Genomic DNA, 141,866 nt, shown 5'->3' on the forward strand with positions numbered 1-141,866 from the left:
CTGGACCATTTTAAGGATCCAAGGAGCCCAGCTGTGGCGTTCAGCAAGCAGCCAAAGGAAGCTGAGTTTACAGTTCCCTATTATGGAAGACCTACAGCTCAGAGATGTGTCTCCGGTAGAATGCTTGCCTGGGGTGAGAACCGCCCTGGGTTTGACTCCAGCATTAAATAAATCAGTTATGGTGGTACTCAAGTCTAATCCCAGCATTCAAGGCAGGAGGATCAGAAGTTCAAGGTCACCCTCAGCTACAGACACGGTTTCAAAAAAGCAAAGACATGCAGCTGTGTCTCACCTGGATTCTCCAATGTTTATTTCATTAAACATGAATTCAACATTTATTGAGCACTTATTGATGCTTGCTACAGCAAGTAGGCTTAGGGATGAAGCTGAGAACACACCCTGCCCTCAGAGCATCCATCCAAGCTCCTTCAGCCTTCTCTCATTCTGTCTGTACAACAGACCGTTCACATCAGGCTCTTATGGCCCTCCTTGCATCTTATATCCCGTCCCCTGCATGTTACACCCCTCCTTGCATAATCCTGCTTCACACCAAACCTTGGTCCTGCTTCCTCTCACCCACAATCATGCCCTTTAAGGCAGTTCTCTATGCTGTCTGGGAAGACCACACCCCAGTGTCTCAAGCCTGGGTGGCCACGAGTATAAGGAGAGCTGTTGGGGTGATGGATGCCTCTTGGCCGTTCTATACTGAGCTGTACACTGTGTACTTCCTCATATAAGTGCTATGTATCAGTGGCTCCCAATAAACATACTGGTACCTGGGTCCTAGCTAAGGTTTTAATTTAATTGGCCTTCGGTGGGCCTGTGCCCCTGGAGAACTAATAATGAACAGCCCAGGTTGTAATTTTTCCAGGAGACTCCCTTGGGGATGAGCCTGAGGCCTGTTCCTTCAGGACCGCCCTACTCATGCTGAGTGCCTGATCCAGATGGACACCTGTCCTCAGGCCAGCCCATGCCCTGGCAGGCTGTCTTCTAAGTGGTTGTGCTATGTGCCAGCCATATTCCCGGTGAGGATGGCGCAGACCCAGCCCTATGTATCTAGTCCTGAAAGTGAAGTCTGCTTTGGGCCTCTGTTGAGGCAGAAATCCTGGAGTAGCAGAAATGACTGAAGCACTAAAGGTGGCAGCCACTGTCAGAAATGCAAATAACTGGACTAGTGGCAGCGGGGAGGAGCCTGAGGTGGGCCTTCAACATGTAGATCACTGGGCTCTGACCGCCAGCTCAGGTCTCCAGACGCAGGCACCCTTTAGATTTAAGGGCCAGAAATGGACCTCTTTGCATTTCAAGAACTACATGCACTAGCCAACCATCCTGTAGGGGAAAAGAGGTTATCAGACCCCATTACTGAGAAGGAAATAACTTGGCCTGGTCACATGGCTGCTATCAGACAAGATTCCAAAGAGAAGCCGTTCCATGCAAAGCCTGTGTTCCTTCCATTTCATCCTGAATTCCACACAGGCACAACCGTCTCCTCACGAAAATGCTGCTAGCAAGATGTCCTGTACACGTCCTGTGGTGTTGAAGACCCAGCAGACCCCTGAGGGATGCACGCGAGTTAATAAAAGCACACACCAACACTTTCTCCCTTTGTGTGTGTGTCTTGCCATGTAGAACCATTTTGTTTTGAAATGGGGAAGGGGTCTCACCATGCAGCACTGGCTGACCTAGAACATGCTTGGTAGACCAGGCTGGGTGTGAATTCACAGAGACCCACTGGCCAGTGACTCAAGCGCTAAGATTATAGGCACATATCATCATAACTTCTCTAAGCTGGTTTTGAACTCAAGAATACCCTGCTTCAGTTTTCCCACATGCCAAGCATACAGTCTGTCAACTGAACTATCTGTTCAGTGCAAAAACAGACTTTCTTTTATTGAAAATATATTATTTTGTGAGTATGGGTCTTTTGCCTGCATGGAGGTTTGTGGCCACATGCATGCCGTATCCCTGGAGGCCAGACAAGGGCATTTGATTCCCTTGGGATTGGAGTTATAGATGGCTGTGAGCTGCTGGGGACTGAACCTGGGTCCTCTCGAAGAGCAGTCCGTGCTCTTAACCACTAAACTATTATTGCCCCAGTCCAGGAAAGTGAATTTTGAAGTGAGTCATTTGGGCTGACCTAAGCAGAGATTCGGCATAACCTGACCTCTGCTGTGAGGGCCACTTAGTCCCATGGGGAAGACACCATGGTGTGTGTGTGGGGGGCTCTTGGCCCCTAGAGAGCAGCCCCATGTTGCTGGGCACTTAAATCCTTTGCAGTCTTGTGTAATGACACATCTCTTTGGACCAGAATCAGCCCGACTTGTGTGGTAGTTCTGCTCCACAGGCGCCTTAGACAGGAACTCTAGCCCTGGGTCAGACACCCAAACCCAAACCTAGCTGGACTCGGGAGGGCTAGACTGACACACCATTGATACGCATATGAGCTGTAAGGAATTCTAACATTCAGAACTCCTGGGTTCTTCTAAGGAGACTGAAGCCCAGACAGCCGCAGTCTGCCCGTGACAACACAGGTTCAGTGTCAACCCCATCACCCAGGACTTCCTTATCTCCTCCCTTTGACCCAATTGAGGCAGAGTCAGGGAGCCCTCGTCCTTAGGGAGACAGCTGGCAGGAGGCCATGATGGCCCAAGGCCCGGGGGAGCCATCATTTAGTGTTTCTATTTATTGACTCTTTAAATTTCATCATCTGAGGAGAGTTAACACAAGGCTGTTTGGTAGCAAGAGAAACATCATCTAAGACCACAATGACCCACCCACCCCAAAGAAAAACAAAATCAAACAGAACAAACAAACCCTATCTGAAACCAGACCTTTGGAGTTGTAGCTGAAGCAAGGGGCTGAGGGTCGGGGTGGCTCCCTGCAGCCTGGCGGTGAGGGACGACGGCCTTCTCAGTTAAAAAGGTTATGTCTAGCCCCTCAACTCTGGGGGGTGGGGGTGGGGTGTCCTTCCTGAAGGGGCTGCCCTTGGCAGCGTGGGTGTTTACAGAGAGGGACTCGATTCAGTGGTCAGAGAAAGGGGACTCATAGGTCCCCACAAGGTGACCATTGTGCCAGTGCATGAGACATGGGGAGGCAGAGGCTGGGGCTTGAGCCAGCTGTGAGGACTGAAGGCCCTTTTCTCTTACCTGAGAAAGCCCGGTCCCAGACCTACCACTGTTCCCACACTGGGGAACCTCAGGCGTCACCTTGGAAATGCTAACCCCTGGAAGCTCCCCAGTGAGCGGATCGAGCAGGCTTTGCTTCAGAATTGGGATGGCAGCGCCATCAGGGAGGGCTGGAGCTTGGTTAAGGGACAGTGTCTTAGTGCCCTGAACATGCAGAGTGAGTGTGAGTGTGGTGTGTGTGTATGTGTGCGTGCGTGTGTGTAACACATGGGCATTGGTCCTTCCAGGACAACTTGGTTAGGGCTCCAGGGTGGCCTCTCAGGCAGGAACAGGCTTTTTTCCTCCTGTCTTTTCCTCACATCACGTCCTGCCCCAGGTCACTGCATAAATAAGTGCTTTGGAAAGTATTCATCTAGAAAGTAACATAAATACTGTACATAGAAAAGGGTTGCCGCCCCTTAGCCTTCGCACTGCCCCAGAGAGCTCTCCACATATTGCACACGGCCTCCCCAGCCCTGTGGGGTCCAGGCCTGGCTGTGTCTTTGGTAGAAGCTTCAGGGACAGTTCCTGGGCAGCCCCCACATCTCCACCCTGCTCCCAAAGGGGAGCTCTAGGGTAGTCAGTGGGTACCAGAGGCCTTGCTCGGCCTCGCTGGTGGCCTTCTACCAGGGATGCTTCCACAAGGATGAGACAGAGTCCGAATGGTATGCCCCTGCTTGGACACTCTGCTCAAGGTCTGCATGTGGCCTGGGAGGAGACAGGCAGGCTGAGGGCAGGTGGACAGGTGAGTCCTGGGCCACAGAGGGCAGGCTCACACCCTCCACAGGAGTAGGTGGTTTGTGCTGTCATCTCGGCCCACGGTCTCGCTGCTGCCGCCACCCCCGCTGCTGAGTCGGAAGTCCTCAGAGCCATCACCACCACTGATGACCAGCATTTTAGGCCTGGCTGAGGTGGGGCCTCGGCGCCGAGGGGAGTCCCGGTGATCCAGGGAAGGCAGCTTCTCAGGGCCTGGGGAACAAGGACAGGGATCATTTACCTGAGGCAACTTGTAGCTTCATGTCCTATCATTGCTTGACCGTCTACATCCTACATCCCAGGAAGATAATAAGGCACACACTTCCTGTGGGGGACCCCCACTTCCTGTTAACCAAGATTTTCCATACTGAAAGAAAAGTCTACTTACTTGGCAATCACACTTATTATGCCTGTGTGTGTGTGCACACACACACACAGGTGCATTTGTGCTCTTTCTCTGTGTGTGGTACACAAACATATTCATGTGGGTGTGCATCACACAGTGTACACACAAGTGTGTGGAGGCCAGATGTCTACACTGGATGGACGTCGTCCTTGATCAATCTGTTTTTGTTTGTTTTGAAACAGGATCTCCCTATATAGTCCAGGCTAGCCTGGAGCTTGCTCCTTGGACCAGGCTGGCCTAGAGCTGGCAGAGTTCTGCCTGCCTTGGCCTCCTGAGTGCTGGGATTAAAGCTTTGTGCCACAGCCCTCAGCTTTCTACTGTTTTGGTGTATGTGTGTGTGTGTGTGGGGGGGGGTTGGTTCAGACAGGGTTTCTCTGTGTAGGCCTGGCTACCCTGGAACTTGCTCTGTAGACCAGGCTGGCCTTGAACTCCCAGAGATCCTTCAGTTTCTGCCTCCTGAGTGCTGGGATTAAAGGTGTGTGTGACCACTGCCTGTTGCATGGATCTACATCATCATTATCATCATCATCATTATAGAATTTGTTAAGAGTTATTTTATGTTTGCGTGTGTGTGTATGTGTTTGTATGTACCGGAGAGCTACCTGATTTGAGTATTGGGAACTGAACTTTGGCCTTTTTTCCCCTTTTTTCTGAGACGGGGTCTCTCTGTGTAGCCCGACTGTCCTAAACTCCCTCTGTAGACCAGGCTGGCCCTGAGCTCAAGAGATTCCTCCTGAGTGCTGGGAGCAAAGGCAACATCACCTGGCTAATAAACCTTCTTCATGTAAGCAGTAGGTGTATACTCTGGAGACAGCTAAACAAGCTTAGCACATTCACGGGGCAGGAAAAGGTCTTTGCATGTACACTGCTCTGGATCAATTCCCAAACAAAAACAAAAGCCCGGAAAAGATAAATAGAAAATAAACAAGCCAGTAACATATGCTCTGCACACATAACATATGCTCTGCACATAAGTGAATGTGCTACACTTTTATGTACGTTTTATGGACTCACAGTAGGTCTGTTTATGCCTTGGACACGTGAACATTGTGACTCATTGCCAGTAAGATGGCCACAACGTCCCTAGGTGATAAGGGGTTTTTAGTCTCATTGGCCAAAATTCATTATGTAGTTATATAAAGACGACCTTATATGTGCAGCAATAATAAAGATGGAAAGTGGCTAAAAGCTGATGTCATGCCTGATTAGAAAGCACAGGCTGGGGTGGGGTGGCTGGAGACACTTCAGTCTGTGAAGCGTTTGCATGGCAAGCCTGAGTTCACATCTCCTGCACCCATCCAAAGCCTGGAGTACAGTGGGCATGTGTCTGTAAGTCCAGCACTGGGGACGCAGAGACAGGAGGTCTGGGGGCTCACTGGCCACTCAGCCTTGCCTAATGGATGAGCTCCAGGTTCAGTCAAAGGCCCTGATCGATTTTTAGAGGAGGAGGAGGAGGAGGAGGAGGAGGAGGAGGAGGAGGAGGAGGAGGAGGATCTAGAGAGACGGCTCAGCAGTTATAAGCACTGGTTACTTTCATAGAAGAACAAAGTTCACCAGGTGGTGGTGGCGCACACCTTTGCTCCCAGCACTTGTGAGCAGAGGCAGGTTGATCTCTTGGGTTCAAGGCCAACCTGGTCTACTGAGTGAGTTCCAAGACACCCAACACAGAGAAACTTTGTCTCAAAATAAAAAAAAAAAAATATTTTAAGTGTAAACAGCAAGCAGGGTTAGTGGCAGCGGCCTTGTCTGCCTCGGGTTTACTGCATGCTGTTCTCATGCCCTTGACTTATTCTTGTGTTTTACTCATCATGGCTCTAAGAGCAATAGGCTATGCCATTTATATCTATCCTAAGGCACAGCCCTGTGGGCTTACACCATCTAGGTTTCTGTAAGTGATCTATGACACACCCACAGCAATGAAATCATCTAAACACACAGCTCTCAGAACATGAGCTGTTGCTATATAATGCATAATTGCACCCAATGCCCTTTCCCAGTTAACATGGCTCAGCTTTTTTCTAGATCCACACAGGGCCCACATTAGGCTCTACTGACTCCTGATTCTCAGTCACTTCTACTTGGCAACAAGGTTTCTTGTCCTATAAAAGCATTGTGACCTCTGAGAAGTAAGTACCTCATTTCCCTATTTCACCTTCTAATCCTACTTCCTGTCGTGTGTGTGTGTGTGTGTGTGTGTGTGTGTGTGTGTGTGTGTGATTCTCTATCCTCTTTTTCTGGTACTCTATTTCCTGTTCTGGACATCACTTCCTGAGCCCATTTCCTGCCCATTTCTAGCTCTGCTTTACTTCCTGATACATTTAAGAAACACACACAACAATCTATTTTCCATGAATATCTCTCCCTGATTAGCTTATAGCTCACTTCCTGACTCCCATGACACTTCCCTGGACAACAACTTCATACACATGCATGCATGCACTCAGGGGACACACACACACATGCACATGCACACACACACACACAAGAGCACCCACACAGTCTCATTTGAGGGCTCTGCAGCCTATTTCTTGTAAGGGGCTTCACTTCTAGCTCTCTGCCTTTCCACCCTTCTAAAGCCTCCCCTAGCAGAGCCCCTGGATGGGCGTGGAATGTGCAGACCCACCTGTGTCTGGGGGAGGCGGTGGGGTTGAACATAGAAGGTTGAAGCCTTCAGGCAGCTGGACTGCAGCCAGGAAGCGGACATGGCCAGTGTGGCCCTGGCACAGGCCAGCTGGGCTGAGAGGTGCTCGCGGGCAGCTGACGGTGCTTGGAGAGGTGGGTATAGTCAGCACGACCCCGGCACTAGTGCCCACCCACAGCAGCTCCGCACACACCAGCAGCGCCGTGATCCTCAGGCAGGCTGCCTTGTGCTGCCGGATGATGGCGTCTGAGCCTGGGGAGGGGGGAGCAGCATCTTTGAGCCTGTAGGCTGACCGTGTCAAGGCCTCCCCCAGGATGGGAGTGGGGGGTCAGTACCTGCCAGCATCCTGTGCACAGGAGGGGTGACATCTACCTCCGCCAGTTGCTCAAAGGTGTCCGGATGATAGAGACATACATGGGCACTACCTTTCAAGGTCACCCACACACCCAGGCTGGAGTCCACCATGCAAGCCACACTTCGGCTGGAATCCTGCCCCACGTAGAATGTGTGCTGTAGGGGAGGAGGTCAGAGACCGTGTGGTAGTCGGTAAAGCTGCCCAGGGTCCTCCTGCCTGGCCCCGCCCTTGCCCATCCTACATATAGCTCTCCACAGACTAGTTCTCTAGATACCTGCCCAGATCGAGAGCCGAGGCAGTCTTGGTCCTGGGTCTGGTTGATTAATTTCAAAGCTTGCCCACTTGGTCCTCCAGAAGTTAAAAGGGGTGCCCTTTCCCTATGACACTTGAGTGACTAAAGTTCGTGTGGGGGTTAGACCAGTCACTGGTCTCTCCCTGGATAGATGGGGAATTATTAGCCTAGGAGGAAGATCACACCCTAAGAAGGCCCATGGTCACATAGTCACAGAGCCAGGGCCTGGCCCCAGGCTTTAACCTTCAACTCAATGAAACCCAAGGAAATCTGTGGCCCCTAGGTTCTGTCCAAGCTTCTGGTTTACGAAGCAGGACTAAGGACCAGGGATGACAGCAATGCCAACATCAAGGACCCTCTGAGTCACAAGGACCCCAATACTGCACTGAGAGGATACAGCAGGAACATAACTGAGAAATTCTAACGTTTATAGGAACTTACTGTCTTCCTCACCAGCTAGAGTACAAATAAGGACCAGAGACAGGTAGAGACTGGCCTGGTAAGAGACAGTGCTCAGTGAAAGGTCCTAACATCTAAGCTAGATGCTTCTCTGTCCCTCTGGTCTTATCTCCCTCTCCTGTGACCCCAGATCACCCCCAAATCACTCATTCTGTCCCCCAGCCCTGCTACCTCCAGCTGCAATGTGTCAGGGCTCAGGACAAGGACCCGGTTCTGGCAGCCACACCACAGTCGTCCACCCACAGACACCATCTTGGTAATGGGGCTCCCCTGAGAACCCAGGGTCATCGATTTGAAGTTCTGGGGATCCCAGAAACGCCCTGGGGAAGGAATGGGTTAAAGAAAACATAAAACAAAAACTTAGTGCAGTCCCGAATTTGAAGTCTCAGTCTTCCCTGAAGAGGTGTGGATGTTCCCGCTTATAAGACAAGATATGGGGGGCCCTAGAAATTGCCCAGAGTCTCATATATGTCTAGGCCAGTGGCTCAGAAGTTCCCATTAACCTAAACGAGAGCTCAGTTACCACCAGTGGGTAAAGGCAGGTGTGTGGGGACCATACCTGCTTCCCTTTGGTAGACTACAAGTTCTCCATTGGCCAAAGACACGAACACCTTGTTATTCAGATACCTGAGAAAAAGGAAACAGTAAGGTGCTTCCCACAGACTGAAATGGGCACCCCAGGGCCAAGGAAGTCACAGGCACAATGGCTCTGTGCCTAAGAGATCACCCTTTTTTTTTTAAATTCTCTACTCTCAACGTTGGGGGAACCTGAGGCCAAGAAGCCATACTGACACACCCCTGCCAAGAGTTTGGGAGACGCACAGCTGGCCTTGGTCCAGGCCTCTATTCTGCATCTTCCTCAGAAAAGGGGGCCAGCAGAGCTGGGGCAGAGGAACAGAGGCAGCCTATGTGCTGGCTAAGATGATTCTGGGTGGGAAGGGCAACCCGGGGCCTTACAGGATGCAGGTCACGGAGGCAGCGTGCTGGAGCTTCATGCTGTTCCTGCGATCACGGATGCTATCAGAGGACTGGTAGACGTGGACACTGTGGGTTAGGGGAGCGTCTGTGACAAGTGGTCAAATCTCCCAGGCCCAGGTGTCATGCCTCCACCTGGCTCCACCCTCTCTGCCTCCACCTCCCCTCCACCAGGTACTGACACAGGTTCTCTTGGGTTTCAAGCCCTCTGGTACCCTCAGCTGGCAAGACCCCCGAGACTAGACCCAACTCCCACACCCTCACTTTTGCTTTAGGACTCCCCCTGCCCCTACCAGCCATCCTCGGTGCCCAGCCACACGGAACTCTGGTAGGCCTCAGGGTCCACACTCAACAGGTCCTCAAGGCTGCCCCTTGTGAAAGAGCCACGGCTGGAGCGGCGAAGGGCTCTTCCATCCATCGGGCTGGTGCCACAGGGACCACCTGGCCCAAAGGAGCCAGAGAGTGACAGGAAGCCAGGCTCTTGCTCTTCCTCAGAGCTGGTCGTCTCTGCAGTGGCTTCCTTGGAGCTTGGGGTCTCTTCATCTGAAGGGACAAAGATCTCTGTCCCTATTCCCCTCCACCGGGCAGAGATCCGACATCTTTCTAGGCCTCAGTGTCCCTCCTGGACACATCGCTCCTACCCCTGGTCCCCGTATCTGCTAAGGCCTTTCCCCTGCTCACTCTCAGCACTCACTACAGGTTCCCAGTCCTTGCCTGGCTGTCTTAAGTCCAGCCACATCTAGATGGAGGGACTAGCCACTCTACCCAATACCCATCTTCCTTAACTGTACTCGAAGGTCCCCAGGACTCCGATGTGTCTGAGTCTTCATATTCCCATCCCCCACTTGGTAGAAGCTAACACCTAGTGAACCGACTCCAGCCTTTGCCTCCTCTGGTGTCCCCTCACTTGCTGTCCTCTCAATCCCCACCCCACACTCACTTCCAAAGCTGGAGGAAATGGTAGATTGGCTGGCTTGGCTCTGTAGAGTCCCGGAGGGGCTGGGTGAAGATTCGTCGTCAGAGTCGCTGTCAAAGGGCACCAACTCGGGCTGGGGGTCACCCTTAGCAGGGCCTGGCTCCATCTCCAGGCCCGATCCTGAGATGGAAATGTGCAGGCAAGGCTGAGGCCCTGGCTCAGCCAGCGTCGTCGCTGCCTCCTCCTCAGCTGTGGCCTCAACATCTAGCTCTGGCCCAGTGGATTCCAGTGTGGTCTCTGGGGGGTTTCTCAAGGGCTCTGGCTGCTCTCTAGAGACAAAGGGAAAAAGAACAAGGGATGCCACTAGGAGGCGCCCGAGAGAGCACCCCGTCCGACCCCGCCCACGGACAGCCCACCTCCCAGCCCCGCCCAACGCCACCGGGTCAACATTCAATGTACTGGGCCAAAGGCTAGTGGCATTGTAGGTTCGCCACCAGAGCCTTACCGCGGGCAGCGTGGTTGCAGGCCTGGCACCGCTCCGATACAGAGAATGCGGGCAGAACAAACAGCGATGCAGGCCTCCACATCTGGTTCCGCCCTCAAGCTTAGCAGGCACACCTGACCTACGTAGCCATCACTGTTGCACACCCAGACCTCTGGCGCCGGCTCTGGGCAGCTGCTGAAGGTGGGGGCAGCACACGAAAACTGTGGGAAACCCCAGTGGACAGGGAAAGATGAATGACAGAATCCTGTCAGGACCGACCCCGGCAGAACAGAGGGGCGGCAGGTTTGCATCCATCTCTGTACCATGCTACACATCAGTCAAATGCACCATGCCCGATAGAAAAGTCGCCCAAACCTGTATGTACACATACATGTACTCCCAATAGGACCATGAGTGTATGCGTTTAATTAATATGTGACTCTGGTACTACTGGTTAGATATTAAAACTCATATAGGTGTATGAACTAGACTTCAAATCTACAGCCTGTGCACATATGCACATGCCATACACATTACACATGTAATGTGCATGTGTATATACTCAAACACGGGGAATAATCACAATGTTTAAAATACATATGTGAGATGGTACACAGCACAAAACCTCATACACATGTATGTAGCTTTGAGTAGACACGTGTCTACATGGCCCACACGCACACACACACCTGCATGCCACTGCGAGTCTTCATGATAGGGATGGCCTTCAGGAACTCAGGGTCTAGACAGCTTTTACTGGATGCTGTAGTAGAGGAGACAGGGCAAAAGGAGAGAACCCCTGCTTAGCACCCACCTTACAGTGGCTCTGGTCCCTCCCCATTCCAGTCTCCCTAGGGAGGGCCGGGTACCAGCTCAGCTAGAATGAGAGGTCATGGATTACTCCGTTTGTGTCTGGCCTCAGTTTTCCTTTCTGTACAATGAGTAGCCCTGGATCTCTAAGCTGTAGACTTAATAATAACTTTCCAGGACTTAGCTGAGTCTATACTGAGGAAGAGGAAGGTCTTGGTGGTTCAGGCGTATGCTGGGGTCCCTGTCCCCAAACGACTCTGTCCAGGAGTTCCTTCCCCCCCAGGAAGAAGCTGGGAGCCAGAGCAAATGTCCAGCCTGCTGCTTCACTGTGGAAGTCTCAGGCCACCTTCCCTATCGGCCGCTGGAGGACAGGAGGGCAGTTCAGAGAGTCCTGGCTTCTACAGTCAGGACTGCACAGGGACTGTGAGAGAAGACACCAACATGAACTCTGGCTCACCCAGCTTCCTCTTGGCCTCATCAAAGGCCTGCTCAAAGCCCAGGCGGGCATCCGGGTGGGGAAACTCAAAGATGTAGGAGTCGGTGCCCTCGGGCCGGGTGGCGCACAGCTCCAGCTTGGTGGGCGGGAAGGCCAGGGAGCAGCATAGCGCCTGCTTTTCTGACAGGTCCCGGTGCATGGCGGCCGAGAGATCCCTCAGTGCATCGTCTAGACTCTGTGGGAAAAGAACCCAGGCCTCAGGCCAAGGTGTCACCACATGGGCACCTGCACCGAGGGGACCGTGGAAGGCAGCCTCCTCCTGCCACAGACAGGGATGGGCCTTTCTCCCCCTCAGAGGTCTCCTCCCTCAGACCCCGGACCTGTCACTTCCCTTAAGTGGGAGCAAGACTATAATTTTCCCCTTCAGATAAGTGACAGGACCAACTGCTCCCTCAGGCAAAAGCCAAGACTGTCTGTCCCTCAGGCAAGGTCAGGGGAAGTCCCAGCCAACACTGCCTTAGCTCAGGGCACAGACCTGGTGGGGGAAGCCGAGGCTCTCGGAGAGCTTGCTCATTTGGCCCAGGGTGGCCAGGTCCTCATCCAGGCGGCTGATGGCTTTTTGGATGGTCTCCCGATTGGTGGCTTGAGACGCCCCTGGCGAGGACAGAGGAAAGCCATGAACACATCAAACAAGGTCAAGCTTGGACAGACACACTTCCCTTAGCGCACAGCCTTCAGCTGAGCACGGGATTGGTCTGGCAAATGGGAGCACTTCCAGACCCAAGCTCTCAGAAACAAGGTCAACAGGTAGCTCTCAGAAAAAAAAAACAGGCCCGGGAGGAGAGGTCTGGTTTAGAGTCACAGGGCACAGAACGGCCAACTCTTGGAGAACTTGCTAGGGCACTAAGAGGATGATTTGCATGGAAACTAACCCGGTTCTTCAAAACCAATCTCTCATATGGGATGAAAGATGAGTCACAAGAGCAGACAAACCAACAGACAGGCAGGCAGACTCAGGGGAAAGCCACCAGCAGAACCCCTGACAGACTCAGCCAGCCTCACCCTTGATGATGTCTGTGTCTTCCAGTGGCAGCTTCCACAGCATCTTGTATTTGCTGGCTGTATCAATGACGCTGGCTGCTGTGTACCTGTGGGTAGCCAATGGGGTGCTCTGGCTGGGGCAGGGAGTAGAGCCCACAATAGATCAATGGCTCTCCTGCCTGCACCACCCAGCCCCACCCTGGCCACTCACAGGCTCATGGAGCTGCGCCTCAGCGAGCCCGACTTTCGTTTCAGGGTGGTACAGACAATGAGGTCTGTGAACAGGAAGAGGGATCGGTCCTTCTTGCCTCCAATTGCCTTCTGTAGGGTCCAAAGTGGCATTCAGGCTCAGTGTGCACAGTCTAGAGGCCGACCTACATTACCCTAGTTCCCCAGGAACAGCAAATCCAAGGGAGGGGTGAGGGCTCTCCCCCACTTATGTGGAATCGGGATTCATGCAGGGCTCCCATTGTGTGGTGCTTGGGGAGCAGGAACCAGAGGGCAGCAGGCGCCAGAGAGTGAACTTGGGTGGGTTGAAGGTACTTGGGGGAACAGCCAATGGGAGAACCCTTACCACTTCAATAACCATCTCCTGCCTCAGGAACCGCCGCAGGGGGGCCTGGAGCTGGTGGGTAGGAGAGAACTAGTTATTAGTCTATTAACCCTGCAGTGATCGGTTGACCACTCTATGAACGAGGTCAGCCAGAGCGACATCCTGTCCTCGCTTGCATCACTGGGCTGCCAGACAGGGACACAAGGTCAGACAGAGGAGGAGGAGGAGGAGGACACAGAAGGGTGGGGCACTGTGGTCACAGAAGCAAGCTGACCACAGACCTGGACGTGGATGGCCACAATCCGGGTGACAGATGAAGACACAGACAGGGACAAGTTGGGGCACGGCAGGGTGGGGCACGTACATCCTCCATGCCCTCGATGTGGGCTTCGATCTCCTGAAGCACGCGGGCATGCCGCTCGGCCTCCTCAGCGCTCCGCACACCCTTGTTGATGCGCTCAGCCACCTGCTTGATGTTGCGCTGAGCATCGAGCAGCAGTGGGTGGTCTGGATGGTCTTCCGGTGTGTGCTTCAGAAGGTCCTGGGGCGGGAATGGAGACCTGTTTAGCTGCCCTGAGGTATTGAACTGACTGCTGGAGCATGAGAGACCATGGTATAGGCATCAAGGAGGACTTTCTTTCCTGCCTGGAGTCTGAGAACAGACATACTCCTCCCCCCGACCCCCAGGGCCTCCCTGTCCAGCCAGGCCCGTGGTTACCTTCACCAGAAGCTCATAGCGTGGGATTCTCTGCACAGGCTTGATCATGAGGTCGGACAGCGCCTGCTTTTCCTTGTTCTCACGCATGCTTTGCTGAAACCGAAGGCAGAGTGGAGGGAGTTCTCACATGAGGACTGACACGGCAGGAAGAGACACGCTCCTAGCCAAGTCCCTCCAGGTGAGCCCAAAGGCAGAGGCTGACACACTTGCAAGCACCACAATGTTTTTGGTCAAGAGCTCCTGGGATGCCCAGAGCTAGCCTGACATGTTAGCTTCACCCCTACCCCAGTCCACATACCTCCAAGAACTTGAGAAAGGCTGGCCTGGCCTCCTTAGCTACACGCACAGCATCCTTTGCATTGAGGAAGTTATCAATATAGGCCGAATAGATGTTCACCAAGACGTCTTTGGAAAACTGTGGGTGAGGAAGCAGGTTAGGCAGGCTCAGGTGTCCCTCACCCACTTCACCCTGTCCTGGCTTCTGTCTATTTAACTTGAAATGGTCAGGCAGGTCTTCTCTGTCTTTCTCAAAATTCATACATGTTGCATGCATGAACGTGACTGAATGAGCAGGTGTGTATGTATATATATGTATATATATATACACATATATGTATACATACATACAAATACATGTGCCTAGATGTGTGCTGAGACAAGACCTGGGTTGTTTTTTGTTTTTCTTTTAATGTTGCTGCGGCTGTTGTTGTTGTTTATTTGTTTGTTGTTATTTGTTTTCACTTCCAGACAATCTATCACCAGGTCTCCAATCCCATTAAACCAGCAAGGCAGGCCTCAGACCTTCCTGGTAGTAGGAGTGAACACATTATTGTAGCTTCTGGGACTCTGCCTGTGCAGTTCGTTCCTCCATGAGGAACATCCCTCCCAGCACAATAGACCCACCCTTGGCACTGAGCTGCAGTCTGCTTTTATGGAATGTGCCTGCTGCCTGACTTAGGGGCTCTCTCCTGGCAGAATGAAGCCTGGCTCAGGACAGGGTTCACAGTGGTGGCTAATCCTGCTGGTTGGCTGATGGTAGGTGCTGGTGGGGGGCGGAGGAGAGGGCTTTTCCACAAGAGAGGACAACTGGGTTCCAGTTTCAGCTGCACCAAGGACAGGCTAAGATACAGATCTTGGAGTCCCTGATTCTCTAAGGTGCCAAATGTTCCTGTCTCTGGACATGGCAGGGCTGAACCTGAGCCGATGAGGGAGGGCCTGCCTTGTGGAGCTCCCTGTCAGCCCACAGACAGCAGCCAGGTCCAGACAGAGAGTGAAGGCAACAGCACTTAATCCTACCTGGTGGCACCAGTTTCCAAGGAGCAAGGACAAACTAAGGCCTACGTACATAGGTTAAGACCCCACTCTGCGTCATAAGGAGCACATTTAAACAAGCTTACGGCCCAAAGGGGAGAGGACTTTTTAAATTTGCTATGTGGAACATTTCTTCTTTTTGGCATGGAATTTTCTGGAAGGATTCTCTACAGTTTTGCTTTTGTAACTACATGGCTCTAAGGTAACACTTAATTTGAGTTTGGCTATGATTTATCAGTCATCGTTAAGAATTCTTGGGAATTAAAAAATGTAAATTAAAAGTTTTTTGAGTATAATTAAACTTATATAAATAAATGCCAATTTAGGAAGAAACAGTACATTATGTTTGCAGGAGTTTAATAAAATGAAATGTTTTGTTTGCTTGAGACAGAGTTTCTCTGTGTAGCCCTTGCTGTCTTAGAACTCCTATAGACCAGGCTGGCCTTGAACTCACAAAGATGCATCTGCCTCTGCCTCCAGAGTGCTGGAATTAAAGACACGTATCACCACCACTCAGCTTTGTTTGTTTGTTTTGTTTTTTGTTTTGTTCTGTTCTGTTTTTGTTTTAAACTTTGCTTTTGTGGCTCTTCTGGAATTCGGAGCTACCACGGAAGGACTGTGAGGGGCTCACGGGATGCTGTGGCTCCTAGGAGGAGGAGCGTGGCAGGTGACATGAGAGGCCAGGGCCCTAGGATATATACTATGCAGGATAATGCCCAGCATGCAAAAAGCGCCGGACAGTATGAACCACAGTTATTAAAAAAGGAGCCAGACCGCGGCGAGCATCAATGTCACACCCATCTGAGCATGAGGTCCAGGTCAGCAGCAGTGCCAGCTCCCCTGTCCCGGTTCCAGTCAAGGTCTACGGCTGCAGCCTCCGAGGCAGGGACACTCACCGACTGGACGAGCAGGGCTCCCACCTTCTGCTGGGCGTGCCACGTTTGCACGCAGTGCCGCACCTGCTCCAGGAACTGCTCATGGTGCTCCAGGAGCTCGGGGATCTGGTCGAAGATCTCGTCCACCAGAGACGGGTCGCACAGCAAGGAGTTCTCCGGCTGCTTCAGTGGCTGCATGTAGCCCTGCAGGATGCACAGGGTCAGCCCATCTCCTCCAGTGCTACCCTCGCCTTACCTGCACCGGTCGGCACAGATCTGCACAGGGAATCACCCGGGCCTGCAGCTCAGTGACTTGCCACTGCACCTCCCTGGTTAGACCAGGAGCTCAGCAGTGGGAGGAAGACTCTGTCGCCCAAATGCTACCTACTACATGCCCAGCTCAGGGCTCTGTCAGAGGACGAGAAGGAGCACAGAGGGAGCATGATGGAGTCACGAAAAGATCGTGGAGAGAGGAAAGCAAGAAGACGGGGAGAGTGGGGCGCTTTCCAGGAGTCAGCACCACCTCACTGATAATATTGATTGAGTTTGCCAGGCACGGTTTTAAGAGGGAGAAGACAACAGTGAATAAGAACCAAAAAGATAAACACAATGGTATACACCTATAGTCTCAGGATCAGGAGACTGAGGCAGGAGGATCACCACAAGTTCAAGGCCAGCCTGGGCTACATGGTGAGACCTTCTCTCAAAAAACTAGCCAATGAAAAGATCTAACAGAGCTTACATCTAGTCAAAAGAAACACAAAAAACAAAAGCACATTTCACCAAATCTAAGATACACTGTTATTTTAAGTTACCATCTAGGGAAAAAACCCTGATGCTGATTAAATTATGGCATGCTACCTACTCTACAACAAACCCTGGCTTCACCATGAGAAAGCCTTGGGATTTAGGATAAAGCAGTGGTAGGCAGGGCACTGGAAGCTAATTCTGAAATGACTGGAGGCCTGTACTAAAGAAAGTCTGTGCCTAAAATTTCTGTTTTTCACCACAAATGTACATTTAGTGGTGTTTCCTAAGCATGAACAGCCATGCCCCTCCACTGGCGTTTTCATGGTGAGATCGCCCTCTACTGGCCCATGATGCAACTGCAAGCCAAAAAATGAAGAGGTTTCCTGAAAGACATATGTGATGTTACATTTATAAAATAACATTTATATTAAACATTTTAAAAAATCTGGCTTGTTTTGTAAAACAAACTTGAAAAAGTCAAAGCTGAACAGAATACTCTTGGCTGGCTGAAGAGTCTGAAAAGGCGCAGGGTGACTTGAGTAGCTAGCAGCTGGCCTCCTTATATAGGACTCTCTGGCCGGTACTAGCCAGAACCAGGACATGTCAGGATCTGTGGTTCCTCCCAGAGCAAAAGTGACACCATTTACTTCTGGGTCACACCGCAGAGGAGCAGGCACATCACAGGAGCCACGAAACCCCACACCAGAAGAGTCAGAAGCTGAGCAGGGAGTACATAAGCCATGGAAGAAATAAACAAGCTATTCCACAGTACACCAGAAGGGAGTAAGAACTCTGGAAGCAGGGAGTAGAGGGCGTAGGGGGCCAAGGGGAGAAAGGCTGCTTTAAAAAAGGGCAGTGTCTTAGTTGAAAATATTGGGGTTCAAGACAGAACTCAAGGATGGGGGTGAAACCCAGGCCAAGGGTGTATATAGAGTTATGGCCTGGGTTCAGATCCCACCTCCTTCTGGCTGCTGACCTTGGTAAGGGATTCCTTTGTTATTTTGTTTGTTTTTATCTGAGCTTGCACACACACACACAACACACACACACCCCAAAATACATATGAACACACGTACAGGCAGTATGTGAGATGCTACACCCATCTTTCATAAGATATGCATTTGGAACAGGTGCTATCATGATTGCCACTCTACAGCCGGGGCAGGAGAGGCACAACGGGGTCCACCATCTGTTCCAGGTTACACAGCTGACCAAGAAGTGCAGCAAAATTTGAGCACTAGAGCCAGGCTCCAGAACTCTGGAGGGACCAATCTTCCGTCCATGCTCCTGGAAGCCCCAGCCCTTGGGTTCAGGTAATACTCTCCTGCTCACCTCCACCTCCCTTCCACCCAGAAATCTCAATTTAGTGCCTTCAACTCCAGGCCTGCTTGCCTCCTGGAGCCCAGACGATCCTGGTTCCAGGCCCACCTGCTCTGCATTCCACGGTCCCCACTCCCTGTTGACAGCCATGAGAGGCAGCACCAGCTTTCCATCTTCACTTCGGGAAAATCCATGAACAGCCTCATTTTGCAGGCGAAACCGAGGCTTAGAGAAGTGAAGAGACTCAAACTCCCGTCCCCAGTAGGGGACAAGCAACTTAAAGCCTGCCTGCGTGCGTGCCTGCCTGCCTGTCTGATTGTACTGCCTCCAGCTCACCAGAGGATGGCCATGGGTCCTTGCATGACTCTCTTCTTGTCTCACATCTTGGGGTCCCCTAGCCCTTGCCGAGCTTCTTTCCTTTCTCCTTGGCAACCACACCAGCCACTTCTGGGGGATGATGGTGGCTTTTCCACTGTCCTGGTCTTTGCTTCGGTTGTGTCCTCTGCCTGTTCCCCTCAACAAGGCTCTCTGCTAAAATCCTACCCACCCCTCAGATCTCTGCAGGGCACCCCAAACCCAGACTCACATTCCTCGAGCCCATACGACAGGGAAGTCCTAGTTCTATGTTCTTAGCTCGTTGGATATTTTGATAAAACCAGAGGCAATGTATTTCTTATATAATTTGTCACTTTAACTAGTTTCTTTTATGGTTTTGAAACAGGTCCTCATGAACTCCCTTGGATTATCTATCAGTCAGAGATGACCCTGTATTTTTGATCCTCTTGCCTCTTCCTCTTGAGTGCTGGGATTACAGGTGTGCACCACCAAACCTGGTTTATGCAGGCCTGGAAATCACACCCAGGGTTTCTTGCATGCTAGATAAGCACTTTTCTGAGTTACACTCCTAGCCCCTCTTTAATCGGTTTCAAGTATTCAGCTTAGCACACATACATTCATACTGTTGTGTAAATGCCAACTTCACCTTCCAGCTGGAAACTCTGGACCACTGAAGACTAACTCCCCACATCACCCTTCCCCAGCCCCAGCCTCCCCGGGACGGTGCTACCACCACCCAACCTTCTATCTTTGAAGGTGTGACTACTTCGAGCACCTTGGAGCACACGCCATCCAGTACTGGTTGGTTGTGAGCGCTCCCTTCACTTAGCACTGTGTTGTCCAGGTTCATCAGTGCCGTAGCGTGTGTTGGAATCACCCTCCTTTTCTAGTGGAGTACTACCCATATACCTCACACACCGCAGCAGCCATTTCTGGTGGTGACAGTGTGACTTGTCTGGCTGGTGAGGGCCACTCTCCTGAATACTCAGTCCCTGAGCTCCGGGGAAAAGACTCATGCCCCTGAGATTCACTGCTGAATGGAGGCCTCTGCACTGCCCAGAGACTAGGGTTTGGTGTACTGTAGGGATCTGTGCAGATCTGGACGGGGAGAAGGGAAAGAAGGAAGGGTGAGTGGTTCTGGATATGTCCTGTCCCCCTGAGCTGTAGCAGGGTGTAAGCTCATCTTCAGTTGTGTTTGTGGGCCCCATTTCAGCACATACACCCAGGCTCTGGCCTCTGCTGTACACACACAGCTGAGCCTCAGCCCATCATCCTGCCACAGAGGCACCCTCCCCATCTTGCTCACCTCTCCCAGGCTAGGGGCCCAAGCATAGACCCTGTCTTCCCACCTCACGCCCACTTCCCACTGTTCCTGAAAACACCGGCCCCCACCCACGACCTGAGGAACTTACCTCCTAAGTGTCTGTCCCCGCTCTGTCCTTCCTATGGTCTGCACCCTTACTGGAGCTCTGTGCCCTGGGACAGCTTCTTCTTCTGCCACTCATGTTTCCAGTAGTCATGCAGACTTCCCAAAGCACAGGTCCAACCTCATGCCTACCTGTCTCAAAACCCTCTGATGACTCTCCAGAAACCCAACTGTGATCCAATCCTTCTCCTGGGGTTCAAGGACCCCATGGCATGACCCTTGCTGGCTCCTGCAACATTACCCAAGAACCAACCCCCCCATACACCGCACCATGTAGCTCTCGGAATGTGCATGCCCTCTGCAGAACAGAGCCATCCCCCTGCATCTTCTCTGGGGAGCTTTCCCTGATAGAACACCGGTCAGGCACCTCCCATGCCTCTATAGCAGTGGCTTTCAATCTGTGGGTCATGACCCCCACAAGGGTCCCATATCAGACATTCTGCATATTATATACTTACATGATGACTCACAACAGCAGCGATATTAGTTATGAAGTAGTATTAAAGTGACTTTATGGTTGGGGGTCACCACAACGTGAGGGACTGTATTAAAGGTTCGCATCCCTAGAAAGGTTGAGAGCCCTGCTCTAGAGCACCCCATGTGCACTCAGCAGGCTCTTCTTTCCCACACCCTTGGGCTTCCTGTATCTGGACCAGGGCCTGCTCTCAGATACCTAGCATTTAATTCTAGTCACAGAAAGGGCAAAAAGGTACACACCTCAAAACTGGGTCCAGGACTGATGAGGGGACCTGGTAACTCTAGGGTAGAGACTCCTACTCTCCCTGGATCTTCTAGTCTCACCAACCCTGCAGGGGGTGGCCACACCCAGGCTCACAGACAGCTCTTTGGTCTCAGCCCCTGTCCATGTGAGTGATCCCACCTGTGTGCGTCCACACTTGGGGTGCTGCTCTCAGGCCTAGGCCGTGGCCTCACCTGCATCAGGGTGCGCAGTGACTCCACATACGACTGCTCTGTGTCCAGCAGGGTCATGGTCACGTGCTTCCTCATGTCCTGCGGGGACAGAAGTAGAAGGTGAGTGGATCTTTGTTCCCCTTAGCCTCTGTCACCTTCTGCTACATTCAGGCACACCTGCACACAGAGAGAGCCCATCTGGCCTTTTCCCGGGCCTTCCTTGCCAGCTTCCTGTCCCCCAGTTTCCCAAAGCATCCCGGACCTCCATTCTGCCAGACCCTTGCTCAGGCACTCTCTGCTGGGAACGCTCTCCTGAGTCTCAAACATACCCTTCCAAGTGGATCCCTGTTTTCCTACCCCAACAGGTTCTGGACAAAGGCAAAACCCAACAACAATCAACTCTCGTATTTACAAAGGAAGATGCCTCTGGGCTACACCCACTCTAGAGACTCACTCTGAAAATACCAAGTTCCAGTTTGCTGCTATGAGGACATGTTTGACCTGGCTGTGTCACAGCATCCCTCAGAGCAGAGGCTGTCACTTTCTGCTTCAGAAGAAGAAACTACAGCCCAGGGAAGTAAAGTTGGTGCTGGAAGCACCAGGGCTCTGACAAGGCTGGATCCCAGTCTCATTAAAAGGTCACAGAGCTCTCTACACCAGGCCTGGCTCCAAGCCCTTCTTCTCCTGGCTCTCTTGTCCACTTGTGTGTTCACAGTCTCTCCATTTCTTCTCTTCGTGTGTGTGTGAGTGTGTGTGTGTGTGTGTGTGTGTGTGTACATAAGAGGTCAATGAGGTATCTTCTTTTGCTCTTCACATTATTTTATTTTATTATTTATTTTTTAACACAGAGTTACTCACTGAGCCTGGAGCTTCACTGTCTCAGCCTGGGTGGCCAGAGAGCTCAGAGATCTCTGCTCTCTAGCACTGGGGTCACACACACAGTGATGGGGTCACACACACAGTGATGGGGTCACACACAGTGATGGGGTCACACACAGTGATGGGGTCACACACACAGTGATGGGGTCACACACAGTGATGGGGTCACACACACAGTGATGGGGTCACACACACAGTGATGGAGTCACACAGACACAGTGATGGGGTCACAGTCACACACACACTGAGGGGATCACAGACACACTGGTGGGGTCACAGACACACTGGTGGGGTCACAGACACACACTACTATGTCCAGCTTTTACAACTCTGGGAGTGTAAACACAGGCCTTCATGCTTGCCCTTCAAGCCATCTCACCAACCCTCTTTCTCTTTCAGAGGCAGGGTCTTACACAGACCAGGTTGTGGAGACTTCCCTAGTGCTAGGGGTTACAGGTACTTACTACCTCGTCTGGCATATGCACTGCTGTAGAACAAGCCAGAGCTTGGTGCACAGGCTAGGCAAGCCCTGCACTTGCCGAGCTACAGCCCAGCCGAGTCGCTCGTTTTCAGAACAGGGAACCACTGATGCTCACATACACAGGGCCCAAGAGTCCTGTGAGGTTGCTCAGCATCAGCACCCATGTCACTAGGCACTGGGGTCCCTGCCCCTGTCAAAGTTATTAGCTCTATCCTATGGGAAGATTTTGTTAGAAGCAAGCTTGGGAATGTCTAAGCTTGCCCCACCCCCTCCCTGCGGCAGAGCTCACCTGCTGCCAACTTCCATGGTCCCCAACCATATCCAGGAACCCCTCCCAGACAGCACCCATCCCACCAGCCTACATCCTGGCAAGGACTCCACTCCAGAACCCCATACAGACACTTGACTCTCTAGACTAGCCTAGGCAAGGGTGTGGGGCCTACACACGTATCTGGGCCATGCTTGGGGCTCCAGCCATCAGGCCTGCAGATTCAACATGCTCTTTCTGTGCGGGAATTCTGGAATGGCTTATGCTTGGGCATTTCCTCAGTTCTTATCCCGACACCCCTTACTTCAGCGCCTCAGTCAGGGGACCTGCCATTGCCACTGCTCCACCCAGGGTCCCTGTGCTGCTTAGTATTACACTCTATTTGTTGTAATTTGTTTGTTTGTTGAGACAAGGCCTTACTCTGTGGCTCAGTACATAGCCTGGAATGCCTCGGTCTCCTCTGACCCTGGAACTGGGGGATCAGCCTGGCCCCTCGATAACTGAGGAGGCACGCTCAGAAGTGGACGCTCACTCTGAGCTCTATGGAGACGTGGATGCCGTCTCCTTGGGACACAGGAGGCTGGCTTACTCCACTTCTCCAAGCTCAGTGCTAGGCTGTGTTTCTCAGGCTCTACCCTAGAGACCCCTAACTAGGAGCAGGCCATTTATACTGAGGGCTTCTGGAGCCTTAAAAACTGAAAGCGGCTTTGGGTCTCCCACGTCTGCTCCTTTGCTGGCCGCTCCCAGAACACCCCAGCACCTCATAAGTACGTGCAACTCATTTCAGCCTCACGCAGGTCCAAGTCACAGGCGTCACAGACGAGTCAAGTCAGAGAAGTGATGTGACTTGCCCAAGATCATTCGGCCAGTGACAGACAAGGCCCAGGGCCTCTTTAGACACCTTATGCAGAGCCCTAGGGTCCCAGCTCCCTATGCTCCCACTACCAGGAACCTCGGGCCACAGAGCTCCCCAGCTCTGCTCTTCCCCACTGTGTGACTTTCGTGGCCCTGCTGCCATCCTCCTTCATGAAAAGGAATAAAAACCCTTTGTTCCTGGTACCACACAGGCTCCATGTTCTGCAGTGGGGAGCAGGGAGGTGCCCCCCACACACAGCGACCCTAGCTGTCCCTTCTCATTCCACTTCCCTGAGACTTCACTGGAGGTTTTCTGACCGACAGGAGAGCCAGACCAGGCTTTGGGCCACACTGCTACTGTCCCCTGCCCACACTCACTGGCCAGCCACCCCCAACCTGGGTCATGGTCAGAGAAGTTTCCTGAGGGGGAGGGCTGGCACTGAGCCGGTTGGCCGGGAGACTGGGGGTAGAGGGAGCTGACGCTGCAATGCAGCCGCCTCTCCCGGCCTCCTCCCCACTGCAAAGCACAGTGGGCTGTCATTCAGCTGTCAGGTAACGCACAGAAAACAAGGCCAGCTCCTTGTCACTGCGTGGAGCACCCTCTGCACGTGTCCGGACACGGGAGCAGTGCAGGGGGGCGGGGGACAGGGGAAGCAGGAGATGGAGGGACAAAGCAGCTGTCAACCAGATCGGCAGGCCCACCTGTTCCAGGCTGGCCAGCCCTTCAGCCTGCTTCCCTCGGGATCCCCTAACCCTTCAGTAGCCACAGACAGGACCCTGGCATGGGGACCAAGGGGGCCCGTGGGAAGGTGGACACGGCAGGAACTTGGTAAGGGGGACTCTCCTGTCATTAAACCCAAAGACAGCGTGAAGAAAGATTCATAGAGAGGCTATGAAGGCCAGATGCCCCACATCAAGACAAAAATGAAGCCTAGTTATCCAGCTGCGAGGTAGGCCCTTTTGCCCAGACTCCTGGAGCATTGGAGACACGTATGCAAAACACAGTACAGTACCCGGATTAGGCCTAGTCCCCATTGTGCCCATAGCACGGAACAGAGTCAGGGCCCAGACAAACACAAAAACAAGGCAGCATCCCTGGTCCCAGCCTCCTCCAGTTTCCAGAAAGGCCACTGGAGGCAGAGATGGGGACAGGCCCCAGGGTCCCAGTGGCAAAGTGGTGGTGCAGTTGGGGCCCTTCAACCCTGAGGGAGGTTGTAAATCTGGCTTTCCTGGGGACCCAAGGTGTCCCAGGAACAAATCTGCTTTCACCTGACCCATTTGACAAGAGAGTACTGTCTTGGGCCTTGACCCTGCCAACCCAACTAGTGCAGCCAGAGTTGGCTGTGCCGGTTGGCCATGGGGAGGAGGCTCATCAATCTCTCTGCCTACATCTGAGGTCAGCTCTCCTCAACCCGGGCACTGACAGGCAGGCAGGTCCTGGTTTCTGAGCTAAGTTCCAGGCCCTGTTCTCCAGCATCGGCCTACGCTACCCCATCTCCTGGGTCTGCAGCATCCTAGGCCAAGACCCAAGTTCCCGGCTGCCCCTCCCCCTCCCAGTACCTGGGCCTCCCCCGGCTCCTCCGCGGTGTCAGAGCCCCCGTCCCCGCCCCCGGCGGACTCCCCGGAGGCGGCGGCCGAGCCCAGATCGCGCATGTCTTCCAGCGCGATGGTGAACTGGGCCAGGGTCTTCACCATCTGAAGCATGCGGCCGGGCTGCCGCCGGGGCGGGTACTGCGCAGAGTCGGAGGGCCCCCTCCCACCCGCGCTCCTCGGGGGCCTTAGCCCCGCCGCGGTGGTGGTGGCGGCTTGAGTAGCAGCGTCAGTGAGGGCGCAGCCCGCGGTGGCGCTGCGGCCTCCTCCGCGCAGGGAGTGCGCGCGGCGTCGCAGGGGGAGAGTCCCGCCCTCTGCGCGCCGCCCCTTCTCCCGCAACAGGCTCAGTGCCTCGGGACCTCGCACCCCCGCCTCAGGACACAAGTCACACACACTCGCGGATAAAGACGCGTCCACAGTGTATCTAGTGCGCACACACAGATCTACACCCAGGAGCCATGGATGAATAGAGCTGGCATAGAACAGGCCCGGGGGGGGGGGGGTAGGGTAGGGTCAAGTGCACTCTCACATACAGATCCCCAATTCCTGACACCCAGGAGCCTGACCCACCATCTTTCACAATAATGCGACTTTCTTGATCAACAACTGCAGTGTGGCAGACGCAGGCACCGTTCCATGTAGGTATCAAATACGGGATGGCTGAAAACCTCACTGGCCCCAGCCAGTGAGAGAGGGATTTGAGTGTGATAGAGAGAGGCTGTCACACAAATCACCCACATTAAGTCACCCCTATCCCTACCACCATCTCCCCCAGGTGTTCTCTACCTGGCTCCAGTCCTGTTCCCTTCCAGTGCCTCTCCCCAAGACCCTCACTGGGAAAGCCCCACCCCCACCCCCAAATCTGCCCTCCACCAACTTCCTGGCTTTTGTTTAAATGTGATCCTCCATCTTCTGGCTCCTTCCACAAATGCCAGGACGAGGCTAGAATCTACTCCAGGGTCCATTTAAGTAGGACTGGGGTGTGGTGAGAAACAACTTTGACACCAAATCCCACTGGGCACCAGGAAGGGGGTCCATACTGTGTCTTACTCCTCACTAGCTCCACCTCCTTCAACATTGTGGGTTCCCACACTCACCAAGCTTGCATCTGACTCCCTCTCTCCAACCCGTTCTCTCTGGATTTCCTGAGCAGTTAATGAACCTCGATCACACAAGCTAGGCTCACCCTTGTTCCCACTCCTACACACTTCTTTGTTTCACCCTAGCCAACTCTCTGTGTCTAGAAAAGTCACCTCTCCCTTGCCTGGGGGCCTTGACCTAAGCCCGTTCCCTCTCCTTAGCAACCAATGTCTTCACTCAACTGCTCTACACAATGTCACCTCTTCTAGGAAGCCCTCCGGTCTTCGAGGTAGGTGTTATGTGCCTGTTCTGTGTTCTCCAAGATCTTCAGTTTTCTTATCTTAACCACAGATAGTCTGTAATAATGGATTGATGCCCACCTTCACCCAGGAGACTGCTGGCTCCCTGAGGTAAGGGTTCTTGGTAAGCCAAGGCACTGAACACACGTAACAGACGGTTGGTCTCAATAGCTTTGCTTTTCCCCTTGGCCAGTCAGCATGGGTACATTTCTGAGCATCTTTTCAGTGTGGAGGTCCCTGCATCCCTCTATCCAGCCCTGCTTCATTAGCCCAGACTCCACACCCCATTCTAAGGAACTTAAAAAAAAATACTTGCATATTTTTAATCTACATGTATGAGTGTGTTGCCTGCATGTATACCTGCTTGGTGTCTATGGAGACCGGAAGAGGGTGTTGGACCCTGGCACCCATACCAGGGACCCCCCCCACCCAAGGTCTCATGTAGCCTAAGGGCCATGTAGTGGAGGAGGACCCTGAACTGACTCCTCTGTAAGCACCTTCCCAGTTCTGGGACTACAGGCATGCACTACCGTGCCTGGTTTGTAGCATGCCCCCGCTTGGATCCAGGGTCTTGTGTATGCCACACAGGTAATGCACCAACTTAGTTTGTCCCTAGCACCTTTAAGTTTTGCTACCGGTACTGAAGATTGAACTTGAGGCCGTCTGCACACCGAGCAAACGGCGGGTGGGCTTTCTTTCTTCCTGTGATGCTGTCTGTTTGAGCCTGAGTCTTCCTACGCAGCTCAGGTTAGCCTCAAACTCATGACCCAGGTAGGGATGGAGCTTAGTGGCAGGGGGTTTGTCTAGCCTGTGTGAGGTTATGGGTCTAGTCCCCAGAACTTTTTTTTTTTAAGTGCATATAACTTCTGTCTAGGCAAGATGGCGAACGCCTATAACCCCAATACTTGGGAGGTGGAGGCAGAAGGCTCAGCAGTTCAAGGTTATCCTTTGCTATATATAAGTTCAAGGCCAGCCTGGGCTACAAGAGGCCCCGTCTTAGGAGCAAAACAAAGCAGGTCTGGGAATATTCTTCACTGGAAGAGCTCTTGCCTGGACTATAAGGCCCCAGGTTCAGTTACCAGCACTGAAAACAAGCCCACAAGAAGCCCCTGATTCTCCTGCCTCCTCCTGAGCACTGGCAGTACCAGCATGCACCCCTGTGCCTGTCACAAATGAATTATACCTCAACTACTCCTGAAAGGGCAGGCCAGGGGCTAGGATCCCAGGCAGCAGGCACAGCACAGACCGGTCACAGCCAATACTGGATAGTGCTTAATAAATCTGTATTGTGTCAGTGAAGGGACTTGCTATGTCTACCGGGTCCCTCTCGCTGGATCAGAATAACCAACCATTCATTCAGTCTGTTGAATGAAACGAATCCAGGATGGGGTATGACAGGCTCTTTTCTGCCTCTGGACTGAGAGTCCAGCACCTCCTAGGAATGTGCTGAAAAGCAGATTCACCTCTCGCCCAAAGGATCTCAAACCCTACCCAAGGTTAGAGCCAGAGAGCAGCTGAATCCACCTGCCTTTTCCCTTCCCAAAGGACTGCCTTGCCCATACTTCCTCCCCACAGCTTGCTCCTCTTCTTCCTCATCAGGGTGGGCATGTTGGGGGAAGAGAGAAAGAATGCCCATGTCCGGGCAGGGCACCAGGTCTCAGAGGTAAGCGCATGCACACAGAGGCCCATGGACTCGGGCCGGTTGCTTGGTCGCTGTAGCCACCTTTGGCTATCAATGTTCCGCCTCCATTTGGCCCTCTCTCAGACTACCTGATTATTTCTTCTTAGTGGCCGAGAGGCAGTGCAGTTTGGGGTCTTGGCCAGGTGCCACCCATCTACCCGTCAGCCGGATTAAATTCAGAGGAGTGATTCCACCCCTGCAGGCTCCCAGGCTTAGCAAAGGTTACCTCTGCAGGGGGGAAAGCACTCAGAGGAGGCTCCCGGAGAGGAGCCAGGCCTAGAACACAGCATGAATGAAGGTCAAAAGACACGAGTACATGGGTGCAGGGAGACAGTCCCAGGAAGCCTCCAGCCCCTTACAGGTGGGGCTTAATGCCAAAGGCCGCTTTGTTAAGGATGGCTGAGATGGTTTGAATAAATTTGGCCCCACAGGCTCACACTTTTGAATGCTTGCATAAGAAGTGGCACTGTTAGGAGGTGTGGCCTTGATGGACAGAAGTGGCCTTGATGGGGGAAGTGAGTCACTGTAGGGGTGGCTTTGAGGTCTCTCCTATGCTCAGGTAAAGTCGTTTGCGGACTGCTGATTAAGACGTAGAACTCTCAGCTCCTTTTCCAGCACCATGTCCTGCCTGGACACTGCCATGCTTCCTGCCATGATGATAATGAACTGAACCTCTGAAACTATAAGCCAGCCCCAATTAGATGTTTTTCTTTGTAAGAGTTTATAAGAGTCGTAGTGTCGAGTCAGGCATTAGCACAGGTGGGTATTAAGAAACTGGATGTAGACTCCGCCGAAAAGTAGTCTGCACAGGTGAGAGTGTGCACACAGAAGCTGACAGGAGCCACAGAGCTTCTGAGGCAGCGCCCTTTTCGGGCTCCAGACATCCGACCACCTCCCCGGCCAGAGGACAGGTGTCCACCTGGCCCGGGAGGCCTTTGCCTCAGGAACAGCGGGAGCCATCTTGGTTCTGGGACTCCGCTGAAAAGTAGTCTGCACAGGTGAGAGTGTGCACACCGGCCAAAGCAACACAGCTTCTGGGAAAGGTCCTGTTTTGGGCCTTCATCTTCGGCCAGAAGGGAGGTCCGAACGCCAGATATCTGTGCATCTTCCCTGTAAGAGGAGAGCTTGCCTGCAGAGAGTGCTCTTACCACTGAAACTCAGAGGAGAGAGCCAGTCTCCCAGGTCTGCTGATAGAGGGTAACAGAATCACGAGAGGAACAATCTCTAAACAGAGACAACTATAACAACTAACTCCAGAGATTACCAGATGGCGAAAGGTAAATGTAAGAATCTAACTAACAGAAACGAAGACTACTCACCATCATCAGAACCCAGCACTCCCACTTTGCCCAGTCCAGGGCACCCCAACACACTGGAAAAGCTAGACCCGGATTTAAAAGCATATCTCATGATGATGGTAGAGGACACCAAGAAGAACTTTAATAACTCACTTAAAGAAATACAGGAGAACACTGCTAAACAGGTAGAAGACATTAAAGAGGAAGCACAAAAATCCCTTAAAAATTGCAGGAAAACACAACCAAACAGGCGATGGAATTGAATAAAACCATCCAAGACCTAAAAAGGGGAGTAGACACAATAAAGAAAACCCAAAGTGAGGCAACGCTGGAAATAGAAAACCTAGGAAAGAAATCTGGAACCATAGATGCGAGCATCAGCAACAGAATACAAGAGATGGAAGAGAGAATCTCAGGTGCAGAAGATTCCATAGAGAACATCGGCACAACAATCAAAGAAAATGGAAAATGCAAAAAGATCCTAACTCAAAACATCCAGGAAATCCAGGACATAATGAGATGACCAAACCTACGGATAATAGGAGTAGATGAGAATGAAGATTTTCAACTCAAAGGACCGGCAAATATCTTCAACAAAATTATAGAAGAAAACTTCCCAAACCTAAAGAAAGAGATGCCCATGAACATACAAGAAGCCTACAGAACGCCAAATAGATTGGACCAGAAAAGAAATTTCTCCCGACACATAATAATCAGAACAACAAATGCACTAAATAAAGATAGAATACTAAAAGCAGTAAGGGAAAAAGGTCAAGTAACATAAAGGCAAGCCTATCAGAATTACACCAGATTTTTCACCAGAGACTATGAAAGCCAGAAGAGCCTGGACAGATGTTATACAGACACTAAGAGAACACAAATTCCAGCCCAGGCTACTATACCCAGCCAAACTCTCAATTACCATAGATGGAGAAACCAAAGTATTCCACGACAAAACCAAATTCACACATTATCTTTCCACGAATCCAGCCCTTCAAAGGATAATAACAGAAAAAAAAAAACAAAAAACAATACAAGGACGGAAACCTCATCCTAGAAAAAGCAAGAAGGTAATCCCTCAACAAACCTAAAAGAAGACAGCCACAAGAACAAAACGCCAACTTTAACAACAAAAATAACAGGAAGCAACAATTACCTTTCCTTAATATCTCTTTATATCAATGGGCTCAACTCCCCAATAAAAAGACATAGACTAACAGACTGGCTACACAAACAGGACCCAACATTTTGCTGCTTACAGGAAACTCATCTCAGAGAAAAAGATAGACACTACCTCAGAATGAAAGGCTGGAAAACAATTTTCCAAGCAAATGGTATGAAGAAACAAGCTGGAGTAGCCATTCTAATATCTAATAAAATCTACTTCCAACCCAAAGTCATCAAAAAAGATAAGGAGGGGCATTTCATACTCATCAAAGGTAAAATCCTCCAAGATGAACTATCAATTCTGAATATCTATGCTCCAAATACAAGGGCAGAAAGACACCGTCAACAAGACAAAAAGACCACCAACAGATTGGGAAAGGATCTTTACCTATCCTAAATCAGATAGGAGACTAATATCCAATATATATAAAGAACTCAAGAAGGTGGGCTCCAGAAAATCAAATAACCCCATTTAAAAATGGGGCTCAGAGCTGAACAAAGAATTCTCACCTGAGGAATACAAAATGGCAGAGAAGCACCTGAAAAAAATGTTCAACATCCTTAATCATCAGGGAAATGCAAATCAAAACAACCCTGAGATTCCATCTCACATCAGTCAGAATGGCTGAGATCAAAAATTCAGGTGACAGCAGATGCTGGCAAGGATGTGGAGAAAGAGGAAAACTCCTCCATTGTTGGTGGGATTGCAAGCTTGTACAACCACTCTGGAAATCAGTCTGGCGGTTCCTCAGAAAATTGGACATAGTACTACTGGAGGATCCCGCAATACCTCTCCTGGGCATATATCCAGAAGAGGTCCCAACCAGTAAGAAGGACACATGTTCCACTATGTTCATAGCAGCCTTATTTACAATAGCCAGAAGCTGGAAAGAACTCAGATGCCCCTCAACAGAGGAATGGATACAGAAAATGTGGTACATTTACACAATGGAGTACTACCCAGCTATTAAAAAGAATGGGCTTATGAAATTCTTAGGCAAATGGATCGACCTGGAGGGCATCATCCTGAGTGAGGTAACCCAATCACAAAGGAACTCACACAATATGTACTCACTGATAAGTGTATATTAGCCCAGAAACTTAGGATACCCAAGATATAAGATAGAATTTGCTAAACACATGAAACTCAAGAAGAACGAAGACCAAAGTGTGGACACTTTGCCCCTTCTTAGAATTTGGAACAAAACACCCATGGAAGGAGTTACAGAGACAAAGTTTGGAGCTGTGACGAAAGGATGGACCATCTAGAGACTGCCATATCCGGGGATCCATCCCATAATCAGCTTCCCAACGCTGACACCATTGCATACACTAGCAAGATTTTGCTGAAAGGACCCAGATAGAGCTCTCTCTTGTGAGACTATGCTGGGGCCTAGCAAACACAGAAGTGGATGCTCACAGTCAGCTATTGGATGGATCACAGGGCCCCCAATGGAGGAGCTAGAGAAAGTACCCAAGGAGCTAAAGGGTTCTGCAACCCTATAGGTGGAACAACATTGTGAACTAACCAGTACCCCTGAGCTCTTGACTCTAGCTGCATATGTATCAAAAGATGACCTAGTCGGCCATCACTGGAAAGAGAGGCCCATTGGACTTGCAAACTTTATATGCCCCAGTACAGGGGAATGCCAGGGCCAAAAAGTGGGAGTGGGTGGGTAGGGGAGTGGGGGGGGAGGGTATGGGGGACTTTTGGGATAGCATTGGAAATGTAAATGAGGAAAATACCTAATTAAAAAAAAGAGTCGTAGTGTCTCTTTACAGCAATGGAAACCCTAAGACAATGGCTAATTAGGTCCAAGCTCATTGCCATAGCACTGGGGGTGCCGATGGAGCAGAGAGCAAAAGGATGCCAAGGAGAGGAGCAGCGGCTCAGGGGCTGAGGCAGGGAATCATTAGAGCCCCTTCAGGACAGGGTCAACTGGGGTGAGGCTGAGGGCATCACGTAGCCAGCACCAAGTCAAGGTATGGTTCTGTGGCTCCTCTGAGCATCAATCCAGGGTGCGGATTTAATCACCCTCTTAGAGCTCTGAGGATGTTTGGAGTAGGGTCACAGAATTTAATTAAGTTGATTATATGTGGGGTGGGGGTGGGTATATGTGCCCCAGTTCATGGTGGAGTTCAGAAGTCAGAGGACAGCTTTTGGGAGTCAGTGTTCTTCCTGTCACCACATGGGTCCTGGGGATTGAACATGGGTCTTCAGGCTCAGCAGCAAGAGATTTTACCACCTGGGCCATATTGCTATCCCTGAGAAGAGTTTCTGTAAGTATGAAAACCTGTCTGGTTTTCCATACCACATCTGTATCCCACCTCAGACATCTTCCTTCCCCACCAAAGAGCTGTCCACACCCTCCTCGGTTAGGGGAAGGTAAGAGACAACTGTCAGGAGAGGGCTCAGTCCCACCAGACCACCGGGTACCTGGCTCTGAGACCACCCTCTGTCAGCCCCAGGGAATCCTGGTCTAGCGACCTCCACCAGGTCTGTTGACAACTTCCCCAGCCATCTCTGAGGCAATCCTGGCTTCCTGCTCGCTTGCCTCCAGACACCATTCATTCCACCCGCCCTCTGAGACCCACCAGACCTTACAGCTACTGCTGGACCACTGGAGGACCAGATGTGACAAAGGCTAGACCTAGAGTGGACTAACGAGAGTCATGGTAGCGGCTGAATAGCTGGAATGGTGAGAGATGAATATGCACGTGGATGGGTGACAGGCCACTGAGTCAGGGGCAGATGAACACACGACTGACTGCACCTAGTGGATGGGCTGCTGCTCTGATTGTCACACCATTCTCTTGACTAGTTTAATAAACACTCATCAATCACCAACCAGGTACCAGCTAAGCAGTGTGCTAGGCTGATGATGATGACTTTAATGTATGAGGGTTCGGTCTGCATGTACACCTGGCTGCCAGAAGAGGGCATCGGATCCTGTTATAGATGGTCAGAAGCCACTGGAAGTTGCTGGGAATTGCCAGTGCTCCTAACTGCTGAGTGAACTCTTCAGTCCCTGTGCTAGGAACTTGAAGATAAGGTCTTAGACTGGGAGATGGCTGGGCATATGGTTAAAAATACTGGCCATTCAAGCCCAATGACTTAAGGTCCATTACCAGAACTCACATAAAAGCCAGATGGGACAGCATCCATCTGTAATCCCAGCACTCTTATGTTGAGACAGGAGGCAGAGACAAGAGTGATCACTGGAAGCTCACAGGCCAACTAGCTGGAGCTACCTCAAAAAAAAAAAAGGACTGTGAGAACTATCTCCAAAAACAGTCCTCTGTCACATGCATGTTGTGTCATGTGCACCACCTGCACACCAGAAGGAAAGGAAAGGAGGAAAGGAGGAGGGAGGGAGGAAGGGAGGGAGGGAGGGAGGGAGGGAGGGAGGGAGGGAGGGAGGGAGGGAGGGAGGATGTTTATGTCCACACCCAGGGTTTCATTAGGAAGACAAGACCTGAAAGAAATGACCCAAGACCAGGCCGCTGGGGTGTAGCCAGCTAGTCCAATGCTTGCCTCATAAGCATGACGCTTGGGGTTTGAACCTCAGGACTGCATAGACCTGGCATGGGAGCACATGCCTGTAGTCTCGGCGCTGGGGAGGCAGGAGGATGAGAATTCAAGGTCATTTTTGATAACCAGGGAAGCCCCATATCAAAAAGAGCAAAGACAACTCCTAAGGGAGACACAGGTCTGGAAAGCAGGTGTCATCAGGCTTCATGGGAAGGGTCTGCAGACCTGCCCAGCTGTCTTTGTCAAAAGATCTCTGGAGGGGCTGGAGAGATGGCTCAGTGGTTAAGAGAACTGACTGCTCTTCTCAAGGTCCTGAGTTCAAACCCAAGCAACCACATGGTGGTGCACAACCATCCGTAATGACTCCCTCTTCTGGAGAGTCTGAAGACAGCTATAGTATACTTACATATAATAAATAAATAAATCTTTAAAAAAAAAAGATCTCTGGACCCCAGAGCTGCCCACACTGGACCACGGGGAGCCTGGAGGATCTTTCTCCATGACAAATACTGTTTGCGTGGGTCTTAGATTCATCATTGCTTTGTAAGCGCTGGCTCCTTAACCACCAACCTACATACACCAGAGCTCTGTTTCTTGTAACTCTCCCATTTTATAAACCAGGAAAGCTTCGAGAGGCCGAGGCCGTCCTGCTGGTAAGGTAGGACCCAGCTGGCTGCCTTCAAGCCTGCAAGCTTCCTGCACTTCCGAGACACACTGGCTGCCTGAGTCACCTTTCTCTGGTCTCTTCTTTCCGAGTCAATGATATAAAGAGGTTCCCTTGAGTCAGGAACATTCTGGAAGATGAATACAATGCTGCCACGGGCCATGCCAGGATCAAGGACTACCAACCCAGATGTGCTGTCTGGCTCTCCTGCCCCACCCATACCCATGAAAGTGGAGTTGGTACTACACAGTCGCAGCCTATAGGCCATCTACTTCCCAATGGCTGCTGCCACCTCTGATGCTCCGTCATCAAGGAGACAAAAGTTACAAAAGGATTCCGTGGTATGGAGCCCAAGATGGCTGGCTATGGAGCTGTGTATTTCAGGTTCAAATCCTCGCTACGCTACTTAGTATGTGGATTGGGGAAGACACTTCATTTCCTGGGGCCCCCGCTTCCTACCACCCTTTCCATTGCCCATCCACTCCCCTTGGTTCCCTAGATCACTTCCTGCCATCAGTAGACCCTCCTTTCTGGAAGGAGAGGCCTCTTAAGGTTTCTCAGTTCCCAGGCCTCACAGGCAGCTGGAAGGGAAATGTCCAAGCCACAGAGATCTCTGGGGACTGGCTGCCCCGGGTGGGGCTGTCACTGGAGGATGAGCTCTGGGGCTTGGAGGGAAAGCTCTGGGGCCTAAGGAGCTAAAGCGCCTTCCTGCTTCAGAGGCAGAGTCCTGTGTGCAACTGGAGACGGGGTTAGGAGCAACATGAAGCACGGCCCATCTGTGTGGCCCCTTAGTTATCTGTAGCCACAACTGCACAGCAATCCATGTTGTAACGAACCATGGGGTTCTAGGCAGAGGTTAAAAACTGAAGGGTCTTTCAATAATGATCAAAACCAGCTACGTTCAAAATAATCCCAAACAGAAACCAGCAACACACCACTAGCCCTCGCTTACAAAGCATTTGCCGTGGGTTCCACATGGACTGCGTCCTTTCCATGACTGCCTCCTGTCCTCACAGTCACCCCGGGGTGATGTGTCGGGTGATATCTGTCAAAGCTCGTGTCCACAACATTGTCCATCTGGTAGGCTCTTCCTCCAACATGGTGCAAACACTCTTCTCACACAGCATGAGGTCCAGGGCCCCTCTTCTCCAGACTGGATGGACCTTTGTTACTCTCTTGGACACAGATCACTAGCAGAAGTGAAGTCACAGGACACCTAAAACTTGCTCTTCTGGCTTGTCCCAGTGATGACGGGGATTGAACCCAGGGTCATGCAAGCACTCCACCATTGTGGTGTTCTTTTGTTTGTTTTTATTTAATTTATTTAAAAAGTTTTAGATTTCGTGTGTGTGTGTGTGTCTGCATGTATGTTTGTGCACCGCATGCATACTTGGTGCTCTCGGTTACCAGAAGAAGGTGCCGGATCCCCTGAAACTAGAGTTGTGGATGGTTGTGGACTACTATGTGGGTGCTGGGACCCATATCCAAGTCCTCTGCAAGAGCAACAAGTGCTAAACTGCCGGGCCAGACCTCTAGTCCCTGCTTATTTATTTATTTATTTATTTAGATTTTTCGAGACAGGGTTTCTCTGTATAGCCCTGGCTGTCCTGGAACTCACTTTGTAGACCAGGCTGGCCTTGAACTTAGAAATCTGCCTGCCTCTGCCTCCCGAGTGCTGGGATTAAAGGTGTGCTCCACCACGCCCGGCACTCATTTATTTTTGAGAGATGGTCTCACTATGTAGCCCTGGCTAGGCTGTAATTTACAAAAATCCTCTGACTCTGTTTACCAAGTGCTAGGACTAAAAGCACGAGTCACCACACCTGGCTTCCTCTAGAGATTTCTAACTTTGATAAGGGGTCTCACTAAGCTGCCCAGTTTACCCTTGAACTAGCTGTGGCAGGTCCTGAACTTTTCCTACTCAGCCTCCCAGTACCTGGGACTACCTTGCTCCATGAAGCCTGGCAGCCTGCATAGCCATAAAGCCCGGCCTACATGTTGGGAGGGAGCCCGGGCCACATGCCATGTATAGATGTTCCAACTAACGGCTTAGACGAGGCCCGAGCCAAACATCAATATTAACTGCTAAGTCTGAGAGGAACGAGTCTAGCCCAGGCACCACCTGACTACCATGAAACTCACAGTGAAAAGGAGACAGAGGCCCAGTGAGGCAGACAAGGATGCCAGGGCCCTGCAGACAGGAAGAGGCAGTGCTTGGACCTAGAGCTCTTGCTCTACTGGCAGAGAAATGAAGCCAGGCTGATTTCTGCATGAACCCACATTTCATCTGTTGGCCCAGAGGGGTCAAGTTGGGACCCCAGCAGGGGCAGTAGTAAAAAAATAAAACAGAGATCTATTGGCTGTGAAAGAAGCAAGAGGTAGCCCTCGCTCTCCTGGCTGGATTCCAGGCTGTCTTCTGATGGCTAAACCCGGCTGGCCCATCTCTCAGCCTAGAAGAAAATCCCTGACCACAACACTCCTGGCCCATCCCAGACCTGGGGTAGAGCATACACTGCGAGGTCCTCGATGGGGACCTGAGGTACAATTTCTCTCCACAGCCCTATGTAGGCCTCACACTGTCCCTGAGTGCCCTGTGATAACTCCCCAGTCCAGTCTTCAACACACTACAGATCTATACTTTGCCAAGACAGTAACAGAATCCAGGAGCACCTCTCTGACCTCCCAGGAGCACCGTGGTCTAGGAAAGACACCGGTTCCTACAGGATGTGTACTGAGAACTTCAGTGGGGTGACCTAGGCTAAGATCTAACCCCAAGCAAATGGCGTATCAGCAGCTGAAAGACTTCACTAAGTTGCAGGGCACATAAATAAGAAGTCAGGCCAAACCTGGGGCACCCTGAATTAGGAAGTGGGGCTGACAGCTGTATTCGTTTCCCTGGATGGCTAAGACATAGATGGAAACAGAAGGGAGGTCTCAATGTCTGCCTGCCCCAGGACTACAAGAATAATCCAAACAGGAATGAGTATAAACTAGACATACACTGGGTACATAACATGTACCTATTGGCTGGCCTTCCTGCTCTGTGACTTAGTTTCCCCTTCTGTAAACAGATGAAGGAGGTGGGAAAGTTCAAGAGGGTTCTAAATTCCCCACTAGGTTCCCAGAGGGTGACTGAGGTCATACTGGGAGAAAGGCATGGCTGATGAAGCCCAAGTGAGGAAGCTGGGGCTCTAGGACTGCACTTCCACCAAGCACTGCTAGGTGGCAGCAGAGGCCTGCAGGACTGGGATTGTAGGGCATGTGGTTTGAATTTAACTGCATGATTTTTTTTTTTTTAATGTGGGGTTTTTTTCTTTTCGTTTTTTTCTGTCACTCCACCCCTTTCAGTTTCAAGAGGATACAGCTGAATCTTCTAGGTTTCAAAAGAAAAGTTCCTTATCCCAGATAACAGAAGTAGGAGATGGGGGCTGGAGGGTAAGTCGGACCTCAGCAGACGTGAAAAGCATCGGATGAGCCAGTCCACTCTGAACTCAACCTCTCTGCCCACTTCTCCCCCGTAGCCACCATTTTACAGGTCAGGAGCCAGGCATAACTGAGTGTGAGACCTTGGAGGAGAATGCTAACAAATCTGTATTCTAAGTTTGTATTTTAGGGGCTCCTAGGATATCCCTGCCAGTCCTGCACACAGGACTGTGCCCTGCCTTGGCTTGGAACCCCAGGATGTGTTGACTTCCAGGAGACTTTCCCTAACAGCTCTAAAAATTCAAATATCCAAACCATGTTCAGAATGCTACCCAGGCCGGCCGGGGCCCCACATGGTCTGAACTTCAACTCCTACCTTCATGTAGCTGTAAATACCTTTCCTCAGTGTCTATTTCCCTACCTGGAACATGCCAGATCTACAGCTCAGTGGCTGTTCTACAAAGAATGGCTCCCTACCATCTCCACCCATCTTGGTAGTACGGAGGGAGGCTGGGGTGAAGGGTCGTGGGAACGGAAGTTTCTAGGGTTTGATTCCAGCCCCTCCAATTCCCTCCTTTCTTCAGACCAGGCACATGGGGGCGGGGGGCTCCATTTGTACACTGTTGATAGAGATGGGGTGTCTTGCCTGTAGGGCGGAAGATGATTCATTGGGCCTTGGGCCAGGCACCCTGGGAAAGGCCAAGCCGGCCCCAGGCCAGTGCCCCAGGGAATAAAGGACAGGGCCTGACTGGGCTGTGTATAAATCCTAGGGACTCTCAAAGCCCGCAGCCAAAAGACGCCATCTTCCCCACTTAGACAATGCCAGAAACCCTTCTGCTCAGGCCACCAAAGGCCCCGGGAAATGAGGTGGCCGAGTTCCGCCTGCTGCTGTGCCCTCCCAGCCCTCAGCACGGGGTCCATCCCCACACGCACCTTGCCCTTGGCTGGGTCAAGTCCCATTTAATCTATTCTCTGCTTTTTCCAGGGAGCCTTAAATCTCCTCCCTCACCAACCTCACCTCAGGCCAGGGCAGGCGCCAACTGCCCCACCAACTGCCCCGTTGTGACTCCCAAATCAGTCCATCCTTTTTATTATGCTACAGACCTATGAGGACGCTACCTCGGGCACCAGGGGGCAGTAACAAGATCTGGGAGCTCCAGGATAGAGGAGGCACCACTAAGGCCTAGAGCCGTTTCCCCAGGGCATACAGTCAGCACACAGGTGTGAATAGAGACAAAGACAGCAAGTGTCCGCAGGATGAATAGGCACAGCGAGGAGGCCACGGGTGTCTATGATCAACCTCCTAAAATGAAAGGGCAGTAGGGCAGACCCCACCACCAACACCCTTCTCTCTCTTTGTTTTGTGATTTGGGTTTTTTGGAGACAGGGTTTCTCTGTGTAGCCCTGTCCTATCCTGGAACTCACTTTCTAGACCAGTTCCCACAGAGTTCTGCTTGCCTCTGCCTTCCAAGTGTCAGGAAAAAGGTGTGCGCTGCCAGCTGCCACCACTCAGCGGGCGCCATTCCTTTCTGCTGGACGAATGGTATTACTTCCCAGCACAGAATGTCTCAGGACCTCAGGGGTTTTTTGTTTGTTTGCTTGTTTGTTTTTTTGTTTGTTTGTTTTAAAGAGACAGGGTTTCTCTGTGTAGCCCTGGCTGTCCTGGAGCTAGCTCTGTTGACCAGGCTGGCCTCGAACTCAGAGCTCTGCCTGCCTCAGCCTCCTGGGAATTAAGGCGTGTACCACCATAGTCCGGTAGGGCCTCAGGGTTTTAGGGTCTCTTCACTTGGCCAGAAGTACCCACGTAGCTGGGATATACTGTGACCTCACCTTACTCCGACCGTGCCCTCCAGGGTATACTGTTACCAAGTGGTTACATCAACCCTAGTGTGTCGGGCTCAACCCAGACCTGACAGAAGTTTCTGTCATCACACCAGGCCAGTTTGCTCTGCTTCCTTCCCAGTGGGGGCTCAAGGGCCACCACTAGGCCTGGGCCACACTGGCAGATGTGATTTCTGCTGACCACCAGCAGCTTGTGCTTCTAGGCTCTTCTGTGCTTTCCCCATCAATTAGTGAGCAGCCCTAGAGCTGAACAGAGAAGCTCCCAGAAGATGCTCATCTGAGGTCAGCCAGTGTCAGCCAGTGGGGTGGCTTCACGTCCCAGGACCAAAGTCCACCCTAGGAAGGCATCCTGACGGCTCAGAGGACCACTCCTGAAGCTTTGGCTTTGAGTCTTCAGAGTCTCCAGACTTGTAGCTGTCAACAGAAAGTGGCAGTGCTGTCTACTCGGTACCATGGAGTATGCAGAACAGCGCAGCACTAAGTCTCCTAAGACTCCATATCAACTCAGTGACAACACTGAGACTCAGCGCAAGTCGTGACTTGCTGGGTTCTCAAGACTAGGCAGTGGGCTGGACCCGAATCCTCCTGCAGCCACTGACCACTAAGTGGCTGGGACTTTGGATAAATCACTTAACTTTACAGAGCCCAAGGACAGGAAGACAGCAAAGATCTAAAAATAGCAGGTCTATCTGTGGAGGGATTCCACTCTCTGCTGACTAAGCACCTCCCAGGTGTTGGCTTTAACCTCAAAATAATCTCCTGGGTGGGCCCTATTATTACCTTGTGTCACTGGCGACCCAAGCAAGATCTGCCAAGCAGGCAGGACTCCACCCCAGGGGACCCTGGGTAGAAAAGTTGGGACAGTTTACATCTGTCTAGAGTGCCAGGAGGAGGGCTTCTTCCAGCCAGGGGTTAGCCTGAGAGTGTCAGCCTGGGCTCTCCGCACATGGACTCTACCTACACAGCCCGCGTCAACTCCAGCTACAGGGAAGGGAGGGCTCCTGAGTCATGGGCCCTTAGGAAGACCTCTGAAAAGTTACAGAGAAGGAGTCCACTGTATTATCAAATGAAAGCATAGGGCACTCCTATCGACAAACTGTATTGCCTCAATGTCATCTAAAAATAAAGATAGAGAAAGAGATAAAGACAGAGAGAAAAGGGACACACCTGGAAGAAGCCACCAGAATGTCAACGGTAGGCGGGGCCTAGGGCATGGGAACAGGACAGAATAATACACAGCCAGGGACACTCTTGATGGCTGACTGACTCAGAAGACCAACCTGTACCTCGATTTTTCTCATCTATAATGCAGGGATTAGAAAGCACTTATTTCGCACAGTACCAGGAGTCAAGACGCCACTCAACAAATACTGGCTGTTATAAATAAGGCTGAATCGTTACATCAGGAAGAAGGCTCTAAGAGACTCTTGAAAGGCAGATGTCTAAGAACGACCAGTTTAGCCTCCTCCAAAATAGTCCCTGGCAGTCCTTGCTTGCACATCCCACAGAACTGAAGGGCTCAGTCACTCCCTCCACTGGTACTCTGGGAACAGCTTACCCTATGGAGGAAGGGCCAACATGTGCTGGACCCTCTAATGTCTGGGTACCAGCTCAGACTACCAAGGCCAATAGAATGGCTGGGATGTTGGGAGGATCTTCCCCCACCTACCATTCCAAAATGTTTGGTCTAGGGTTTTTCTATGGGGGTGATTCTCTAAGTAAGGTTGGAGGCTTTCTCTGTGGCTCTCAAGGCCCCTGCCTAGATGGTCACCTCTGTCCATCCCACTCTGTGCCTCAACAGACAACTATCTGCTGGCAGTCCTAACGGCCTTTCCCATTTTCTTGTTTGGAAAACAAACGAGAAACCAGCTGGGCCTGACCTCCTCCCCAGCCTTCTCCTGACTCCCTAGTCCCTAGGGGTGGGAGGCCCTTCTGCCTCCTCCCTGGACAAGGGCCTTGTGGAAAACCCCAGAGGAGAGGCCTTGTGAGCTGGTTGTTGCCATGGCAATGGCAGCCCTGGAATTTGACCACTGGGGCCCTGGAGTGGGGGTGGGGAGTTGGTATAGGCCATGCTGGGGGCAGGGAGGAAGGTCCAGAAGCCCAGAAGCAGGAGATGGCAATCCAAGGCCCCTCCATGGCCTCAGTATCCCCATTATAAAGGGAGTGAGGAATGGCTCCCAGGATCTCTCTTCTCTGTTCTGATGGATGGGGGAGACAGCCAGGGAGAGGCCAACTGTGCTCTTTGATAGATAACTAGGACTCCAAGGGACAAGGACTCACTAGAAATCAAAAGCCAAGTCCACAGCAGTGGCGGAGTTAGTTAGCTTCTGAGATGTGACCTCTCCACACTCTGGCATCTCTGTGTCTCTGGAGAGGATGAGGGTGCCTGCTCAGGGTGGTGACGGCTGGACTAAGAGCTCTCCTGAGACAGAGTATAATGTGTCTGCTCATGGTAACCCTTGCCGTTCCTGGATCTGGAGGGCGGGCAGAGGGCCTGCCCCTCCCGGCTTGCTGTGCCAGGCTGCAGTGGGTATTTTTAAACAGGCGCCCGCCCCTTGGCCTTCCCACCTGCCCACTCCAGGAACACAATGAGCTCGGCTGCCAGCCTTCCGTGTACTTCCGACAAGTTCCAGCAAGCCACCCTCTGCATCCCATCTCCTCCCTCCCCATCAGCCCAGCAGTCAGGATGCTATCCAGGGTCCCCTCCAGCTACAATGCTGGAGGCTCAGAGAGGTGGCGGAACTTCTGCAGAGTCACACAGCACAGATGGATTTGGAATGCTGTAACGCCAACTTGTGCCCTCACTTCCAAATGCCACCGAATTCTTCTGGTGCCACTCCAGCTCCTTCATCCTTTCTGTCCCTGACCCTCAAAAGTCACAGCCTCACTCCCCCACAGACCTTCACAGCCCCTTTCAGGAAGATAACACAACTATGACTCCTCAGCTCAAAATACCAGCCACAGGAGGAAGCAAACAGAGTTGGTGCCGTATCTCCCACTGCACAGCAGGATAAACTCCATGTGGATCCAACACTGAGATGTAAAACAAAAACCATAAGGCATCAGAGGGGTGGGAGACTGTCTAACCAGGGCTCCAAGGCCAACAGTCGGAAAACAATGGCTTGATAAATTAGACCACGTTTAAAAACAACAACAAAAACCTCTCTGGGCCAACAAGATGGCCCCGTGGGTAACGTTGGTTACGGCAAAAGCCTGCCGATCTCCAGAACCGACTCAAAGAAGACAAAAGGAAACCAATGCTACAAAATCCCTCTGCCCTCCACACGCACATCGACCAAAACTAAAAACAAGGCCTTCTGCAGAACAAAAATAGACCCCATTCAAAGACAAAAGCCAGGTGAGAAATCAGGGAAAGACACTTGCAAATCATAACTCAGTCAAAGAGCGAAATCCTCCTTCCCAGAGGTTAAACGCTTCCTAGAAATGGCTACACTGGGCACCAACAATCAACCGAGAGAGACACACGGGCAGGGGAAAAGTATGGGACAAACGTGAGTTAGGACAGTGTGACGGTGGCGGCACGGGCACCTATGACGTCATGGGTACTGGTAATTGTCCAAAAGTCAGATTTGTAAGGCCATGCCTTCACATCGCTAGAGGTACAAGCATGTAGAAACATCAAAATGCAAGTCACAAACACACGATGTCTTAGCCATCTCATGCCCCAAGGGACTCCACTCCCACAGTGAAATCATGCAGTACAACTCCTGTGCTGAAGCGTTGTTTAAACAGCAAAAGACCTGAAAATACTCTGTGGTTTCAATATTACTATTATTATTACTGTGTTGTTGTTGTTGTTGTTTTACACTGTGTGTGTGTGTGTGTGTGTGTGTGTGTGTGTGTTGTGTATATGCTTGCTCAGAGGGTAACTTGCAATTCTCCTACTACGTGCCTCCTAGAGACTGGACTGAGGTCACTAGACTTGTCAGCAAGCGCCTTTACCCACTGAGGTCAGCCTTATTTAGCTTTAGCTTTTGTTTTTGTTTTGGGGCAGTGTTTTATGATGTAGCCCAGGCTGGCCTCAACTTTTAAGACGATGCTGGTGCCTCAGCCTCCTGAGCGCAGGAATCGCAGGTACGACGCACCACATGCAGCTACATGTCCCACCGTAAAGACACTATGCAGTACAAAAAGTATATGGAAGGCTGCTGTGAGTGGCCTCTTCCTTCCTCCCTCTGGGCAGGGACTGTTGGGTCTGCTCGGTTAGATCCAGTCCAATGGATCTCTGCCCTGGCTCAGACCACTTCCTGACATCCCTGGCACTGAGCTGTGCCTCTCATCTATACACAGAACCAGGTCCCGAGGTGGCTGCCACCTAGCACCGATGTGATCCAGGCCAGTTCTCTGAGCCCTAAGAGCACAGCCTCTGTCTTTGGTGTCTCTAACACGTCCAGTCTCTCAGGTGACAACTCTCCAGGAAGCCCAACTGCTCACTCGGCAGACCAAGGCCTGGCTTTGCCCCTTCCTCAGAGACAGGTAGAACACTTCTTTAGGCCAAAGGGCCATCCTCATCTCTTTGAGGGCTGAGCTTCCCTGGCTGGTGCTTGGAAATGAGTCCTCATTCTGCACGAAGGCTTTGGAGTCGGAATTTACAGGGTCATGCTGGCAATTACACCCACATCTGGGTCCGGGGTCAGCTATCCTGATAGGAATGGGTAGCTACACTGGGGCGTGGGGGTGTCTACCAGTGAGAATTAGGCACAGTACCAAGGCCACATCCCTGCTCTGTACCCGATCTGAGCCCTTTTCCTAGGAACAGCTGCATCAGGGACTTCAAAGCTTTCCACCAGGAACTCAGCTAGCTCATCCTTCTACCAAACTGCACTAAGCCACTGTCACTACCCCATCTCAAAGCACGCCCCTCTCCATCCCTGTGGTCCTTCCTCAGGCAGGGCAGGTCACCACTCTCCATCCCTTCCAACTTGCCTTATGGCTCACCACTGATCTCCAGACCAGCCGCCAGACGTTATCACATTTAGCTCTCAGAGCAACCCTGTAATAGGTGCCGTCATTATCCACATTTTATATGTACCTACGCCATGTGTTGAACCACAGTGAGGTTAAGCGCTCATGGTCACACAGTGAAGATGAACAGGATTTGAAAAAGAAGGAAGCTGTGTGTCTTTTTTTCAGACAGGGTCTCTAGAGCCCAGACTGGCCTTGAACTTCCCATTATTGGCTAAAATGACCTTGAATTCCTGATCCTTCGGTTTCCACCTTCAGAGTCCTGGGATTACAAGAACAAGTCACTACACCCCAGTGCCATCCAGTGTTCTTAGAGAAGTGGGGGTCTGGTTGTGCAGGAGCCAGGTAGGCTGGTATGCACCACGGCACAGCCATGCCCTGAAGGGCCACATGCTTGCCAGCCCCAGGCTTGTTCCTAGAAACCTTCATTGATACACTCAACTCTGACAAAGTCCTTCCAGATTCTCACCTAAATCACCTCAGAGAGAGAAGCCAAGATTCCTACGGCTTCTAAGAATGTGTCACTCACTGCTCACCCCGACCTGTAGTACTAAAGCGGCTGCCTGCTCCGAAAGTGTGGCCTGCTACCAACTCCTGCCTCCTGCAAAGTCCTTCTTTGCAGGTGGCAGTAGAAGGCAGGCAGACTTTTATCACTCGCACAGGCTGTCCTCCTGACCAAGATAGTTCAGGCTAGCTCTAGAGGGCCTGAGCAGGGGGTATGACCAAGGATAAGCGAAGCAGTCTGCCAGGCTCCTCTGGAGACCTAGTCCCGCAGCACCTGGCTGGCTGAACCCGAGCTCAGGTCGGCTTTGCTCTCTATACCCCAACCAGGGATTCCCTCTGCCCTAACGAGCATTTTCCCCCATTGGGCCTAAGGCAGTTCTGGGGCACTGTATGGGGAGGGGTGGTCCAGGCAGTAAGACACCCCCCCCCCGTCCTCTCACAACTAAGTGGCTGGCCTGTCTCACAGTCCTGTGCCAGGACTCCAGTAGAGAAAGGGTTTTATTCTTTTTGAAAACTAAGGAATACTGGCCTGGGATCAAGTCCAGCTATGCAGGCCTGGCTGTTGAATCTCTGAGGGACTACAGAACTCCTCTCCAGAGCAGGGAACTTTCACAGCACCCAAAAACACCAGGGTTGCTCCACCCCAGAGCTCTGCCTTCACAGTTCTTTCTGCTCTGAGGGTCCTGGGTACCCCTGACTTCATCTGCCTTGGTCTCCTGAGTCACAGTTCTCAGGTTCCTTGGGGCTGGAGCCCCTTCTTATTTGCGCCGTAGCCACAGGCTAACCCAGTGGACAGCGGCTAAACTGGGTTTTAATGGCTACCTAGGTTCCGTAGGTTCACCTAAAGCCGATCCCAGTCAATTACCAGGACTGACTAGAAAAGTTAGGAGTAAGCCAGACATGGGGGCAGAGACAAGCAGATCTCTGTGCATTTGAGGCTAGCCTGGTCTAGAGAGTTCCAGGCCAGCCAGGCCTACACAGTGAGATCTCATGTCAAAAACAGGAGAAAAGGAGAAGTTAGGAGTGGTAGCGCAGTCGGCCGTGAGACAGCCGACCAATCACGACGAGGATGCTGGACTCCTCATGGGAATGAAGTCCTCTTCCCACTGTCCTGGTTCTGGAGTCTACTGACCCACCCAGCACCCTGTCAACTATCCAGAGGCTTCTGTATAGAGCCAAATTATTCTGTAGGTATCCCCTAGCAGGATAAGGCCTGTTTGTGTCACTTGCTCACATGACATCTGGTCACTCTTACTGATTCCACTATTGCTGTCAGAGGACGGTCTGAGAAGAATCAGGCTGGGTCCTCCCTTCTGACACTAGCACAGGTTGTGGGTCTGGGAACCTGCTGGGGACCTAAAAGGAGTGTGTATGATGTGTGCATGATGCCTGTGTGCTGTCTATCTCTGGCTTTATTAGTGTTGGATGGGGGAGGGGAATCTGCTGTCAAGTCAGCCCTCAGTGAGGGAATGGTTTTGGTACATGCTTGTGGTTTCTGCTGGGACTCTTCTCTTCATGCCCAGCTCTAGCACAGATTTGGTACCCAGAGCCTAGGCCTGGCCATGCAGAAGGTAGAAGAGCCTGATGACTGAGGGGAGGGAAGCACATGGTTGCCTGGACCCAGGACTTAAACTTGAGAGACAGGACTCAGGGCTGGGGGCCCAGAAGAAGCCAAGGCAGGAGGCCTGGATGGGGGAGTCAGCCTGAGTCTCTCTGGGCTCTTTATCCAAATATGGAAGGTTTTTTTGGTCTCCATTTGAGTCACCCCGGCCATGGCCCAAGAGATCTGCTTTCCAGATACTGCAGGCAGGACTGCGCCAGCCCTGCTGGGCCTAGCAGCTCCCCTTCCTGGCCATCTCAGCACCTTCCCAAACTCCAGAGCCAGAGCTCTCCACCAGCAAGGAGCTCCACACCACTCACCTCTGCTCCAACGTCAAAAGAAGAGTCCCCGGGCGCAACGAATACAGGAAACACACATTCCCTCTGCAGCTTGTAACCAGCCTGTCAGTGCAAGGCTCACTACTCACTACTATTTACCAACTGCTATGTGCTAGTTCCTGGAGCTGGGACCACAGGCTGTGAATCCAGTGGATGCATCTTGTCACGTCCTGAGCTCACCGTAGCAATGGGAGTTCTGAAAGCCAGGGTCCCAGTGAACACCTGGAGGTGCTAGAGCTGTGGGGCCAAGAGTGTGAACTCCTTCTTAGCCACTCAGCTGTCCCAGTCTGCAGGCTCCGCAGTGTCACGCTCAGGCTCATCCGGGCAGAGTGGCAGTCCCTACTCCCCACAGCGCTGCTGTGAAGACTCAGTGAGGAAATATAGATAAAGTGCTCAGAGCAAGCTGAAGATGTAACACAGTGGTTAGAGCACTTCCCAAGCATGCAGGAGACCCGCTAGATCTCCTGAATATAAAATTGAGCATAAAATTAATAAAAAAACAAACAAAAAACCAGAAGTGCCCAGACCTGTGTCTAGTCAAACTCTTGACAAGCTTTCCTGCTGTGATAATTCACACCCGACCTGAGCCCAGAGAGTTACTGTGGACCTGAAGAAACTCACAGCCCAGCCTTGAAGTAAGGTCAACCTAGGTTATAAATGCCACCAGTCACGGTCTCCGAGACCTGAGCCAGGCCTCTTACCGCCTCTAGCCTCAGGGTCTGATTGCCACCATGTCCCTACGGCCTTTGTGCCAGCTTCCACTTCTTGGTCTCCCCAAAGAGCAAATCCAAGGCTGGCATAAGTATAGAGGGCTTCAGGGAAGGTTGGAGCAGGGCTTTGCTGGCTTCCTCGGGTCTCGCTACGTGGATTTAATAAATAAGTTTACAGTGCAGTTCCACTGTGTGCCAGGAAGGATGGTTTGGCACGGGCAGCCACTTGCCAGAGCTAACTGGGGGATCCAGGGGTTCACACTCGTATCTTCATACCCCAGAGTTTTCCAAGTGTGCCCAGCTAGGGCCGTAGAAGCATCCTAGATCAGGGGAAGCTGAGGGGGAGGGGCACAGTCCTGATCAGGATTCTCAGAGGCCTTTCCCCATCCAGGGGTGGGGACTCAACTGAACACAGCACAAGACTCAGGACTCAGAGCAGGTACAGCATGAGACGTTGTGGGGGAGCGGGGGCAGAAACCCCAGAAGCGAGAAGGCCTATGTGTATGTGAGTGAGGAGAAAGAAGCAGATGTCTGTGAGGCCACAAGAGGCCCAGGCCCCAGTGATGGTGGAGGCAGGGCAAGAAGGTAGCTGGAAATTACTCTCTCTGGTCTGCAGCCACCGCCACCGCCACCGCCTTCTCCTCTTCCTCCTTGTCTCCCTCCTCCTCCTCCTCCTCCTGCTCCTCCAGCTTTGGGGCCAGGCCCCAGACTATTTTTAGCTAGGGCTGAATTTAGCCATTCCCTCGGAAATTCCGCACCCGCCCCAGGCAACGCCCCCGCTGGCCTTGGGGAGAGGCCTGGAAGTGACTGGTGCAGGCCAGAGCTGAGAAGAGGGCCCTGTGAGCAGCAAGGAGTTTGCAGGGGTCTCACAGGCATCTGATGGGGAAACAGGCTCACGTCAATCCCCAAGCTGAGTCTTTCTACTCCCTTTTGTCTCAGCCCAGCTTTCTCTCAAGGCCTCCTCAGGGCCACAGTTCAGCACTGCTGTGGTCGAGGGACAAATATCAGAAGGGTTCTTAGCTCTGACCCTAGGTCCCACTGTGGATAGTGTTACCAGGCTGCCTACTAACCACCATAGTACTTACTCCACCCCACCTCTTGAGAGCCTGAATATTCAAGAACCATAGCTGGGATCCCCACTTCACAGGTGGGAAGACTGAGGCAGGGTGACTTGGCCTGAATCAAAATCAACATGGTAAGTCTGCCTGCTCTCAAACCATGCTCCTTTCATGGGGCCTCTTCCAAAAGTGCGGACTGGAGTTGTAGCCTAGCTGTTCCCTAGGAACTCCTGTGAGTGGCAGGGTACCTCCACCCAGCAGGGAGCCTGAAGTTGGACAAGGAGTAGTAAACTGGACTCGGAGTCAGGGTTCAGGGCCCTTTACCCCTCCAGAGAGAAGTTGTGCCTGGTAAAGGGGGCATGGCTCACCCTTCACCCTGCCCCACTCCCTCATCCCAGCTTGTGAGCCCAAATTCAACTCCATCTGGAACTCCAAATTCTCTCTACACAGTCTTCTTTGGCACATCCTGCATCCCTGGGCTCAGGCTTGTCACCACCGCCACTTCCTCCAGTCTGAACCTCACAGGGCACCATCACCATACAAAGCTGCAGTGCCCCTTCAGTTCCTCATCCTGCATGGCTCCCCCTGCCTAGGGGTGAGACTCAGCACCCAAGGCCTTCATACTGGCCCCAGCACGTACAGCTTCCCTCCATGTGCTGGTCACCCGAGACCTCTGTTCTCCACTGGCCTCTGACACATACAATGGCTTTCTTTTGCTGCCCTGGCTTTGATCAATTCCCCCAAATGCCAGTGGACCCCATCACTTCCCCTCCTTCTGGAACTCTTGGTGACTGCCCCCCACCCCCATGCTGGCAATCCCCAGGCAGCGCTGGGGCAGTGGCAGGAGGACTCATTATCATAGGGTATCAAGACTTTCACCTTCTTAATGAAGCAGGGGCCGGGAGTGGGGAGAAGGCAAAGCTGATGTCTGGAGTCTTTCCAGATGGGTGACTCTGGCACCCAAGGCCCTACCTCTCTTCCTCTCCCTTCTGACCTCCTGGTTTGTCAAGGCGTTGGCATCTGAACACACCCGTCCAGGGGGACAACCATGTACCAGAACAAAAACCAGCAGCCAAGAAAGACAGAGTCCACAGGACTTTTACTGGGGTGGGGGAGGGTCCTTCTCATCTTCCCTTCCCTTCCACATCTGTTCCTTAACCTCCAGTGCCCCGTCCTGGGAAAGAACTGAATGTTTGTCCAGGGGTGGGGGAATGGGGTCTCGGCCATCCCAGGAGGCCCAGCTCTGGGGCTGGCTGGCAGCCAGGAGCATGGCCTCCATCTCTCCTGCTCCACACTGCAGCAAAGAGCAGGGCCTGTCACCCCCTGGGAACCAATAAACAGGAAACTGACACCAACCTTGCACTTGCTCCCTTGCATTGGTCCTCCCAGCCTTACCACTGGCTCCAGACCTGCCTGCCTTGCCCTCCCTCCAGAATTCCAAGACAAAGGACATCAATCTCAAATCAACCAACACAATCAAGTTAAGAGGTCAGGGTTCTTGGGGGGATGGTGGTGGTCAGAACGCTTCATGACATAACTAAAGGGCTACTACCCTCTGAGAGTGACAACTCAGAGTACACACCAAGCAGGCACATTTCTGAGAGCAGTCTAGCCTTGGAGTCCTAGGGAGAAGGCTTTATTAACTTTATCATTTTGTCCTCATAATTCCTCAGAAACTCCATCTTATAGAGCAGGAAGCCGAGGCTCACAGCTGAGGTCCAATGTTAAATATTAACACATTAACATTGTTAAAAATCACCCAGTGAGGAGCAAGGCAGAGATGGCCACCAGGCACTCAGACTCTGGGACCAGAAAAGGGAGCAAATCCTGGGGCCTGCAGCTCTGACCCAGAGCGGGCTTTGGCTTGGCTTTGCCTTCCAAACTTTGCTCAGCCATCTCAGGCAAGGCTGGTGAGAAGAGTCAGAGTCAGAGAGAGGAGGCCACAGATCTGCAGGCTGGTCCCTGCCTTTCCTCACCAACCCCAAATGCCCAAGCTCCTGAGGCATGTGGTCTCCTGTCTACAGCTTTGTCCTCTGCTCCATGGCTGAATCCCAGAATCTCAGACTCATATCCTAGTATCTTACACCCAAAGGGAGACATTAAGATTGCTTTTTAAAAAAATTATTAAGCCGGGCATGGTGGTGCACGCCTTTAATCCCAAGCACTTGGGAGGCAGAGGCAGGAGGATTTCTGAGTTCGAGGCCAGCCTGGTCTACAGAGTGAGTTCCAGGACAGCCAGGGCTACACAGAGAAACCCTGTCTCAAAAAACCAACCCCCCCCCCAAAAAATTACATGTATGTATTTGTGTACGTGTGTCCATGCATGTCACATAGCGCCTATATAGGTCAGAGGATAGCTTGTAGAAGTTGGTTCTCTCCCACACCGTGAGTTCTAGAGACCAAGCACAGCTTGTTGGGCTTAGTGGCTCGCACCTTTACCTGCCGAGCTAGCTTGCGAGCTTGGCAGAACTAACATTTCTTGAGCATTATTAGGCAGCAATATGACATTGGGGTGGACCTTGCCCCATCCGGTACGCTGCGGCAATTTCTAAGTGCTTGTTTTAATTCCAACCACATACTAACTTCAGGATGAAACAGATCTCTAGCACGTAGTTCCCACTTTCTCATCTGTCCCCCAGCTCCCAGCTCTGCCCTTGGTGAAGACAGTCTGGCCCAATCATGGCTTCTCCCAAGGCTCCCACTTTCCCCAGCTCTGAGCTCTTCAGCAAACTTCCCTTCTTGGGAGATGCTTCACTTCGATGTCTAGTCAACAAACCTCAGGCAAGCCGCCTCTAGAGGCCAAGCCTATTCCCAAAGGACTCAATGACATATTTGTCCCTGCCCTTCCAGGTCTGGGCTCAGCCTTCCTCTGGGCCCCATGCGCCTCAGACACTGAGATCCTTGCCAAAAGCTCCTGGATGCAAACCTTCCCTGTGTGTCCCCACTGGCCATCAAGGGTTCACTGTTGACTGCTTCACAGGAGAAGACAAAGAAACACGGAAAGAAATGAAGGTTGAATTAAATGCAGCGGGCCTGAGACATCCCCAGGACCAGCTCCTATAGGGGACCTTGGTGAATATGATGTCTTACAAGGCAGGAGGGACTCTGCAAGTGCCACTAAGGGTCCTGAGTCACCCAGGTGGAAGGTCTGGGTGAGGGAGTGGTGGCGATGCTATGTTGCCAGCTCTGAGACTGAGTTAGAGGCCACACCGAGGAGCACTGGCACCCACCCATGACTAGCAAAGGCAAGGGAACTTATTTTCCTCTAAACCCAAGAAGGAAACAGCCCTTCTAGCACCTACATTTCAGCTCCATGAATCCCATATCAGGCTTCCAACCTCAGGAACTATGAAATGCTGTTTGAAGCCACTGACCTGTGATAATCTGTTACTGCAGCAACACACCATGCCTAGCAGCCTCCGTTTGTCTGTCCCACCTCAAGTCCCTCTGCAGCCACCTCAGCCTCTCCATGCCCAGGGATGGTTTTAAAAGTCTGCTGATCTGGGCTGGAGAGACAGGTCAATGGTTATGCACACTCGTTGCTCTTGCGGAAGACCTGGATTCAGTTCCCAGTACCCACATGATGACTCACAACCATTCACAACTTCAGTTCCAGGGCATCTAACACCTTCTTCTGCCTTCTTTGGGCATCAGGCATGCACACGGTGCATATACTTACATACATGGAGGCAAAACACTCATACACATAAACACTTAAAATACATAACAAGAAGTCTGTGTTTCCCACCCTGAGCTGGAAGTCCTAATGTCCTGTGCACAGAAGCCTCACTATTTGGGATACAGGCCTCAGAGAGCACCATGGCCTGTCCCACAAGGGGAAGCAGCTAGAGAGTGGAGCAGAGGCCTCAGCAGTGTGTGGCCCAGCCTGACAGCACTTCCTGGTCTTCAGGAGATGTTCTTGCCCATCACAGCTGCGGCAGCCCCAGCATCCCTGGAAAGCTTAATCGTGGGGCTCAAGGTCACGAAGGCACTCGTGGCTCCAAGGGTATGGGACTCCAAGGGTAAGGCCCATAGGAAGGACATGGTGAGAGGCGGCTGCATCCCTGGTCTCCTAACTCCTTGGGCAGACCTCCCCGCAGTCTGCCAGATAACCCAGTGAGGCCCTACACTACAGATCACCCCAGCGAACCCTACAGCTCCTGGAGAGCCATCTGGGAGTTTAAACAGCCTGCATGTCACGAACTGGGGCTCAGAGTCCAGCAGCCTGGCACTGTCTTTCAGCCTTTGTCCACTCCTAGGAGGCCTCCGAGGCCTGAGAAGTGGTGGGGTATCAGGTCCTGTGGGGGAAGGCATCCTCTCTGACTAGCTTGTGCTTTCCAGAGGACCCGGGGCCCCCATTTCAGGGCCTGCCAGCAAGGCGCCAGGCTTCCTGGGCACATTTCCCAATGAGTGTGCCAGGGTTACAAGTCTTTCTGGGAAACACAGGCTCCCCCTTCCCCCGGACTGCCACCACCATCTCTGCCAACTTGACTCACTGGGAATTCTGAGGCCAATGTATGACCTGGAGGCAGGACACCTAGGGCCACATTACTTGTGAGCCATGGAGCCCTGGGCAAAACTCTTCTGGCTTTGAGCCTGCTTCTTCACCCAGCTTGGGATTAGATGGGAGGGCCAGGGCTGTAGTGGTTGGCAAAAGCTCCCCGTTCCAGAGACACAAGTTGGTGCTGGGGAGGGGTCACAGTGGCTGCAGTGCATGTCACACACCTGCCTGCCGTACATGGTGCTACCACCCGAGTCACTGGGGCCCGAGGTGCCCTCTTAGCCTCTGAGTTAAGTCCCTGTAGGGCAGCAGTTTGTCATCTTGCCCTCCTCAGTGGTTCCTCTCATACCTCACAAGCTGCTGGAGTAGCTTCTACTCTGGAGCCTCCCAGGGATGGACAAAGGCGGAAGGGTAGTGCCAGGATGCTGAGCTCTGAGCCCCAGTTCATGACATGCCAGCCTTCTGAACACCCAGATGGCCCTCCAGAAGCTGTAGGGCTCTCTACTATTTTTTTCCTCTTTGAAACAGTGTCTTATTACACAGCCCTGTCTAGCCTGGAACTTGCTATGCAGACCAGGCTACTCGCAAACTCAGAAGCCCCTGCCTTCTGAGTGCTGGGATAAAAGGCATGTGCCACCACTACTACATCGAGCAGACAGTAGCGCCTTGTTCTCTTACGTACTAGATGTCTAGACTCCTGGGCTTCAGTTGAAACACCCCCTCCACATCTCTGCCTAGCCCCGGGCTGGCATCATTGCTTACTTCTGTGGCCTTCTGACTGGTTTCAGGGCTTCCATGCTTGACCCTGCTATCTAGCTCCACACAGCATCTTGGGTCATTATCTTACTCCGAGCCCTCTGACGCTGACTAGCTAGTTCTCACTTCAGATAGACGCCAAGTCTTCCCAATGGCTTACAAGATCTATCCTCACTACCCAGCGTCCATTCCTCGGGACCTTTGCTGTGTTCCTTTCTTTCCACAGTCTGCTTCCCTGCCAACCCTGGACCCCAAGAAAGCTACCTGACTTCCTCCCCCATTTCTTTTGGACTTCAGATGTTACCACCTCCGCTCACAGGCCTCTCTAGACCCCATGATCTAAAATAGTACCCCAGTCTGTTATCTTCAACTTGTTTACCCTGTTTTATTTTTCTCCCCCGAACCTTCTGTTCTCTGACAGTGTCCTCCTTTGGAGATATGTGTCCTTACCAATCTGGAAGGGCCATAAAAGCAGGCCTCTGTTTTGGGAACTGTTGCTTTTTCTACACTAGAATGGTGCCTGACTCAGCGACCGGGTGCTTGGGATATTATATATAGTGCATAGATGCTAAATCCAAACTTCTATTGCAACAACTTGTCCGGAAAAGCCTCCTCCTGGCCTCTTGCTCATGCCATGCCCTCCTTCTAGAACCTGTCCTTCTCCCAGGATCCAAGGCCTGCATGCAAACTGCTTCTTCACTTCACCAGCTTCCTCTACCAGCCAGCAGACAGCCATCCTAAACTTCTTCTAGATTCTCAGCCGAGAGCACCTCTGTTCCCAGGCTGCCTGGGGATGGCTCCATCCCACTGCAGTAGCAATCAGCCGGGGAGGAAGGAAAGCAGGGGGGACAAGTCCCTAACACTGGCAGAGGGGGCTGGGGACAGGATTAGCTGCAGCGTCTCAGATCCAGCTGTTTCCAGAAATGTCGGGCTGGAAAATGTCACACTCAACTCTGGTCCCTCCCCCACCTCTTCCCCGCTGGGTGGGCTCTCATTCCTGGAGAGCAACCTTTCTCCTCCAATACCACAGGGTCCTAGGAAAGAAGGGGGGCAGGGAATAAACCCTGAAAAGGACAACCCTTTTGCCTGTCCTCCCCCATCCCACCCTCCTGCTGGGTGACAAGACTTTAATTATAGATATTTGGTACTACTCAGAATTCCAAAAGTCCTTATCACCTCATCCCCTCCCCACGGAAGCAGTTTCCATGGGGGGTGGGGAGGAATCACAGTAAAGAGCCAAGGAGGGGCAGGAGGAAAACTTGTCTCCACAAGTCCCCGCCAAGGGGGAGCCAGCCAGACAAAAGTGGTGGGAAGGGCTGCCGCCCAGCCCCGCAGAACGCAGGGGCATCTGGGCAGGCTGAGGTGGGTGCCAGGGCTGCTGTTGAGTGGGAGAGGAACAAGGCCAGAGGTTCTAGGGCTTGGGTCCAGCTCTGCCTGGCCTTGTGGTGTGACCTTGGGCTCAGCATTCTCCCTTTTTGGGTCTCAGAATTCTTCCTACCTCACACCAGGCCCTGGTGAATTAAATATCACCACGAACACATTCAAGCTGCTACAATACAACGTGTAAGTGATGCCCCAACTGTTCCTGACTTATGCCCCTTCTCAGATGGCAGGCCAGTCTCACTTGGAAACTGGGAACAACCCCTTGATCCAGTCTCTTTAAGACACTGATAAGCTAGGATTCAGAGAGACTCCAATACTCTGAACACTCCATCTTACACATAACAAGAAACCACTGGTGTCTACCCCAAAATGAGCACGCAATGAACGACAGACAGTGCGACAGCGACTTCAACATGAAAAGTCCCATGAAGTCAGCTATCGACGATTCTCAGAGACGAGTCACTACCTGTTTCTGGGCTAAAGATGGTTCAGGTGTCAAGGGGTACCAGGCAGAAGACATGAGCTATCAAGATTACTCTGAAGCTCAACAAAGGAATGCCTTGGTGCAAAGGGAGGTCCGTGGACAACAGAGTGGTAACTATGGAGCTAACTGGAAGAAGCCAGAGGCCTGGAATAGGAGAAACAGGAAGAAGGCTTGCACAGCACAGTCTCGGGGAGCTGCAAGCAGAGCTGCTCATATTCACGGTACACAGAGAGCAGACTCTCTCTCTCCTCTGGTCACATTGACTCTCCCAACCCCATTCCCTTACCTAGGCTGCAGAACGAGCCCCTCCTACAGAACCTCAAAGATCAGGCTTCCCAAGTTCTCAGGGCAAAGATGGGAAAACTAAGTCCTAAAGTTGACTGCCCAGGTCCAGATAAGAGTCAGAGGCTAAGCAGTGCGTGGTACCCGAGCTTCCTGACTCCTTATAACGTGGAGAAGTTCTGACTCAAGAGGAATACTTGAGCACGAGGGACCGCCCACTGCTCAAGATGAAGTCTGGGGTTACTGAGACCCCAGTCTTTTCCTCTGAGCGCTTTACACTGCTTTACGCTGGAACATGACAGACAACTCCTCTTGTCCCCCTCTCATTCTGAAGGCCAAGCCACACCGTCCCCACCCACAGTGCAGGGATCGTGACTGGAGCCCCAAGCTTGAGACAAGGGAACATTGTCTGCTCAAGAGGAGCCAGCAGGAAGGGGGGAGTGGACAGCTGCTCCCCATCTTTCTGAAGCCAGAAGGACAAGGATAACAAGAAGAGATTCAAGGTAGCAGATGGTAGAACTTCCAGGCTTAATGTGGGGGCGAGTAATGAGGCATGGCAAATGTGTTCTGAGCCTAATAAAGTCCACCAGGTGACCCTGGGACCAGTGCTTAGACAGCAGTGGGGGAGGAGGAAGCCAAACCTGGCCACCGAGAAGAAGCTGAGACAGCAGAGCCTGTTCTGTCCTCCCTCCTGGCCCCAGGGAGGAAATGGTCACACCACCGCCCACCTACAGAGCCTCCCCGGCATCAGCCCATTATCTCCACTCTACAGAAAGGGAGAGCAATCCACGGAACAGGGACGGGGTAAGTCCTGTGGCTCTCCAGTCTGACTCTACTAATTACAGACGCGCCCTTCTCTCTTCTAAGGGGTGAGAGAGAGAGAGAACATCCAACTGGGCCTGGAGAAGTGGGAGGACCTGAAATGTCAGAGAAACCTCTTGTAGGGCCAAGAGAAGTTTGTACGTGAGGGGATGGCTCCGTATCACGGCTCCCAGGAAGGGAGGATATGGAGAATTTGAAGCAGGACAAAAGCCAGTCCTAGGAAACTCTTTCCTCCTTGGCCTCAGTGCCTGTCTCCCAGATGCCACAGGTGATCGCCTCAGCTCCCACTATACTCCCACAGGACCCCATTACATGGAAAAGGAAGCTGGGACTCCCTTCTCCCATCCTCCACTCACAGAGCTGGCCCCGGTGCTCAGACTCGGCTAATGTAGGTCTCAGAAGGAAAGCCAGGTCCAAAAGTCCCGTCTGCCAACTCCCTGACTGTCCATCCTTAGCCCCTTTCATAAGGAAGGGCAGAGCTAGGACCTGGGATGGGGAAATAGAAAGGAGGGGAGAGAATCAGAGACAGGGAGTTAGAGGGCCCTGAAGAGCTCTGAAAGGCCAAGTGACCAAATTAGTCCAGGGTGTAGGGTTTCCCAGCTTCTGAAGTCAGCAACACAGTGGGAGCTGAGGCAGGCCACAGTTGACATAACCCCAGGCCATCCCTGAGCTCAGCTTCCAGCCCAGAGCTGCAAAGCTAGCTGCAACTCTCCCATGCCAGGGCAGATGCTGCCTAGGGCCAGTCTGAATCCACAGCCAAAACCCAGGCATAGCTGATGCAAGATAAGAGATGGGAGAGCTTTGTGGAGGGTGGGAATGAGCCTTCGAGGCCCGGGATGAACAGGAAGAAGGTGGGAAGGTGAACAGATGCAGGCAGGCAGGATGAGGGGGCAGACTATCCACCCTGAGTCACAGAGGCAGCCCTATCTACAGGGATCAGAACTGTTTTCAATCCCTCTGAGGGGCCTTTGCCACCAAGGCTCAGCAGAAGCCGGTCTGTCACCACACTTCCCTAGCGACTTTACCTCGAAGCTCCTCCAGCTGAAGACTAGTGTGTTGGCACTGGTCCTGGGGACTAGCCAAACTCAAAACACGGACTCTCCCAGTTCTGCAGGATTCCACCTGGGTGGATCTGCAACATCCACATCCCTCAGACCCAGTTTTATAAATGAGGAGGTTAAGCCACAAGAAAGGCCAAGGTCAGAAACTAGAACAAGCTTGGAGTCGGACCCCTGAAGCCCTCTGCTGATCCCTAAAGTGAGGCTGGTCCCTAAGTCTCCCAGGTTTTGGAACAGATTTCAAGGCAAGAGCGTGTGAACTGGCCTGAAATGAGACCAGCCAAGAGTCGGGCATTGAGGCCAGAGCCTTGACTCAGTGTTATCACCTGCATCCACACTTCTAGTGCATTTCTAGCAAAGAACCATGGGAATCTAAGAAACAGGACTCTGAGAAACATTCCAAGGGCCTTTGCAACCACCACCAGAACACCTTGGGGCAGACAGACAGACCCTTCCACACTGGCAGCATCCGGAAGCCTCTTCAGGTCCTGAGGTAACAGGAGCCAGGTGCCATTAACTCTATTCCAGGACAGATTCTGGAAGCCTGCCTAATGAGTACTCAGTTCCTGTCAGGTTGGTGCCCATGGCTCTCATGCACCCTCCCTCAGTCTCCTTCCAAAGGACTTACCACTTGTGGCTTGCTACAGCACTTGCTCGCTGGGGCTGGCTCATCTGGAGTTGCCCTGGCAGCCCCAGAGGGCTTGGTCTCAGTGGAGGGCGGTGCAGAAGGAGGCAAGCAGGGTAGGTCCACAGGACCTGGGGCAGGAACGTCACCAGAGTGAAGGGTCAGCATGTACCGTTTAGTCACATCCTCAAGTGATGGTGCCTGCAAGGCGGGATGGCCTCTAACAGGAAAGCCCACAGGCTCTGGCGCAGCCACGGGGGGTCCCACAGACATCGCAGGCTCGGGTACCACAATAGGTGTAAAGGTGGCAGGCACACTGGCGTGGCGAACATGTTTGGAGGAAGACCGAGTTTGTGTCAAGCTACCAGTCTGGTCCTGGTTGCCCTCCTCTCTCCGAAGCTCCTGGTGACTGCTCCGGGCTGGGCGCTTCTTGGAGCCTCGACGGGTGAGCCGAGGGGAGAGAACACTGGTCAGCTTGGGGTCAAGATGGAAGTCATGGTGGGCAGTGGAGGAGGCAGGTGGGGCAGGTAGGGACCTCTCTGACTGTGCCCTGCCCCTGGCAGGAGCAGGGTCTTCCGGCTCTGTCCACTGCTCTGCAAGGATAGGTTCACTGCTGGACGGAGGCAGCATGGGCTCCACTTCTCGAATGGGCTCCCCTCCTGGGCCCTCAAATCCAGGCCCAGTCAACTCCCCACGGCGACTAGGGTCACTCAGAGATTTCTTCTTGGGGGTCTTGCCAGCAATCCTGTCTTCTCCCATACGCCCCAAGGCACCAGGCCCCTGAACGATACTCTGAATGACTTCCTGATAGTCCTTGTTCTCTTCGCTAACCACAGACCAGTCACTGTGGCCGCTGGTCAGGCCCTCATCCATAGCTGGGGTCACTGGAAGCCCTGTCTTAGAGTTCAGCGAGCCCAGAAGATTGCTGTCCACAGAGAACCCTGAGGGCTCCTCAGAGGTGGCAGCCCGATGACGCTGTGGAATAGGGTCACTCAGGGACCTGTAGGCCTCACTAGCCTCCCCATTACTTAGTTCAGTTCCATTAGGGCCTGAAGGTGGCACTTTTCGTCTCCTGCGGAGGGCACCTGGAGTTGGAGGGGTCTCAGGAGACACAAGGGCCCTCCCACCCAGGCTGTCTTCTGTCCCGGCCCCAAGGTGGTGGTTTGTCTGCGCTGAAGTAGAGGAAAGGGGTCGCCACACTCCTGCAGGATCTAAGCTGCAAAAGGCAGCACCAAGAGGTTCAGGGTCTGCTCCAATGCCCTCATCCGTCAGGTTGGACTCAGGGCCAGAGAGCTCCTCCTGAGACCGATGCCCTTGGGTCATATCCCCTGCCCAGTCAGGACTTGTAGGGCAGACATCATTTCCATCGTCCTGCTGTGCACCCATTCGCTGTATCTTCTCAAAAACCTGACGGGCTTCCTGTACATACTGATCCTGGACCACGAGTGGCAATGGGTCTTCCTCTGCCCCAGAACCTGCCAGTAGGAGCTCTGAGGAGCTAGGCTTCAAGGCACTGGTGCGGAGCAGGCGCCGGGCCATGGGCTTTTCCGAACAGCTGAATGACTTTGCTCTGCGTAGGGTAGCTGTCAGGTCCTTGAGGGTGGGCCGGGTGGTGGGTGACGTTGGACTTTGAGACAGTGTGGACTCCGATTGTTCCATTGGGCTACCTGCTGATGGTGAGTCTCTGCCATCTAGGGGCCTGTTCCCAGGGCCCCCACTGGGCTTTCGGACCCTCAGTTCTGAAAGGTCTGAACGAAGGAAACTGAGCAGCGTCAGGGTTTCAGAGGCGATATCTGGATTCGATAGGGACTTTCGTTGTCGGTTCTTATCTAGGTCCAGTCCTCCATCCCTCAGCGGCCTGGCAGTGCCTACAGGTCCCTTACTGCGGGACCTCGTCTGGGGCCGCAGAAGAAGCCCATCTCCAGTTCCAAAACTTGGGGATCGATATACACCCCAGCCCACAGAACTACGGCTTGACCATAGGTCGTCATCTTTGAGGGTCTCTGTGCTGGAATAGCGACTACTTCCTCGGGAGCCAGCTGGGCTGGCCAGGTACGCAGGAAAGCTCACCTTAGCCACACGGAAAGGTGCACCCCCAGTGTCGGACATAGGCCTTAAGCTCTCTTGGGGACCTGGGAGGCATGGCTGTGTACCAGTACCCCACTCATCCATTGAGGTTCTTGGAGACGTCGGAGGTTCGGGGCTCCCGACACCCCCCGCTGATCCCAAGCCTCCCGGATTTAGCTCGTCACTGTCCTGGCTGCAGCCGTGAACCAACTGAGAGCGTCCAGGCCGGAGACCTCTCCCTCTCCAGCGACGGCCATCCTCACCATTTGGGTCCTCGTCACTGCCCGAAGAGTGGCCGCCGAGGTAGGCCGGACTCTGAGGCCCAAGCTGCGACTGCGGTCCCTCCTCTTCCTCCTCGCTGGAACTAGCAGCCCGGCTGCGGCTGACAGGATAGGAGGAGGCAATGGAGGAGGAGGAGGAGGCCCGGGCCCCGGCCTGCGGTTGGGAGAAGCTATGCCAAGAATGTAAACCATCCGCCGGACGCTGCGCCCGCTCCTGTTGCTGGTGCTGCCGACGTCGCCTCCCCTCGATCCCGGGCCCGGACAGCGGCCGCGCAGAACGCAGGCCAGCCAGAGGAAAGCACGTTCGAGGAGGTGGCGTCGGAGGTTGCCGGGGATCGCGAGTTGGGGGCTCCCACGAAACTCTGTCGGGGCTGGTCGACCCCAGGGCCTCAGAGTCCATACTGGGTCGTCTGGAGCTCGGACCGCCGAAGAGTTTGCGCATCTCTGTGACGCTGGGCCAGGCCCCACGTTCAGAGCCTTCCGCAGCTTCTTCTGTGGTGCCGGAGGAGCAGCCCCCGTCCCGGGTACCAGTGGAGTCGTCGTCCAGACCCGCCGCGTCGAAGCGCCGGGAGAGCTGGCGCACCGATGGCGAGAGGCTGCGGAGCGGGCGCGGCTGCGCGGGGGCGGCCGGGGGCCCCGACGCCAGCTTGGACACGCGCCGGGAGGGCTGGCCCGGGACTGCCGCGGCTGGCCGGCACGAAGCTCGGCGCCGCAACCCAGGGGTGTCCGCGTCCTCCTCCCTCGGCCCCGGTCCGCCGCTCCAGCGCTCCAGCAGTTTAAACGAGACGCTGCGATAAAGTGGGGGTCGAGGTGACCCGTCCGCCATGGTTGGTGCTAGTCACTCCGGGGGGGCTGGCCTCGGGACGCCGCGGCCAACCCCCCCTGCACTCCCACTCCGAGGGCGCGCAGTGGCCACGGTCCGAGAGCCTGGGTCCTGCACCCGCAGCGTGCGGCGGCTGTGGAGGAGGGTGCGGAGACGTGAGCAGAGGTTTATCAGTCGAAGATCAAGTTTCCGCGGCTACAAAAGGCAGGAGTTCCATCCTGGGCGGCCCCTCTCGCCCCTGCGGCGACCCCAGGCCCAGCCTTAGCCTCTGCGGGAGAGGCCAGGGACATCGCGGTCCTGCCGGTGAGGGGCCTAAGGCTCGGTTCCTGCACTCAAAGTCCGCCTGCCAAGCCCGGCGGCCCGCCTGCCTCCCCTCGAGCTCCCGCTCCAGCTCCCTTTCCCTCCCTCTAAGCAGCTAGCTCTCTGCTCCCTTTTGTTGCAAATAAACTTTGAGGCAGAGGAAAGGGGGCGGGGGGCGGGGCCTGGCGCCCAAAAGAGGGGGTGGGCTCCGGGAGCGCGCGAGGCTGGGAACACTGTGGGGGGAGGGAATCGGGGAGGAGCCGAAGGAGAAACAGGATGCTAGGACTTTTGTAGACCAAAACGACCCTCTAGGGGAGTCGGCTGCGAAAGCCGCGGGCTGATCCTCCCTGGGGACTCCTTCAGATACCCACAGGAGCTGAGAGTGGACAGCTCTGCATAAAGTAGTCCCCGCTTTCACGCGGGAACCTCTGCCGCAGGGGCTCCAACATGGCAACCCAAGACCCAAAAACTCAGGTACACACCGAAACTCAGGTACACGCAGAAACTCTCCTGGCCGGAAAAGAGGTGGGGCCCAGGGAGACGTAGGTGGGGCAGGCCCACCGGAGCGCTTGTGGTTCCCCACCTTGCTCAGACCACGCCCCGTACTCATCCTTCAGTGGCGAATCCCGCCGCACCACGCCCATGTCCCGCCCCTCACTCTCCCAAACGCTCCACCTATCTCCCACCTCCCTCTGGTTTGTCCCTCGCTGACTGTCCCTTAACCCACCCAATGCTGCTTTAGCAGTCCCACCACTCAGGACTATTACACACAACTTCCCCCGCCATTTTTCCAGTTGCCACGCCCCCTGCCCTCTAAGGCCTGGCGTCCTCTAATCTCTAAGACTCCGCTCCCCACGTCTTTCTGCGGTCGGGGTACGTTGCTCTTGCGCCCTCTGCGGGCAAGATTCTCCGCTTTCTCCAAACTCCGTAGAGATAAAACTTCATCTTCCCACAACCAACCATAGAAGGGTTAGGAAGGTTTCACTTGCTTACAGGCGTTTCCTGCCCCCTTTGGCAAGCACTCTGCCCTTTCTTTGGCCTCCTGCACAAAAGGTGTTTGCACGGGAACGCCCTCAACTTCCCTCCGCCAAACCTATACTCCTACCTGTGGGTGCTCCACCCTCCAGACCAGGAAGGTGTCTCTCCCGCTGCAACAATGATCTACCCTAGACCTCCCCTCCCGCTCCTGCTGCAGTCTAGCAAGTCTAAAATTGTTCTGGTTACTGGGATGTCAACTTCGCACCTCTGTTAGGTCCCTTTTTGCCCAGAGGCTTTAAATGTAGGACTCCACACCTAAATGAATGAAAATATATGGACTGCCTAGGACGTACGGGTAACATTTTAAGTATTTTATTTAATCCTTAGGCCACCCTTGGGGATAGATGTTATTAGAGAAGTCACAATAGCCATTGCAGAAGTCAGAGGGAAAGGATAGCTCTAGGTGTGGCTCAAATCCAGACTTTAAAGTTGTCAATCATCACGGTTTTTTTTAGAGATTTTGATGAAGAAGGAGGGTCTGATTCCTTTAAGTTCCAGCAGCCTTTCTCTTTGTGGGTGGTGGGCAGAACCTAGCCTCTTTGGGGACAGAGGACAGTCTAGACTGCTTCAAACTCACCCAGCTCTGTTATGTGTAGGCCCCATTCCTCCAATGTTCACTTAGTAAGCATTTAAGGTCAGTGGTAAATGCTTACCCAACCAACCCCAGGGCCATATGGGTCCCAGCCAAAGATACTCAGCTCAGTGGAGATCAAGGCAGTCTTGAGGGCAGAATGCTAAGTGCAGAATAAGGGAAGGCAGCCTCTAGCACAGTGGCTCTCAACTTTCTTGATGCTGCAACCCTTTAACACAATTTTTCATGTTGTAGTGACCCCCATCATAAATTTATCTTTGTTGCTATTTCATAACTGTAATTTTGCTATTGTGAACCCATAATACATATATCTGTGTTTTTCAATGATCTCTGGAAACCCCTTTGAAAGGGTCATTAGGCTCTAAAGGGGTGAGGCACACAGGTTGACAACCACTGCTCTTGGAGGACCCCAGGCTGGATTGCTGCTCGATCAGCCCCCAGGGTAAGAAGGTAGCTCTCTTAGTTCTGGATCATCCGTTAGTTTGTAGGAAGCCTCCAGGTATGGAGATAAGAAGCCTCCTGCAAGACCTTCACACCATTGTGTCTCAGCTCTGTCTCAAAGGGTCTATGAGGTATATCTTGCCCTCTCCACTGGCAAATTAGTATGCAAAGAAGAGAACCCGATGGGTTTGCACCTCTCTACTCTGCCTTGCTGGGATGCAGAGTAAACAAACCTCTATGCTTCTTTGAGCCTCAGCTGCCTTGTTTGAAAAGTGAGGAATGGGTCAGCTTTCCCCTAAGCAAGTTTAGGTGTTCACTGTCTCCCTCCGTAGTGATGGTTCCCACAGCTCGATGTGTCCTGCTGAGATCACACCCAGGGCTTTGGGCATGCTTAGTCGTCACTCTACTGCTCAGCATTGAAATGTGTGCTTTCCCAGTTTCTTCACACTGTTCATTTCTTCTTTGCTTTGTTTATTTTTCGAGACAGGGTTTCTCTGTGTAACAGCCCTGGCTGTCCTGGAAGTCATTTTATAAACCAGGCTGGCCTCAAACTCGCAAAGATCCATCTGTCTGCCTCTGCCTCCCAAGTGCTGGGATTAAAGATGTGCAACATCAACACCGGATACTTTTAAATTTCACCTTCATGTCACTTCTGAAACTGGTATTTAGCCCTAACCACGGGTGAACAAATGGAGAATATGGAGGCTAAAGTCGTAGACCCCAAGAGCCTGGTCACCTATGCTTGGCTGAAGTAAGCCGGCCTGGCCTCTGGCCTTACTTGTGAGGAGGCAGGATGTTTAAGGATCTTGGCTAGGCTGAGTGGCATCCCACGGCAGCCACTTTTATTTTTATTTTGTTTTATGTGCGTGGGTATTTTGGCCTGCATGTATCTGTCTCTTTTGCCTGCATGTATGTGTCCCAGATCCCTTGGAGCTGGAGTTACAGAAAGTTGTAAGCTGCCATGTAGTTATCTGTGAGCCTCAGGCTCCTCCTCTATGAAGAATGAGAGAGCATGGTGACAGATCTATTAACTCCTCAGGTTACCCTGTCTTTGGGAAGATCAATATGGAAAGGTTGGGTGGTCAAGGTGGATCATGGGCAGGATGAACCTTGGATGTTAATAAACTGTGGCAACCAGGGAAGGAGCTATCCGAAGGGGAGACCTGGCGTCTGACTGCTTCCCAAAACCAAACAGTCTCTCGGAAACTACCTGTCCCTCCATCATCAGACGGAGAGTGCATAGGATTTCACTAGTCAGCACCTCTTGCACACTTTCTGTTCTTGTCAGTCACTCGGTTGACTCTCACCAAAACAAACAAACAAGTAAAACAAAACAAAACGCCCCAGCCAGGACCTGGCTCCAACTCCTGCTTTTTTCTATTTGATTTTATTGCATTTACTGTAAGTTCAGTCTCACTCCTGTGTCCTACCACTGAGGGATAGCTTCAGACTCATCTCAGTCTCACTCCTGCGTCCTACCACTGAGGGATAGCCTCAGACTCATCTCAGTCTCACTCCTGTGTCCTACCACTGAGGGATAGCCTCAGACTCATCTCAGAGCTGTGCTGATCAGTGTTCATATTATCTCTCTCTCTCCTTCCTTCTCTCCCCCTCTCCTAAGCCATCCCAGTCTCAAACTCTTTGTATAACTGAGGATGGCCTTGAACTCCCGATCCCCCTGCCCCTCTCCCATGTGTTAGGATTACATGCAGTACTGTGCTTGGCTTTTTTGTTTTGTCTTCAGATTTATCATTATTTTTTGTGCATGAGTGATTTGTCTTCATGTATGTATACGTGTGACTACTGCCTGAGGAGGCCCAAAGAGGGGTTCACTTAGGAGCTGTCACATGGTGCTGGGAATTGAACCTGGGTCCTCTACAAAAGTAATACATGCTCCTAACTGCTAAGCCATCTCTCCAACTCCTGCTTTTTTCTATTTGATTTTATTGCTTTTACACAGCCCTCAAAGTACTTTCATTTTTGTATTTTTGTTGATGTTGGTTATGTTGTTGTTGCTTTTGTTTGGTTTTAAGACAAGGTTTTTTTATAGCCTAAGCTGACCTCAACTTTCCATCTTCCTACTTCAGGCTCTAGACTTCTAGGGATCACTACAGGCATGTATTGTCACATCTGGATTTTTTGTTGTTTCTTTGCTTTTTGGACAGGGTCTCACTATATAGATCTGGTTGGCTGGCCTGGAAGTTGCTATATAGACCAGGTTGGCTTCTAACTCACAGTGATCTGCCTGTGCCTCCCAAGTGCTGTGGTAACTGTATACACAACCACATCCCACCGTGATGCTTTTGAGTTTTGTTGCTCACTTTGCGTGTGTGTGTGTGTGTGTGTGTGTGTGTGTTGCTAGGATTGAACTCTGAACCTCATACACTCTAGAGAAATTCTATAGCACAGAACTATATCCCCAGGACACATCTCCCCCTTTTTTTGAGACACGGTTTCACTTAGTTACTGAGGCTGGCCCTGAACTTGTTCTGTAACCTAGTCAGGCCTGGGACCCAATCCTTTTGCCTCAGTCTTTCTAGTATCCAGGATTATAAGCGTCTATAATTGTTTTGTTCTTTTGAAATAGTGCGTAGGGTCACCAAGGAAAGGTGCTTGCTGCCAAGACTGATCTCCTGATCCCTGGGAACCAACTTCTGAAAGTCGTCCTCTGACCTCTACACACACAATAAATAAAATATAAAATTATAAATAAAGTATAATTTTAAAATGTTTTGTTGAGGCAGATAAACAAAGTTCACAGTCCAGGCTCACCTCCAACCATCCATGTAGCCTAAGCTGGTCTCCTGTATGTTGTGGTTACAACTCTCTATGTAGCCTGAGCTAGCCACTGAGCTAGCTGTGGTTACAGCTATCTATGTAGCCTGAGCTAGCCTCCCACGTGCTGTGGTTACACCCTTGGCATCTCTGCTTTAGTTCTTTATAACTTCATAGAAAAGACATTGCCTAAAGATAATTTGGAGGGACTTCTTGTTGCTTAATACCATACTGCTAAGTTTAAGCATTGCGTGTTGGTATAACAATTCTAGGTGCATGTATATCTAGTGTATTGATGGCTGTGTGAACTTTTGCATGACTTTGTGGACAAAGGTGTTGTGACAGAAGTGTGTAGGGATTCAACATTAGGAGGCACTGTGAAGCCAGGATGGAGTATCCCTGCCGTGGGTTGGTCATCTGTGTTTTCTGTTATATGACATGTGTGTTCCCCTCCACCTCAAGCTACCCTGGGGCTGACCCTCCCCAGGTGGTCAGCCATCTTTAAGATGCCTCCTGGGTATGTCTAACCCTTGTTCTTTGTTCCCGTCAGGTTCCAGCATACATCCTGACCCCTAACCCAGTTAAATCATTGCCTGCTTTTCATCTAGGGATGATGACTGAAGGATTCATTTTGTCTCAGCAGTGTGTGTGTGTGTGTGTGTGTGTGTGTGTGTGTGTGTGTGTGTGTTTGTGTGTCTGTGTGCTTGAGAGCTCAGGCTTGCAATGGTTTAAAAATTAACAAAAGGAAACACCAACCACAAAAACACATTTATTTCTCTCTTATGCAAAAGTCTTGGCAAATGGATGTGAACGTGAGCTTTCCGGGCTCTTGGACAGGAGGGACCTTGCCCTCACGTGACAGTGCACCAGCAGTCCCCTCCACCCTGTAAACACAAGAAAGGTGGGGTGGGGGTGGGGGTGGAGAAGACCTTTGTTGGAATCTGCATTGCTATTCCAGGGCCTAGCACATCCTGAGATGTCTAGCAGATCCTTGATCATCTGAGATGGGGTTTCACAGTGGGGTTTCACTGTGTAGACCAGGCTGGACCAGAACTTGTTATCTTGTCACAACATCCTGAGTTCTGAATGTAACAAGCATGAATTGACCAGTTGCCAAATCACAGGTGTCTTAGTTTTGTGGTTGATGTGGAAATTCTGGAGGCCCAGGCATGTTGAGCCAAGTTTTGCTTCTCTGTATGGTTTGGGATTGAGAGAAAGCTTCAACCATGGCCCCAGTGACAAACACATTGCAGCCAGTGCCCCAGGGCCTCCTCTGGGGCCTCAGACTCTCTGCCTCTGCCACTTGGCTGTGAGCCTCTGTAAGAGATCGTGGGGTTGCCGCCGGAACTTCTGTTGTGTGAAGTAGAAGAGAATGGGGTCCAGAACACTGTTGACACTGGCGAAGGGCCGAGTGCCTTTGTAGGCAGCAGCGAAGGTCTCCAGCACAGGGCAAGAGACACCGGGCGTGGAGCGCACAGCCAAGTAGGCTGTCTTGGTGATGTGGAAAGGCAGGAAGCTGATGGCAAAGACAGCTGCCACCACCACAGCCATACGAGCCGCCTTGCTGCGCCGCTCTTGGGCCACAGGACCTGCTGGGCCATCCTGGCGACACAGGCGGCGGGCCATGCGACAATAACAAGCCAGTAAGGCTATGAAGGGCAGCAAGAAGCCGATGACCGTGAGGGCCATACCATAGGGCAGGTAGCGAGTAGACAGGATGGGTGGGCTCAGGTCGTAGCACACAGTGCGGTTGCGCTGGATGCCTGTGGCAGCAAAGACTGCCGTGGGCAGGCACTGGGCTGTCACAGCCAGCCACACGACTCCACACACTACCCAAGCAGCACGGCGACCTCCACGCTTGTGCCAGGAAGCCAGGGGGTGGCAGATGCCCAGGTAGCGCTGGAAGCTAATGCAGGTGAGGAACAGGATGCTGCCATGTAGATTGGCATAGAAGAGGAAGCGTACAAAGCGGCAGGCGAGGTCTCCGAAGGGCCAGTGGTCCCCTCTGGCGTAGTTATAGATAAGTAGGGGTAGTGAACAGGCATACATCAGGTCCGCCAGTGCCAGGTTCAGGGTGTACACAGCGGAACGGGTCAGGGTCCGGCGGGATGCGCAGATCTGGGCAATGACGCAGATGTTCAGTGGCAGGCCGACCACCAGCACCACCGAGTATACCGGGGTTAGCAGCAGTCGCTTGAAATCCTCACGGTAGACGCAGGTGGTGGGCGGCAAGCCTGGAGCCTGGATGGTGCCATTGTCCTGCTCCATAACTGCCTGTCAGCCTTTCCTATGCTCGGAGAGTCTGGGGAAGCAATACACACCCTTTCAGTAGCATGCTCACTGGCAACCCCGTTCTTTCGCCCCGCGCCTTCATCTCACTGTCTGAACAATTATGTCTTTAATTATGTCATCTCTTAGCCTCATCACCCCATAAAGATCCATACTGATGTCATATCATGGACCTGTGTACTCCAGTAAAGCTAAAGCTTGAGAGAAATTCGCTTTTGTTTATTTTTTAGACACAGGGTTTCTCTGTGTAGCCTTGGCTGCCCTGAAGCTCACTCTGTAGATCAGGCTGGCCTGGAAATCACAGAGCTCCCCTGACTCTGCCTCCCAAGTGCTGGGATGAAAGGCCTGTGGCACCACCCTGGCCCAAGTCGATTTTTTTCTGTCCTATTTATTTCCTCTCAGCTTCTCCTCATGAAGTTCTGCTCAGCCCTCAGAACTCTAGTCAAATGTCTCTTCTATGAGAATTCATTGATGGGCTTCCGTTCAAATCACAGGTACTTAGTGCCTGCATGATCTTGGGGGCAGGGATTTACCTTCTGGCTTCCCAATCTGAGCAGAAAGGTTAGAAGCACACATGGGGCATCTCCTGAGCTCCCTGAGGAGTAGGGATGCAGTAATGGTATGTTTACCTGTCTCATGCAAGATGGAAGATGTTTTAGGAGGAAGTGCCAGATTTGGTGTTCCTCGTTGTTTTCAAGGCAGGTTGGGTCCAGGACAGAGAGCTCTGGTGGCTTTTAGTTTACCCCTGTGGACAGTGCACACACACGCAGAGCTCACGGAGGGAAGCACTGACGTCCTCAGTCTGAATTCCACCTTGGGAAGCCATGTTCTTTCAGTCACCGTTTATCTGTAAAACAGGAGAGGTGACTCAGGTGTTCCAGGGAACTTCCTTTTGGGGGGACTTAGGGGACTGGGATTGTGTGCAGGGTGGGGTGGGGTGAGAGGGTTGTGTGGATGGGGGTTGGAGTGTGTGGATGAGGGGTGGGGTGGAATTGTGTTGATGGAGTGGTAGTGGTCTTGAGTGGACGGAGGGTGGAGTTATATAGATTATGGTGGGGGTGGGCTTGTGTGGATGAGGGGTAGGGTTGTATCGATGGGGGGAGGGGAGGGACTGGAGCAGCTCAAGTCACTCGGCTACTGCTCCTGTACCTAAGCCGGGAGGCTCACAACTGCCTGTAACTCCAACTTCAGAGGATCTGATATCTGTGGTGTCCATGGCAACTGCACACATATGTGCATGCACAGGCACACATGCTGCAGATGTCTGCATCGTTAGGAGCACTGGCTGCTCTTTTAGAGGATCTAGGTTCAAGTCCCAGCACCCACATGACAACTCATAACTCTGTAACTCCAGAGGATCGGACACCCTCACACAGACATACAAGTAGGCAAAACACAGAATTAAAAAGAATAAAAATAAATTAAAAAAAAAAACAAACAAAAAACAAAAAAGGAGAGAAAGAAAAAGAGCCTGAGGTGTGTCCTGGTGGCCAGAGTAAAATTCCAGCTCTCAGGGGAACCAATCAGGAAGCAAGCTGGCCAAGCTTTACAGAGATGGGAACTCTGAGGTGAGGAGCCATAGGGCCAACATCAGTGAGTTAGAAACAAAGTCAGACCCAGAGCTCACCATCCACAGACACTGGATACAGAATCGCATGCATTCATCAGGGTCATTCGTTTGTGCCTTCTTTCTCTTGCTTTGACCTGCCTGTTAGACACACATAGGCCTAGCATGCGGGCAGAGACATTGTAAGCTTAGCTACGGTTTGCTAGTCTGAGGGACAGACAGAGTGAGCCACAGGATGGAAAGAACTCAGCAGAAAAAGTGTCTGCTGTTAAGGCAGCCTGAGTTCAACCCCTAGGGCCCAAATGGTGAAAGGAAAGAACCGACCCCTGCAAGCTGTCCTCTGACCTTCACGGGTACACTGTGGCAAGTGCTCTACACGCAGAATAAATGGATAGATAGACAGACAGACAGACACACACACACACAGACAGATAGATGTATGTCAATAAAGAAAGAAAAAGACCTTCTCCAGAGAAGGATGACTGGGTGGCTGAGGAGGGTTTTCATCAGTAGAGCAGAGGAAGGACACCCCAAGTGGGAATAGGGAATAGGTGGAAGGGGCCGAGTCCCTATCCTTCCTTAGGCAGGCCTGTGGCTGACTGACCACACTCCCCGAGAGAGTCTCTGCCTCCCCCTGGAAGTAACAAGAACTGCAGAAATGAGCTTTGAGTGGATCTCAGCCGTCATTGCCCCTCCCCCCCCATCTGCTCTGTCTCTGAGGCTGAGTGCTCCCACTCCTACAGGGGATGACTAGAGGAAGGGACCCCTCGACCCCAACCGTGGGTGACAGCTAATATTGACTACCTCATCTGCCATCCACTCTTGCACCCTAAGTCCTAGACCAGCTTCTCTCTGGACTATCTGCCTGCAATTGGAACCTTTTAAGAGATTCCTCTGCTCTTAGGGAAACACCTAAGTCTCTCTTCTGGTGTTCAAGGCCCCTGTCCAGACCTCTGGCTTTGCTTGAAGGCCCCCAAGTCCTCTCCACACGCCCCTTATCCTGCCCTTCCTCACTCATCACACTGTTCCCAACATGGTAGAGCCACTGGCCACTGAGACCCAGCCCCCTCTCTGACCTGTCCAGCTCTGCTGATCTTTTCACAAACACGTCCATAGTCTACTTCTGTTAGCCAGAACCTGAGCACCTCCAAATTTAAAACAGCACCAAGTTCATGAGCCCATCTTGATCCTCCCTTGAGTCCCCAGCTGAAGAGACCCCACCCAGCTTGCCAAACTGTCCAACCACTCTGTCCCACACCATATTGGCTCATTTCCTCAAGACACAGACACTCACATACAGCATCCCATCACCGTCCTGAGTTGATAGTTCCAAGTGTGTTGGGGCACTCAGGACACTCAGACTCGGAGCTGCCCATGCTCCTGTCCTCAGCCACACTGTAGCATCTCTGGCGTAGCTTTGGACAGTTTCCTCTGCTTCCTGGCGCTGCTAGCTCTGACTGAAATAGCCCTTGGATGGGGGGGCACTCCCTGTCACCCCCCACACCTTGGCTTGGCGGAAACAGCCTGGAGGAGCACAGAGCTGAACAAAAGTCATCCTTCCCAGAACTCCCTCTCTAGCCATGGGAGGAGGGGACATGGGCATGGGCAGACCCAGCGAGTGGCTTTCCACCCAGCTCTCCATCAGTGTTCTCATCTGTTGAATGTATAGGTGTGTTATCACAGTTCTTGGCCCTTCCCTTAGCTGTGACAGCTGAGCCACCAGGATTCCATTCACTTCTCTGAGTCTGTACTCCTATCCCAATCCTCCATCCATTTGGTAGGTCATCTACTGACATGCCTGTCTTCACCTCCCTCCAGGTGACAATCCACTTGGGTACTTCTTACCTAGATATTTTATTGCCCATACGTCCTTTTCACTACGCGCCCTTATTAAACACATACTGTGTGCCGTCAGCTCTCCCAACATTCCACTATTAGTGGTTGCTGTCCCTTCTACTTAAAGACCAAGGGTCATGAGGTTGGGGGTAGGGGTGGGCACATGAATGGGGCTTTATAGCTGTTGGGACAGCTAGAGGGTGAGAGGTGTGTTCTTCAGGGCAGAGGCAGCACTCAGAGGGGAAGATGACGGGGGCTTTGGTGTGAAGTCAGTGAGGCAAGGGGGTGGGGGCAGGGCACGCAGGGAACGAATGCCAAGCTGGTAAGTGGGGGCCGGGCTCATATCCTGCCTCTGCTCCCACTCCCATCTGTTTCTCTTAGCTGCTGTCTAGAATGTCACAGTTGCCACCTGCATGTTGAAATGCCACAGAGAGTGAGGACTCTTCCTACTCTGTCACTTGTAAAGGAGCCTTGTAGACTGTAGATGCCGTCTGTGCACTGAGCCTACCCCAAGCCCACTTTACAGGACAGGGAGCCGAAAATCTGAACCAAAGTGAGACCAGGCAGATTGAATTTCAGGCAGACATTTGGCCAGCTGTGTACAAATTGGGCACCTACGGTTTATTTGCGTATGAGCCAAGAAATCCAAGCAGCCACGGAGACCTGGCTTTCTTCCCAGTAGCTAGCTCCTGTGGTGTTCCCAGGACAGGCTCCGGTGGCACCAGGGTCTGTCCCAGGATTGATGCAACTTTGAAGGATTAAGGGAAGATGGGGTGCTGACCCTGGGGCAGGGCAAGACTTGGGTCAGACCTCTAAATGATTGTGGCTCCTCCAGGGACTGGAGTAGTCCCTGTAATGAGAGTCTGAAGCCATGAGATGGCGCTAGTGGACAGCTGAACTGGATGAGGCCACTGTGCCCATGCTTCAGGGGCCGCCTGCTAGTCTGGCACTGAGCAAGCCCAGGACATGCCCCTAGGCCTGTTCCTCTGGCCTTCCTCAGGATTCCTCCTACTTATCTATCCCTCTGTCTGAGTCTCACCCTCTCAATGCACTTACAACAGCCATTTGAGTGTCAGGCCAGACGTAGCACCCTGACACCAGGCATCCTCCACCCCTCTCTACTCTAGTTCCCTGGATATACCATCACCAAAAATACCACAGCCCTTTACCCCCACCAAGGGACAACCTACATTTGCTTCCTTCCCTCAGTCCAGGTGACAGCTATGGGTTCAGTTCTGCAGCATCGTCAACCGCATGAAGACATCAGGAAGAACTGTCTCACTGTTTCTGATGCTACTTAGGACGTAGGGTCTTTGTGTAACCCTTCATGTAGCCTGTAGGATAGAGGCAGGAGCTGAAAACTTGAGTCACCACCTACCGGGTAGTTCTCTGCAGCTGCTGGACCTGGGAAGAAACTTCCCAACCTTGGGCTGCCTGCCTGCCTGCCTGCCGGGAAACCAAGCTGGGAAATCCCCTGGCTGGACCCCTGGCCCATGAATTTAGCATGGAAGGCACAGGATCGAAGGGTCAAGATTTGGTTTCCTCCTTCTGAGTCAGGCTGAGACTCACCATCTGCCTGCTGTGTGGCTTAGGGCCAGCTTTCCACCTTCTCTGAACCTGAGAAACTTATGGTCGCTGTGTTCCCTTCCTTACAGAGACATCACGCCCTCTGTCCCAGGCATCACCCAGCCCTGCCCCTGTGTGTTATCCATCCTTGGTGCCCTAGAGCCACCTACATCTAGCTTGATCCCAGACCCTGGCACTCGGAGAACAGTGGGCAAGGGACAGAATCCCTGCTTGGACAGTTTAGGTCTCAGCAGGCTAGAGCTGGCAAAGCCAGCACGAGGCTGCAGGGAGGGCAGAGATCTGCTTTCTCTTCTCCCTTTTACTTCTTCTTCCCCCTCTGCTCAGCAGGGACCATGTGGAACTGAAAGCTTATTGTGAGTGTGAAGGAGAAGCTGCACACTGGGACTGGGGCCCTTTCATAGCCCTCCTCTGAGATTGATGCCCCCATCCAGTTCTTCCAATAAAGCCTGGCCCAGAGCTGTGTGGGAGGCACCTTGCCCTGTGCCTGGGCTCCAGGCTCTTCCACCCCTTCCTCTCCCACAGTAAGTGGAATATATACACTGCTTAATCATAAGGACTGCAGTTGGCTTCAGACCACTAGTGCCCCAGATCTGTCCATTGTCCAATAACCAGGCTCCAGGTCGTGGTTGGAAGAGAAGACTGAAGCCTAGCTTGTGGCCTGCCATGCAGGTAGACCTGGAGGAGCCCTCATTTTAGAGCCTTGCTCAATGGTTGAGAAGGAGAGGGGTTTCTGTTGGGCTTGCAAAGCTGGGAGGAGTGAGGCTGGAGTTGCCACAGCTGTCAGGACTGTGTGCCAGGCATGGTCCTGTGTCGCAGAGATATAAGCCCGAGAGAGGAGACTGCCAGAATCCAAGGGGGCAGAGTAGAGAGAGGAGCGCACAGGTCCCTGAGAACACTGTGGAGCTTCTGGATGCCGCCAAGCCTGAGACTTCAACCTCCCAATGGACTCCAGTGATGCCCACTGACAAGTTCTTGTTTTGCTTCAGTCCATTAACCGGTTTTCTATCCCTTGATATCAACCATCCAAAGCCAGACGTGGTGGTGAAGGCCTGTAAGCCTTACACCTGGGAGGTAGAACAGGGAAACTGGGAGTTCAAGGGCATCCTCAGCGACATAACAAGTTAGAAAGAGGAGCTGGGGATGTTGCTCTATTAGCGTATTTAATGTTCGCAAAACCCTGAGTCCGGTCCCTAGTACTGCATAGTCCAGGCATGGGAGATGGAAGCAGGAAGATCCAAAATTTAAGGTCATTCTCAGCTATGCGAGTTCAAAGCCAACCTGACATCATGCATGAAACCTTATCAAAAAAAAAAAAAAAAAGAAAGAAAGAAAGAAAGAAAGAAAGAAAAGAAGGGAATTGAGAGATTGCTCAGTGATTAAAAGCTTATGTGTTGTTTTTTTTTTTTTCAAGGATCAAAATTTGGTCCTAGCCTCCATATCAGGGAGCTCACAACTGCCTATAACTCAAACTCCAGGAAATTTGATGCTTCTGACCTCCCATACATACATACATACATACATACATACATACATATAAACACACACACATACACACATACACTCTTCATATATATATATATATATATATATATATATATATATATATATATATATGTATGTATTCTAGATAATGTTGCCTTGACTGTCCTGAAACTTACTTTGTAGCCCAGGCTAGCCTCAAACTCAAGGAGATCCACCTGCCTCTGCCTCCTGGGATTAAAGATGTACACTACCATGTGTAGCTTTAAATCTATATTTTTTAAACCAGCCATCTTGCCTGCAGTTCTAAGCTGGAGTAGGGCCTCCACCTCTTCTCACACAGTTTTGGTCCAGAAGTCCATCATCTCTGCATGGGAAACTAGAACGGGAGGGCAGGTGGGGACAGAGGGACAGTCTAGTGGAGCACAGTGGCAGCCAGAATGGTTCTCAGAGTGACTGACCACTGTCATCTCAGTAGCTCCTGGCAGGACAGTGGAACCCATTTGGGCTCCCTCTGCCATGTGTCCTAGAAAGTCCTTTATATCTTTGAGCCCCCATCTTCCCGGGTACTCACTGCTAACTTCTTGGCTGTTTAGTGGAAGCCAGACTGGGTTAAGGGCTCTGGTACCAGAACCTTACATGGAACGAGCTGTACTGACCCCACAGGATAGCATTGGTGGCAATTGCTAAGATGTGATGTCTTCCTAAAAATCTCATAATTTAAAGTCTTTGCCCCTGGCTGGCAACACTGTGGATAGCGGATCATCAGGCCATTGATGAGAAGTCAGTGAATCAGCTTGCGCATAGTTCCCATTGGATGGGATATTAGAAGGTAGGGCCTGGTTGGAGGAATTGGATCAATGGGTGGGACTTAGGACTCCTTCCCCCTCCAGGCTGACACAGGGGCAGCAGCTTTGTGCCACCATGCCCTCCACTGTGATGTTCCTGCATTGCTGCAGGTCCAGAGCTCTGAGGCCAACCAATCAGGAACCAAAACAAAGACTTAAACGATTGTCTCAGATTCTGTACAGCGATGACTAGGCTTAGACACAGTGGTGACTTGTCCGAGGTGACAGTGAGTCAGTTGGGAGCTGAATACAGATTTGAGTAATGATAAAGTCTGTGCTGGGAAGAAAGGGGACATTTCCCTACCAGAAACCCGAAGCCAAAGAGGCTGAGTTTGCCAGTGCACACAATAGTCACCGTGGCACCATTTCCTAGGAATAGGTTAAAACAATAGAGGCGAGGAGGCCCTCGGGTCACAGACAGAGTAACTCCCTCCCTCTTCTAACTCGGTGAGACACTGGACACAAGATCGGCTTTGCTTTTAGGTCTCCAGTTTCCCAGGAACCCTGGGAAAGGTTAGATGAGTAGATCCAGTCCGTGTAGCTAGGCCAGAGCGCGCTATCCTTGGTGCTACTGAGTTCAGTCAATTACTGTGTGTGTGTGTCTGTCTGTCTGTCTGTCTGTGTCTGTGTGTCTCTCTCGTTGGTGTCTCTCTCTCTCTCTGTGGTATCTGTGTGTGTGTCTGTGTTTGTGTCTCTCTGTGTGTAGTGTCTGTGTCTCTGTGTGTATGTGCGTGGTGTGGTGGTGGTGGTGTATGTGTCTGTCTGTCTGTCTGTGTCTATGTGTGTCTGCATTTGTGTTTGTATCTTTCTGAGTGTGGTGTCTGTGTGTATATGTGTGTGAATGTGGTGTCTCTCTGTGTGTGGTGTTTCTGTGTGTGTGTGTGTGTGTGTGTGTGTGTGTGTGTGTGGTAGTGATGGTGGTGCTAGTGGTGTGTGTGTGTGTGTGCCATTGCATGTATATGAAGGTCAGAGGACAACTTCTGGGTGTCAGTTTTCTCCGTCCACCAGGAGGGGCTTGGAGAGTGAGCTCAGGTTGCTTGGTGGCAATCACTTTTACCCACTGAGCCATCTTGACGGATGACACATTTGCTGGAGGGTAGGGGGATAATCACAGGAATTGTACCTTTAAGCCTGCCTGATTCCCTAGTCTCAACCTTAGGAAGGCCTGTTCACCTACCAGGCCAGGCAAGTAGACCATCGGAGTGTATACTGCGTGTTTCAGAGACAAGACACCAAAACGCAAAGGAATCTGGCTCTGTGTGTGAGGCTGGGCCAGAGGGAGTCTCAGAGGACCCCTCACCTCTCATGAGAGCAATCCCTGTCATGGGTCCTGTTCTAACCATCGCTAGCATCTCCTGAGGCCTGAGTCCACATCCCAGAGGCAGACCACCCCTGTGACCCCTAGAGGCAGGGGTCAGTGGTAGGGTTCTGGGTTCCGGACTTGCTGAGACAGACAGGTCTTTAGATGACCTGACTCAGAGCCTCTCCACTCCCCAAAGAGGAGACCTTGAAGCCTCCCCGTGGCTTGTCTGGCCCCTGTTTGCATACTCCCCTTGCTGGAGAGCTTACCCTTCTCCAGGCTGCTATAGGCTACCTTGAGAAAACTCACTGGAAGACGAGCTTGGCCTCACCAAGCCCTGAGATGTACTTCTATTCATTGACTCTAGCCCACTGCAGCCTGCCTCTGGGACCCAAGGCATCCTGTAGATCATTCCGAGACCACTCATGGACTGGTCTTCATTCCTACCACCGGGTTCCTGAGCTCACATCCAGATCCAGGGAAACCTGGGCCACATACCGTGTGACAGTAAAACTTCAAGACAAACCTCATAGCCGAGGGTGGTACACACTTGAAATTCCAGCACCAGAGATGTCAGAACACTTCCTTCCATCAAACAACTCAACCTCTGATATGAACCTTGTGGGTGTGGGCCCACCCGTGTAGGGGGAAGAGGGTTTGGTAGGTGTCTGAGGTTGGCCTGGGAGGGACAGAAGGAGGTTATCAAAGTGAGAGTGATGCCCAACTCAGTGAGAAGTAGATGAGGCTGGAGGGTGTCAAGTGGCTGTGGACAGTTGTGATGTGTGTGAAGAACACAGGTCTCTCTTCCTTCAAGCATGGCTCAGATGACCCTGTCCCTGGGAGGCCTTCCTCTGCCACTGTAGGAAAAACTACAGTCTCCTACATATGTGTGGGACTGTGGAAAAACTACAGCCTCCTGCATATGTGTGGGACTGTGGAAAAACTACAGCCTCCTACACATGTGTGGGACTGTGGAAAAACTACAGCCTCCTGCATATGTGTGGGACTGTGGCTGACTTGTTACATTTTGCTCCTCAGCACGTTTAGGCTTTTTATTACTACATTAATTTATTTATATGTGTGCTTTCTAATATTTATTTACATGTGTGCACACACACATTTGAGAGTCATGGTGCAAGTGTTGGAGGTGAGGGAATGACTTGGAGGAGCCTGTTCTCCCCATCCCTCCTCTGCCTCCTTCCCCTCTCCCTCCTCCTCCTCCTCCTCCCCCTCCTCCCCCTCCTCCCCCTCCTCCTCTCCCTCCTCCCCCTCCTCCTCCTAGTATGTGTGTCCAGGAGACTGAACTCAAGTCAGGCTTGGGTGTAAATGCCATATCTGTTGAGCCATCTCATCAGCAACTCCCTCCCCTCCCTCCTCTTCCTTCCCTCCCCCCTCCTCCTCTCCTCTCTCTTCCTCTCTCCCTTTCTTTTTCCTTCCTTCCTTCCTTCCTTCCTTCCTTCCTTCCTTCCTTCCTTCCTTCCTCCCTCCCTCACCCCTCCCTCCCTCTCCCTCTCCCTCTCCCTCTCCCTCTCCCTCTCCCTCTCCCTCTCCCTCTCCCTCTCCCTCTCCCTCTCTCTCTTTCTCTCTTTCTAACAGGGTCTCTTGTAATCCAGGCTAACCTCAAATTCATTATACAGCTGCAGATGACCCTGAACTTGACACCCTGGGATTGGATTATAAGCGCATGTGTCACCGCAGCTAGTATATGCAGTCGGAGGATGAACCCAGGGATTCATGCATGTTAGACAAGCACTCTACCAACTGAGTTACACACCAATCCATTTTGTTTGTGTCTGTAAGTCGTAGCCCAGGCTGACCTGGAACTTGTGGTAATCCTCCTGCCTTAGCCTTTCAAGTGCTTGGATTCTGCGTGCATTACTGAGCCTGGCTGCACTCACCTTCTTTGAACAACTGTTCTGCTTATTTCCTGGGGTAGTCATCAGGTTTTCACCTTTCCTTTGCTACATCCCCAATCCTAGGACAGTGTGTGGCACACAGTAGGTGCTCAGTAAGTGTTGGTGGGAAGACTGGATTCCAGGAGTGGCTCAAGCCCGGTGTACACTGGCATTAGGAGCGGAAACCTGATGGGGAGCACGGGGAGCTTGTCTTGAACTCTGTGGAACGGGCTTCCATTTGACTTACAGTATGTGGTGATCAGGAGTATGGGGGGATCAGGAGTGCAGAGATAAAGTGTGTGTTCAGGCTGCTCTTGGAGACGCTTCTGTCTGGCTTTATAAGCAGTTTCAGATGTAGGCAGTCCCAGCTGAAATAGGGAAGAGACTGCCTACCTGCCTGCTTCAGTTCTCTGCTTTGTTTTCTGACATCCCTGCGCCTCTGTCTTCTCTGATCTGCTCTTCCAGGCACCCAGGCAGGCTTCTGTCTGCTTTATCAGTGCCCCCAGCTTCTAACTTTATAAAATTACTCCTTCTGTGTGGGGCCTCAGACCCAGCCTCTGGTGCAGTAGCGCTGTGGCCTCTCTATGTCACCCCAGGACGCAGCCCTGTGTGGACACAGCTAGTGAGTCGGTATTCCTCAAGCATGGCTCCATTAGAATGGTTTATTCTCACACCCTGCTGAGCATGGCTGGACTCAGGTTCCGCTGTCTCCCTCCCTGTGCTGGGTCTCCAGCCTTTTCCTTGATCTGGCATGACCTCGTGCTCCTGTCTTCTAAGCCTACTTTTATCTCTTTTGCCACTTCTACTTCTTCAATCCCAGCAGTCCTCAGATGGGTCGGCTTCAGCTTCCTGTCGTGTAAGGAACCATCTGCTCCTTCCTTTCCTTCGCTGCAGTGCCTCGGGGCCTCTTCCTACCCTTCCTCTCTTAGCTCCCCTATGCCGGTTCCTCACCCTCAGCCAACACTTCCCTCTCAGCAAAAACTTTCCCTTGACCTCACATGTCTCTCCAGCTGTGCCTCTTCCTCCCTCATAGTCAGACTTGTGGGCGAGCCCTCCACTTCCTGCCTGCACGCACTTCCCACACCCCTGTGGTCAAGCACAGGGCACAGTGAGGAGGAACGGCAGGCACCCTGTCCCCTAGACGAGGTTGGCGAGAGGAGACTGAGGACCTCATAAAGAAACCTCCCAACCTCCCAGATGAGCTGAACATGCGCAGAGGACTGAGGGGCCCAGGGGCTGTAGTGACTGTGGCTTGACATCCGTCCCAGAACCACTTGAAGCTGATGCAGGATCAGGGGAGAAGAACTGATCCAGCAGCTTCCAGGAAAGGGCCTAGCCCTTGCCTGGACAGTATAGCGCCTAGCCCTTGCCTGGACAGTATAGCGCCTAGCCCTTGCCTGGACAGTATAGTGCCTAGCCCTTGCCTGGGCAGTATAGCGCCTAGCCCTTGCCTGGACAGTATAGCTCCTAGCTCTTGCCTGGACAGTATAGCGCCTAGCCCTTGCCTGGACAGTATAGCGCCTAGCCCTTGCCTGGACAGTATAGCGCCTAGCCCTTGCCTGGACAGTATAGCGCCTAGCCCTTGCCTGGACAGTATAGCTCCTAGCTCTTGCCTGGACAGTATAGCTCCTAGCCCTTGCCTGGAGCTATAGGAGTTAGAGAGGAACTTAGAAAGAGGCAGCAGGGTCAGTCGTGGTGGCACCCGCCTTTAATCCCAACACTCAAAAGGCAGAGGCAGGTGAATCCCTGTGATTTGGAGGCCATTCTGGTTCATAGAGTGAGTTCTAGGACAGTGAGGACTGATACACAGAGATCCTGTCCCTAAAAACGGAAACAAAATAAAACGCTGTCTCTGAAAACCAACAACAAAGAAAGAAAGAAGGAAAGAAGAGAAGAAAGAGAGAAAGAAAGAAAGAAAGAAAGAAAGAAAGAAAGAAAGAAAGAAAGAAAGAAAGAAAGAAAGGAAGAAAGGAAGGAAGGAAGGAAGAGAGGGAAGAAGAAAGAAGAAAGGAAGGAAGAGCAGCAGGACCTCTGGGAATAGGTGACTCTGAGGTACCCTCTGGAAGAGCCCTCAGTCACCTGTAGGGACTGTCTCTCCTCTGTGTCCCATCACCACTCCTGATACTCTGGTCTGGTGACCTGCTCCTAGAGAAGCAAGGTACTGGCTGGGGTTTCTGGGAACATGGAAGATTCTAGGACTTGGTCCCTCTCAGGCCCATATAGGTCATCCCATCAATGACAGCAGAGGATGCACTGCATCCACGTTTGCAGGACAGGAAATTAAGTCCAAGGGAGGGGAGGCATTTGGCTCTGGGACAGCACAGCCATCTGGTTGCTGGGGTGGGTGTCAGAGCAGCTGGCCCATGAATCCTAAAGACATTCATTCTGCTGGGATGTGGCAGAGTCCAAATGATAGCAGCCTCTGGCCCCTGCCTTGCTCTAGTGTCCAGCATGGCTCCCAAGAGTCACACATGATGGACTGTGTCTCTGTAACACCAGGCCAAACAAGGCAAAACAGGAAGGAACCCTGTGCCATCTGTTCCAGAGTGATGCGGACATGGTCTGGTTTCTTCCTGGGTGGTAGAGCTCAGAGTCACACCCAGTCCCTTGGAGTGGGATGTCTCATCAACACTGCTCAGCTATGCTGTGTCCTGGTCCTGTGTCCCCCAGACCCCCAGGGGGGCAATGTGTGTTCTGGTTTTAGAGCCTACAGACTTGACTAAGTCCCCGAGTATCTGGTCTTCGGTTGATCTGGACCCTATGCAAGGTGGGGAAAGGGCTGAGAGAGTCTATGGAATGGCATGGGGAAAGTAGTGACTATTTAGGTTAGAATGCAGCCCAGGGCTGCATGTCTAGTGTTCATGGAACCCTGGGTTTGATCTCTAGCACTGTATACACGGGGCATGTTGACTCACAGCTGAGGAGGATCCAGAGTTCAAGACTATCTTCAGCTACAGAATAAGACTGAGGTCAGCCCGTCCAAAAACAAAATGTCCTACAACCCTACGAAGATGAGGCCACTGGAGCCCACTGATTACCTTTTCCTTGTTGGGAGAGTTGAGGCCCTGCTCCACACCAACCCGCAATCTCTGCTAGTTCTAGTCCTCTGTGTTTCCGTTTGTCAGCTCATCCTCTGTCCACAAGCCAGCAGACCTGGCTCAGCAAAAATCTGACATCGTCACTTGTTTTCCTGGCCCTCTCTAGCTTCCCAGAACAGAGTTCCACAGAACCCAGGCCTGCTAACTTCTCTCTTCTTAGCACCCACCCGGCCACTCTCGTGCAAACAGGATCTCCCAGCCCTCATCTTCTCTCAGTTCCTGGGACTAGCTGTGTTCTTCTTTGTTCCCAGTCTGCCCTCTTCTCCTGTTGATAACTGGCAGACTCCCGCTGAAAGAAAACACCGAGAAGACAAGCAGGTCCTGCCCACAGGAGCTCAATGTGGATAGGGACACTTTCCATGATCCTAAGCAGACATCAATGTGAGTCCTTAATCAGGAAGGGATTTTGCAGGCAGGGAAACCTCACCAAGGGGCAGATGGAAAGGAAACAGCCAAGGGAATCAAGAGGTCAAGGGCATTTCAGGCAGCGTAAACAGAGCGGGCAGAGGCCAGATGAGGCCCTTAAAGGTGAGGAGAGTGGGAGACACCAGTTTGCCAGCAACAATGGCTGCAAAAGGCAGAGACTAGTGAGGAGATAAACACCAATGGACCTTCATGTGCCCGTTCAAGCTTCATAAAGACCCTGTGAGATAGGCCTGTCATTATCTCCTCAAGACGACAAAGCAAGACACAGACGTTAGGCCAAGGTAAGATAGACAGTGGAATGGCGGCTGGCTATGAACTCCAGAGTCTACATCACTACAGCACCACCGCTGGACTAGGGAGGATCTGGGGTGGCAGAGAAAGCTGCCCTAGGCTCTCTCTCTATTAGTTACAGATCTCCACGAGAGCTGCTTCCCTCAGGGAGTTTTCAGAACCAGCTAGAAGGAATCCATGAGAAGCCCAACGTTCGCTGAAGCAGAGCTGACAGACCTGGGATGCCTGTCAGCTGCCTGTGTGTCTTCTGCCTGCTCAGTGGTGTTCTTCCTATCCAGTGCTAACCTTACTCTGCCCGACCCAGAGCTGACCAATCAGAGCACCCTTCCAGGCACCTCACCAGTGATTGCTTTTGGAGGTAACTAATTAGCTTGTGCCTCAGGATTTTTTTTTAAGTGATCAGCACAGAAGGTTTTCTGTTATCAGCTGAGCTGTGAGAACTGTGAGAACTTGGCACTTCTAGAAAGAACTTACAATGGAGGAACTAGAGAAAGGATCCAAGGAGTTGAAGGGGTTTGCAGCCCCATAGGAAGAACAACAATATGAACTAACCAGTACCCCCAGAGCTCCCAGGGACTAAACCACCGACCAAAGAGTACACATGGAGGGGTCCATGGCTCCAGCCGCATATGTAACAGAGGATGGCTTAGTGGGTCATCAATGGGAAAAGAAGCCCTTGGTCCTATGAAGGTTCTATGCCCCTGTGTAGGGGAATGCTAGGGAAAAGAAATCAGGAGTGGGAGGGTTGGGGAGTGGGGTGGGGGGAGGGGGGAGGAGATAGAGGGTTTTCAGAGGGGAAACCAGGAAAGGGGATAACATTTGAAATGTAAATAAAATATCTAATAAAAAAGAAAGAGAGAGAAAGAGAGAGAAAGAGAGAAAGAGAGAAAGAGAGAAAGAAAGAAAGAAAGAAAGAAAGAAAGAAAGAAAGAAAGAAAGAAAGAAAGAAAGGAAGGAAGGAAGGAAGGAAGGAAGGAAGGAAGGAAGGAAGAAAGAAAGAAAGAAAGAAAGAAAGAAAGGAAGGAAGGAAAGAAGAAAGGAAGAAAGAAAGGAAGGAAGGAAGGAAGGAAGAAAGGAAGAAAGGAAGAAAGGAAGAAAGGAAGAAAGGAAGAAAGGAAGAAAGAAAGGAAAGAATATATGTGAGTGTATAGGAACCTAGCAGAGGGCAAGAGAAGGAACAAAAGAAGAAACTATGATGTAATTGCTGGGTCTAGCTGTGTTAGACCAAGACCTTCTTTTACATGAGCTGATACACTTTTCTTGACCAAGAAATAAATTGGATACATTTTCAATTAAATGGATTGGATATTTGCAGTTAAAGCGACCTTCATCACTATGATACCAAATGCACAGGCAGTGACAGTAAAATGGATTAATTTGATTTCATCAAAACTAAAAATCTTTGTGTAAGAAGGGACATTATCATCAGAATAAAAGGCTAAAAAAAGAAAGTATTTGGAAATCTTGTCTGGTTATGAGTTAATACAAGTTCAAGGCTAGTTTGTTCTACAGAATGAGTACCAGGCCAGCCAGGGGTACATAGAGAGACCCCGTCTCAGAATACAAAAAAATCACAACACATACACAACACACAAAAGAACAAAACAAATAAAAAATCCAAACTCAGTGAGAGACGAATAGATATTTCTCCAAAGAAGATATGCAAATGGTTAATAGACACCAGAAGGCTGCTCAGCCTCATTGATCACCAGAGAAATGAGAGTTAAACCAGGAGCTAGGTACCCTTTACTACAGAGGGGCTGGACACGAGGGAGATGGTACATGCTTGTTTCTAGAATCCATATAAAAGCCAGATGTGGTGGCATGCACCTGTACCCCGGCACTCCTATGTAAAACAGGAGGGAGAGACAGGAGAATGGGCTGGACAGTCAAGTCATTTCTACACAGCACAGCAGCAGAAACAGGAGAGAGTGTGCCTCAGAGCAGGGTGGAGGGAGAGAACTGACTCCCATGAAGTTATTCACGCTGTGGCCCGTGCTCATCCCCACCCACACACCAGTGTACACACACTCAATAAAAAAACACGCACACACACATGCATACGTACACACATACATAATTTTTAAAGCCCAAACCACAAACTAGAAAATAGCAAGGGTTGGCAAGGAGATGAAGAAGTCCAAATTCTCTGCATAACTGACGTGAATGTAAAATGGTACAGCCACTGTGAAAAACAGTGTGGAGGTTTCTGAAAATAAATAAACGCATGCCTCAGAACTAGCAGATCGTCTTGTAACTCCATCCTTGAGTCCAAACCAAAGCCTTAAAGAGGGAGGAAGTTCTGATAGCTAGCTGTAACATGGATGGACCTTGAACACACTGTGCCGAGTGAAACAATGGCCACTCGTACTTACAGGAAGGACTTATCCAGAGACAGAATAGACGTGCAGGGGCTGGGAGGGGAGTGAGGAACCATGGCTTCCTGAGTGCAGAGTATCTCGGGCTGTACACGGGGTCTCATTGTGTGGCTGAGGCTGGTCTCAGGCTTGTGGAACAGCTTGACTTTGGATACCGTTCTAGAGATGGATGTTGGCAATTACTGCATAGTAATGCATATTGCTGAATGTGACTTAGTCGTATACTCTCAAGAAGGGTTAAATGACCCAGGCCCAGCAGTAAGAGCACCAGCTGCTCCTGCAGAAGGCCTGGGTTCAGTTCCCAGCACCCACAAGGTGCTAACAACCATCCATGATCCCAGGTCCAGGGGATCTGATGTCCTCTTCTGACCTCTACAGGCACCAGGCACACATATGATGCAAATACATAACTGCAAGCAAAACACTCATATATATAAACACTTATATACATAGACAAACACTCATATACATAAACACTCATATACATAAGACACTCATATACATAAAACACTCATATACATAAAACAAAGCAAATATAGTCCAAAATAAACACAGTCTAAATTTTTAATTTAAAAGGGATTAAGCTGAGTATGGTGTCCTGTGCCTGTAATCTTGCAAAGCCAGGCAGTCACTGGGGGATTACTGCAAATTCAAGGCTAACTTGGTCTGTATAGTAAGGTCTAGCATGCTAAGCCTATGTTGTGAGATCCTGTCTCAAAACAAAACAAAAATAAACAAAACATTACAGTGGCATAGGCTTTGTTGTCTGTAGTTTTAAATGAACTCACAACAAAACAAACAGAAAAAGGGAAGAAAGGCTATCAGACCGGGACAGTACATCCATGCTCTGGGACAGCCCTCCATTGCTTCAGTAGAGCCTGGCAGAGGCTTTCTTTGAGCAAACAGCTTTGGAAGATAACGATAGCGTCGGGTTTGTTGACTGTCTGGAACATGAAAGATGTCTTTCTCCGAGACGAAGTTCAGGCAGGATGACTGCCCATCACAAAAGACTCAGTGTCTAAGCCCCAGGTTCCTTTCTTGTCCCCCAGCCCACGGACACGTAGGCATTATTTGGCTCACTTTCCCTTGGCCTGTGGGACCTTGAGAACTGGTCCAAGGGCTGATATTCTGCCCATCCTCGTTGCTGTGTGGGGCAAAGTTTCTTTACCTCTCACTAACATTTTCATGTCTTTGGCCAGCATCCGTGAAGCTGGAGCAGGCTAGCCTGGTGGCTTACATGTATGGTAAAATATGGGCCCCTTGCAGCTCTTCATTTTCTTAGTATCAGAACGTCAGATGGGGTGGATATAGGAAACCAACCCTTATGATGCAATGATTCAAATCAAATTTTAGGACTCTCGCCCCTGAAATGATAGCTCCTCTAAGGACCCACCATGTTCCTTCACTTGGAGGCGGCTTCTTTCTTTTCACGTCAGTTGCCAGGAAACTCTGTGAAGCTTCTCTGTCTGCCTGTCTATGGCTAGTGCTAGCTCAGCCTTCTGTGGTACGGTCTGGATCTTAAATGTTTATATTTTGAAGGCTTGTTTCCTGGTTGATGGGACTCCACTCCATCTCTCTAACCCTCCCTCTCCCTCCTCTCTTTTTAAAGATTTATTTTACGTATGTGAATACATTGTGACTGTCTTCAGACACATAAGAAGGCATTGGATCCCATTACAGATGGTTGTGAGCCACCATGTAGTTACTGGGAATTGACCCATCTCTCCAGCCTCCTCTGTCTCTTTTTCTATATCTGCTCTACCATGCATTCCTGCCCCGGTGTTCTGTCCTCCTAGGCCTCAGGGCAACAGGTCTAAGTGACCATGGATTAATATCTCCATTACACCTAAAACAGTGATTTCCACCGGAGTCTCATATCAGATATGCTGCATCTCAGATATTTACAATACAATTCATAACAATAGAAAAACTACAGTTATGGAGTGGCAACAAGGTTACACTATGGCTGGGGGTCACCATAACATGAGGAGCTGTATTAAAGGGTCTCAGCATTAGGAAGGCTGAGAACCGCTGTCCTAAAAGAAATCCTGCGTCCATTGGCCCTTGCTCCTCTTCTGTTTCCTCCTCTCCCCTCCAAACCAGCAACTTCCTTTGTGTGTTTATGGATGTGTTGTTTCTGGATACCTCATGGCATTGGAACCATACGTTTGCTTCTTCTGTGTCTAGCTTACTCATGTAACAGTGTCTTCAAGGTTCACTCCTGTGATAACATAGATCAGACTTTAAGTCTCATTGCTGAATAATATATGGATATATTTAGTTATGGATATATTTGGTTTGCTCATTTATCAGTTTGTGGAATTTAGGTTACTTCTACTTTTGCATATTATGAATACAGCTATTATGAACATTTGCGTATTGAGTTTAAAAATTGGCTTGGTTTGGTGGCACACACTTTTAATCCCAGCACTTGGGAGGCAGAGGCAGGCAGATCTCTGAGTTTAAGGCCAGCCTTGTCTACAGACCAAGTTCCAGGACAGCCAGGGCTGGCTATAGAAAGAAATACTGTTTTGAAAAGCCAAAAAAAAAAAAAAAAAGCTCTGGTTTTCCTGAAACTCATTCTGTAAAACCAAGATGGCCTCAAACTCAGAGATCATCCTGAGTTTTGGGATTAAAGGCTACCACTGTCCAGCTTAAAATTAATTTTATTATTTTATGTATATGACTGGTTTTGTCTGCATCTATGTGTACTACTTGTGTGTAGTTCCTGAAGAAGCCAGGAGAGGGCACCAGAGGATCCTGGAACTGGAGGTACAGATGGTTTTGTGCCACTATGTGGGTCCTGGAAGTTGAACCTGGGTTTGCTGGAAGAAGAGTCAGTACTCTTAACCCTTGAGCCATTTCTCTAGCCTAAGTGTTGCTTTACAAAATGTCGGTCAGTGGGTCGGTCTGTCTGTCTGTCTCTGTGTATGTGTGTTCATTTGCCTGAGGAGAACAAGATAGCGCTGGATCCCGTGGAGCTAAAGTTCCTGGCAAGCTGTGATCTGCCTGATATGGGTTCCTAATCCTGGGTCATCTGCTGCGCCGCCTCCCCAGTGCCTGGTTTGTTTTTGCTTTGAAACAGACTCACAGTTGTGTCACAGGCCATCCTTGGGCTTGTTCCAGTCCCGCTGCTTCAGTGTCCCAAGTGCAGGTACTACACACTGCTGCCACCGTGCCCAGAGCATGGAGGTACTTTCATCTTTCGTGGGCAACTGCCTAAAAATGAAGCTACTGGTTCTCATGATGATTTTAGGTTTAAGTTTTGAGGAACTGTTCAATCGCATTCCTAAGAACTGTGCAGTTTTATGTTCTTACCAGCAGCAGATGAGAATTCTGATGCCACACCTTTGCTGAAACCTTTATTATCTTTCTGAGACATGGTCTTGTGTAGCCCAGGCTGACCCTGAACTTGCTATGTAGCCAAAGATGACCTAGACGTTCTGACCTCCCAACTGCTGGGATCACAAATGTGCGCTGTTATACCCCGTGTATGTGTGTGCGGGATCAGGGTTTCCTGCTTTCTGCCTGTGCACTCTACCAACTGAACTATATTTCCAGCCTCGCTGATATTTTAATGTCTGCATCTTTTCCCTCATAGCCACCCTACTGGGTGTGGATGCTGTGCTGTGGCCCTCATAGCCGCCCTACTGGGTGTGGATGCTATGCTGTGGTTTTCACTTGTGTTTCCCTGGTTGCTCCCTTGGTGTGTGTTCTTGTCCATATTTTTGCCATTTGTATTGTATTCTGTTCTGAGGCCTCACATTGTTTGTGGAATAAGTACCCCTTGGCATGGGAGAGTCCTGGGTTTAAATCTCCCGTCTGCTTCTACCAGCTCTGTGACTTTGAGCGAGTCTGACACTCCTGGTCCCTGTTTTCCTGCTTATGAACTGCGAGTTACTGTATGAACTTAGATAGGTTTGTAATAAAGTTGGGGTAGGGACCTCAGTGGGTCTCACAATGAACCTGGGAGTTAGAGGAGGAGATTTCCAGTTTGGCCAGGAGGCCTGGTCCAAGAGTGTGTTTTGAACATAATTTTTATCTGCTTTACTGTTGGATTAGCTCACAAAGAGGGATTAGCCTCTCTGGGTCTCTCCTTTAGCTCCTATGTTGAGGCATCTTCTCCTCTGTGATGTGATGGGGGCATCTTCACCTCTGTCATGTGATCGGGGCATAGACAAAGCTGCCAATGGGAGATTGCACCATGTTAAGAATTGGTTAAAAGTGGGTAGGTTCTGCATGCTAAAGTTTTGATTATTTTTGTTTTATGTGTATAAGAATCTTGCCTGTATGTATGTATGCATACATATATTTATGTGCACCACATCCCTGCCTGGTGCCCTCGGAGGTCAGAAGTGGGTATTAGATACCCTGGAACTGGAATCACAGAGGGTTGTGGACCACCATGTAAGTGCTGAGAACCAAGCTCGGGTCCTCTGTGAGAGCAGCAAATGCTCTCAGCCTCTGGGCCATCTCTTCAGCCTAGGTTTTGATATCTTATGAGTCTTGCATTTTGCCTTAAATTTCAGCTCTGTCGGGGAAAAGTTTCCTCCAGGTGCCCTTCCTAAGGACCTACAAGTCATATTATATACATGCCCTGGTTTTACATGTCCTAGGAGCAGTTCAGGAGGGTTCTATGATCCCATTTTACAGATAGAGAAACTAAGATTCTAGGAGGTTTAATAACATGTTTGAGAACCACACAGCCATGAGAAGCTGGTGCCTGGATTCTAACCCAACTGTTTCTAAGCCTTCCCCCCACCCAACCCCCACCATGGCTCTAGCAGCTGTTTCTATTTCTCTGGTGTAACAGAGACAGTGTTTCCCTCGCCTTGGACTAAGAATTGCTTTCAGTGTCACAGAAAATTTCCACCTTGTCCCAGGCCATGGAAACCAGAATTGCCATGGAACGCCTAGCTCAGCTCACACCTGCTGCAGATCTTTCTGCTATTTATTTATTATCTGTGCACACATGCTCATGTGTGTGCTGGCCTCAGCAATATATGTGGAAGTCAGATGACAATTTAAGGAGTTGGTTCTCTTTTTACCATCCCTCCTCCCGGGTCAGGGATTGGACTCAGGTTGTAGGATCTTCGGGAAGCGCCTTTATCCACTGAACAATCTCACCAGTCTGTACTCAAACTTCTGCTCCTGGTTTCCCCCTCCCCCAGCCTATAATTTCTTAAGGGGACAGTGGGTCTCTTAGTTCCTAGGGCTCTGGTACCCAGCATATGGCTGTCTACAAATGCCACTGATGCAGTCTGGGCTCTAGCCACAGACCAACGTGTGCCTGCCTCCCACCAGCCATTACCATCAGTCCCAGTATTGGGCAGGGGAGAAGATAACCATGAGCCTAGGCAGGGTTCTGACCGTACCCAGATACCAGCAGTCAGAACAGCAGGGTAGGATTCTCGGCTGCCAGGTCCACCCAGACTGAAATAGAAATTTACTTCAGAGACAAATGAGGAAGTGGCCCCGGTCCAGGGTGGGTGAAAGAGCGTACTATACAGCCAGGCCCTATGGACTCAGCTCCTTGAGAGACCGGACCCAGGTCCTCTCCCCAAATCAAAGTCAATCACAGGCTTGGACAACTCACCCTTCCTCCAGAGATGCAGGGAAACTCGACTTAGAGCTCTAGGTCTGAAACAAGGTCTCACTCACAATGGGCTTGAACTCTGTCTGCAGCTAGGGCTGCCCTTGAAATTCTGATCTTCCTGCCTCCACCTCCCAAGTGCTCGGATTGCAGCTGTATGCCTCTGTTCCCAGCTTTATTAATTTATTCATCTAGGTAAACTTTTGCTTTGTTTTTGAAACAGGGACTCACCCCATAGTGTAGGCTGGCTTTGAACTCACTGTGGAGCCCAGGCTGGCTTTGCACCCGTGACCATCCTGCCTAAGCCAAAGCGATGCCTTATTTTCTCCCGTGTGCAGCTCATCCTGGCTGAACGTACTTCCCGAGACACTTGCAGCCTCCTGGGTACTCAGTAAATTAATGGGCACGATTTCTTTTACTTTCCAATTTTCTCAAGTGTATTTTTTTTTTAAAGATTTATTTATTTATTATATGTAAGTACACTGTAGCTGTCTTCAGACACTCCAGAAGAGGGCATCAGATTTCGTTATGGATGGTTGTGAGCCACCATGTGGTTGCTGGGATTTGAACTCGGGACCTTCGGAAGAGCAGTCGGTGCTCTTAACCACTAAGCCATCTCGCCAGCCCTCAAGTGTATTTTTGTATAATGTATGTACATGTATGTTCACATGTATGGGGACACTTGGGTGTGTGCTGCACAAGTGTGCAGAAGCCTGAGTTTGGCATCTAGCATCTTCCTCAAGCTCTCTCCACTTTATTCATTGATATGGGCTCAGTTGAGCCCAGACCTTGGTAGCACAGCTAGCTGGCTTGTTCCTGTTCTCACCTCCTGTGCTCTGGCATTATAGATGACCCACCTCACTCACATGGATTCTAGGGATCTGAACCCCCATCCTTACACTTACAAGGCAAACACTTTAACCTCTGAGCAATCTCCCCAGTCACACACTTTCAGCTTTGCATCAAAGGAGTTGTTTGCTCCTTCATTGAGGTGTTCACTCAGCCAGACAGCCAGCACATTAGCCAGGCTGCCACAGTGAAAACCGAGTTAGGTCTTAGGAACTGAAGTCTAGTATTGCCACCAGCAGGCTGAATTCCATGAATTCTGAGATAGGCACTTCTCCTCACAGACCTCCATCTCCCTGTCTGTAAAATGGAATACTAGTAGCATCTCCAGAAGACATTGGAATATCACAAAGATTCAATGGGACAACTGAGGTTCCCAGCCAGCTCTGAGACTCAGAGGGAGGGTGGTGGCATAGAGGAGCCAGGCAGATTCTCAGCACTGAAGACAGTCCTATAGGGACCCCCACCCCCCAGTGAAGTCTGTAGGAACAGTTCCAGGGTGAGGCAAGAGGACAGGCTAGAGATAATAGTTAGTGTTAGTTTCTAGACTATGACCCCCCAACTCTTCCTGGTAAACTAACAAATAGTAAGGATATACCAAAAAAAGAAAAAAAGAAAGAAAGAAGAGAAGAGAAGAGAAGAGAAGAGAAGAGAAGAGAAGAGAAGAGAAGAGAAAAGAAAAAAAGAAAGAAGGAAAGAAAAAAATTTCTCCAGGCTGGCCTTGAACTCATTACGTAGCTGAGGATGACCTTGAATTTCTGATCCTCCTGCTTCTACATCCTGAGTAGGGGCATGACAGATACTCACTGCCATGCCCAGTATCTTGTAGTGCTGAGGATCCAGCCCAGGGCTTCAGACATGCTTTGCAACAAGCTGAGCTTCATCCTAGCCAAATGGAGTCTCAGCAGTAGAAACTCCCACTGGCACTGGAGCTACACACACTCACGAACTACACATCCACACCTTTGTCTTGCACACACATGCAGATGCACCATGGAAGGCATAGCACTTGGTACATGCATGTAATCCTAGCGCTGGGAAGGCTGCGCCAGGTACAAAGCTAGCTTCGTACGTTCCGGAGGTAGCAGTACCAAATATGGGGCGCCTGCCTGCCTTTCCTCCGTCAGGATCAGCAGAGGCAAATGTGAACAGAAACCCTCAGAAGGATTTAGCCCTGCTCCCAGATACATCCAATTACTCTGCTTTTCTTCCCCTTAACAAGCAGTGCCTGGACTCAGGGAATCCGTTTTCCCAGTGGAGTTAACCTCAGGCTACATTGTATTTTAGCATCCTTCCTGCTAGTTCCTGCCAAGGCGCCTGAGCAGCTCTGAGAGTCCCGCCCAGCCCCTCCCCAAGGGACCCTCTTTACTCTCTAAAATTTGACACACACAGAGTTTTGGGTTTTTTTTTTTTTTTTTTTGAGATAGGATCTTTCTGACCTGCAACACACAAGAGATGCACTATGCAGAAGAGGCTAGTCTTGAACTCACAGAGATTGCCTACCTCTGCTGGGATTAAACACATTTATATGCTATATCATCTAGCATAGACAATACTCAGGCACATGCTCAGCTACTTGAACTCACAGGTAAGAAGTTGAGGCCCAGAAAGGGGAAAAAATGTCATGTTTCATTCAGAAGTCAAACTCTGACCTCTGCCTCAGTATTCCACCTCCCCACCCAAGACACAGTCAGGTCCCCATTTCCTTGCCTCCTCCACTCCAGGCCTCTGTGCCTTGTCCCCCGGTGTTGTGCAGCCTAGTTCTGGGCAGAACTTGGTAGAGGAAATAAGAGGAAGGGAGAAGGCCCCACACCCACCCACACCTGCTCAGCCTTCTGCACCCAGCCCGGGACTGCAATGGTGTGCACAGCGGGCAAACACTGGAGGAGGGAAGCACCCTTACCTGAAAACTCCCTCTGACACAGCAACCGCCTGCAAGCCATGAGAACTGGAGCAAGCTAGACTCCCGAAGCAGCCCCTGCCACCAGGCAGTTCTTGTGCCCCAGAGTGCAGGAGTCTGGGAGGTGGCAGATGAGGTAACTGGGACTACCAGGAGGGGAAGTGACACTGTCTCTCAGGCCTCAATCTGGAGATCTTGCTCAAGTGTCTGGCACAAGGCTGAGTCAGCCACTGCCGGACTAGGAGCAAGTCACCCCTAGCTCTGCCCACTCAGCCTAGCGATGGGGACCGTCGGACCATCAGTTTAGCCTGAGGGTTCCTGGGAAGATGGAAGGAGGGAGCACTCAAGGCCCAGGGCTGGGCACAGGGAGGCTCCTAGCTACACACCAGCTCCCCTCCTGGCCTCTCTCAAGTTTGGACAGAGCCTGGCTCCTGCTCATTACTGCCACAGGGAACAATTACCCTGGTTTCTCAGCAGTGCCTGGAAGGCTCATTAAGAGAGACCCAGACCCCAAGATTAAGGAATCTGTTGTCTGTGACTCCAACCATGCATGTCCAGACACCACTCTCCAGGGACCAAGAATGGCTCCTCAGAAAGAGGGTGGCTTGGAAGAAGGGCAGAACAGGGGTGACTCTTCCTCCCTAACCTCCATCCATCCTGGGGCTTGGGCAGGACCAGCAGAAGGCAATGGATAGCTCTGCCTGGGTACTTGACTGGCCCGGACAGCCCCTCCCTGTCAATCGGATTATCCCCTATCCCCTTTCTCCTCGTCTGGTGTCATTTACTAGGAGTGAGAGTGCAGAGCAAAGTCTCTGATCGGAGGTGAGAGCTTTAGAGAAAAATCAAGAGAGGTGTGTTGAGTAGAGTTAGGGTCTCCTCAAGTGGACTGAACTAGGATTTACTAGGTCTCCGTTTCCTGTACCACTTTCTGTCTCTCTCTGGAGAAGTCCACCCAGCCTGGAGGAGACCGTACCTCAAGCCCTACAGGATGGAAGCAGGCCAGGAGCTAAGGCCAGGCAGGCTCCTGGGCCCTGCTTCAGTTCGGAACGCCAATGCTTTGATTTGTGCCCAGAGCCTGGCCTGCAAGCCCTCTGCAGGCCAGAAGAGGAAATACACCCTCTGACCTACCCCAGCAGAGGGGTGGCTCTGGGGCCTTGCCTGGGTTCCAAGACAAGGCAGAGGTGTCTTGTCCCTTGGTCCTCTTCCCTGGCATGTATACATGAAAGAAGAGCCTCACAGTGGAGTTGTGTGAGGGAGCTAACACAGCTCCAGGTGTAGGAAGATCAAGATTCCCTACACAAAGCTTGCTTGGTGGTCCTAGCCTGCCCCATCCCCTAGGCTCCCAACCAAGCCCATTTTTCATACTCTAAGCCCCAGAGGCAGAAAGCATTTTCCCTTAGCCCAAGGATAAGATGGCACTGGTTAACTCTGCTTGAATTTGCTGTGTGACCTTAACCAGTGTCTGTCCCTCTCTGGATCTCAGTTCTCCTATCTGTAAGATGTAGTAGTAATAGCAATAGTAATAGTAGCAGCTGCAGTAGTAAGAATGATGATGATGATGATGATGATGATGGTGGGGTGATGATGATGATGGTGGTGGTGGTGGTGATGATGATGATGGTGGTGATGATGATGATGATGATAATAAATGAAGGCACCCACATCTTGGTGGTACCATGAATGGTCATCACAGTAACTAAAAGGCAATGTGCAGACCAAGATAACAGAGGGTATCACACGTTCCTCACATCCTGAGACCCTGATCTCTCAGGGCCCCTGGCAGCAGGCCCATTCTCTTGATAAGAAGTAAGTGTGACTTCATAGAAAACAAAGAAGTCGCTACTCCCACCCAATAGCAGGCCACTGACAGGAAGATCCCTCTGTCCCTGTGTAGGGAAAATCCTGAAAAGGAATACTGCAGTGGGGGGGGGGGGCAAAGTATCCAGAGGGTCAGCTCCCAGGCGAGAGGACGTGGCAGTCAACCTGGAGGAATGCTGGGCACGCACACTTGCGGGCTGGTCAGGGAGTGCGTTCACCTCTACATTGTGGGGTACAGTGCTTGTGTGCATCTGTGCCTTTGCTGTGCTGTCTACATACCTCACTCCAGGGTACCCCAGAATTCCCAGTCCACAGCAGTGTTTTCCCAGGCCCGCAATTCCAGGGCAGCTCAGATGCCATAGGAGATTTGTAAGGTGGCAGCCACCACAGGCTCCTCGACTTTCCCCAGAACAAAAGCAGTTGCATAAGAAGAGGAGGAAGGCTTAGGGGATTAAGCAGGCTCTGCCAGATCAGCCCTGGGTGTGGGCTTCTCTGGAAGGGCCAAAAGCCCCACTATCCTCAGACCTTTAGTGGCCCAAAAGCAATGGGCACTGAGCCTTCTTCTACAATGACCTCTCTGCCTCGAGCCACCTACAATAAGTCAGACACTCCCACACAGCCAGGCTACCCTGAGAGCCCTGTCCCTGGTGACCACTGCTGGATCAAGCTCACTGCCTTCCTTCTGGCCTTCCTTGGGTATATTTACCCCTTGCAGAACTGTGCTTCCTGCAGCAATAGATGAGAGCTCTCCCTGCCCACTGAGGATTGAGAAGGAGCCACGGGTAGGGATGGTCTCTTGTATATTCTAGGTCCCAAGGCCCTTATCCGATGGCTCCTTGCCACCCTCAAGATGTGAGAGAGTCAACACCATTCTCCGTTCTGTCTGGAATAGGAGAGGCCTGGTTGGGTTCTGTAGGAGATGTGGCCTCCCTGGGCGTTAGTGTCACTTCAAGCTCTTGGCTAGTAAGCTGGGTGCTGTTCTCAGACTGGGGGTAGGGGGCGCTCTGGCTGAGCCACAGAGCTCCTTCAACCCATCCCACTAGGATCCTGGGGCTGCTGTTTGCCATCTTAGGAAAGTACAGATACCCAGAAGAAGAGCAGGTAGCCCATGTCCACCCGTGGTGTAACCCCTACTGAAGTATGCCCATCATATTCAGACTTAGTACACAGATCTACAACACACACACACACACACACAATAACATACCTATGCACTCATGTCCAGCAGAGCCCATGCAGGGTTTAAGCTTAGTTTAGCAGCAAGATGGTGCAAGGCTCTTGCAGAACCAGGAAAGAGATGATCCCGATTTCTCCAAAGGCTGCTAGACTTCTGTTCCCTCACAGACAGGTCACGAGGTTTCCCATGGATACAGATCACTTAAGGCCACTTAGTGGTGTGGTGGGCTCATTCTTAGAAAGGCCCGGGTCAGACCGCACAGAGAAAACAAGCAAAAGTTCTTCAGAAGATAGCTTTTGACAGAACCGCTCAGCCGCTGGCTCGTGGTAATGTGCTAGGCCTGGGGAGAAAGTTCAGAGAGCAGAAACAGCCACCACACGTCCTGGACCTGAGTCAGAACCTGAGCGAGAAGCCTCATACACTGGAATGCACTTGAAATCCCAACACTGTTGCAGCAATATGGGTGGCAAAGACAGGAGAATCACGTGGGAACTCACCAGGACAGTTACGCCTGGTGCACGCAGAATTCCCAACACTATGGAGGCTGAGGTCCATTCTGGACTAAATATGGAGACACAAAGGCTGTACAAAGAAAGGCTGATGGTACTGGTCTACAGCTCAGCTCAGGATCCAGCCTCTGGGGAACGCAGGGCGGGCATGAGGTCACAGGCACTAGCCCAAGCTCCTCTGCCTCCTTCTGGATCTACTGGATGAACCTGGCCACAGATCAGCTCAACTTTAGTGAGCTAAAAGCGTGAACTTTGCACCTTGGGGCATCATGGGAAGCACCAGTGCAGCAGGCTGAAGCCCCGCCCTAACTAACGAGAAGGCATCTCCAACATCAGAGAGGAGTCAGTTACCGAATACTCCAGACAGAACCAGAGCCTCCCCACCGGCTCTCCCAGGACAGAGCTTAGGATGTGCCAGGAACTGTTCGTTCTGAGCCCTGAGACGGGGCCAGTTAGCCCTCCCACACTAGCCAAGGGAGGTTCAGTGCTACCCTTCACTGTTCTGAGCCTGACACTCTTAGAGTACCATAGTAGCAGATCAAGGATTTGAACACAACGCTTTTGACACGGCACACACCCTGGCCATTGGAGCAGTGTCTCTCGATTCAAGAGGCTGAAGAGACAACAGAGAAAGGGAGAAAGCCCAAAAATCCAGCGGACTTTCTCAGAAGAGTTATTCTTTGTGTGCTTTGATTTCTCCACTCCTCTGCCTAGCAAGAGCTGGATGGCTCAGACAATGGTCACGTGTACCACATGGTCTTGTCAGGGGCAGATACCCAGACTAACATGGTGGCCAAGCATCCTAGGAGCCAAAGTGAAAGAGAAAAAGCAGAAAGGATTTATGGCTCTTCACCGCACCTCCTCACCCCCAAGCCCCGCCACCCCAGGTAAAAAGGAGACAAATATTTGCCTGATTGGGTGGAGCCAACACTAGGATAATCCTGCTTCACGTTCTATGTGCACTGAGGAGAGCAACATAATCAGTTACGCATTAGTGAGCTCCGGCTGCAAGAGATAGATGGAGAAAGACAGACAGACAGAATGGAAATGGGGAAGAGAGGGAAGGAAAGAGGGAGGGAAAGGGAAGCAAAGAGACCAACCACCACAAGGCATACTAAAAAGACAAGGTTGTGACATTTCCTGGTCATCCATATAAAGTCTCCCACAAGTAATACACTATCAGGGATGTTTGTGTTAGGCGAAGCTTCCATGCTCAGGGCTATTGAGGTGGGGTAGAAGTTTCTGACCTTGAGCCAAAGGACACTCTGAAGAACATCCAGAGAAAGCTGCCTTTCCAAGCTCTGTAGGTCTGCGTGTTCCATGAGGCTGCAGCCTGTCTGTCCCATGAGGATCAGAGCGCTGTTTTGGGGAAACACTGTGGCTCCCTTTCAGCTTTGCCTTAGGCGAGGGAGGACTCCAGAGCACAGAGGCTTTTTGGGAACAAGGCTGTTGAGTGGACTATGGGATGGAAGGGCTTTTCTCCTCCTGTCTGAGGTCCTGGGGTTGGGGGTGGAGTCCCTGGCCACTGAGGCAGGAATGATAGGGTGAGGAGCACCCACATGGCATTGAATTGGGGTTAAGGGAAGAACTAAAGGACGCACAAGAGCTTCAGGGGCCTCTGAATGGAGTCCGGGGGCTAGAACTGTTCTTTCTTCTTTGGGGTTCTCTTTTGGCGTCCTTACTTTCTAGCCCTCTGGTGAGGTCAGCGTCAGCTGTGACAAATGGAGAGGGGGCCATGGTGAGAGGCAGTCAAGGTTTCCAGGGAGAGGGCCTTGTCCTGTGGAGTCTTTGACATAACCCAGAAGGGACCCCTGAGCTGGCCCTGAAACCACACCATTCTTGCCGCAGGACACAGCAGGAAGTGAGGGAGAACGGGTATCAGACACACTTGGAAAGGTGGGAAGGGTTTCCTGGGGGGGTAGGGAGGGTCACCTGGGGGGGGGGACTGTGTGGTGACTGGAGTAGCTTGAGCAGCAGCCAGTAGCCCAGTGACCCCTGTGAAGAAGAGAAAGGGCAGTGGGTTTGTGCTGGAGAAGCCACTGTGCCAGATGTGGGCAGAGTAAAAACGGCTTAAGAGAAAAAGACTGGGGAGGACTCCAGAACTGGAACAGTGCGGTCAGGGTAGAGATCAGAGAACTGGTGGAGAGTGAGCCGTTGGGTTCCATGATGGGGAAGATGGGGAAGCAGGGGATGAAGCCAGAGTCCAGGATGTGTCCGTCAGCTCCATCCTGCCGGAGCAGACCGTGGGAACCTGGGCTTGAGCCCAGCTCACCCTTCTCATCTATCTCTTTACTGCTTGGACCTAGGCCACGCCCACCCTCATCCTGCCTCCCAGGTGTGGGACTCAGGACTCCCTCCACTCATTTACCAGCTTTAGAGGGTTCTTGCCTGCTTGCCTGGACTGACCCTGAAGCTATAGGTCCTCTTTCAGTCTGAAGATTCAGGCAGGACTGGTGTGGAACTGCCTAGGGGGTCGGGGTGGGGGGAGGTTGGGAGGAGAGAAGACAACCAGCCCTCACTTGATCCCTCAGCGGCTCCTACGTTCTCCTGGAGGACAGACCAGGCACAGGCTGTCAGCATTAGAACTGAGATCAAGTTCTCTGTGGGTGGACCTGGGAGAGGAGGGAGATGACCTGATAGTTGTTTTTGCTTCTACTCATCAGATAACTCATTCACATACTCCCGGGCTGATACTCAGCTAACTGTCTGAGAAATGCCCTGAAAAATGGCATTCTGCTGCTACACAGACGTCTGGAAAGAGGCACATGAGCAATTTTAGTACTGCTTGCCAGGTTTTCAGTCCAGGAGGGGGGACCAGACAGACTATAAAAGCCACACAGCTATCGCCCAGCTGTGCATGCGCACTCCTGCAGCGTCACTGTTGTCTACCAAAGGCTGGCGGAGAACGCAGGTATGTCTCAGAGAGAACAGGCTGGACTTTGGGGTTCCCTCTGATGTGTTCTTCCCTGTCTTTCTCCCAGTGGCACTCAGAGATACCCAATGTCTCCACTGCACTTTCCTCCTGAGCAATACCCAAATGTTCTCCTCCACTGAGTTCAATCACCCCTGAGAGTCACACCTACTCTGACCACCTCCACTGCCTGTGTGTGTGTTGGGAGGGGGCGGCCCTGAGCTCACATGACCTTGTCATTCCTGGGAGCATGGCACCTGACCATCCTTCTTCCAGTCTAGCTGGAAGGGAAGCGACCTTTCTTGGGTTTCTCCAATATTTCTACTGAACCAACTTCTGAGGCTTCTTCCTCGGTAGCTTGTAAATGTCAGATTGCCAAAGTGGGAGGCAGGGAGGTGTTGGGGTGCAGAATCCTAGATCCTTATACATAGCTGGGAGTGGTGGCACACTCCTATAATCCCAGCACAAAGGCAGAAGCAGGTGGAGCTCTGTGAGCTTGAGGACAGCCTAGTCTACATGGTGAGTTCCAGGCTAGCTAAGGTGACATAGTGGACACTGTCTCAGAGAAACCAAAACAACAATGGAAAGACACGCCGCTCTGCCTCTTCCTGCAGTTATGAGGTCTCTACCTTTTCTTCACTTGCAGAAATTAGTATGTTTCACAGGCCTATGGGAAGACTTGGAAAATGGTTCTACTCACTGTTGAAGAACAGAACCAGCAACCAAGGATGCTCCCAGGCCCAAAATAGGTGGGGTTCTTACCCCTCACAGTTTCTCTGGGGGTATTTCCTCTTAGAGCTGAGTCTGAGGCTCAACTGGTAGAGCCCAGGGTTCAGTCACCAGCACTGCATAGCCTGAGCATGGTGCTCCGTGATGGATCCCTGCTCTCAGGGGGTGGAGGAGTTCCAGATTGTCCTAACTACACGGAGAAGGCATAGCCAACCTGGGCTACCTGAGACTATGAAAACAAAAGGGGGGGGCAGATCTTGCAGGTCACAGTGGTCCATATCTGTAATCCCAGCACTCTGTAATTTCAGCATTGGTGTGGTAGAGGCAGGAGGATCAGGAGGTCAAGGCTAATGATTCTCTACTAAAGAATAATAGGCCAGGTCAGCCTAAGCTATGCAAGATCCTGGCTCAAGCCCCCATATCCTGAAAACCAAAAGCAAACAAAAATAGGGGATTTTAAAGACTGTTTTCTTCCTTTTGGGTTTGAATGAAAAATCTTTGTATAAGGGAAAATGGGGGCAATCACAGGCCAGGTCACCCGCGGCTCTGGAAAAGTTCCATTACCCTGTCTCACAGCTAAATTCACATGTGTCCTTACTTTTGTGCCTTTCATTTGAGACAGGATCTTTCTATGTAGTGCTTGTTATTTCAGAGCTCACTATGTAGACCAGGTTGGCCTTGAATTCACTGTTATCCTCCTGCTTCAGCCCCTCAAGTGCTGGGAGTAAAGGCATGTGCCACACCTGGTCTTCTTGTGTCTTTCTGTAAATTCTAAGATAGCCTTAAACGTGTTGGGATAGAAATTAGACCTTCATTCCCCATGTTTTGGCCAAATTGTTAATAAATCCATTTTCCTTTATAAATTTCTGCTTCTCAGTTTCTTTTGAAATATCGGGAAATAGAGGTAGCGGGTTTATGGATGTAAGCACTCAGTAACACTAGGACTCGAACCATAAGCAAGTAAGCCCAGAATTACAGGTTAAAGGAAAGCAGGCCAGAAGTGCTGCCAGCATCACTGAGTCCCACCTCCTAGCAGCATCCCTGGATGCTCAGAAAGTTAAGTTTGTCAGGGCCACACCTGCTGCTCAGCAGGGCTCTGTCCTCCAAACCTTGTGGAATAGCTCATGGGGCCTCTCAAAGAGAAATAGTCCCTGCCTGGTGACAGTGTACCATAGAGACAGTGGCTGGTTCTGCTTCTGCCTGGGCTTTCCAGCAGCCCTTCAGAGCACCCTGCCCCAAGAGATATTTTTCATGCCCTCCCAAATATTTCCACAGCTCCCAATGCTGCCTTTTATGTCTCCTTGTCCTCCAAGGCCTCTGGGCACCATCTCCAAACTGGCTCTATGAAGTCAGCAGGAATAGGGGCTCTTATGCTGCCAACACAAATGTTTTAGCCCAGGAAATAAAGACTAGCCCGAGGGGTTTCCTGGCCCATGTGGACCAGTTGCTCAATTGTGATCTCACAGCCTGGCCCCCCAGGTCCCAGGAACTGCTTTGGATCAAGGAGCAAATATCTGCATCTTGCTCATCCCAGCTTTCCTTGTTCTAGGCAGAAGGATGCCAGCTTCTGCCCCTCACAATTCCCAAGCTTACCCCCGGAGTGCCTGGGCCATCTGTCTGTCACTTACAATGGTTCTCAGAATAAAGAGGCACCCATCTAAGCCCTAGGCTGCTCTCATTTTCCTTCAGCATCTCTCCCACGCTCCATCCCTAGCCTATCTCAGCCTGTGACTTGCCAGGAGACAGGAAGTCGCTGAGAAAGCAGCTGAGATGACAGTTTGGGACAGGAATGGCACTCCACAGTTGCTCAAATTGGAGGGCTTTGAGATGTTCACCCCTCCAGAACCATGACTGTGAGAAGTGTTCCTGGAGGTGTGTGGGGACCTAGTCATGTGGGGACCTCTATTACTGTCATCATGTTCTGACACCACCTGTATTTTAATGTGTCAGGTATTGTGCAAACACTTTATATACAGGAAGTGAGCCAGTTCTCACGGGAACTCTACAGGGCAACTACTACTAATATCTCTATTCTACAAGGAAAAGAACTGAGGCACTGAGGGGCATGCTTATGCCCAACCCCATTCCTGCAAGAACTGAGGTCCGAAACAGGCTGGAATGATAAGGACCCCTTGGCCATCCTAGACTGCTATTGGAAGCTCCTTTGCTATGACCCCTCAGGGTCCCGTGGGTCCAGGTCCAGGTCTTTTCTCCCTTGCACTGAAAGTGACACCCTCCTATAGCACACACCATATATACCTAACTGGGAAGCCACTTGCTTCAGCCCTTCGCAGTCAGTTGGGGGTGGGGGCTGGAGGGCTCCCATCACTGGATAAACACAGTGGACTGCCAAGCCTAAGTCCGCCCTGGAGATGAAGACTTTGCAGACCAACGCTTTCACAGGAAAACAAACGCAGAAACAGTTGCAAGGAGTCCATAGGAACTTTGGAGATAAAGGATGTGGTTTCAGAGAAGTGTCCCTGGCTTATCGGAGTGGGTAGGAGATAGAAGGGTCAGGGAGCCTGGCTTCTGACACTCTTCCTCCTCTACATCCAGGGTGAGTGAGCTTGCACTCTCCCAAAGCCTGGATACTAAAGAGTCATCTGTGATTTCTGAAAAAACTTTCAGCAGCCACTAGCAGTAATTCTAGTGTTTTGGGAGATGGGTGGAGGGAGGATCATCAGGAGTTCAGGGCCACTCTGGGCTACAACAGACCCCGGCTCTGGGAGAGGAAGAGGAGGGCAGGAAAAGAAGAGGAGGGAGGCTTTCACAGATACTCTCAACACACAGATACTGGTTGCCTTCCATCATCTGGCTCAGCACCAAGCATCCTGTACCCGACAACCCACACCGAGCACAGGTAGTGCACACTTGTGGTGCACCAGTACCCACCCCGTGGAACCCGGCTGCACTCCATGGCAAAGTCACTGTGGCACACAGGCACGCTCACACCATCTGTACACAGTAAACCCAGTACTCTGCACTCTGTCGGCTCCAAGCGATTGTTTCCCTATCCACCCCGAGGGGTTGGGGGTGGGGGGAACCAGGAGCTTACGACAGGCCGGTCCTGCACTCCCAGTATCCGCTCCCACACTTCCAGTCTCTTTGGTCCCCTCCACCGCCACCTCCGTGTCCCGCCCTTCCTGCGCCCTCACCTGCGCTGCGCAGCACCAGCCCGCGTGGGTCCAGAATCAAGGCTGCGGCTCTGGGAAGCGAACCCTCCACTTAAATGAAGGATCGTGGGTGGTGCTTCAGCTCTGGTCCCAAGAGTACCAGGCTTCTTGCGGTACTAAGCAGGATGACCGGGGAGCGGCGGTGGCCCGGTGGCCTTGGCACCCAGCGTTGGAGTCCCGCCCAGCCTGGATAGGGCTGGGCTGCCTGCCCTTGGTGGGACAAGGAGGCGGCGATAGATTGTTAAACACGCCACGCCATGCTGCAGAGGACGACTCCGAGGGTGGAAGCATGTCGCTAGATTGAATCCTGGATCCCCTAGCTACTCCAGCACTTTCCTGGCCTCAGTTTCCCTTTTTACAGGTTTCTCTGTCTCTGTCTCTTTGTTTCTCTCTCCTTCCCCCTCCCACTCCTTCCTTCTCCCACTCCCTCCCTCCCCTCTCTGGGGTGTGTGTATGAGAGAGAGAGAGAGAGAGAGAGAGAGAGAGAGAGAGAGAGAGAGAGAGAAGGGTTAGTATAATTTGCAATTATCCACTATGCATCAGGGGCTTCCATTTTATCATTTACTTCTTTGTCTGTCTGTATTTTGAGACAGGGTCTCAGGCGTCCCTGGCTGACCTCGAACTTGACCTGTCCCCAAGAACCCCTGATCCTCTTGCCTCCGCGTTCTACCTCCTGGGATTACATCGGGTTGATGCAGTGCTGAGGATCCAACCCAGGACCTTGTGCATGCTAGTCAAACACTCTACCCGCAGAGCTACGTCCTCAGTCCCAGGGCAGTTATTTTAGCGCTTTTAATTCTCAAAGCAATTCCAGAAGTACCACGGCCCCTATTTTAAAAGTGGGAAGGCTGAGACAGAAGTGAAGTGACTTACCCAGTGTCACATGGCTTGTAAGTGGCGGACCTGAGACTTGACTCCAGAGCCTGAGAGCAGGTTTGTGACATTTTCTACACCATAAGCAGCTGCTTCCTGGTGCTCAGAACAGCCAGGACTTTGGAGTTACCGATCCATTTTATAGACTATGAAACAGAAGCCCCGAGACTGTAGCTTGTTCAGGGCTGGCCAGCTGGTAACTGAGCCTCAGACTAACGGCAGGAATTGTGTTTGGAGGGATGCTGAAGATGGGGGCTGTCAGCCCAGCAGAACAGGACAGTGTCTGACAGAGCAGGTGCTCCTCCTGAGTGTCTGTGTTCCTCCTGATGGTCACTGGCCTTCCTTCTCGTCTTCCTTCCTGACTCTGAAGATCTGGCTAGGGGAAAGGGTCCTCCAGTCTCTGATCTGGAGTCCAAGCAGAGTCACCAGGGGTTGAAATGCTTCAGAATTTCCTATAAGGACAAAGTATGGTAACGGTGTGCACTGTAGTATAAAGTGCAGTAATGTGGTAACTGGCTATAGTACACACTATATACTGTATACTACATACAGTGTACGCTGTAGTATATACTACAGTAATGTAGTAACTGACTATAGTACACACTATATATTGTATATTACATATAGTGTACGCTGTAGTATAAAGTACATTAATATAGTAACTGACTATAGTACACACTATATACTGTACACTATGTATAGTGTACACTGTAGCATACACTGCAGTACTGTAGTAACCACTACACGCTGTAGCATACACTATAGTACTGTGGTAACTACTGCAACTGTAGCATACACTTCAGTAGTAGTATGATAACCACTGTACTCTGTAGCATACACTGCAGTACTGTAGTGACCACTGTACTCTGTAGCATACACTGCAGGACTGTAGTGACCACTGTACTCTGTAGCATACACTGCAGGACTGTAGTGACCACTGTACTCTGTAGCATACACTGCAGGACTGTAGTGACCACTGTACTCTGTAGCATACACTGCAGGACTGTAGTGACCACTGTACTCTGTAGCATACACTGCAGGACTGTAGTGACCACTGTACTCTGTAGCATACACTGCAGGACTGTAGTGACCACTGTACTCTGTAGCATACACTGCAGGACTGTAGTGACCACTGTACTCTGTAGCATACACTGCAGGACTGTAGTGACCACTGTACTCTGTAGCATACACTGCAGGACTGTAGTGACCACTGTACTCTGTAGCATACACTGCAGGACTGTAGTGACCACTGTACTCTGTAGCATACACTATAGTAGTTAGTGTACATTATAGTAACTTGCTTTGCACTGATGCAGCTCCTAAGCACAGGATACCAAGGGCTGATATTTAAATTTAAATAGGCTGAGGATTGGCAGGCAGCTCAGTAGTGGAACATTTGCCTAGCAGATTCATCTCCAGAACTGAGAGAGAGAGAGAGAGAGAGAAAACCATATTGGACCGCAGTGTAACTTTATAATATGAGGAAATGACGATTACTAATACTTTAATACTAATACTAAAGAATTGTGATGATATTTGGAAAAATTAATTGAGACTTTGACATAATTTGATAAAAATGATGTCATTTTAGGTCACTGAGATGGTTTCATGGGTAGAGGCACTTGCTGACAACAATGTGTGGGATGACTTGCGTTCCATCCTAGAGATCCACGTGGTAGGAGGAAAGGACACATTCTCACATTGTCCTCTGGCCTTCGAATGAATGTCTGTGGTGACTGAGTGCCCCCCTTCCCACAAATGATAAATAATAAGTAGAGTGAAAACAATTCTAACTAAAAATAAACAAATGTATAATAAAAAACAATAAAGGAATAGACTATATCCTAATGTTAAAGAGTGGCTATATACATATATACACAGACGATAGAATATTATGCTACACACCAGACAAAGTGAGTGAACAAGAACAACACACCAAAAAGCCTAAAATCACACAAGTACAGCATGACATAAAAAGTATGTACATATATACAGAAGAGTCCACACAGTATGCTATTATTCACAGAAAGTTAAAATAGGCAACATAAGGCCTGGCATGGTGGCAGGGGCCTTTAATCCCAGGGGAGGGAGGGAGGTCACTTTGAGTTCAGGACCACCCTGTTCTACATAGTTCCAGGCCAGACAGGACTCCACAGTGAAACATTGTCTCAAAATAAACATATAAATAAACAAACAAATAAAAGCAAAACATACCAGATAATACACTCATACAGAAAACATGTAAGGACATGACTAGGCATGACCAATAGGGAACGAGAGGACGGGACAGGAGGCTCTTCATGAGACTGAGGCTTTTTCTCTGAACCTTCCAACTCTGTGAGGATGAAGAGGATGGATGGGGCTCGCATAAAGAAGGAGGCCTCTCCTAATCAGGACTTCTTGGTCCCCACCACCCCAGACACTGTGAAGATCCCCCTCAGGGTTTGAAATGCCCCATTGTTGGCCTCTGCCATGTCCCTATTACTCTGGTCCAATGCCTCCGCTCTCTGGGCAGCCACTGTGTCTGTAATTTATGAGCCTTTCTCCCCACACTTGGCCCAGTACTCTGTAGACGTCTGAGCGAAGGCATGAACATGGATTCTTTGGAGGTTTGGGCTGTGGTCATCATTCACTTATTCACCAATGCCTGTGATATACCCCTGCCTATGTAAGGTGGAAATCCATGACTGATAGCCCCTACAAGAGCCCAGTGCCGTGGTGAGTGTACTAGGACATGGTGGGTATTGGTACAGAGACATTTGCAGAGGCACAGGAGACCCCCAGCCTGGTGGCAGGGACAATAGGACTCCGGGGCTCAAGAATATCTTCACCTGAGTATTCAGAATGACTAGGGTTCTCTGGGCAGAGGTAGGGGACTTGTTTTTGGGGAGAGGGCAGCAAGCAACCGACCTGGGGTGGGGTTGAGCATAATGAATTCTGGGAACCCTGAGGCAGAGATTCAAGGACAAGTGGTTTATTTGGGAGGTGATCCAGGGGAAGGAAGGAAGCCGACGGAGGGTGGTGACCAAGCAGAGTCCTGCTGGAGATCAGAGCTCTTGGGAATCTCTGGGATGGAGAGCTACTCAGAATATCTCTATGTCCCTTCACAATGGACATCGCCCTCCATTGAGGGCAGGAAAGCTGAAACATTTGTCTACCAATGCAGGCTGGTACAAGTGGCATTGATCCTAGAATCTGTGTGCTACAAAAATCTGTGACCATCATTGGACAGAGGCTGAGATGATCTCTCCCATTAAGAAGCTAGGTAGGAAATGGGTGTAGAAGTGTACAGCTGACCCCATAGTAGGTGCTTCCTTCCCTCCCTCCTCACCTCCCTCCCTCCTTCCTTCCTTCCTTCTTTTTGAAACAGTGTGGCCCTGGAAGACTGGCCTGAAACTTCTTGTATATAAGGGGGTGTTGGTAGGGTTGAAGTCAGAGATCTGTCTTTTACTGCCCCTCAAGTTCTGGAATTAAAGGGTGTGGTCCACAATGCTTAGCCCCAACCCTTCCTTGCCTGGCTGACCCACTGTCCCCACATTCTCCTGGGTCTGCTGAGTGTCACCCCAATTTCTATGGAGGCTGAGCTCCAATTGCCACACATGGTCACCCTGAATCTCAGTGAGCGGTTAGATCCCAACACTTACCTCAAGGCAGTGCTGGCTGATTGGGAGCTCACTGTGTGCTCCTAGGCTGGGCGAGGTGCCTTCTGTTGCCTTTGGAAAAGAGTTGAAGGTGGGAGAAGAGATGCCCAGGGTTGAGACTGAGGAGTGCAGCCAGCAAGGTAAGAGAAGAAAGAGAGTAGCTGTTTGGAGGCTCTGTTACTGAGGCTCAGTGAATGGCCTTGGTGGGGGAGATTGGCAGGAGCTACCCAGGAGTCAGGCCCCAGCCCTTGAGGCCCCAAGGAGAGATCAGGAGCCCTCCCTCAAACTAAGTCTGGCAGTGAATTTACTTCCTCCTCCTCCCAGCCCCAGTCAGCCCTCTGCCTCAGAGCCTAGAGAGGCTGGCCAGAGCAGCTGGCAGGCACCCAGCAAGACGTGCTGCTGGACAGACTATGTCTGGCATTTCCAGAAACTCCTGAGTCTTTCCCTAGCCTGTCATTCCCAGCCTTAGGGTACTGTGCTTTCAAAAACAGGCATGTTCCCAGCATCCCACCTCCCATCCGTGGGCCCCAGGATGGCTCCCATTTTCCCTGTAGTCCAACAGTCTTTGTCCTACTGGGAGACCCCTCCTAGAAGTTGCCCCCTTCACAGTCTCACTGAGTCCCAGCTGCCCACACAGTTGATACAGAACTCTGCGCCTTGATATGAGTGGATGTAAGACCCTCACATCCCGTGCCCACCAGCGCTCCTCTCTTTTTTAGGTTGCCACATTCTCTGGGAACATTAAAGGAGAGAGCAAGAGTCCTTGGTAAAAGAGGGGACAGCCCACAGACACCTGGTAACAAAGCTGTTGGTGGTCTTGTGACCTCTGCAGCATTTTTGGTGGCCTGGACTGGAGAGTCACTGAGAGCACAAACACAAAATCAACATGAGGAACAAGAAACTGAGTTCGAGATGGGTGTGGGGAAGCATTCCTGTAATCCCAGCACTAGAGAGTTAGAAGTAGGAGGATCAGGAGGAGTTCAAGACCATCCTCAGCTACATGGTGATTTTAAGGGTAGCTTGGGATTCACTGGATTTTTGTCTGTCTAACTAACTAACTAACTAACTAACTAACTAACTAACTAACTTATTAACTTTGCCAGAGTGGGTCTCAGAGAAGCTTTGAAACATCTGAAATTCAACTGTATATTTTCTTTTATAGAAAGTTTAGGTACATAGTAAAGAAGAGTTGTTTTCAATCACTTCGGCTCTGTAAGTAAGAGTATTGTATCAGCGGGTTGTGAACCTAAAGTCTACCTGCAGGGGACCAGGGACACAAATATCCCTGTAGAGCCAGGAAGGCTACTATTTTGTGTCAGTCTAGAAAGATTCCAGAAAAATTCTTGATAGATGTGGTGATGGCACTTTTTTTCTTTTTAACATTTATTTTCATTTTAAGTATATGAGTGCTATCTATGTGTATGTCTGTGCCCACAGAATCCAGAAGAGGGCATAGGATCTTCTGGATCTGTAGGGGTTGGAAATGGAACCTGGCTCCTCTGAAACAACAGTCAGTGCTCTTCACCACTGAGCCATCTCCCTAGCCTGTGAGTTGGAGGCAGGAGAATCAGGGCTTGGAGATCACCTGATGACCTTTGGGCTCTGCAGTTGAATGCAAGGATGTACTAATTACTTTTCTGTTGTTGTAATAAAATACCATGAACAAGGCAATTCATGGAAGAAAGAGGGTTTTGTTTGTTTGTTTTGCTTTTAGTTCCAGAGGGATAAGAGCCCAACATGGTAGGGAGCAAGTGGCAGACATGGTGGCAGAAGCTGAGTTAGAGAGCAAACTGAGCCCTCAAAACCTGGCTCCAGAGATGTGTTTTCTCAAGCAAATCATCATCTCCCTATAACCTTCCAGACAATGCCATTAACTGGGTACCAAGTTCTCAAATGCCTGAGCTATAGAGGACATTTCTCATTCAGATCACCACAGTGTGTGTGTGTGTGTGTGTGTGTGTGTGTGTGTGTGTGTGTGTGTGTGTGTGTGTGTGTGTGTAGACAGAGAGAGAGGTGTGTATCTATATACCACACCATATGTGCTAGCTAGTTTTGTGTGAACGTGACACACACTAGAGACATATTAGGGAAGAGAACATCTCATCTGAGAAAATGCCTTCATAAGATTGACCTGTAGGCAAATGTGTGGTGCATTATTATGATGTGGAAGGATCCAGACCATTATGAGCAGGGCCACCAACCTAGGGGTGGTGCTATATAAAAGTACTATAAAACAGCCAGATTTGCAAGCCATGAGGAACAAGCCAGTGAGCAGCACTCCTCTTTGGTGTCTGCTTCAGTTTCTGTCTCCAGGTCCTGCCCTGCCTTCCCCTCATGATGGACAGTGGGCTGTAGGGAGCGATGAACCCTTTTCTCTATGGGTTGCTGTTGGGCTTAGTCTTTATCACAGCAATAGAAAGTAAACTAAGACACCATACACACACTCGTACATACACACACACCACACATACACACACACATATACAACACACATATACACATACCCCACACACATACACAGCACACACATATACAACACATATGCAACACACATAGATATACACACATGCATACCATATACATGCAATATATACTCACACGCCACACATACACACCACACATATACTCACAGATACACGCATACACAACACACTCACATATACAACACACACACACACAGCATACACACATGAAATGCATATACACACCAAATGCACATACACACCTTTATGAAATAAAAACACAAAATAAATTATTGTTGGATGTGGTGGTTCATGCTTGTAACCTCAACACTGAGGAGGCAGACACAGGAGAATCAGTAGCTTAGGGCCAGCCTGGGAAACATAAGACACCGTGAATAATAATAATAAAACAACAGCTTTTATTATCAATATATTATATTGTGTTACTATAATACTATTATCTATTAGACAATAAATAAAATAATTTAAATAAACAGCTTACTGTTTTATAATAATGTTGTTTTATATATAACAATTTCCTATTTCTCTGTATAATTTATATATACAATATTATGTTTTATATATACTGTATTATATATAAAATAGTAATATATTATATGAAAATATATACTGTTATATATTTATATATAATATATACACATGTGTATGTTATGTGTGTATGTATTGTGTGCATGTGTTATATTCTATGTCTAATAATAATTATTATTTTATGTATTATTAGTATTAAATATACTCAAGAGGCCACAGCAGAAGAATTGCCTTGTGTGTGAGGCCAGCCAGGGCTACATAGTGAGTTCCAGTCTCGTGTGGGCTATACAGTAAGATCCTATCTCAGGAAAAAATCAAATGACTCTTCTTTTGAGCCTGCCCACACCAGTGCTCTTACTTTCTTCCTGAAAGTTTTATCTAAGTTTGGTGGTGGTGGTGGTGGTGGTGGTGGTGGTGGTGGTGGTGGTGGTGGTGGTGGAGAACACCTTTAATCCCAGCACTTGGGAGGCAGAGACAGAGAAGCAGGCAGATCTCTGAGTTCTAGGCCAGCCTGGTCTACAGAGCGAGTTCCAGGACAGCCAGGGCTACACAGAGAAACCCTGTCTTGAAAAACAAAACAAAACAAGCAAATAAAACAAACAAAGTTTATCTTCTCTTAACCGTCATGCTTAAAATCTGTGCTAAGGGTTGGCAGATGGCTCAGGGGTAAAGGTGTCTGCCCTGTGCTCCTGGAAACCTGAAGCTCCCCTCATATAAAGGTGTGTGTGTGTGTGTGTGTGTGTGTGAGAGAGAGAGAGAGAGAGAGAGAGAGAGAGATCTTCATTCATAGCTATCCTCTGGCAGCTTTACACACCCTGCCCTCAACAATTAATGAAATCTGTTAAAATGCCTTATAATAAATTCCAACTATGCTTCATTAAGCAAACAAGCAAAACCCCAAAGATCTGGGGCTATAACTCAGTTAGTAGAGCATTTGCCTACCTTGCACGAATTTCTGGGTCAAGCCCTGAGACCACAGGCTTCATGATGTCTATCTGCAGTTCCAGTCCCTGGGAAGTCGGGGAAGAAAGACCACAGGTTCAGCATCCTCTTTTGCTACATAGGCCAGCTGGGATACACGATGCCCCATCTCACAATGAAAAATAGACAAAGAAGCAGAAACCTAGACTTTTCTCATCACTTTTTGCTCTAATGTACTTCTAATAGGAGAAATATTAGGCCTCTTCCTTCTAATTCCCTTTGCAGAAAAATGTGCTTGTATGCTAGCAAATCAAAAACTGTACTGTGTGGTTTTGTTTGTTTTTATTTAAACATTTCATTTTAAGACAGGGTCTTGTTATATACCCCAAGTAGGTTTCAAATTCACATTGTAGCCCAAGCTAACCTTGAACTTCTAATCCTCCAGTCTCAGCCTCCCAAATGCTGTGGTAACAGAGGCTCTAAGGCCTCTGTTTTTGGGTGTAATCATGAGTTTCTCTGTACATTATCATATCCTACCATTATAAGAAGCTAGGCGAGCGTCTGGAGAGATGGCTCAGCTGTTGAGAATGCTTGTTTCTCTTGCAGAGGGCCCAAGTTTGGTTCCCATCCTCTGTGTCTGGTGGTTCACACTGCCTGTCACTCCCAATCAGGATCCAATGCCCTTTCTGTGTGAAAATGGCAAAAGGAAGAAAGATATGGTCTGGGTGGTGGCAGTGCATGACTTTAATCCCAGCACTCTGGAGGCAGAAGTAGGCAGATCTCAGAGTTTAAGGCCAGCCTGGTCTACAGAGTGAGTTCTAAAGACAGCCAGGGCTACACAGAGAAACCCTGTCTCAAACAAAACAAAACAAAACAAAACAAAACAAAACAAAACAAAACAAACAGAAGAAGGAGGAGAAAGGATATGCCTCACTTGATTTAAGCATTACATAGTATATACAGTGCATTAAAATTATTACATGAGGGGCTGGTGAGATGGCTCAGTGGATAAGAGCACCCGGCTGCTCTTCCAAAGGTCCGGAGTTCAAATCCCAGCAACCACATGGTGGCTCACAACCATCTGTAACAGGATCTGACGCCCTCTTCTGGAGTGTCTGAAGACAGCTACAGTGTACTTACATATAATAAATAAACAAATCTTTAAAAAATTATTACATGAGATTTAAATATATACATATACATATACATATACATATACATATACATATACATGTATATATATGCACGTGTATTGGTTTTTTGAGAAAGCAATCTATATAATTTTATGTTCATAGGGGAAGAGAATTATGAGCAGCTGGTTATGTCTGTCTCAGTCCACTGTGGGTCTTACCTTTAAAATTTTTTTAACTTAATTTATTTCAGCGCTGAAGACTGACTGCAGCCCACATGCTTGCTAGGCACTCTTTCACTAAGCTGAGTCCCCAGCCCCTAAAGATGTTTTTATTTTCGTGTGTGTGTGTGTGTGTGTGTGTGTGTGTGTGTGCGCGCGCGCGCGTGTGCATGTGCTATTTCACAAGGAGGCCACAGGAGACCATCACTTTCCATCTATTCTACTTGGCCTTATTTCCTTAATACTGTGTCTCTCACTGCATCTAGGCTGGCACCAGCAAGCCAGTGATCCCACTGGCTCCATGTCCCACCGAGCCGGGGTTACAGATGCATGTTTCTCAAGGGCAGGTCCTTGGGCTTGTGTAGCAGGCATTCTTAACCACTGAGCCATCTAGTTACAAGCATTAGTTATGATTTATTTATCCTTCCCTTTGTCTTTAGACTATGTCTCCCTTAGGAAATTATTAACTCTAGAAAAAATAAAAAGTTCTACAAGAAAGAGAATGTAGTCACCGGACTCTGTAAGATGTGGCTGGGAACAGTACTTTCAACATCATAAAACTGTGATCAACAGTTAACTGCAACCCCCCACCCCCACCCCGCCCTCGCAGGAGGGCAGGGTAGAGGGGAGGGGCCTGCAGACAAAAGCTAGCGGGGTGGGGGTGGGGTTGGAAAACCAGTGCCTGGATGGCAGGGTGCTGAGTGCAGAGCGCTCTGCCCTCCTCAGGGACACCGCTCAGCTGCTCTCACTTCTCTGGCCAAGACGGAGGCCCATTTCCTAGTCTACTTAATAACGGGCAAATAATCTGGCGTCTGCTCAGCTCAGCCCATGGTCTTGGAACAAATGGACCCAATTAAAAGGCCATCATAAGGGAGTTCAGGGAAAGAGGAAAAAGTCATTGATCAAATCAACTCCCAGCTGCCCTGGGACTGGCTTGTGAGTGGAAATAACAAGAGTCCTTCCCCTCCCTGTGTTTCGCGTCCTCTCTTAAACCCAGAGGCCTTCTCACTGTTTGGGCTCCTCCTCACGCCCTCCCAACTTCCAACCCCTTGCGGTGGATAAGCTGTAAGGCCTCACCAGACTTCATCAAGATCTTGGGTTCAAGCTGGGCCTTTGCCTATGGTGCAGGTCTGTAGTCGCTTCCAGAGAGGTGGTGTGTGTGTGTGTGTGTGTGTGTGTGTGTGTGTGTGTGTGTACGTGTGCGTGTGTGTGTGTGTGTAGGAGAATCACAAGTTCAAGGTCATCCTTAGCTATAGGAAAGCAAGTCTAGGAGAGACCCTGTCCCAACTGAACAAAAACAAACAGATTCTAGGCTGAGGACATGCTCAGTAGGTAGAGTGGTTTGTCCAGATGCACGGAGCCCTTGGTCCAGTTCCCAGCACTGCATAAAACTAGGCATGGGAGGCGCATGTGTAAAGTCCAGAACTAAGGAGGTAGAGGCAGAACATCCAAATATTAGTGTTATCCTTGGTTACATGGCAAATTTGGGATCAGTCAGGGATGTACCAGACCTTTTCAGAAAAGAAATGAAAAGAGCAACATCGCTACCACCCCCACCCCGCTTCCAGTCCTTCCCACTCTGGATTCTCCTCCCACAACAGTCATCCCTCTTAGTACACCATATAATTTACAATTAATATTATTGATTGTTGCTCCCCTGCCTTTTAGAGGCAGAGGCAGCATCTGTGACCGTTTTTATTCACTAGCAATTTATTTACAATGTATATTGAAAGCACCTGATACATAGTAGGTTTCCTTTTTCCTTTTCTTAATCTATCTGTCTTTTATTTATTTATTTATTTATTTATTTATTTACTCACTCAGACAGAATCTCTCTATATAGCCCTGGCTGACTTGGAACTTGCTATGTAGATCAAGTTTGCCTTGAACTCAGAAACCTATCTGCCTCTGCTTCCTGAGTGCTGGAATTAAAGTCATGTGCTACTAGGTATGACACATAGTATTATTGTTACTATTATGGTTGTTGTTATTGTTGTTGTTGCTATCATTATTATCAGAGGGAACTTATATTTAAGAAAAAGGTGAGAAAGAACTCCCAGGAGTGCACAGAGTCCTGGGCTCCTGAGAGCGGGCTTTCAACTGTTTGTTTTCATCTCCCATGTGGATGTGGGGGATCGGACTCTGTCATGCTCAGCAGCCAGGGCCTTTGCTGGCTGAGCTAGTCACCTTCCCTTTTGTTTCCTTCCTTTCCTTTCTTTACACAGGCTCCATATAGCTCAGGCTAGTCTCACATGCTCTGTAGCTGAGGATAACCTTCAACTTCTGACCTTCCTGCCTGTGCCTCCCCAGTGCTGGGACCACAGGTCTGTGCTACCACAGCTCCTATTTTTAAATTTACTTTGTGAAGAGGGCATTAATGTCTCACGAGTACCGTCTGGTGCTAATTAACCTGCAGGAGTTTACCCAGTGTGATGGCTGGCACTGAATCACTCAGGAGACATACCTCTGGACTTGTCCTTGAGGGCATTTCCAGAGAGGAGTCACCGAGGTGGGAAGATCCATCTTGAAGGTGAGTGTCACTGTCTCACGGACTGGGGTCTCACACTGGATGACAAGGAGAAAGGGAGCTGTGTGCCAGCATTCATCTCTGTGCTGTGTGGCTGCAGATATGATAGATGTGACCCCTCTTAAACTGTGGACCTCAGTGTATCCGCTCCCCTTACATTGCTGTTGTAAGGCATTATGTCACAACAGGAAATAGCCAATGCATCCAGTGTATCTCATTCATTCCTCATTGCAAACTGCATTCATTCATTCATTCATTCATTCAGAAAATAGTTGTGTGGCACCTACAAGCCAGGCAATGTTCTGGACACAGAGAGAGGCAGTTCTCTCTGGAAACTTCTTATTCCAGCAGGACAAGGCAGATGTTGAGGATGAAGTATTGACTGAGTACAATTTTGCCTTTTTATATAATGAGGAAACAGATGCCTAAGGTCACGTGATTAATGAGGTATATAAATGTCACAGATGCAAAGAAATGGCATGGAGTAAGAGCTGGGGCTCAGATTCAATGCTATATGATGTGACTTGAGGGGTTTCCATCTGTCTGTGGGTCAGCAAGGAGTTTCCATCTGTCTGTGGGTCAGCAAGGAGTTTCCATCTGTCTGTGGGTCAGCAAGGAGTTTCCATCTGTCTGTGGGTCAACAAGGGGTTTCCATCTGTCTGTCTGTGGGTCAGCAGAGGCCTGGGGATGAGCAATGAGCAGGCCTGGGGCGGCAGAGAGCAGGAGGGCCTGGAAATCTAGCCTAGGCCTGCCCATCCATCACCTTTGTGCATTTTGTTCCATCCCACGGACCAGCGCTTCAGCTCCACTTCTGCATCAGTTAGATGCACTTTCCCTACTTCTGTGCTTGGGCATCCAAACGATAGGACTAGCTTCCGTCCTTTAAAGGTCAACACCACTGGCTGCTAAGACAACTCTATTGCCACACTTCCCAGGGAACAGAGTACAGCTTTGGGAGCCACCCTGAGAAGACAAGACAGCAGGGCAGGGGTCTCTGGTGCTTTGCTAAAATGAGACAAGGAAAAAGTGTTCCACCTGGATATTGGTCTGGGCTGCACCCTTCTTTGGCTGTGACTGAGCACTGAATAGGGCTTTCCCACAGGCAAATGAGTGCCCAGAACAGAATGATCTCCAGCCCTGGCTGGGGAGGGAGGAAGCTGACACTATGGCAGAGGCAGAATCAGCCACTGTCACTTAGTTGGTAAGTGACAATAAACATGCTAGATCCTCTGTCAATCCATTGTTCCTATCCCACCATTACCCTGATCCAGCAACAGCCTGACTACCAAACAGCTCACGAATTCATCCAGATAGATCGCAATAGACGACTCTTCTCCATTCCCTGAGTCCTCATCAGGATTTGACCACCAAGGGGCAGCAGTGCAGCATCAAAAACCCGGATCCTACCATGGTCAAAGCACAGCCGTGAAACAGCACAGAGACAGCTCCAGGAACTGACAACCTAGAAGTTAAGCTGTGGACTGCCTCCACCCGCATCCCTTTGCTGCCAGGAATTCCGGGGACAGGAAGTGCAAGCTGGAGGAATGTGTGGAGTGAAGAGGGAAAAGGAGAGAAGGCAGCTAGATCCTGTCCATACTCCCGTTTCTTCTGCCAGCCCCCTCGTGCCACTCCCCCAGGCCTGTCTTCTGTCCCCAACGCCAACCTGTTCCCTCAGCACACTTTTTCTTTTTTTTAAATACTTATTTATTTATTTTATGTATGTGAGAACACTGTAGCTGCCCTCAGCCACACCAGAAGAGGGCGTCAGATCCCATTACAGATGGTTGTGAGCCACCATGTGGTTGCTGGGAATTGAACTCAGGACCTCTGGAAGAGCAGCCAGTTCTCTTAACCACTGAGCCATCTCTCTAGACCCCTCACCACATTCCTAAACATGTAAACACTCACCCAGATATGGTGTGCCCACCCCTGTAGAATTTTAGTTCCTTCTTCTCCCCTCATACAGAATGCTCACCCTCGTCAGTCTGTCTTCATTTGCTCCTTTGAGCCAAGGTCAAACCTGGAGCTTGTGTTTTCTGGTTAGGCCTGTGGGCAGCAAGCTCCCGCAATCCTGTCTCTGCTCCTTCCCTACAGCTTTGACACGGCTGCTGCGATCTAGACTCTGGGTCTCATGATTGTACAGTGAGCTCTCTTAACTGTGGAGCTGTCTCTTTAACCTGAAGAAATTTAGTTTCTAACATGAAGGCATGCTGGCATTTGAAGCCCTTGTCACAGAAATGCACAGCTGGACATGGTCAGAGAAGCTGGGGGATAGCAGTGACTGCTGGTACAATAAAAAGGCACAATAAAAAGATAGAAAGCAAATGTGGAAAGGGGGGAGTTAACCATAGGGTCTGGATTAACCCCCTGGCCTGCTGAGAATCAAGTGCATGCCTTTAATCCCAGTACTCAGGAGGCAGAGGCCAGCCAGCCTGGTCTACATAGTAAGTTTCAAGCCAGCTAGGAATACACAGTGAAAGTCTGTAAACAACAACAACAACAACACCTTCACAATTAGCATTTGCTGTGAAGGTTGCTGATGTGGAAATAGATGGAGATAATATTCTTTAAAAAATTTTTATTTTCTATCATCTTTAAATTCTATGTATGTGTGTCAGTGTTTGGTATGCGCACATGTGTGCAGGAGCCTGAGGAGGCTGGAGGCAGTGGGTTCCCCTGGAGCTGGAGTTACAGGCTTGCCATGTGCTAGGATCTGAATCCAGGTCCTCAATAAGAACAGTAGCCACGCCGAAGCGCTGACCCAACTCCCCAGCCCTGAGATAGTAGGTTTTTATGGAGATGTAGAGGTATTTTCAAATAAGAATGTTAAAATTGCAATGAGCCATGATTAAGGGCTGAGTGTACACGGCCTCCTTTCCCAGCTATGTTCTGGGAATCTCACAAACAAGATGTGGAGAACATCTTAAGTTTCCATGCAACCTGGACTTTACCCTATTGTCTATAACAGAGTAAGTGTAACTTCAGAAGTCACCAAAATTGTATATATGGTGATTTAAATTTTTTTAAATGAAAAAAAAAAAGCTTCTTAAGGCAGAGGTTCTGGGTCCCCAGACTCACTGTGGTATCAAGGCTGGCAATGAATTTCTGAGCACCTGCCTCTGCCTCTTGAGTGCTGCTGGGGTGACAGGGATGTACCGCCATGCTGAGTTTTATGTGATGTTGGAGATCAAACCTTTGGCTTTATACACGACAGACCCTACAATTGAGCTGCATCCCCAGCACTCCGTGTGTGTGTGTGTGTGTGTGTGTGTGTGTGTGTGTGTGTGTATGTGTGTGTGATTTTAAAGACAATCTTGATTTTCTCTTGAGAAGACCACAGTCACACTTGGACATGTCATGTTCTTTTCCTGTACATCTGTCTGTCCATCTGTCTACTTGCTGTGTATATACAGGTGGGAGTCACTTCCCACCATGTGGGTCTTGCGCTCAAACCCAGACTGTCTGACATGGTGTTGGAGCCTTTACCCACTGAGCTGTCTCCCCAGATTTGGCTTTCTAAGCCCCCAAGGCTTAAGTGCATACTCAACTCTTCTGAATAAACTCAATGCTGGTTCATATTTGTTCCCTCTGAAATTCTGTTTCATTTTAAATTTCTAAAATTACATTTTACTTGTTATGTGTGTACATACATGCATGTGTGCACATGTGTATGTGTGTGTGTGTGCACGTGTGATGCGCACACGCGTCTGTGGCATGAGTGTGGAGGTCAGAGGGCAGCATGTGAGTCAGTTCTCTCCTTCCACCATGTGAGTCCCAGGAGTCTACAAACTCCCGCTGTCAGGCTTGGTGACAGGCTCCTTTCTCTTTGTTTTTACTGTTTTGTTTTATTGAGACACGGTCTCACTGTGTAGCCTTGGCTGGCCTGGAACTTAGAGATCCTCTCGTCTCTGCCTCTCCAGGGCTGGGACTTTAATTTTTCAATTAGAGTTGTGGGCAACCAAGCATAACCAATTTGCTAGCCTGGAAATTCTTTTCTGCAGTGAAGTCAAGAGTCCCGGCTGCGCTTAAGTGGAAGCCATTATAAGGGACCTTATAGGCAGCTTAGAGCTCCAGTCTGTGAGCCAATGCCACAGACAGCCTCTGTCCAGCGGCCCGAGGAGAGAGGTGCCCAGAGGAAGAAGTGGAGAAGGAGCTGTGCTCCAGGCAGAGGGCTGGGCATTAATTCAAGCAGGGACTGAACTCTCAGATTCCAATGAACTTTATCAGCTACCCAAAGTGACTCAGGGTGTTAGCGCTGGCCAAAAGACAGTGTACAGACAGGAAAGGGAAGTCACACATCTCCCAGCAGCAGCTTGGATGGGAAGGACGTAGCCATTCCCATTCAGGCCTAGCTGCAGCTTTGCAGTTGAGTAACCTGGAAGACAAATACTAGCCCTGCCTGTCAGAGGAAGAGCCTGAATTTGCAGTCCAATCCCTTGCCCCTCCCCCACCTTGTGAGGATGATGGTGGCCTGGGCACGTACCTGTCCCTGTCCCAGTGTCCTGTGTTCCCAGCTGACTCCTTTTCCCTAGAACACCACAACCACAACTAAAGCTACTATCTTTATTTTTATTTATTATTTTTTAAAAAGTTTTATTTATTTTATTTATATGAGTACATTGTCGCTGTCTTCAGACACACCAGAAGAGTGCATCAATCAGATCCCATTACAGATAGTTGTGAGACACTATGTGGTTGCTGGGAATGGAACTCAGGACCTCTGGAAGAGCAGTCAGTGCTCTTAACCGGTGAGTCATCTCTCCAGCCCGCTACTGTCTTTATTTTTAAAGATTTATTTTATGTGTAAGTATTTTACCTGTCTGTCTGTATGTGCACCACTTGTGTGCTTGGTGGCCATGGAGGTCAGAAGAGGAGATCAGGTCTCCTGAGACTGCAGTTAGGGTTGGCTGTGGACCACCACGTGGGTGCTAGGAACTAAACCAGGGTCCTCTGCAAGAGAAGCAAGTGTTTTTTTGTTGTTTTGTTTGTTTGTTTGTTTGTTTGTTTGTTTGTTTGTTTGAGACAGGGTTTCTCTGTGTAGCCCTGGCTGTCCTGGAACTCACTCTGTAGACCAGGCTGGCCTTGAACTCAGAAATCTGCTGCCTCCCAAGTGCTGGGATTAAAGGCATGCGCCACCACTGCCTGGCGAGTAGCAAGTGTTTTTAACAGCTGAGCCCTCTCTCCAACCCCCTTGCTACTGTCATGGCTTTTCCATGGTGGACAGTGATGTTTCACAAGTCAGAGTTTGGTGGTGTGAGGTCACATGGCTGGGTTCTTCCCAGTTACAACACATGAACTTCCTGTTGAGCCCTCACATGGTACAAAGAGATGAGAGAGCTTTCTGGGCAGAAGTTGAGGGAGGGCTTCCTTTGAACATTTCTTAGAATCACATTTATTTGTGTTGTGGGGAGCACATGTGGAGTTCCGAGGACAACATACTGAAGTTGGTTTGTCATCAAACTTAGGTTTCTCTGGTGACCTCAAGCCACAGAATAAACCAATCATGAACTGGAAACCCTTCTACTGTGAGTCAGAGTAAACCCTTCCTACTGGGACTTAATGTACGCCTGTAATCCCAGCACTCAGGAAGTCGGAACAGGAATTCACACAGCCTGGGCTATATGAGATGCTGTCTCAGCCTCTCTCTGAGTTCTAAGCCTTTTCTCTTTAGAAGTTTATAACTTTCAGTATTTTTGTTACAGTAGCAGAAAGCTGGCCAATGTAGGCACTAATTGCATTCATGAGGTCTTCATCCTTGTGACCTACATACCTCGCCAAGGCTCACCTCCCCAAATCAGCACTTTGGTAATTCAAGTTTCTTGAGTGTTTGTTTGAAACAGAGTTTTATGTAGCTGGTCTTCCATGAGCTCTCAAAGTTGCCAAGGATAGCCTTGAACTCCTGATCCTCCTGCCTCACCTCACCCATGCTGGCCTTGCACTGGCACGTCACATCACATCTGGCAGGCAATTAGGATTTCAGCATATGGATTATGGGAGGACATATCTAGTCCCTAATAGCCACATTGGTAAAAATGAGCCTGGAAATCCAGGCCTTTGCTCTGAGCTCTTTGCTCAAAGATAATAACCAGAGATTCAGCCCATTACCTCTCTTTCCCTCACCACCTAGTCTTGTAGGAGTCTCCAGTCTGGGGCCTTTGAAAGCATGCTAGAGCTAAAGAGGCTGGCTGAGAAAGAAGGAATATCCAGAGAGCTGTGGGCTCATAAGGAGACTTCACTCTGACTTCTCTGTGGCTTAAGATATGTGTAGACTCTTCTTTGACAGTGTGACCTTGGACAGGGCATAGCCCTCTCTGGGCCTTCTGCCCTCTTAAACAGCCAAACAAGGAAAAGTGTTTGTGCTATTTTGTAGCTAGCCATGAGGAGCCAACAGCTCCAGGAAATTATGTCAGTAGGGAGGAGAGGAGCAGGGTCGGGAGCTCCCAAGGATGGGCACAGGGGATATTTTGAGACAGGCAGATCCCCCACGTCACTGCTGGACAATAGTCTAGGGGGAATCATTGTGTTGTGAGTGGAAAGTTCTTTTTTGACTCCATTGCTGACAATAGTCCAACATAGTGGGCGGAGACCCTGGGGACAGGGTTTGGTCCAACAAGTGACTGGCTCATTGTTCCTGGCTGGGACAGAGCTGAAACAGGACACCCAGATGGGCCGGTGCAGAAACCAGGGCAAACCCCAAAAGCTTCTCCTGAACAAAGGCAAACTAGACAGAGCCAGTTGCCAAGTATGGGGAAACTGAGGCCCAGAGAACAGAAACAGCTTGCCCAGGTCCTGCCAACCTGGACAGAGGGCAGTGGGTTTTGACCTTTGGGCTCTGTTCTTCTTTCTCTGCCCTGGGGCAGCTCAGCTGGCAGCCAAGTCAGCCTGGCTACCTTACCCTCTTCTCCTACAAAAGCAGTTTACTGTGTGATACGGTGTGGCATTGTGTGGTAGCAATGGAGTCCTTTACCTCTTGGTAGGCTTTTCAATCCTTACAGAACAGCTCTTGTGCCTTATGGTATGGACACTTAATGCTTTGATGGGAGAACCAGAACCTAGAAACAACTCCTCCAGACTCGCCCAGAAAGGGCAAGTGGAGCGGCTTAGGTCACACAGCAAAAGCTTCTACGACCCACCTCCAGGTCAATGCTTTCCCTCCGGATTTCAGGGCACTTGATGGAATGGAGATGCAGCTATAGACCACCAGGGCAGGCACATGCAGTCAGGGGATGATAGGCAAGCCCTCTCTGAGGGTGGTAGGATCTTTCTTCTCCTCTTTTCTCCCTCTCACTATCTGCTATCCCCCTTTGGTTACCATTTTCAGGCAAGGTTCTGGACACACACATAGGCCTGTGCACCTAGAAGCCGCCCAGTGGCAGGCAGGGCAGAACTGAGGCCATATTTTCTCTAGGATGGACCTGCAACCTTCCTTCCGCAGCCTGTGGGGGTGGGGATTTCGGTCTCCCCAGGGGATTAGGGTTCCAGGCACATTAGATCTGAATCATGCTGACCAGGCTCTGGGAGAGCTAGGTCCAAGGGCTAATCTCTATGTCCCTTAGCAGTATATGCATAAAGTTTTCTAGGTGGTAGACATTGGACTAAGTGACGTGTGTGTATGCATGCGTGCATGCGTATGTACATGTGTGCAGTCTGAGGTAAGCCTCCTAAGAGTCGGCATGGGAGGCTGGATCTCACTAAGATGAGAAAAGTGAGGTGCTATGAGATGGAGCCATGTGCTCAAGGGGCTATGTTGGAAGAGGAGGTGTGATCTTCAAACCAAATCTGTGTGCTGAGCCCTCTCCCCACACTACTGTCTAGATCTGAATCATGGGAAAGAACATGGACACAGCCTCCTGACCTGTGGCAGTGTGGGACACTAGAGAATCCCTGGGGACCTTTGGAGATAGGAACTTTTCCTTGATACAGTGTTACCTGCAACCTACCTGGACCAAGCCTTCTTCTAACTGCTGTCTGCTGTTAAGCAGCACTAACAATATCTATGTCATGGACTGGGTGTGATGGGTAACTAAATCATGTGGGAGACCTAGGCCAGAACAGGAATTCCAGCCTCTATGACCCGTTCTAAAAACATAAGCCCAACTCTGCCAGGATGAGTGTAGATGGGACTGGCATGGTGGCTGATGTGTACCAAGACTGGGGCCACCAGGCATGGACATGTTGTCTAGAATCTTTTCTGATCTTGGAGGACAAGGGTATCAGTGTCCTCTACAGTCCCTCCCCTCCATCCGGGCACCCACATGGATGGAGACCACACTGTGGCTTGCTCCCAGGAAGCTTTCTTTAATCCACTGCATTCAGATTTTATGGGACACAGGGTCTAGGGGATAGGAGGGTCACTCCTTGTTACTTGGTGTTCTCTGAGAACAGCTGTAGAGAGCAGTAAGCGTTTACCCTGTTTGTCAAATCTGCCCCATTCTAGTTTCCCTGTGTCAAGTCCATGATCACAGTTCCCAGCTCGGGGGGTCGGGAGAGCTGGGCTGTTCAGGGGGCACAGGACACTCATGAAGTCACTGACCTTTATGGAGGGAGTGGCACAGTAACAGAAGCAATCCAAGTCCCTGGTTCATGCCCAGGAACCACGCTGACCTTGGCCATGGTCTCTCCCCTCTCTGGCATTGAGTCTGCAGCTGGGCTGGACAACCCTTGGGATCCTGGTCTAGTAGCCATGTGGCTCCTGTGCCCTTTCACAATGGCCTTCAGGACAGCCCTGGATCATGGTGTGAGGGTGAGGGGTGGGCAGGGAGGCCCAAAGGCTAAGAGGAGATATTTTGAGCATAGGCAGGTCACCTCACGTCATTGCTGGACAATGGTCCAGGGTTGGTGGAAAATCTTGGTCTTACTTGGGCTGAAAATAGTACCAGGCAGAAGGGTCAAGAATCTTACCCGCCAGGCAAGTGGCCTGGATGCTGGTCACCACGGGAACATGCAATCTGATTGGCTTCTGGAGGTGGGACCGGAGACCTATCCCTGGTTCCCTAGGAAGCATTACTACCCATGGCTGCCACAGAACTAGGTGGTGAGAAGTGTTCCTAGGCTCTGTGTCCTCGGAAAGCCACAGTGTGGTCTCCATCCATGTGGGTGCTTAGTTCTGCAGTTTGTAGAGCAGCTATGTGTGTGTGTGTGTGTGTGTGTGTGTGTGTGTGTGTGTGTAAACTAGGGGGACTCTGGTCCACCGTGAAAATAGCCCTATCCCCTACCACAGGCAAACAGTGATGGCCCCTCCAAGACATGATATGCATCTCTGCCTCCAGGGCTCAGCACAGCTCAGTTTATCTGTAGGAAGGGTCTGGTCTGCCCATAAACTGTCTGAGCCCTGTCTGTGCTGGGTTAGAAAGAGATAGGTTCAGGCCTGCAAGAAAGACCCAGGGCATCCCACAAGTGGAAGTTCCCGAAGCTCAGAGGGGGATCCAGGTACATTAACTGTAGCATGAACATCGAATGTTTGGGGTGGGCATCTCATGCTCTTCTGGGCAGGTGACTCTGAATTACACACTGCAGAATAATTAGTTGGGTCCTGGCCTGTGATGGCTTCTTGTCATTGAAGGGTGCTCTGGAGGTGAGCTGTATAAAGAGACTGTGCTCATAAACCAGCTACTTGGGGGAGTTGTAATGAGTCCTTTGAGCCCAGGGATTCTAAGTATTCTGAGCCACATTGCAAGACTCCAAATCAAAGCAACAAAATGCACAGAGAGCAACTGGTGATGCCTCAGCTTTAATGGCTGAGAGGGGGGAGGGGAGATAGAGGAGATGGGCAGGGTGGAATGGGGAGAGGGTCCTTACAAGGGACCTCCTGTCCTTGAGATCATGAGGCTTGTCACCTTTGCCCATTCCTGCCTAAACTCCAGAGCTGGCATGGTCCACTGTCATGCATTCCAGGGACCCCTCCCTGACTGGGGCTCACACGGTCCCAGCTAGTCAGCATGGTTTGTGCTGAAGTACCCTGCATCTGCTTTTAAGAACCAGTTGTTGGATAGGTGTGGCATCTACCTGTAATCCCAGCGCTTTGTCGATGGAGGCAAGAGGGTAAGAGGTTCAAGGCCAGTTTCAGCTACATGGCTAATTCAAAGTCCGCCTTTGGTTCTCCGAGATGAGCCTCATCAGCTACACTACTCTCCCCCACGAGCCCAGAAAAAAGAACCAGTTGTTGATTTTTCAGGAATTTTGCAATGGGTTCGCCTTTGTATTGGTAATTTTAAATTGAAATAGGATTGGCCACAGTGGAATTGCTTGCACCACAGGGATTGGCAGTGTTATAAATAAAAGCCCCTCCCCAACCCAGTTCAGTTAATGGTTTGACATTTGCCAGCACATGAGAGGTTTTGTGAACTGGGGAACCCCAAGAACCAGAACTCTATTTGACTCCTCTCCATGCTTGGCACAGTACAATACAGAAGACAAGTGGCTGAAAGGCAGGGTTGACCTGGGGGACTGAGAAGGGATCACCCCCACCACACACACACACACACACCCATCCAAGACTTCCTACTACTGAAGGAAGGCAGGAGGCAGAGATAACAGGCCTTTGTGTGGGTGGTGACAGCTTCCCAGGTCATGCCCCAGAGCACAGCCCAATGGGTGGCACAGCCTTTCATATAAGTTATGGTTCCCACCTGCTGCCAGCCAGGGGAGTCTCCAGGGACCTGACATTAGCTCTCAGAGGTTTGTCTCTTGGCCTGAGGGTCCTCCTCTGAGCTAAGTCCATCGTGCCCAGGTCCATCCTACATCACCATGGGAACAAGAGCCCTCCAGTCACCTTGGGATTCTACTCCTAATCCAGGTAGCCTGGGCTCTGCTGTGTCCTCTCTGAGCCTGCTTCCCCCTTGGATCTGGGAGGCTGAACCTCAGCCTAGGTACCTTGGCAGGAATGGCAGCTGTCTGCATAGGAGTCGGGTGGCACTGCCTTTCTTAAGATATGGTTTCCCAACTCACACGTACAAATGATTGGGGACTTTGGAGTCCTGCTACTCTTGGGACCGCAAGATGAGTATCCTGAGCCCCTGCCAAGTGAGAGCTGTTGATCCGCATCAGAGGATATCAGCCCCTTTAACAAGCCTTGGTCCCCTACAGCTCCCCTACATAAACTGACACCTGACTGAGGTGCTATAGCCGAATGTCCTTAGTCTCACTTCCAGCTGGTGTGGACTCTGTCCGTCTTGAGTCGTCACTGCTGACTGACAAATCTTTCCTCACAGTTCTGTTAGGCCTGTGCAGGCCCAGCTTGCGACGAGCCTGTGGGCTGGGGGTAGGCTCCGTGGGTGGCTTGGCATCTCGGGCAAAGCGGACAAGTCTCTGCCCTGCCAGGAAGTAGAGTACCGGGTCAAGACAACTGTTGGCGCTGGCCAGCGGCCGGGTGATCTTATATGCCATGTTGATGGCGTTGAGGGTGTGGCAGCTGAGGTCAAGTGATCGGAAGGAGTAGTAGAGGGTGCGCGTGAGGTGGAAAGGCAGGAAGCAGAGGGCGAAGACGGCCAGTACCAAGGCAATGGTGCGCACAGACTTGCGCTTGGCCCGAGGCAGACCTCCTGTGGTCCCATAAGCCGGTTTGAGCAGCCGCCTGGCCATAAGCACGTAACAGACCAGGATTACGGAAAAGGGCACAGCAAAAAGCAGACCCAGCATGACGGAGCTGTAAGCCACAAAATGGCTAAAGAGCTCTCGGGCCGAGGTGTCATGGCAAGTGATCCGGGTTCCCCGCACGCTGGTGGTGACGAAGTAGAGCACGGGTGCCTGGCAGGCCAGCACCAGCACCCACACAACCGCAGCCACCCGGCGGGCATAACGGGCCCGGCCCCAACGCAGGGAGTGCAGAGGGCGCAGGACTCCCAGGCACCGGTGCACGCTGATGCAGGTGAGGAAGAGGATGCTGCAGTAGAGGTTGGTGTAGAAGAGGAAACGCACCAGCTTGCAGAGCACCGTGCTAAATGGCCAGTGGTCACCCCGGGCGTAGTAATAAACCAACAGCGGCAGGGACGCTGCGTAGAGAGAGTCCGAAACTGCCAGGTGAAACATGTAGGTGGTGGAGGCGTTCCAGGTTTTGAGGCGGCATAGGAAGATATAGAGAGCCACGACGTTCAGGCACAACCCGAGCACGCACACCACGCCATAGGACACGGGCAACAGCACGTACTTGAAGTCCTCGTTGAAACGACACTTGTATCCCAGTTCGTCCCCCTCCCAGGTGCCATTGATGGTGCTATTCCAGGGTTCCAGGTCTGCTGCCATTGCCCTGCAGGAAAGGGAGGTGTGGTAAGAAAGCTGTCATGTCTGGGCTCAGAGGGGGAGGGGACTTGCTAAGATTTGCCTAAGGCTGGAGGTAGAGCTTGGTGATAGATCGCTTGCTTGGCATGCAAGAGGCCCTGGGTTCATACCCTACCAACACACATACTAAAGATTTGCCTAAGCCAGATGTAGTGACCCGCCCCTATATTCCTAACACTTAGGAAACAGAGGTAAAGAATTGTGTGCTGAAGGTTTGCTTGGGTAGCCTGGGCTACATAGTAAGTAAGACCCTGTCTGAAAAACAAACAAATAGAACAAAACAACCCAAAGACCACCACCACCACCACCACCACCACCATCATCATCATCAACAACAACAACAACAAAACTTGTTTACCCAAATCCAGGCTTTTTTTCCCCCAAGACAGGGTTTCTCTGTGTAGCCCTGGATATCCTAGAACTCACTCTGTAGACCAGACTGACCTCAAACTCACAGTGCCTCTGTCTCTGTCCCCTGAGTGGTAGAATCAAAGGTATGCACCACCACTGCCCAGCTCCAAATCAAAACTTGTATTGTCATGTGACCTGCACCCCCTCCTGCACCCAGAATCTCCTAAAGCCCCAGAAACTTGTGAGATCCATGAAAACCAACATCACGCAATTCTAACTTCACAACAGGGTGAGCGATTGACTCCAGCCCACCAGCCTGTCTTTGTAGGAGAAGCAGTGTTGGAACACAGCCACGCCCATCTGTTGTGCTGAGCGGTTCTGATCAAGACCACATGGCCTTCAAAGTCTAAAATACTTACTCTTGAACCCGATGACCCCCTTGCTCTAAACCCCTGGATCAGATAGTCCAAGACTGAGGACTCAGAGGCTTGGGACAGAGATCTGGGGGTCCCAGAGGGGTACAATTTCAAAGTATAGGAAGTGGCCTCAAGACTGACCCTCTACTGCATGCCTAAGTCCTCAAGAGCTCTCAGCTTCAAAACCCATCAGTGCCCATTGCCCACTGAGTTTCTTTGGTCAGCACATCCAGCATGCCTAAGTCCTCAAGAGCTCTCAGCTTCAAAACCTATCGTCTAGTCTCTGGGGACTGGAGGGTATGCAAGGGTCCCCTCTTCCATCACCCAGTTTCTTGTGCATCTTTCTTCTTAGATTTTTAACTTTTATTTTATGTGTATGAGTGTTTTGCTTGTGTCTATAACTGTGCACCAAGTGTGTGACTGGTACCTGCAGAGCTCAGAGGACTCACTAGAACTGAAGCTATGGTAACCAGCACACTCTCTCTGGGTACTGGTAACAGAACCCCAGTCCTCTGCAAGAACCACAAATGGCCCTAACCAACAATACACCTATGTCTTTAGCCCTTGTTCAACTTTTTGGTTTTGTTTTGTTTTTGAGGCAGGGTTTCTCCATGTAGCCCTGCCTGTCTGGAACTCGAGGCTGGCCTCAAACTCACAGAGATTCACCTGCCTCTGCTTCCCAAGTTCAGACAATAAAGATGTGCACCACCACTGCCTGGCTCAACTTTTTTTTTTTAAGTGTTATTGCTATATTCTGGCCCTTTTACATCTGCAAAGAGCAATCCTGTTCTCAACCTGTGAGGGGACAACCAGATGGGGCAGTGACCTTCCTGGAGAGCACAGGGGAGCCTGGGGTTGCTGTGGGATGAGGGAGGGAGTGGGGGTTTCTTTGGAGGAGTAAGTTTAGCTCTTCTGGGCCTTCCCTGGTACCTTTTGCACCCGATGACTTTCCACCATCTTTGAGCCTTGTACTTTGCCCCTGATCACAGGGCCTGGCCAGCCAGTGGTCAAGGAATGGCTGGAGGGCAAGTAGCCATCTCTCTTTCTCTCTGAATTCCACCCTGTGGCCACTAAGAGCTCTTTCAGACCAGGGTGAGGAGGCCCACATCTGCCATCCTAGCACTCGGGAGGCTGAGACAGGAGTAGAAGGAGTTTGAAGCCAGCCTGGCTACCTAGAAAGACTGTCTCAGAACAGTGAGGGGCAGGTGAAATGACTCAGCTGGTAAAGGCGCCTGCTGCCAAGACTAATGACCTGAGGCCAAGGACCCTACATTGGTAGAAGGAGTGACTCTCCCAAGTGGTCCTCTGACCGTTACATAGGCACTGTGGCACATGTGCACCACAGACATATACGCAAAACAAATAAGCAACAGACATGAAGTATGTGCATGAATAAGAAAATGACAAGTCTTTTTGGGCTAGAGTATAAAAGTTTTACCCAAAGGGGCCCAAGGCAAGACTTGACCTAATACAATGTGGTAGGTAGTGAATTATCAGCTTCTTTTACCTTCGTTTTCCTGACCTAATAATTCAGTATGGCTACAGAGAGCAAGATCGTGCAGCTAAATCTTATTTTATTAGACAGATTCAAAATAAATAAAAAACCTTTGATTTATTCTACGCATATGAATGTCTTGCCTGCCTGTGTGCACCTATGTACATGTGTGTGCCTAATGCCTGTAGAGTTCCGAAGGCAGGTTAGGTCTGCTGGAACTGGAGTTAGGGTTGATTGTGAGCCACCATGTGGGCCCTGGGTCCTCTAAAAGAACAGCAATTACTCTTAACCACTGAGCCATTTTCAGCTCGGAAATATGAAATTTAAAATATAGGCATATGAGTTTCTGCCTGGATATACGTGTGCTGTGTCATGCAGGCTAAAGAAGGCATCCAGTTGGTTCCCTGGAGCTGGAGTTACAAATGGCTGTGAACCACCAAATGAGAATCAAACCTGGCTCCTCCGCAAGAAAACTGCTGGGCCCTCTCTGCAGCTCCAAGAAATCGCAAGTTTAACAACAAAAGTGTTTCTTAAACTGTAGTGCTCCTCCTTTGGAAGCACCGTATGGAATTTTTTTGCTCACTTTTTCATAATAAATCTACATTCTCTCTGTCTAAAGGGAAGCAAAGCAAAAAGGACAATAACAACATCACTTTCAGCTGCCGGCGGGGAGCAGGCATCCTGGACGGAAGGGCACCTGGACCGCAGGGCACAGCACACTGAACATGAGAGTCCTGGCTAAGAAGCCCTCTTTCATCTCAGGGGTCAAATCCCCGCCTGGGAGAATGGTAGCGCCAAACTCCCCTCAGGAGGAGCGTTGCCCCACTGGAGAAAGGGGGCGGCTTCTTCTAACCCACGTGCCCGTCATGTGTGCTCCACTCCTGCCCTTCACTGCTCTCCACATGCCGAGCTCTCTAGTCAAGGTCACTAGCTCCCTGCTGTTCCTTGCCCATGGAATCTCTGACACTAAAGGACAGGGTGGAACTTCCTTGTCCCCAGAACCAAGGAGCTTCCCTTTCCACCTGTTTTCAGACATCCTGGCCTCTGCCCTCTAAGCCAGCTGGAAACTCTATCACGATGGCCCCGTTCCAGACGGACACTGCCTGTCCTCTCCTTCCCTGGGCCAACTCACCAGCCTGGAAAGCCGGCTTGCTAGCCCCCAGCCCTCTCCCTTAGCACTGATTAGTGATTTCAGCTCCATGGAGACTGCTCCATCTGACTCCGTCACTGGTCCCCTCACACTGGCTGGCTCTGCTATACCCAGGTCTTGCTGGCTGTGTCCCAAGAACTCCCAGTTTAATGGAGAAGTGAACCAACCCGTCCAGGCCTCATTATCTCTGTTAACGTTGTACGGACTGTCCCAAAAGCCTTTCAGAACGATCCTTTCCAGACACATCCCAGCCGTTTCTCCAGGCTCTTCCTCAATCACGGGAACTTTCTCAGGTCACCAGCCCCTCAAGCCTTTTCTCCAGCCTGGTGGTAGTCTGTCCTTCCACTCCCTCCTCAACATATTTCTTTGAGGGCTGGGTCCATGTGATGATTGTCTCTGTACCTATGGCCCAGCTAGCAGCCCAAGATGGAAGCAGTTGTTGTAAGAAAGAAAGGATGAATGAACAGATGGGTAAATGAAGCACTGGAAGCCATGGGAACCCAGAGGAACTGAGCACAGGAGTCATGGGGCCCAACCCACCCAAGCCCTTCTCCTGCCCCAGAAGGATTCTTACACCACCTGTTGGTCAACCCTGATAGAATCTGGGAAAACTTTGCCCTGCCCTTCTGGAGCCACGGAAACAGTCTATGAATGCATCCTAGGGACTGGTCAGTAGGCTAAGGCAGTCCCATACTTCACTTGGCCCATCTATGGCTCTGTCTCATCAGCTTCATATCCTGCAGTCCCCTCTGCTACCCTCCCTGTTTAGTGGGGATCGGATTAGGTTTAAGCAGCTCCCACAAGGCAGCGTTCAGTCCCTGGTATAAATATCTACGCAAGCTATTTGTTTTGGTTATATGGGAAGGAATTGGAAACAACTAGGCTTGACACCAAGGGCTGTGTGGCTCTAGAGCCCGAATTCAACAGAGCCTGGGATAAATGAGCAGAGCAGGGTCCCGGTCTCCGGTCACATTGAATACAGAATGCCCATCCCCCAGCCAGTGTCCCGCCTCACACACCTGGACCTGATCAGCTCCTGCTCTTGAGGTGGTGAGGATGCTCAGCGCCTGCTCCAGTTCTTCACTCACATATGCACAGGCCTGGACCAGCTGCTGGGACTGAGGCAGGAAACAGGAAGAACAGGTTCCCAGGCCTGGGCCCCCGCCCAGCCTCCAGCATTTTTTAAGACAAGCAGCTGCCCGGAGGACTCCTGTAGACACCCAGAGATGAACAAGCAAATGTGGGCTCAGAATCTGTCAGCCAGGCTATGTTTTTTTTTTCACTCTCTCTCTCTTCCCCTATGGATTGCCTCCTCTTCTTTAACTGTGGCCCCAAAGAAGCCAAGAGGAGACTCGGTGTGCTTGCCTGGTCACAGTGCCCTCTGCACACCCACTCACCCTGCTATCCCCTGCTCACTCATATGTTCTAGGAATGGGCTGTTCATAGCCTCACTCTCTGCACCCCCTTTAACAGGAAGGAGGCATTGTGAAAGATCTCCCCTGGTATCTTGCAGAGCTGAGCCAAGTCTCCTGTGTCCCTTCCTTTGGTCCTGGTTCTGCACTTTAGCCCCACAGCAGGAAACGGTCAATACCCTCTTGGCCCAGCATATACTGCACATGAATGCTAACATACCTTTGTCCAGGATAGGTGTCTAACTGGAATCCCCGCCACTTCATTACACATCTAGTCATTCCTCCACAGGTGTTTTATACACACACACACACACACACACACACACACACACACGTACAAATGCACACACACACCCAGAGCACACACATTCACACTCCTGTGTACACGCAGTGGACATATTGACATGGTCTAGATGGGGCCTGGTACAACCTCTAGAAGCTACCTGTGCTGAATCCTTATTTAATGGAGAATGAAACTCAAGGATGGAGCTGAGCTGGGAGCCCCTCACAGACAGCAGGCACAGGGTATTTGGCATATGCTAGAGAGAGGTTAGCTGCCTAGTGGAAGAAGCTCTCTGTGTAGACGGGTCCCAGCACCTACCAGAAGTTTTCTGAATACTTTTTTTTCTTTTAACACAGAGCTATACATCGCAGGCTGATCTCACTGGATAATTGAGGATGAACTTGACTTTCTGATCCTTCTACCCTTACCTCCCAAGTGCTGGCATTATAGACATGAACCACCACATTCTGCTTATGTGGTGCTGGAGTAGATAACCTAGGCTTCAGATATGCTAGGGAAGCTTTAGTAACTGAGACAGACAGACAGACAGACAGACACACACACACACACACACACACACACACACACACACACATTCTTTGGGGGTTTTTTTGGTGCTAGGACCTGAAGCATGATAGACTAATGCTATACCACTGAGCTATGCTTTCATCCCCATGAATATCTTTTCCCATCTGTTTACTGTCTTAACAGTGGGGCAGTGGAGCCCCTAAGCTAGAGGTGTATATAGGAGAGCAGGAGGAGATGGGTGGCTGCAGGAGGAGGACCAAGGGTGGGCCTGGGAAGTGGCTTCCAGCCACTGATGACTTGATGCACCCAGCCCTGGCATCTCAGGCTGACATGGTCCAGACTGTGGGTTGCTATCTGGCTGTCTGCTCAAGGTCTTGGTGGCAAGATGAAGGAGCTCCCCTTTCACCTTGCCCCACTCAGGCACATCCCCTGAGGTCTGTCCTCAGGAGGTACCTAACCAACCGCTAAGTAAGGCAGAAGACGGCAGCCAAAGGGCCTCCACCATCCTTCTAGGTTGCCATGGCAACTCTCCACCCTATCAGATGCCTACCACTCAGCAAGTCCTACCAGTTCAACCAGTGCAGCTCTTAGATGTGCTTTTATGCTCTTTGCCCGATGCAGATGTAGGGCTAACCTTTCCCTATGCCCTTTGCCCGATGCAGACCTAGAGCCAACCTTTCCTTCCCTCTGAACCCCTCCCATTCTCCTTGCTGCAGTCCTCACCTCCCTCTGCCCTGCCTTTCCAACCTTAACTCTCCAGTCACATTGTCTTCTTTATGCCCACCTTTGATCACATGACCACCGTGAGCTCAAGCCCTCCATAGCTCCCTAGTACTGTCAAGCATCGTCCAAGGTCCTCAGCTTTACCTCAAGTCCTAGCCGAACTGGTTCCTGCCAACCTTCTAGAAGATCTGCCATCTTTACCTTCTCCCTTATCCTCCTGTCTCAGTACAACTGAAGCAGTCACGTTGTTCCATCTCGTTCAGTGACAGCTTCCCTCATCTTCTACCACCTATCTCCTCTCGAGAGCTGAGCATTCTCTGGAACCATTTCTATGTTAGGTGGCTTCATACGTCTCTTCATATTTAATCTGAAGGCTCCAACAGGCTAAAGTAACCTCCCAGGGTCACAAAAGCAGCAAAAAACAGAGCTCTGCTGTGCCCTTGGCCACTGTACCCTACCCTGCAAGGTCCAAGTCCCATCCCCAGGGAGCCCCTGCCCATTCATCTTTGACTCCAACATCCCAAGCTCTGGCTCTCTGCTCCATCTCCAGCAGAGAAGGTCCCAACCGGCAGAACCAGGGATGGACCCCTCAGGACTTCCCAACTGGGATGATGCCAAGATGTACCCATTTCTCAGGTTAAAAACCTAAGACCACAAAATAGGAGCTCGAGGTCTCAGTCACGATCCCCAGAGAGTCAAAGGCAAAGCCAAGCCCAGTGGGTAGAACCCCTGCCTCTGCTGTGGCCTTTCCCCTGACCCTCTGTTTCTTTCTTACTAGTCCCAGGCTAGTGAGTCTAAGGCCAGGAGGAGGAAGCGGCTACTCTTAGGCTGGCAGCGGAATTTCCTGGGTGGTTAGACAACATTCCAGCTCCTTTGCTAGGGTGGCTCTGGAATGTGCCACCTGCTAGGCTGGTGGACCCTGTCCAGCCTGGCAGGGGAGAGTGTTCTATCAGAGACCCCTGCTTCCCATCTGCCTTTGTCAAGAAGAGATTTTGGGGAGGGGGCACTGAGGACCTGGACTTAAAACAGCATCAAGAGGCAGGAGAGAGCACAGGGTGGCAGGGAATGTCTTCTGCCCTTCTCAGTTGTTGGCTGGACAACCCCATAGCCCGCTGGTCACTCTCCTCTTAATGAAACGGAACTTGCTTGTGAGCTGTTGAGATCAATAAAAAAAAGTCACACTCACATTTCAGAATAGTAAGAGAGGAGGTTGCCTTGTAGGGCAGAGAGGAGGGATGGGGTACCCCTAAAAGATGTGTGGAGCAAGTACTCTTGCAGGAATTACAGGTGAGGCCACAGTGGCAAGGGTACAGCCAGGCTGACCTAAGATCACACCCCATCCCGTCCTCGGGGCTGGGGGTAGGGGTGAATGGTGGGTGTATGGGGTGGGGGTGGGAGATGGGGGCAAGGGAAGGGGCTGTCCAGAGCTTCCACGTTCCCTTCTGTCCCCAGATTGCCCCTGTGCAGATTACCTGGTGACTCAAAGCGTACATTCTTCCCTAATCTCAAGAAGTTCACTGTCAAGGTCAGGGAGGCACACCCAGAAACAGACAATGACAGCCAGGGTGCCAGGCTTGAAGGAAGCCCTGGAGGCCCTGCTGGGAAAGGAGGCCCTGGTGGTCGGGGGAGGCTTCCTAGAGAAAAGATCACCTGACTTGTGGTTAGAAAGATGAGTAGGTATCAGGTGGGTGGAGAGAGGAGAGAGCACAAATCTGGGCAAGATGGCCTGAACCACTAAGCACCCCTGTGGCTGAGCGAAGTACAGGGTAACAGAGGATTAAGAAGTCACTGCCTGTCCCCTCCCAAATGTCCTCCAAGGGGTTAGAGGACAGCAGTTCCCCTCAGCTATGCCTGGTATATTAATTACATCATGAGCACTGAGCACAGGGGCTAGTCTGGGGACACAATTCAGGGGTGACCTCTGATGTTATCAGATGGTGTGTGTCTGTCTGTGTGTGTGTGAATGTTTATATGTGTGCATGTGTGTGTAAGTGTAAGTGTGAGTGTATGTATGTAGGTGTGTGTGAGTGTGTCTGTGTGAATGTATGTATGAATAAGTGTGAGTGTGTGTATGTGTGTGAATGTGCCTGTGTTAATGTGTATGTACATGTGTAAGTGTATGTGTGTGAATGTGTGTGAATGTTCATATGTGTGTATGTGTGTACAAGTGTGTCAGTGAATGTGAGTGTGTATGTGTGTGAGTGTGTATGTGTATAAGTGTGAGTGTGTATATGTGTGTAAGTGTGTGTATGTATGTGTCTGTATGTGTGAATGTGTGTAAGTGTGAGTGTGTGTATGTGTGTGGTACGAGGCCTCCCCTAGGAGGTCCCTGTGCTCTACAGCACTTTCCCTAAACCTCCCACAATCTCAGCTGTGGGAGCCACTCACTGAGGCTGAGGGAACACTGAGTGCTCAAAGCTGAGACTCCTAAAGAGAAAGGGTCTACCTAACCAGGGCAAACAACTCCAAACCACTGATTCTAAGTGGCCCAGCTCAGCTGAGTGCAGTACAGGACTTCAGAGATGGGCTGAATGACTCAGAACCACAAAGTCCTGGACTCCACCTCAGCCAATCACACCTGCATGCCTCCAGTGAGACCCAAGAGGCAAGAGCCCTGGGCTCAGGCTCCAACTTGGAGCCTGTTACACTGTGCAGTCTGGGTCTAGTCAAATCCTGTCTCTGAGTGTAAGTTCCTACTGGTCAAACTGGAAGAGTCACAGATCCACAGGGCAGTTCACTACGAATGAATAAGACATGGGAGTGATTGGGGTGGGGCCTATGGGAAGCAAGATGTATACTTGACATGCAGGCAGTATCTTCCCATCATGACAGGAAAACACTGAATTCTAGGATCCTACAACACTGCTCATCACAGTGTCTGCCCTGGGTCTCCAGCAGAGAGAGGGGTCGTGGTCTAAACTGTGATCATGTCTGGGAAGGAGCAGGAAGCATCCAGCTTATGAGATGGGAGAATCTGGGCATACATCATAGGATGCACAGGAGGCTAAGGGATGGAAACTGTCTTCTTGGAGCACTTTTGGAATGTTCCCAGGCCAGCAGCTCTCAGAGTCTAATCCCAGAGTGCCTGAATCCCATGCTGTTCCTTCAGTTTGCCTGCTGAAGCAGGTGTTGTATCCAAAGTTGTGTTTCTCGTGGCTCCAGAAAGCCTTCGGCTGAGATTCTCAGAACCCCAGGTATTTGTGCTCAGAGTAACACAACCATAACCCACAGTCCTAAGAGCCACAAAGCTCTAGCTGCCAATGTCTCTATAGGCATGGCTTCAGAGGGTTAACTCTTCCAGGTCCAGAAGAGTGCCCAGTCAAGCTTTGGGAAAAGAGCCAGGAATGTTTAGGTCATTTTGGGAGATCCAACCATCTCCAAAAGGAACAAGGGGACTAAGAATTCAGGGGCCACAGTCAGGACAACGTGTGTCTTGGGGATGTAGTCAGTGGAAGCTTTTCCCAAGGAGTTGGACCTTAATAGATAACTTGGGGTTGTGAAGAAGACAGAAGAGAAGGGAGGAAGTCCAAGCCAGACTCAGTGGGCAAGGGGACAGGCTGTTGAGGAAGTGCCAGTAGGTCATGAGTGGCTGGCTTGGATGGTTATGTGGCATGGAATGTGTGGGGGCCAAGGAATTCATTTGAAAGGGCTCAAATGCCAAGCTGAGAGCGTATTCTCCAGATTAAAAGGGAAGGCTTTCTCAGAGTTTACAAAGATGGTACCACATGGAAGGTGGTTAGTACCAGAGTTTGGAGAGTAGGGGACCACCATAGTTATAATGATGCAGGCAGAAGAACTAGCATCTTGCTTTGGGACTCCCTGTCAGCCTCCTTCCCAACCCAAGCACAGGCTTGACCAAAGTCTCTCTTACAAATGGCACTGGAGGCTAGGCACTCTTCAGGACACTGTATCCATACAAGCCAGAGGAAGACCTAGTGCCCAGGCCTTTCTTCTTCAGTGGCAGGGACAGGACACCAAAATGGAGGATCCAGTTGGGCCCAGCAGGGTCCAGATGTCACTCTCTGTATCAGAGAATCCTGCTACTCATTCTATATCAAGATTGATATATGCCCTAGGGTTTGGGAGACAGGGCAATAGAGAGCTACTCTCTCTTGAGACTGAAGGACTAGGATGTTGCTCAGTTGGTAGAATGTTTACCTAGAATGCAGGAAGCCCTTGGTTTGATTGCCAGCACCAAATATAATGGGTGCATGCCTACGAGCCCAGCATTCAAGAGGTGGAAGCAGAAAGATTAGAAGTTTAAGGTCATTCTACACACTGAGTTCAAGGCCAGCCTAGGCTTCATAAGACCTTGTCTTGGGACAGGGGGATCCACTACAGCGACTCTTCATGGATCAAGACCTTTCTCTTCTGAATACCCACAGCACCTGGTTGCTCATTTCCCAACTACTCCCCGGCACCTGCTATGTGCTCCATCTGTGCCAGATAATAAGGACAAAGTGAGAAAGAGATGGCCGGGCTTCATAATATAACTAACCACCTTCTCTAGAGAGTAAGGAGGGTCTTGCAGCCATGTTCTTCCCATTAGGCTCTTCTGATGGCTTAGGGACCCAAAGGCATCTCAGGAGGAAACTATAGGTTAAAGGGTGCACAGACAGGCTCAGGGAAGGCAGTTAGGAGAGAGAAGAGATGCATCAGAGGGCACTTCTTAGTTAGCAGGTCAGCAAGATCTTCCTGGTCCTGTGAGCAGACCTGGGGATAATGGTGGTCATCCCATAAACAGCTGGGCAATTAGGCCACAAGAAAGACCCAAAGAAAGGCTCCTGGGGGCAGCCAGGCATGGTGGTGCTTGCCTTTAATCCTAGAGTTCCAGAGTTAGGCTATGGACAGGTCTCCGCGAGTTGGGGGTCAGCCTGGTCCATAGACTGACATCCAGGACACAGAGTGAGACACTGGAGAAATCAAACTCCCCTCAGCCTAGAAATAAGTAGCACTGCCTCATCCTGAAACTTTGGCCCTGGGCAGGGAGGCCTCAGCTGGGGCAGGTAAGCGGAGTCCCAGGTTTTATTTATGTAGCTTTGTGACCTTAGAGAAGACATTCTCCAAGCCTCTATTTTCTGATCTACAAAATAAAGGCAATAGTTCCTTTCTCATGGGGCCTTTAGGAGGAAAAGATGAGGGATTCTTATAAACTGTAACAAGTAACAGTTCAACAACATTCCAATAGTAGCATAAGCACTTCTCATTAAGAAGAAAGACTACAGCCAGGAAATTAAAGAACTCCTGGTGTCACCCATGAGGCCTTGGTGACATCCTCACATGCTCATCTGGTGCCTGGGGTAGGTGGGCAAAAGGGATCCCGGAAAGGCCACAACCTCACTCTGCATCTGGGCAGCCATTTCTGAGGATTACCCAGTATGCCAACCTGCCCATGTCCTCAAAACTCTGGAGTATCCAAAGCATGGAAAAGGAGAGGGGCAGACCTCCGCAGCAGGGCTTGTCCCCAGCCCTCATGCAGGACCCACACTGGCAGCAGTGTAGAGTCTGTTCAGAGACTCTCCTTCCTCCCACTCCCACCCACAGATAATTGCCACTTCCCTGCCGCCCCAGCCTGATCTTCAAAAGCCACTATTCCAAACTTGATCCAAAACAAGGCTGCTGACCCAGGGACTCTAGGGATGCCATTCTGAGCACAGCAGTCACCTAGCCCTATAAATCTCCAAACTGGAAAGGCTAGTTCCCAGAAGGATCTACACTTGGGTCTAGCTCCTGGAGATCAGTAACACACACACACACACACACACACACACACACACACACACACACACTGTAGCCCTAGTGAGGTGAACACTGTCTTTCTTCTGCCTGACCCTTCATA

At 50.8% G+C, this 141,866-nt stretch overlaps 3 protein-coding genes and 1 non-coding gene across 9 annotated transcripts in view; all 4 read right to left on the reverse strand.

Annotated features, from left to right (window-relative positions):
- Window positions 1–282: 282 nt before the first annotated feature.
- Arhgef17 (Rho guanine nucleotide exchange factor (GEF) 17) lies at window positions 283–62,698 on the reverse strand. Its single transcript, NM_001081116.1, has 21 exons — window positions 59,106–62,698; window positions 20,958–21,035; window positions 16,214–16,396; window positions 14,305–14,421; window positions 14,007–14,099; window positions 13,653–13,829; window positions 13,310–13,360; window positions 12,947–13,056; window positions 12,757–12,842; window positions 12,230–12,348; window positions 11,716–11,929; window positions 11,138–11,211; window positions 10,470–10,669; window positions 9,989–10,293; window positions 9,342–9,591; window positions 9,031–9,117; window positions 8,633–8,700; window positions 8,245–8,393; window positions 7,303–7,477; window positions 6,950–7,219; window positions 283–4,133 (listed from the first exon to the last, which is right to left on the reverse strand). The coding sequence occupies exons 1-21, from the start codon at window positions 62,274–62,276 to the stop codon at window positions 3,937–3,939; spliced, it is 6,174 nt and encodes a 2,057-aa protein (NP_001074585.1). The 5' UTR covers window positions 62,277–62,698; the 3' UTR covers window positions 283–3,936.
- Mir3102 (microRNA 3102) lies at window positions 12,843–12,946 on the reverse strand. The gene has a single exon (NR_037289.1). It is a non-coding gene; the product is annotated as a microRNA 3102 (primary transcript).
- Window positions 62,699–68,166: 5,468 nt separating the features above from the next.
- On the reverse strand, window positions 68,167–106,035 carry P2ry6 (pyrimidinergic receptor P2Y, G-protein coupled, 6). 4 transcript variants are annotated; one of them, XM_011241739.3, is made up of 3 exons: window positions 105,943–106,035; window positions 70,338–70,555; window positions 68,167–69,721 (listed from the first exon to the last, which is right to left on the reverse strand). In XM_011241739.3, the coding sequence occupies exon 3, from the start codon at window positions 69,685–69,687 to the stop codon at window positions 68,701–68,703; it is 987 nt and encodes a 328-aa protein (XP_011240041.1). In that variant the 5' UTR covers window positions 69,688–69,721; window positions 70,338–70,555; window positions 105,943–106,035; the 3' UTR covers window positions 68,167–68,700. The 4 variants fall into 4 exon arrangements, with proteins under 4 accessions (XP_011240041.1, XP_006507703.1, XP_030098350.1 ...); XM_006507640.4 differs by lacking the exon at window positions 105,943–106,035 and adding an exon at window positions 105,052–105,243; XM_030242490.1 differs by lacking the exon at window positions 105,943–106,035 and adding an exon at window positions 86,411–86,569.
- A 21,069-nt stretch (window positions 106,036–127,104) lies between these two features.
- P2ry2 (purinergic receptor P2Y, G-protein coupled 2) overlaps window positions 127,105–141,866 on the reverse strand; it is a 15,486-nt gene continuing 724 nt past the window's right edge. For 2 of the 3 annotated variants that reach the window (NM_001302346.1, NM_008773.4), the window contains exons 2-3: window positions 134,101–134,291; window positions 127,105–129,637 (exon numbers count right to left, since the gene is read on the reverse strand). In NM_001302346.1, the coding sequence (NP_001289275.1) occupies window positions 128,512–129,633 (1,122 nt within the window). In that variant the 5' untranslated portion in view covers window positions 129,634–129,637; window positions 134,101–134,291 and the 3' untranslated portion in view covers window positions 127,105–128,511. The remainder of the gene's footprint in view (window positions 129,638–134,100; window positions 134,292–141,866) is intronic. The other variant, NM_001302347.1, reaches the window with a different exon arrangement.

Source organism: Mus musculus, chromosome 7 (assembly GCF_000001635.26).
Source record: "Mus musculus strain C57BL/6J chromosome 7, GRCm38.p6 C57BL/6J".
Taxonomy (NCBI): Eukaryota; Metazoa; Chordata; class Mammalia; order Rodentia; family Muridae; genus Mus; species Mus musculus.

Coding starts and splice junctions, on each gene's coding strand:
- Arhgef17 (NM_001081116.1), bottom strand. CDS start 62,276: ATGGCGGACGGGTCACCTCGACCCCCACTTTATCGCAGCGTCTCGTTT. Junction 12,843..12,946: donor AGGCGCAGCTCCATGAGCCT/GTGAGTGGCCAG, acceptor GGCTACCCACAG/GTACACAGCAGCCAGCGTCA. Junction 9,592..9,988: donor CATTTCCTCCAGCTTTGGAA/GTGAGTGTGGGG, acceptor TTGTCCCTTCAG/ATGAAGAGACCCCAAGCTCC.
- P2ry6 (XM_011241739.3), bottom strand. CDS start 69,687: ATGGAGCAGGACAATGGCACCATCCAGGCTCCAGGCTTGCCGCCCACC.